This window comes from Lytechinus pictus, chromosome 17 (assembly GCF_037042905.1).
Source record: "Lytechinus pictus isolate F3 Inbred chromosome 17, Lp3.0, whole genome shotgun sequence".
Taxonomy (NCBI): domain Eukaryota; kingdom Metazoa; phylum Echinodermata; class Echinoidea; order Temnopleuroida; family Toxopneustidae; genus Lytechinus; species Lytechinus pictus.
The window spans coordinates 12381393-12515207 of NC_087261.1; the positions used below are offsets into that span (position 1 = coordinate 12381393).

General features: G+C 37.5%; 3 protein-coding genes and 1 long non-coding RNA gene across 6 annotated transcripts; 2 read left to right on the plus strand and 2 right to left on the minus strand.

The window, feature by feature from the left end:
* Positions 1-4083: 4083 nt before the first annotated feature.
* On the plus strand, positions 4084-29486 carry LOC135157245 (uncharacterized). The gene is made up of 7 exons (XM_064112215.1): positions 4084-4120; positions 8965-9066; positions 9275-9403; positions 9645-9746; positions 11273-11493; positions 14522-15016; positions 29220-29486. Exons 1-7 carry the CDS (start codon positions 4084-4086, stop codon positions 29484-29486), a joined length of 1353 nt encoding a protein of 450 aa, XP_063968285.1.
* Positions 29487-51589: 22103 nt separating this feature from the next.
* Positions 51590-57727, minus strand: LOC129269857 (uncharacterized). Its single transcript, XR_010296284.1, has 3 exons — positions 57504-57727; positions 52530-52632; positions 51590-51976 (listed from the first exon to the last, which is right to left on the minus strand). It is a non-coding gene; the product is annotated as an uncharacterized LOC129269857 (long non-coding RNA).
* Positions 57728-64618: 6891 nt separating this feature from the next.
* Positions 64619-77405, minus strand: LOC135157199 (uncharacterized). Of its 3 annotated transcripts, none has more exons than XM_064112099.1 (4): positions 77343-77405; positions 71168-71264; positions 68271-68347; positions 64619-65762 (listed from the first exon to the last, which is right to left on the minus strand). In XM_064112099.1, the coding sequence occupies exons 1-4, from the start codon at positions 77376-77378 to the stop codon at positions 65577-65579; spliced, it is 396 nt and encodes a 131-aa protein (XP_063968169.1). In that variant the 5' UTR covers positions 77379-77405; the 3' UTR covers positions 64619-65576. The 3 variants fall into 3 exon arrangements, with proteins under 3 accessions (XP_063968169.1, XP_063968170.1, XP_063968168.1); XM_064112100.1 differs by lacking the exon at positions 77343-77405 and adding an exon at positions 72600-73098 and having other exon boundaries at positions 68258-68347; XM_064112098.1 differs by lacking the exon at positions 77343-77405 and adding an exon at positions 72600-73096.
* Positions 77406-85227: 7822 nt separating this feature from the next.
* LOC135157247 (neurogenic locus notch homolog protein 1-like) lies at positions 85228-95077 on the plus strand. Its single transcript, XM_064112216.1, has 5 exons — positions 85228-85264; positions 91323-91424; positions 91637-91765; positions 92007-92108; positions 94836-95077. The coding sequence occupies exons 1-5, from the start codon at positions 85228-85230 to the stop codon at positions 95075-95077; spliced, it is 612 nt and encodes a 203-aa protein (XP_063968286.1).
* The last annotated feature ends 38738 nt before the right edge of the window (positions 95078-133815 follow it).

A 133815-nucleotide genomic window follows, 5' to 3' on the forward strand; every position in this document is an offset into this window, starting at 1 on the left:
GTACCTCTGTGATTGAATTCAATTTAGTTATAAAGTCAAATTATGATTGTGTATACCAAATTATTGACCATTATACATTACCTGAGAAAAAACAAATAAGAACATCAAAGTAAAAAAAGGGAGCGTATATAATTATGTTGATGGTGATGGTGGTATCCATGGTGATGATTATAGTGATGCTGGATGTGATGATGATAGTGATGCTGATGGTGATGATGATGAGGTAATTGAGATGATCTTGATGATGATTATCAAACTGAATGATGACATTTGACATGTTGGAGGTGGTCATACCGGCGGTCAGGCCCCACTTGGTCGTGAAAATGATATGATATAACCATTGATGGTGTTTGAAACGGGAGATTCCTACGTTGATATTGACTATAAGGCTGATGAGATTGGCACGTCACAATATTTTACTTTTACTCTCGTCGTTTTATATCGAATTTTAACAGATTATGTGTTCGCTATTCAAGTACGGACTCGCAGCATGTTTGTTACCAGGTAGGCTTTTCAAACATATTATTTCGATTCTTGCATGATCTTTATGAAGGAATCTAGTGAAAAAGAATTTTTCGTGAGCTAAGTATTAACACTTGAATTAATTTCATGACAAATAGGCCTGCTTCGTTTTATAAATATGCATTCTTAAAACAAGTCAGTCAAATCGACTAGACCAGTAGTCAGCTGGGTGCAACTGATATGTCTAGTCACACTTCTGAATAATACTCTAGTCAGAAATAACTATGTTCTAGTAAAATACGACTAGAAAATAGTCAAATATGACTAGAATAACAGTTGCACCCAGCTGACCCTATTAACTAGTCATTTTTGACTGATTTGTTTTTAGAGTGTGTGATGAAAATGCAAGACTGTGGAACATGAATAACTGGCTCGAAACCCAATGACGGAACTTTGGTATGAATGATGAATCCTCCCTTATAATAATTACACACGTTGTATTCGGGAAGACATATAGATAGATAGATTAATTGAAATGTCCGTTATGCATATATTGTGTGTCCCAGTTTGATTCCTCCCAAGTTTAAATCATCTAAGCATTAAACTTGTGATGGGGACTGTACTATGCACATTACATGGTTTGTTCGGCTAGGGTTCCATGACATTTACTCCGGCGACAATTAGTCCGCTTTAAATCCCAAACACTGATCGAATGACGAACTTAAAGGGATGGTCCGGGCTGAAAATATTTATATCTTAATACAGTCACTGAACAAAATGCCGAAAATTTCATCAAAATCGGATAACAAATAATAAAGTTATTGAAATTTAAAGTTTAGCAATATTTTGTGGAAACAGTCGTCATGAATATTCATTAGGTGGGCTGATGATGTCACATCTCCACTTTCCGTTTTCTTATGTTATTACATGAAATCATATTTTTTTTCATTATTTCATACTTGTGTGAATAATATGTCTCCCTTATAATGAAATAAGTTGCAGCAATAAATATATAATGCACTAAATCAGTTGTCAATCCAATTTTTCTAGTTCTTGGAGGAAAAAATTTGAATAAAACCTAATTTCATATAATAAAATACAAAAGAACAAGTGGGGATGTGACATCATCAGGCCACCTAATGAATATTCATGACGACTGTTTTCACAAAATATTGCTTAACTTTAAAATTCAATAACTTTGTTATTTGATATCCGATTTTGATAAAATTTTCGGCATTTTGCTCAGTGAATTCTACTCTATATATTAAGCTATAAATACTTTCAGCCCGGACCATCCCTTTAAACCCTGGGTTTAACATTATACCCTACCCTAAACCTAACCCTAACATATAACCATATTGCAACCCCAACCCGGATAAATTGTTGCAGGGGCAAATGTCGTGTCAACTTCATGCTAATCAATGTCACTTTTATCCTACCGTTTTGAGTAACTGGAATCGAATTGGCTCAATCATCAGCCCGAATGCAACATATTCTGAGTGACATGAATTAAGATTTCCAGGTACTTTACCTCGAATCAGAGTTAATCCCAGCTAAATAACGAAGTTTTAAAAAATGTAAAATTCAGTTTGAATACAATATACTAGTAGACATTACATTAGAATCCGACGGTATCGGCAATACTTTGAATTTATTTGCAACTAATTATTTCAGTTATACTTGGTTCATCGAATGGATCAACTGCGTGTCCAGATGGCTTAGGTCTGAATTACACCTTACCAATGTTTCTTGAATGCCGGAAGAAACTTCATCCCAATGGAAGTATGGTGCAGACTATTCCAAAGATCATTCGCGTTTCATCTACTGAGGACTCGTGTCCCACCAGGAATGATAACTCACAAACCTTTGGTCACCGAGTTTGTAGATTTCCAGGTAAGCTGGTCCCCTTTCGACCCCATGGCTCATATTCTGAGCTCAGGTTTAAGTTATACACTAGACCCCGTTGATCTGATCAGTCATATCTATGGAAAGCCGGCAACATCAACACCTATTGCATGTTTGCTCGAAATATTTGTCTAGATATGCTGTAAACTCATATACACTCATTGATTTCTTGAAAATTCAGTGCACGGTCTTCTATTTGTAATTTTTTACAAAGTACATTGTGCAAAGATCTTGTACAAACAATTATGACATCAATCAACAATTATTACCCTACAGTTCGGGTTAATCAGATCAATCGTAACTCTTTGTAAGACGTGCCCCTGGTCTATCAGTACAGCTTTAATCTATCAGCTCAATTGACACTCAAATAATTCAGAGCTATCTAGTAGTAGTAACCAAAATTGTTTCCTTCAGCAGTAACGTGAAACATATGAGCACAGCAAACATTTTAATTTTACAATAGCATTTTTTGCTTCCCATAAATTTAGCACATGGTTAGACCACAGTCCAAGTTTAACCAGATTTCAGTAAACGGGCTTATGATTTTAACGGAGCTGAGTCCACTGGGCAAGGAATTCGTTTAACTGCGCACCAAAATGTAACTCGAACTTTTTACTTAAGTCTAACCGAATTGCCTGAAATATGCCTTGCGATGGCTGGCGAAAGGCATTTTTTACAAAATCGTTTTCAATGGTATCTAATGGTAAATCATATTTACCCTTCATGTTTGGGTTCGTACATCTTCTGAACTAACAGCTGCGATTATTCAAATTCGCGCGGAAATTTTGAACATGTTTAAAATTTCCCGACGAATTGAAAAATCGTTGGTCATCTGTTTGAATTCGCATCTCTTATTTAGTCTGCGGTAATCGTTCGTTTATCGTTCGTGTGTTTTTGTCGCGCATAGTCCCTCTTCGCGCTTTTGCCAAAGTGGACCGATCTCGAAAGAACCCGTAACGAAGCAACACGATGACACAACGAACAAATTTGCCTGATCTATTCCCTCGTCTTCGTTTCTAATCGCACGCCATATCAAACCATTGGTGACTATTCCTTCGTCTTATTGGGATATATCAACACTTCGCTCGCCTTCGGAAGCAATTTTCTCAAAGAGGTGAACCGAAAAATCGATATCCTTTGAATGTCATATTTCTCCTTGGCTTACCGTTCGTTGATAAAATTTGTCAACAGTTACTGATCGCATGATCTGAAGGAAATTTTATTTGAATTTCGTTGAATTCGCGTGCATTTCGTTCATTTTACCATTCGTCACCCTTCGTCCGCCTACATTCGGTCAGGTGTGAGGGGGCTTTAAAGGACAGAGTGGTTTTTATTTGCATTAATTAGTTGTAAAATCGGTTTCTGAACCTCGGAAATTTGTCAAAAAAGCATTAATTTTGGAGGGTTTATTTCCAATAGGTCTAATGCCAATTGGTCTAATTACCAACTCGTCTACTATCATTTGGTCAATCATCAATTCGTCCACTATCCACATGGTCTAATTGCCATTTCGTCTGATAACCAGTTGGTCCAATAGCCATTTAGTCAGTAAATCATTTGGTCTAATTGGAAAAGTGTTAATTGGGCGAAAAGAATGAAAAGAAAATGGGTACTAGACCAACTGGTTATTAGACGAAATGGTCATAGGCGAACTGGTGATTAGAAGACGTGATGATTGGAGCAAACGGTTACTGGACTGAATGGTTGTTAGACGAAATGGCATTAGACTCAATGAAGGTTGATGAGCATAACGGTGAGTGGACGAGTTGGCAGTGGACGAATTGGCAATTTACTATTGGGAGGCTGGAACCTATATTTTTTAAGCACTACGTCTGAATAGAGACTAGTATCATCGTTTGATACCTCATCTTCACTGTTTATGTATCTTGCAAAATTATTGTAACAGCATTTATGTCATTCAATTTTCTGAGAACACGAAACAGACTTTGAGGCCCACGTATGTCCGTGGCCTTTACAGTGTATGACGCCATGTTCAGGTAGTAGGTACTATGTTGAACGGAATACAGCAGTGAAGACGAGGGTTCACAAAAAGCAGCAATATGCGTAAAAATACAATTCGAGATAACTTTGAAAAATTAAGAGGATAAATTGTCCTATAGTTTTATTTGTAGAGAAACCCCGAAGTGTTTAGAGAGGAAAATTACTTTGTTAAGCTACTTGGGAATATATCTATTGCGACATGAATGCATTGAGAAGTAAATCGGTGTGTTGTCGTTCAAGTAGGGCTATATTTTGAGACCACATTGCTCAGAATGATGGATTGTGGGTAATGAACCTTGCCAGATCGGAGTCATTGAGGAATTGAGGTGGGGCTATTAGGGCTGTTGGTTCGTGCGCCCTTTAAAACATGTCTTTGAGCTAGCTTTGGAAATATAAACCAGCCTCTAATTTTATTTGGATAGAGAAAGTAAAATATGTTAAGAGGGAAAGTTAATGTCTAATTATACTTGTTACAATAATCTTCGTAGTAGGAATCGTACTCAGAGTGTAACATGGAAATATCAGTCGTTTTTTTAACGTTAGGAGACTAGAAAGTGGATAAAGAAAGTCAAGTATTTGATATTAATAAGATACTTACATAGAAAATTTGTACTTAAAAAAAAAAATCCTGCAGCAGAGTCTCGAGAACACATGTAATCTTACATGTATATGTGTAAAATTACAGAAAACTGGCATTTGGTGTATGTTAATTAAAAAAATTATTGTATTAAAACTGTCCCCCCCCCTTTTTTTAAACAGACCTGTTTTGTAAAATTGTAGAAAAATTAAAAAAAGTCTTTCCTGTTATAAAGATTTACATAAAGATTTGGTTATTTTTTTTTGTAAAATCTGTTTTTTAATTTGTCTTTTGCTTTTCTAACAGTGTAAGATACATCATAATATTCGTTTATCCGAAGGATTGTTATACCGAAAATGAAATAATTTCAGACGTTCATTGAGGTGTAATTATTGCTCTCCCTCATCATGCTCATTGGATTTACACAGTATAAATGAAATCGTTTCCAAAGTGGAATATAAAGCAAATAACCGCATTCCTGCATTGGTTTCAGATAATATGTTAAACTACTATTTCTTCAGCGATGTGCATGCATCTGTCATCGATTTTCAGCTTCCCTTCGAAGAAATCCACATCCAATTTACCTCTGAATTGACTTTTTTTTTTTTGTAAATTATAAGACTTTATTTACATCTTCTTTCCTTGGTTATCGGCACTTACTTTTTAGAGGACTAGGTATGTGAAAGGGAGCACAATGATCTATGAAGATGTAATCATAATTTGTGTTTTTACAATTCATTTCCGGTGTATTTATTTCATGAGAATGACCAATTTTATGTAATGTGTGGAATGAAATTCACCAGTCACATTCATCGGAATATATTTCATTTTCCCCAACAGATCATTAAGGGTATTATGTCGCCTACAGTATAGGCCTTGTGATGTTTGCAGTGTTTAATTTCATTATACAGTATTGACTCCATTATCATTGTATACATACGTATCTGCGATGCGAATAGGCCTACATGTAATGAATGGACCTATCTGCCACAAAATGTCACGTATTTCGTATCAAATATGGATTCCGTTTACCAAAACCCCATTATGGAAAAAGGGTTAAAGTACTTTAGAATCAAATAATTATCGATTTGCCTAGTGGTCATGCACAAACAGTTATTTCATTTACATTAGTAGTTCAAACCAATGAAGCAGCACGATCAACGTCTTGAAAACAAAACCCTCAAAGCAAAAACTTTTGAAAATCGACAATCATAAGCCAAATCGGCAAACTCCCGTTCAGTGGCGTACCGTGGGTCACGGCATGGGGGGGGGGGGGGCACCTGCAACATTTTTTAGTCACTTAGTGAGCGCGCAAAGCGCTCTCAGTTGCCACAAAATGCCGCAAAATGTCACGTATTTCGTATCAAATATGGATTCCGTTTACCAAAACCCCATTATGGAAAAAGGGTTAAAGTACTTTAGAATCAAATAATTGAATGATTTGCCTAGTGGTCATGGTGATAAGCACAAACAGTTATTTCATTTACATTAGTAGTTCAAACCAATGAAGCAACACGATCAACGTCTTGAAAACAAAACCCTCAAAGCAAAAACTTTTGAAAATCGACAATCATAAGCCAAATCAGCAAACTCCCGTTCAGTGGCGTACCGTGGGTCACGGCATGGGGGGGGGGGGCACCTGCAAACATTTTGAGTCACTTAGTGAGCGCGCAAAGCGCTCTCAGTTGCCACAAAATGCCACAAAATGTCACGTATTTCGTATCAAATATGGATTCCGTTTATCAAAACCCCTTTATGGAAAAGGGGTTAAAGTACTTTAGAATCAAATAATTGATCGATTTGCCTAGTGGTCATGGTAATAAGCACAAACAGTTATTTCATTTACATTAGTAGTTCAAACCAATGAAGCAACACAATCAACGTCTTGAAAACAAAACCCTCAAAGCAAAAACTTTTGAAAATCGACAATCATAAGCAAAATCGGCAAACTTCCGTTCAGTGGCGTACCGTGGGTCACGGCATGGGGGGGGGGGGGGGGCACCTGCAAAAAATTTGAGTCACTTAGTGAGCACGCGAAGCGCGCTCAGGTGCCAGGAATGCACTAATAGAGACAGTCTAAGGACAGTGCCATTAAACGGATATGTATCTCACTGATCAAATAATGCAAGCGCGAAGCGCGAGATGAAAATTCTTGGTATTCAGACCTAAAAAGGGACATTATAACCATTTTGTTATATCATGATACGTGCATGTCTCATTAAACATTGCGAGCACGCAGCGCTAGCTAAAATTGTTGTATATATTGACCCAAAACGGAGATTTTAAGTACTATATTTTAGGAATCCATTAGCATTATACATATCTCACCAGTAATCTAATGCGAGTTCCAAGCGCTTGCTAAATTTGTTAGAATTACATCTAAACGCATGAAGCACTTGTAGTCATTGTAATTATGATTAACGTACGCATGTCACTAATGAAATATTGCGAGCGCGAGCTGAAAATCTATGAAATTCAGACATGAAGCACTTGTAGTCATTGTAATCATGATTAACATACGCATCTCACTAATCAAATATTGCGAGCGGGAAGCGCGAGCTGAAAATATAGGAAATTCAGACCTGTAGGGGCATTTTAAGGCTTGTTTGTAGGAATTCACTAAGATCATACGTATTTATCGTATACGTATCGGATTATCAAACTTGCAGAATAATAAGGCTTATTGTGTTTTCGAATCCTACGAATAAACGATTACTTCCTGTATTAAAACATTTGGACCACTAAACCTTCCAAATATGGAATATTTTACATCTAAGTATAGCTCTGTGCGTCATGTTGCAGTATTCATTGGTAGCAAACGACTGGCATGATGTGGGTGTCTCCACAAACAGGCCGAGAAATTCCTCTTTTGAAAGCGAAAAGGTACTCAACAAAGCGGGTGCCTTTGATTTCTATTCTTTTTTTCAAGCGGAGGTGGCATTGCCGAGTGGTCCAAGGTGCATGACTAGACACATGAGAGTCCGCGGTTCGATCCTCGGTTAGGGAAATAGTAAAGCTTGCAAAAAATTACCATGGAAGATATCCACGAAAGGTGTTCGCACACTAGGTGGTCGTCTGCGTCAGCCTAGCTTGACTAAGTGACCGTTGTGGACCGTATGTCTGTCGCAATATAGCCGTAGAATACCGTACTGCACCCGCTGCGGACTGTTTACATCAAACGATAGCCTCCACAGTATTCCTGTCCAGAACGGTCAAGATGGTCTGTTAACTGTCCTCGACATATTCTGAAATCTACTCTCATGTGGAAGTACATAACGTAATGGAGAGAGATGATAATTTTGTCCTGACTATCTGAATCGTTTGCATTGAAAACGAATATCAATCACTTCATTCTAATTTTGGTTTTGATTCAGATTGTGATGAAGATCTATGTGAAAACGGCTGGTGTTTGGAGACTATGAAAAGTTACAAATGCATCTGCTTTGCTGGATTTCAAAGACCCCTCTGCACTGGCGTACCTAGGATTTTTCACAGGGAGGGGGGAAGATTCGTCCGCCAAAAAAATTGACAAGGAAAAAAAAAAAGGTCTTCAACCACAAATAAAGAATTTCGTACCAGAAAAAAAATTGACAAGCTCCCCCCCCCCAAAAAAAGGTCTTCAAGACTCGTTAGGGGGCAAGGATATGTCCCTTGCATGGGTTGTGACTCGTCAGGGGGGGGGGGGGCAGTCTGCACCCTCTTCCCCCGTAGGTACGCTAGTGTCCCTCTGCAATGAAGACTAAGTGACCGTTGTGGACCGTATGTCTGTCGTAATATAGCCGTAGAATACCGTACTACACCCGCTGCGGACTGTTTACATCAAACGATAGCCTCCACAGTATTCCTGTCCAGAACGGTCAAGATGGTCTGTTAACTGTCCTCGACATATTCTAAAATCTACTCTCGTGTGGAAGTACATAACATAATGGAGAGAGATGATAATTTTGTCCTGACTATCTGAATCGTTTGCATTGAAAACGAATATCAATCACTTCATTCTAATTTTTGTTTTGATTCAGATTGTGATGAAGATCTCTGTGAAAACGGCTGGTGTTTGGAGACTATGAAAAGTTACAAATGCATCTGCTTTGCTGGATTTCAAGGACCCCTCTGCAATGAACGTGAGAAAATATAAAACTGATTCAACGAATTATGATATATTTCACATATTTTTTTTACATAAAGTGATGTTTAGCGTCATTGATTTAAAATCAATGATCACTAAAAAACTAACGTGCTTAGTCATATAATTTCGTTGTCAAAAAAAAAAAGTCATGTCAGGACAAATAATAATATATCGTGATTGTAATTTTTTGTTCATATTTCTAGCTGCAGAATCACTATTGACTGACGAAATGATGATGACAAAGACGGGAGAAACGAGCACAGCAGACCTGGTGACCACTGATACGCCCTCAAGGACAACACATCTAGCGGAATCCCTTGAAAGTCCATCCGGTGAGATGAAAACGTCATAGTTTTAGAAGATCGAGGCCTTCAAATGAGATCCGGTTCCCGTCATATAGAGTGTTGTGATAGATCAAACTTAAACTCCAACCGAGAAAGTGGGAAGTTCATATCAAGAATTATATTTTTTGTGTCATTCTAGGCCTAAATAAATTCTTTATGTAAATACTTATGTAAGGATAATATGTAGTCATTATTTTAACTTTCTTATGGCGTATATTTATTATCTTAGGTTGTATAGAATATTTATGTGAGAACGGCTGGTGTTTGGAGACTATGGAGAGCTACAAATGTTACTGTTTTGCTGGATTCCACGGGACCCATTGCAATGAACGTGAGGAAAAATTCTATTTCAATTCAATTAAACATTTATTTCTTCCGATTGACATTACGCAGGTTACATCCAATTTCATATTATGAAATAAATCAATACTACTGTATAGTAATATAACAATGTATGTAATTAAGTTTCTATGCACATGGAAGGAGGTGTAAAAAAACGCAGAAGGCAGCAGATGCTTGACTGTGCCGGGATAGGCCTACGCCTGTAAAAATATACAACTAAACAACAAATACAAAAAGAAAGGGCTAATACATAGAAGGTAAAGAAATAGAAGAGAGGGGAAGAAAAGAGCTATAGAAGCGAGCATGAAGTAGAAGAAGAAGAACGGGCATGAATTACTTCGCATGATACAAGATGAATATACATGAATAAAATAGTACAACAGGCATTTATGATACAAAGTAGCAACACGAAGATCGAGTAATCTACAAAGTACGAATCATGCCGCACCATAAATTAATGCTTGCCGTATTACTAGTATTACGTTGGCTCGCAAAACAATGACAAAAAAAAGCACGAAAACTTTACGGACATTTTTTTTGGGGGTATGAAACACCCTTGGTAGTAATTCCAAGTTGCATTGCTCATGACACCATTCAGGAAAATCAATTATCCGTACCCGTATTTGCACAGCTTTAAAACATTCAAGCTGACAATGTCAATATGCTCCATTCCCACAATCCCTCAAAATTTAGATAAGCAAAGAATCTCTTTACAATTGGTTGAACTTTTTAGTATTTTAGAGACATTTACGTTAATTGCAATTGAATGACCTATACCAAATTAATGCATTATTAGTTCAGTAATCGTTGAAAAAATCATTGTCTTCTAATTTTGCATGATTCCTGGGGTTCTCGTTTTGTAAAACGAATCGTCAAGACACACAAACATTCACATGAACGACCCACCAAACACGTATGCAAAAACACACACCCACACTCTCACCCTCACAGACAAACGCACTTACACATGCAGTACAAACATTATTTTTGCAATTTTAATTGTAAGTGAGCCAGTGGACGTGAGGTTGTGCTTGTGTGGGTGTGGCCAATATAAGAGTTCATGTAGGCCTATTACTGATCTATCAAGATGGCTGGTAACCATAACCTGGGGGGTGTTTCATAAAGCTGTTCGTAAGATACGAATGACTTTACGCACGACTGGTGATCCTTTCTTGTGCTATGTGATATCCCTATATGTAATTGAGCTATGACCTAAGAACATGTTCAAGTCGTGCGTAAAATCGTTCGTAACTTTACGAACGGCTTTATGAAACAGCCACCAGGGGCGGATCCAGGATTTTTCAAAGCATTTACCCGAAGAAAATTTGACAAGAAACAAAGAAAAAGGCAACACTTGTGTATGAAGGACATATTGCAATTAAAAATATATGCTGTGACTTTCAAGGGGGGGGGGGGCACGAGCCGGATGTGCCCCCCTCCCCCTGGATCCGTCAGTGACCGAAACATTTGATGACAGGAATTAATGTGGGGTTTCCTTCGATTTTTTTTCTCCAGGTACAGCAGATAATTCGAGCTGTCAAGATATTTTCGGATGGTATGAAGGCAATCTTTATTGTTACTTTGATGAGAGAGTCAACTTTTCTCGAGCACTGACGAACTGTCGGAACATCAACTGGAAAGATCAGGAAGACGATCATTCTCCTGGTTTTTCCGATCTAGTGTCCATTCACAGTGATGGGGAGACGAACATTATTTTGGACTTGTGCAAAGGAAAAGTAAGTACAATACGCCCCTAAAATAATTGCAAGGCTCATTTCAAGATAATTTGAATTGTGGGCGCGCCGTGTCGAGTGGTTCTGACTCTAGCCTTTCAAACAGAGGGTCGTGGGTTCGAATCCTAGCCATGGCGTGTTTTCCTTCAGCAAGACACTATGCTCCAATCGACCCTTGCGAGGTGAATGGGTCCCCGGCAGAATTAATTCATTGAATGCACGAGCACTGAAAGGCAGCTCGAACTAAATCCGGTGTAATAATAATAGTAACAATACTAACAGTAATAGTAAGAATAGATAGATAGATGGCGCTATACAAAATGCATATTATCATTATTATTATATTTGTATGTATTTCCTGTCTATCTCATGTGTATTCGGGAGTCGTAACGTTTAATCATATTGATAGAAAAATTTGAATTGAATTCATTAGATTTCCATTAGTATTTTCAAACAAAGTCAAAGTTTGTGGTGTGTATTGACCATCAACCAATCCCGTAGCACCCTCCGGAAGCAATTGCGTTTGACGCACCCCCACAGGGGCCGCGGAAGCGGGGGGCTGGGGGGGCTTCAGCCCCCCCCCCCCAACTTTTTTTTCCAAAACCGTGTACAAAAACGTAAAAATGACCATAGGATTGTGATTTTTTGCACGATCAGCCCCCCACTTTTGGCTCAGCCCCCCACTTTGAAAACCGTTCCGCGGCCCCTGCGGCCCAAACAACAACAAACAAACGCAAGTTACAAATGTGTATGGTCTGCATTGACCATCAACCAATCCCGTATGGCCCTTTGGAAGTAATTCCGTTTGACGCACCCCCAAAACAACAACAAACAAACGCAAGTTACAAATGCGTATGGTGTGCACTGACCATCAACCAATACTGTATGGCCCTTTGGAAGTAATTGCGTTTGACGCACTCCCAAAACAACAAACACTCGCCAGTTACAAATGCGCATAGTGTGCATTGACCATCAACCAATTCCGTAGCACCCTCCGGAAGCAATTGCGTTTGACGCACCCCCCACAGGGGCCGCGGAAGCGGGGGGGGGGGGGGGGCTGGGGGGCTTCAGCCCCCCCCCCCTCTCCCACTTTTTTTTCCAAAACCGTGTACAAAAAACGTAAAAATGACCATAGGATTGTGATTTTTTGCATGATCAGCCCCCCCCCACTTTGAAAACCGTTCCGCGGCCCCTGCCCCAAACAACAAACAAACAAACAAACGCAAGTTACAAATGCACATGGTGTGCATTGACCATCAACCAATCCCGTAAGCCCCTTTGGAAGTAATTCCGTTTGACGCACCCCCCCAAACAACAACAAACAAATGCAAGTTACAAATGCGTATGGTGTGCATTGACCATCAACCAATCCCATAGCACCCTTTGGACGCAAAATTTGCTTGAGGCACCCCCAACAACAACAAACAAACGCACGTTAAAAATGTGCCCGTCTGATTGGTTGATAATCCCGCTGCGATTCGTTTTAGGAGTTGTGTTAGATTGCAATTCTTCTGCAACGTGCCAATGGTGCGTGGGTGTTTCACAAAGCTAGGTTTAAGTTTCGAGTGACTTTAAGAATAGTACGGGTGATCCTTTCTTAAAGGACAAGTCCACCCCAACAAAAAGTTGATTTGAAAAAAAGGAGAAAAATCCAACAAGCAAAACACTGAAAACTTCATCAAAATTGGATGTAAAATAAGAAAGTTATGACATTTCAAAGTTTTGCTTAATTTCACAAAACAGTTACATGCACATCCTCGTCGGTATGCAAATTGGCAGACTGATGACGTCATCCACTCACTATTTCTTTTGTATTTTATTAAATGAAATATGAAATATTCTTATTTTCTCCTCCTTGTCAAGTGAAACAAAGTTTTATAATTTCTCCCTGAACATGTAGAATTACCATTATTTTAACAGTTTATGGTTAATAATTAAGTTGGTCCTTTCTTGTCAAATCTGTGTAAAAATTGAAATATTGTATAATTAAAAATAAAATAAAATAGTGAGTCATCGACTCTCTCATTTGCATATTGCTGAGTTGTGCATTTAACTGTTTTGTGAAATATAAGCAAAACTTAAAAATGTCATAACTTTCTTATTTTACATCCGATTTCGATGAAATTTGCAGCATATGTTTGTTTGATTTTTCTCTATCGACTCAAATCCACAATTTTTTGGGGTGGACTTGACATTTAAGAATATTTTGTGAACTTCATACTTATCCACGGTAGTGTTGATTATTTTAAAGTCAATATTTAATTTTGTATATAGTGTATATACATTTGTGTTACAGTGTTTATATCTTTATAAATTTATAGGATTTTGCTGATTATTTTACTCTACTTATATCATATTACCCTTGTATAAAATTTTGATAGGGGGTCTATATCTTACAAGCTTTGCTTTTCAGTAGGCCCCTCCACTTTTTTCATTTCATTGTAAAAATGATTTATTACGAAATGTACTTTGAGGATTTGTGGAATATGAATATATCAATTAAATATAACAAAATAAATAAAATAAAATAAATAGCAAATCAACTCCAAGGGAAATCTTGTGTTGTATCACTTACCACAAGAAAGGACCCCCAGTCGTCGTTAAGTCGCTAGTAACTTACGAACACCTTTATGAAACACACAACAGATGCCTAGGGTATACAGAGTATGCAAAATCGAAATGATATCACATTGCGTTTGTTCTAATGTAAAATCATGAATGTTCTGTTATGATGCATTTGTCATAGAGTGTGTAAATCAATATGCGTTTTCAATGCCTCGGCTCAGAAAAAGTGATCAGAAATTGAACAAGAAAAGCGCTGTGTTAATCCCCTTTTTTGTTGCTCATCTGAATTTGCTTGAAGAAAGGCTAGGTGTGATGGGAGTCCTGATCATTATTTCTTTCTTAAAAAGATAAACATTTTTATGCTTGAAGAGTAAATTGGTCAGTCTGTTGGCCGCCTTCCCTACGCAATCTCGAATCCGACATTTTGTAAGACTACGTCAATGCAATTTCTTCTGTATATATATAGGCTTGCCGAAATCAGAATCAATGGATAGGACTTTATCAACCAACCCCAGAAGGTGCCTTTGAATGGTCGGATGGAACGGAGGTGAACTACACTGCATGGTTTCCTTTGCAACCGGATAATAACATCCCTCATCTCCCAAATTCTTCAGAAGACTGTGCTTATATTTGGAAGAAGAAATATCTCACTTCTTCTAGTGAGCCCAAATCCTTGAACGACTCCGCTGTAAAATTCACGAAGCAATATATAGGACCAGGAAAGTGGAACGATAACGAATGTTCCGCTACTATGGCCTACGTTTGCAAGATAACCTTCCTATGTCCTAGGCCTTGGGTGTTTTTCCAGGGTAATTGTTATCGTTATTATCATGGGGAGCGCGTCAACTTTACTCAAGCCGTGACGAATTGCAGGAACACTGACAAGTCCAAAGGCCAACCTGATCTCGTATCTATCCACAGCGACGAGGAAATGAACTTCGTTGCCAGTCTCTGTACACAGGTAACTTTACATGATAGGGGGGCACTTCCATTGACGAGTGGATACCATGCGCGACCATGGGGTCTCGAAAAGCACCCTATATTAAACAAGTATTTTCCATATTCTGAAAATGCACCCCTTAACAAGTATTGGCGTATGAAACCCTACCCTTAATAAGTTTTGGAAGCAAAACGATACCCTTGGCAAGTATTCTCTGAATTGAACCCCTAAACAAGTCCCGGGGGGGGGGGGGGGCACTTACATTGACGAGTGGATACCATGCGCGACCAAAAAGACACGTAAAAATATGTCTTTTTCAAGATAGGGCACGTTACGTACGTAACGTAATAACGGTGTCAAAAACATTATAATGGAAAAAGGGTATCTATTTCGCCAGGAAAGCTACGTGTTTAGAATTTGCGAGGGTATAAAAATCAAGACTAAAATGTTTTATAAAGGATGTCATCAATACAATACTACGTGTTTAGAGTATATGATTTGCGCGAGTTGGGCTGTTCTAAACCCAATGATGTAGGTAAAGGTAAAACCGACGACCGACGTCCGTGACATACCGCTGTACTTGTTTATGGGTTCAAATCAGGGAATACTTCCCAATAGTATCGCATTGTTTCCAATACTTGTTAAGGGTAGGGTTTCACACGCCAATACTTGTTAAGGGTGCAATTTCAGAATATGGAAAATACGTGTTTAGGGTGCTTTTTGAGATCTCATGGTCGCGCATGGTATCCACTCGTGAATGGAAGTGCCCCCCCCCCCGGGAAACAAGTACAGCGATATTTTAATTGTTACATGTCACGGACTTCGGTCGTGGGTTTCACCTTTAGCTACATCATTGGGTTTAGTACGGCCCCACCTCCCATACCTCGTGCAAATCGGACTCTAAACACGTAGTATTGACTGTTGGGCAAAAGTACATCCTTTATTAAAGATTTTAGTCTTTTTTATACCCTCGCAAAATTTGACCATAAACACGTAGCTTTCCGAGCTAAATAGATACCCCTTTTCATTATTGTAGTGTTTTTGACACCACGTTACGTACGTAACGTGCCCTGTCTTGAAAAGGACATCCTTTTTACGTGTTTTTTTTTTGGTCACGCATGGTATCCACTCGTCAATGCAAGTGCCCCCGGAATATGATCCAATAACCTTTAAGTTTATGTCCACTTCTTAGAAGTACAATGACTTTGTCGTCGTGGTGACACAAGATATTTTGCCAAGTCGACTACTAGAAAGTTTCATAACTCGGGTGCAGATCAAGCATGGTCCATTAGGTGGAAGGATAATGAAACATTTCCTCAACACTTTCCACGATCGGCTGTTCGAAGAAGAGCTGTTAGCTTTATGTTTACAAAATTATGTATTTCATAAGGACTAAAAGATGGTACAAGCGCAAAGCGCTATTAGACCTGAAAAAAAAGGGAACATTCCTTTTTTTTTAATCATGAGCATGGTGCTTATCCATCAGCGTCAGCCGAAATTTTCTGTATAGTGACCTGAAAAATGTTGGTATCAATAACGCATAAAGCATTTTAACTTATTTGATGCAAGATAAAAGAGTGATTGGGAAGAAAATGCCTCGGTCAAGGGCCATACAGGGAATCGAACCCCGGACTTTCATGATGTAGTCAGGTGCCTTAGACATCTGCCACGGCACTTTGCCACCTCGTATTAAAGGGAATCGATTGATGCAAGCGCAAAAAGCAAGCTGAAATTATTTATACTGACCTGAAAAGGGGACAATTAACGGGATTAAGGACTGTTTGTAATCATAAACATGATTCATATCGTAGACAGCGGGGGTGGGAGTGCATCCCCAATTTTCTGAGAGGGGGATGCGGTGTGCAATCATCTCCCAGGTTTCAAGGTGGGGAAAACCCCCGATATTCTTTATATGATATGAAGTTATTATCAGTATCATAATCATTATAAATTTCATTGCTATTAGAACCACCATTAGTCCGGGAGCCAATTTTTATCTTCATATAGCAATAAAGTATGTATTCCCTTAGTAAGGAAACGCACGTCTGGCTGGTCGTTAGTGGTGGGTGTGGTCAGGAGGGCGTTGAAAAAGAAAAAGAAAAAAAATTAGGCTAGCCTAGCTGAAAAAGAAACATCATGAAATCGGTGGGACATTGTCTTGCTTATTATTAGGGTCATTGAAAAATAATGCCAGACATAACTGAAAAGTTTATCAATCTTAAGGGTTTGACCTTTATACTAGCGTAATGCAAAAGTCAAACAGCGATGTATTATCTACATGTGTTTAGTGTCACACTTCAGACCCGGCTTAATATTGTGTTCGTGTTGAGAACCCGATGCACCAAAACTTCTGCATGCAGATGCAGAAATGGGCTGCTGATTGGGTTTGGGTGAGAATGTTAGAGGGCAGGGGTTGAGGGGGAAGGGTCGGGGATGGAAGAACATAAGGGACATGGTATCATGTCCCTTATGTTCTTCCATCCCCGACCCGGTTCCATGACAATTGCTCCGCCGACATTTGCTCCGCCGACAATTGCTACGCAAAATACGACAACTGCTCCGCCGACAATTGCTCCGCCGACATTTGCTCCGCCGACAATTGCTACGCAAAATACGACAACTGCTCCGCCGACAATTGCTCCGCCGACATTTGCTCCGCCGACAATTGCTACGCAAAATACGACAACTGCTCCGCCGACAATTGCTCCGGACAGTTGCTCCGCCGACAGTTGCTCCGTCGACACTTGCTCCGCCGATATTTGCTCCGTCGACACTTGCTTCGCCGATATTTGCTCCGTCGACATCTGCTCCGCCGATAATTGCTCCGCCGACATCTGCTCCGATTATACGACAATTGCTCCGCCGTCATGTGCTCAGATAACAAAATTGCACGAACATCTTACAAATTGTTCTGTTCTTATTATTCGTTAATTTTTTATTTATTTATTTATTTCATTCTCCCCCCATCATCACAGCTTTCTGCTTAAAAAAAAACAAATTGTTCTCCCTGCCGCTGACACTTGACAAATTGTAACGCAGATTGTGAATCTGGATTTTTGTTCATATATTATTATCATTGGTTTCACTCCGGTCTTGAGCGGGGAGAGAATGTGGGGGGGGGGGGGTGCTGGACACACTATCTCTTCTGCTTTCCAGCAACTTATACACCATACATTCGCGCGGGCTCCCCTCTCCTCTCTCTCGTTTTGTTCTTTCACGCCATTTATTTTCATTATCAGCATTATAATTTTTATCAATATTTTTTATTACGTCTTGGGCCTTATCTACCCTTGCACCTTTTTTCTTTCAATTTGTTTCAATGATCATCACTGGCGTACAGATGGGGGAGGGGCGTTCTAGGGGTCACGGATCCCCCATTCTCCCTATCAATGGAAAAAACGAATAAAGGAAAGGAAAATAAATGTCATCCTTGTCTGGCCCCCTCCATTTTTTGTTGTTGGCTCATTACGCTACTGGTGAGTCACTATAAAATTATACTTCGGTTGTATTTTGTTCTATTCTGTGCAATAGCGACAATATAAATATATTTTGATAAATGAATATATGTATGAATCTCTCTCATAACATCTAAACAAATAAAGTTGTTTTTAAAAGACAATAATATATATACCAGTAATATATATTATTGTATTTTAAAAACAACATTATTTGTTTAGACGTTATGAGAGAGAGATACATACATATATTCATTTATTAAAATATATTCATATTGTCGCTATTGTCCCTTTTCTGGTAAATATATCCAAAATATTCAATCAGCGCATCATGCTCTCATTTCTTTTACGAGATATCTCCCCCCAGGTATGCTTCATGTTTACAATAAAAAAATGCGTAGAAATAGAAAGGGGAGATTTATACGCATTTTTTAAAATTGTAAACATGAAGCATACCTCGGGGGGGGGGGGATCTCGTAAAAGAAATGAGAGAGCGATGCGCTAATTGAATATTTTAATTATCCTTTTTCTATCAGTGATAGATCTGTGTATACGAGAAGATATGGAAACCAGAGTGGAGGGGTGAGTCGAGAAGGTGACACGACATGTAGCCTTTCACAAGTTGGTATTTTCGTGAATATTAATTTTTACTTACTGAATGTCTTGGTCATGTTTGTGAGGGACAAAATTTGCCGACAGTAAACATTTTGCATGACTACAGTACAGGTTTTCGACAAATAAGTTGGGGTACCGTTGAATTTCACCTGGAGCAAATATCTCCACTCCGGAGCATATTTAGCCAGAGCGATTTTGACGCTAAGAATGGGGTATATCTAAGTTTTTTTGTACTGTCATAATTATTACATGAGCACGCGTATTCTTTTTCATTTTAATCACCAGTCACGTAATAACACTTATATACACAAAATGCCACTCCCATGAATAAGAATATCTATCCCTCCTTTGTGCTTATCCCTCTTATTCTATTTCTTTCTATGTTATGTATCAGGGGCCGAAGCCCCCCACTTTTTTTTTCCAAAACCGTGTACAAAAACGTAAAAAAGATCATATGATTGTGATTTTTAGCATGGTCAGCCCCCCATTTTGAAAACCGTTCCGCGGCCCCTGTGTATGTCATGCAAGCATTGTTTAAATTTACTTTGCAATATATTATAATATACAAAAATGGAAATTGACGTCTTCAGCCTGTGCTACAATTGTTATGCGCATGAAAGTACGAATAAATAAATAAATAAATAGTCGTCGCATTATCGGAGCAATTTACGGCGGAGCCATTTTCGGCGGAGCAGATGTCGGTGGAGCAAATATTGACGGAGCAGATTTTGGCGGAGCAGATATCGGCGGTGGAGCAAATATCGGCGGAGCAATTGTCGTATAATCAGAGCAGATGTCGGCGGAGCAATTTTCGGCGGAGCAGATGTCGACGGAGCAAATATCGGCGGAGCAAGTGTCGACGGAGCAAATATCAGCGGAGCAAGTGTCGACGGAGCAACTGTCGGCGGAGCAACTGTCCGGAGCAATTGTCGGCGGAGCAGTTGTCGTATTTTGCGTAGCAATTGTCGGCGGAGCAGATGTCGGCGGAGCAATTGTCGGGTCACCCATGGTATATCTAGCTTGATGGAGGGAGGGGGTCCTTAAAAATGACAAAAGCAAAAAAAAAAACTAACACCATTAGGAAATTAACCCCCTACGTTGGTCATATAATTACAATGGAAAGGGCCTAATCTTTTTGTCAACAAGGGGGTACTACACTGATCATGCAGCTGGGATTTGGTATCTGTATTTTTCTCCCTTAACCCCCTGCTAAAACCTATTAGTTTTCGTTTCAATATCATGCGATTGATCATAGAGACCGCTATAGGACTCCGACATAGGTTGTCGGTCTTACGGCCAAGATGATGCTAACTTATAAGCCCTGCGCACACTGCGATTCGTTGCGATCGAACTTTCAAAGAAATTGCAATGACACTTGATATATATGAACATTTCAACCAATATAATTTTAGTAATCAGAATTCAGAATTGTGATGGGATTACTGAAATCGTAATTCAGTCAAGTTCGAGCCTCCCTGTAGGTATAAAATCAAAATCAATTCCAAATCGGAATGAAGTATCCATCGCATGCGACTTAAAGCCGAATTGGACTTAACTCCGAACACAGGGCTTACTGGAAAGCAAAATTATTATTTTTTTTTTATTCCTAACATTATGCCGAACTTCAAATAAAATAACTGTGCTCCTTGGAAATGTCTCCACATCTTTTCCAGACCTTCCATAAATTGACATGCCTCTGATAACTGTCCTCCTCATCGGGATACCACCCAGTCTTCCCTTTACCTCCTCCCTTTGATGTGGAGGAAGGTTCATATCTAGGTTTGAACAAGGGCTGAATGTAAGATGATTGTGGCTGGGTGGCTGAGTCAACATGGACAAGGAGATTATCATAACATAAAAAGGGGGAGGGTAAGAGACCCGCGGAAGCTAAATCAAGATGATCGGTATACAGTTCCTTGATAATGATAGATGTCTACACAGTACGCAACGATGACAACAGTAGAAAATTAGTAAAATCACTCTTAAAAGTACACCCACATCACCCCCACCACAACCATTCCCCCCTTTATCAATGCTTATGCGATCTGCAATCAGATCAAGGTTTCAGCACAAAATAGATATCTGCTGAAAAGGGTTTGAATTTAGACTTCACAAACGAAATGGTTCTGAAAAAAAAAAAATATTCCAAGTACTATTAATTTGCACATTTTTTTTCGCTCGGTCGCAACGATCACTCGCAAACAAAAAAACAAATAGGTTTTTTTTGCAGGGGACAGTGGAGACGGGATGATAAAATAGATCAGCTGCATGGTCGGTATAGTACCCTCCTGCTGCCCAAGATATAGGCCATTTCCATTGTATTGATATGACCAGTGTGTATTAACACTTATAGTAGGGGAGAGAGATAGGGTTCCCATGCACCCGAATGATATATTTTTTAAACCTACATTTTTGTAATCCGTAAGATGTGTAGTGAATGAATTTTGATGTTCCCAAAACGAAATATTGTCCCACGGGGTTCAAATTCAAGATGGCGTCCAAAATGGCCGCCATATTCATGGGATTTGGATTTTCGTACATAGATTCCGACACAAACATTCATTTGCCACAAAATTAGTGTCATATGAAAGATAAATAAATTTTCTACAAGCTGATACTTTTCAGGGGTGATGAAATGGTAATTCGGTTGAGATTTTAATAAGAAAAGTGCAATTTTGAGATTTTTTTCCCAAAAATTGAAAAATTGCGAAATACATGATTTACCATAAGTCTAAAGAAAATGAAGGAATCGCCTCGAAAATTTCTAGAAAACTTTCCTAATATACAATTAAGTGGACGAAATTCCAAATCAATGTCGTTTTTAGTCACAAACTTATTATGTCTCAAACTTGAAAATTCAATTTTCAGAAATTTAGCTTTTTTACTGCATATCGGAGACTTGGATATATTAATGTATATTGTCACATTTTCAACCCAGAAAATGGAAATAGGCCTTAATAAAATGCGAAATTATCTATTATTTTGTTGGTAGAATTTACTACAATCCCTTTATTCTTCGATTTCAAGTCGGTTGATATAGTTTTTAAAAGAATTAAGACTTTTGGCCAAAATTTGTATGTTTTTGGTAAAAAAAGATTGCACATGCACTGTTATTGATCAGATTTATTATGAATTTCAGTAATAAATGCACAATCTCAACATTCGATATGAAAGAGGATGTATCAACGAGAATATTTGCAGGCTTCATGCCACCATAAGTATCTTCATTTGCTTCAAATAGAAGGAAAATAGGCTGAATGTATTAAGCGATTTTGCGCTAAAGTGAGGCCAAAAAGCAACCTTAGTGTGGCAGTCACATCCATGAAAACGATTGCAAAGTGATGAACGGTATGTCATTCAAATAATACAATAGCTTGGATCAGCCTCTCGCATCGATTGTGTAGGTATGACTAACACACCGTAATGTCCAGTATGTAATGTGCATGGTAATAGAAATGTATCTGATTCAGAAGGATGCAAAGACAAAAAAATGTGTTTCTGTTACATTATAAAAAAAAAATTAAATATTGTCTCTTGGAAACAGTTATAAGATACACTAGCACTGCAGGTAATAGAGATGAAGTTCTTACACAATACACAGCTCAAAGGAATATGTCGAAGCTACCCCCACTTTATCTGTATTTTGAATCTATGGCCTGTATTCCTAAATCAGGTTTATCTTTGAACACAAAATTAGTGTCATATGAAATATGAATAAATTTTCTACAAGTTGGTATTATTCATAGGTGATGAAAAGGTAATTCGGCTGATCTTAATAAGAAAAGTGCATTTTTTAATTGTTTTCCCCAAAAATGAAAATTTGCAAAATACTTGATTTACCATATATCTAAGAAAAATAAAGGAATTGCCTTGAAACTTTCTAGAAAACTTTCCTAATATACAATTATTAAGAAATTGATTTTTTTACTGCATTTTACAGACTTAAATTACTATATTGTTATTATCTTTACCACCCCTTTTCACCACATTGATAAGTTTTTCTAACCTTCACCTTTTCAATCCTGGAGTCGTATACTGAATGAATTTATTTTTGATGTTCTGAAAACTTGAATATTGTCCCTTGGCCGCCACTTTGACGGCCATCTTGGATTCTGACAAAAGAACTCTTACAAATATTTTGAGGGTATTCTGAGTATGAGTAATTAATTTAGTGGGTTATCTTTATTCTTTACAATTTAAATCAAACAATTCTGATACATTAAAGTGCCAAAAATGACAAAAACCTCTTTCTGTTGACCAATGTAAAGAAGGAGAAGGCATTTTTGGAACATTGAGATGTGTATGGCTGTGTTATTAATCTATTTAATATTTTCAAAAGTAGAAAATGTGGTGACGAATCAGTACCACGGAAAAGGCCTCCTGTAAATTGCATTTTACAACTTCCAACAATTAACTTATATCATGTCAAAATGCAAGCTTTATGGTTCTTAGGGATGACTTTGACAAACAGGCAGTCAATCTTAGAAGTCATTGGCAGGCTCATGTGCTACATTTTGGGCGATCTTTTTGGGCTAAAACTTTGTGCCAATGTGATCTTGAAAGATATATTCCTGATCCAGAAGTTGTAAACTTTGGACTGGAAAAGCAATTTTGCTTGCTGCAAAATTCAAGAGAATTTTATTCTCTTTGAGAAAAAAAAAACATGGAATTTTCTTGGTTGCCATCCGGGCAACCATGATGGCAGTTTTGGTTGCCAACGTCACCCGGGCGACCGCTAATTTCGATTCCTGCTTTGGAGTGGGGATGGTGGATGGAATTTCCCTTACGTGTGATCCGTTCCTTCTCAAGATTCCTCCGTTTGGCTTTGATACTTCGTAAGACCTGGGTTCCTCACAGACTTTGGATGCTTTAGCTGGTATCCAAGTGTGTTATCTTGGATGTATAACTCTCACTGGCTGTCATACATGCAGAGGTGGTAGATCAGAACTTGCATGTCGATAATGCACTTCCTTCACCTTGCCTTGCCTATTCAAGAGAAAATCAGTGGCAGTAGAATCTCTCGAGAAATAGTGACTTGATAATGTGGTTCTGATGGGTCTACCAATTAACATTTCTGCTGGTGATCTAAAGTAACTTTCGACTGGTGTTGCTCTCAGGTTCATCATTGCTAGTTGACTGTCTTGGCCAGTCTGAGAACATTTTGTCAACAGATTCTTGACTGTACGAACCATCCTCTGAGCTAATCCGTTTGATCTTGGATAGTGTGGAGAAGAAGTAATGTGCTTGATATTCCACTTCTTTTTTTTCTGCTGCCTTGCTTGATGTTTCTGGCATGTTTCACACTGCTTTATCCACTGGTCGATGTCCTCGTTGATGTTTGACAAGAACTCTGTCTCACGAGCAAGTCAGCTGGTACTTTCGATTCCCATGTGTCCTAGGTGAAGCTGTCCAAGGATATCATTCCTCAGTGACTTCGGTACGATGACTTGACTTCCCGTGAAGAGTATCCCATGTGATAATCCGATGTTATCTCTATGCGACCAATACTGCATAAGGGATTTCAATAACTCTTGGATTGTTTCAGGCCAACTCTTAGTAACTATCTGCCATAATGATCTAGGTATTGGATCATTAGCTGTTTCTCTCTGAAGTTCTGTCCTCTTGTGTTTTCCGAAGAGTAATAAGTCGATCGCATATGCGAAGAGCAGATGGATTTAACTCTGACACCTAACGGTACATCGCATGCTTCCTTGGGATTACAAAGTCAACTCAATGAATCGGAAAGAATCATGTTGTTTCTAGGTCGGTAATTGACTTGAAACCTGTTTCCTTGGACTTTGATTATAAGCGATCGCTGTAGATGCGGCAGTGCATTTGTAAGAGTTTTTTCCATATAATTTCCAGTGGTCTGTGATTGATTATGACTGTGAATTCCTTCTCGAACTGATATTATAGAAGCGTTTGATACCAAACATTATGACTAAAATTTCCCTCTATGTTTGAGTAGTTGGACTGTGCAGTGGAAAGACTTTGGATGCAAACGCAGCAGGGTACCATCCTGAAGCAAGGCATGCTCCTAGATCTTTCATTGATGTATCCATATCGACAGGCCTCTCTCTCTGGGTCATAGAACTATAGGCATGCACCTGATGATATTGCACATTTCAGGCTGTTCAAGGAATGTTCATGATCATCGTCCCAGATGAACGGTACTTCCTTGTGGAGAAGTTATCGAAGTGGTGCTGACTTTTCCCACAAATTAGGAATATATGCTGCTAGGTATTTGAACAATATTAGGCATTTCTGAACATCATCCTCTTCGTCCTTGGGTAATAGTACTTGGGTAATGTGTTGGCTTCTACCTTGCTAGGATCTGAGTAGATATCTGATCTAGTGCACTTGGAGCCAAAGAAGTTGATAGCTTCTTTCTTGATTGTGCACTTGGAGCTGTTGAACACTGAGCCTTCTTGCTTTGCCGTCTCCATGAACAAGTACCGATTCTTACGGAAGCTTAAAAGTGCCACCGAGATGACGAGATAATTCCTCGTCTTCTCGACTTTTTGGGTCCGATAAAGCGAAAAGGCGTGATCCGGTATCTCGTCTTCTCAGCCTTTTTTGTCCAATAAGGCGAGACGGTGAAATTCCAAATCTCGTCTTCTCGACTTCTCGGATACGAGAAGGCGATAAAGCGAGATTCCAAACCTCGTCTTCCCGACTTCTCGGGTATGTGAAGATGAGAAGGCGAGATTCCAAATCTCGTCTTCTCGACTTCTCGGGTATGAGAAAATGAGAAAGCGAGATTCCAAATCTCGTCTTCTCGACTTCTCGGGTATGTGAAGGTGAGAAAGCGAAATTCTAAATCTCGTATTCTCGACTTCTCGGGTATGTGAAGATGAGAAAGCGAGATTCCAAATCTCGTCTTCTCGACTTCTCGGGTATGTGAAGATGAGAAGGCAAGATTCCAAATCTCGTCTTCTCCACTTCTCGGGTATGTGAAGATGAGAAAGCGAGATTCCAAATCTCGTCTTCCCGTCTTCTCGGGTATGTGAATGTGAGAAAGCGAGATTCCGAATCTCGTCTTCTCGACTTCTCGGGTATGTGAAGATGAGAAAGCGAGATTCCGAATCTCGTCTTCTCGACTTCTAGGGTATGAGAAGGTGAGAAAGCGAGATTCTAAATCTCGTCTTCTCGACTTCTCGGGTATGTGAAGATGAGAAAGCGAGATTCCAAACTTTGTCCTTCTCGACTCCTAGGGTATGAGAAGGTGAGAAAGCGAGATTCTAAATCTCGTATTCTCGACTTCTCGGGTATGAGAAGATGAGAAAGCGAGATTTCAAATCTCGTCTTCTCGACTTCTCGGGTATGAGAAGGTGAGAAGGCGAGATTCCAAATCTCGTCTTCTCGACTTTTTCGGTATTAAAAGGCGAAATGACAGGACAGCACGATCAACGAGGAGCCATTTTTACAGAGGCGAGAGGGCTCGTGTTCTGGGGACATCCCGATAGACCGCGGGTCCGATAGACCGCGGGTCCGTTAGACCGCGGGTCCGATAGACCGCGGGTCCTTTAGACCGCGGGTCCGATTGACCGCGGGTCCGATAGTCCGCAGTGTGTGTAAAATTATGATCAGATATATCAAATGTCATCGAGAGGTCCAAAGGTCAAATGATACGAGGCCATGGGGTTCTATCAGGTGCGGATCCATGGGGGGGGGGCGAGGGGGAACTGCCTCACCCCCCCCCACCCCGAGCTCAAAAAAAGAGGGAGGAAGAGGGGAAAAGAGAGATAATAAAAAAAAAAGGAAGATGGGAAAAGAAGAGAATAGATAAGAGAGTAAGAAGGAGAAAGTAAGAGAAGAAGAGAAGAAAAAGGGGAAAGGAAAGACAAAGAAAAAAAGGGAGAAGAAAAGGGGAAAGAAGAGGAAAAAAAGAGGAGGGAAAAAGAAGAGAAGAAAAGAAAGGAGAAAGGAAAAGGAGGAAAAAGAAGAAAAAAAGAGGAAGGAAGAGAAGAATATTTAAATAGAGAAAGATGGGAAGAAAGATAAGAAAAGAGAGAGAGAGGAAGAGGGGAAAAGAAGAGAAGAAAGAGGGAAGGGGAGGGAGAAAAAAAAATTAAAAGAGAAAAAAAGGGGAAAGGAAAGAAAAAGAAAGGGAAAAGTAAAGGGGGAAAGAGAAAAAAGTGGAAGAGGGAAAAGAAAGAAAAGAAAAGAATAACGATGAAACGCTCCCGAGGTCAACATCTCCCTCTTCCGTTTCCCATCTCCCTTTCTTTCTTTGTTCTTTCTCTTATCCTCATTCCCCTTCCTTCCTTTCTCTTTCTTTCTCTCTTTCTTTCCCCCTCTTCTTTTCCCCCTTTTCTTCTCTTTTCCCCCATCTTTTCTTTTCCCCTTTTCTTCTCTTTTTCTGTCTTTTCTTTCCCTCTTTTCCTCTCTCTTTTCTCGTTTTTCCTCTCTTCCCCCCTTACTCTCTCTTTATTTCTTCTCTTTTCCTCTCTTCCTCTCTCTCTTTTGTTATCTTTCTTCCCATCTTCCTCTCTCTTTAAATATTATTCTCTTCCTTCCTCTTTTTTTCTTCTTCTTTCCCCCCTTTTCGTTATTCTTTTCTTTTCTTTCTTTTCCCTCTTCCACTTTTTTCTCTTTCCCCCTTTACTTTTCCCTTTCTTTTTCTTTCCTTTCCCCTTTTTTCTCTTTTAATTTTTTTTTCTCCCTCCCCTTCCCTCTTTCTTCTCTTCTTTTCCCTTCTTCCTCTCTCTCTCTTTTCTTATCTTTCTTCCCATCTTTCTCTATTTAAATATTCTTCTCTTCCTTCCTCTTTTTTCTTCTTTTTCCTCCTTTTCCTTCCTCCTTTCTTTTCTTCTTTTCTTTTTCCCTCCTCTTTTTTTCCTCTTCTTTCCCCTTTTCTTCTCCCTTTTTTTCTTTGTCTTTCCTTTCCCCTTTTTCTTCTCTTCTTCTCTTACTTTCTCCTTCTTACTCTCTTTTCTATTCTCTTCTTTTCCCATCTTCCTCTCTCTTTTTTTATTCTCTATCTTTTCCCCTCTTCCCCCCTCTTTTTTTGAGCTGGGGGTGGGGGGGGGGGGTGAGGCAGTTTCCCCTCGGCCCCCCCCCATGGATCCGCACCTGATAGAACCCCATGGCCTCGTATCATTTGACCTTTGGACCTCTCGATGACATTTGATATATCTGATCATAATTTTACACACACTGCGGACTATCGGACCCGCGGTCTATCGGACCCGCGGTCTAACGGACCCGCGGTCTATCGGGATGTCCCCAGAACACGAGCCCTCTCGCCTCTGTAAAAATGGCTCCTCGTTGATCGCGCTGTCCTGTCATTTCGCCTTTTAATACCGAAAAAGTCGAGAAGACGAGATTTGGAATCTCGCCTTCTCACCTTCTCATACCCGAGAAGACGAGATTTGAAATCTCGCTTTCTCATCTTCTCATACCCGAGAAGTCGAGAATACGAGATTTAGAATCTCGCTTTCTCACCTTCTCATACCCGAGAAGTCGAGAAGACGAAGTTTGGAATCTCGCTTTCTCATCTTCACATACCCGAGAAGTCGAGAAGACGAGATTTGAAATCTCGCTTTCTCATCTTCTCATACCCGAGAAGTCGAGAATACGAGATTTAGAATCTCGCTTTCTCACCTTCTCATACCCGAGAAGTCGAGAAGACGAAGTTTGGAATCTCGCTTTCTCATCTTCACATACCCGAGAAGTCGAGAAGACGAGATTTAGAATCTCGCTTTCTCACCTTCTCATACCCTAGAAGTCGAGAAGACGAGATTCGGAATCTCGCTTTCTCATCTTCACATACCCGAGAAGTCGAGAAGACGAGATTCGGAATCTCGCTTTCTCACATTCACATACCCGAGAAGACGGGAAGACGAGATTTGGAATCTCGCTTTCTCATCTTCACATACCCGAGAAGTGGAGAAGACGAGATTTGGAATCTCGCCTTCTCATCTTCACATACCCGCGAAGTCGAGAAGACGAGATTTGGAATCTCGCTTTCTCATCTTCACATACCCGAGAAGTCGAGAAGACGAGATTTAGAATCTCGCTTTCTCACCTTCACATACCCGAGAAGTCGAGAAGACGAGATTTAGAATCTCGCTTTCTCACCTTCACATACCCGAGACGTCGAGAAGACGAGATTTGGAATCTCGCTTTCTCATCTTCTCATACCCGAGAAGTCGAGAAGACGAGATTTGGAATCTCGCCTTCTCATCTTCACATACCCGAGAAGTCGGGAAGACGATGTTTGGAATCTTGCTTTATCGCCTTCTCGTATCCGAGAAGTCGAGAAGACGAGATTTGGAATTTCACCGTCTCGCCTTATTGGACAAAAAAGGCTGAGAAGACGAGATACCGGATCACGCCTTCTCGCTTTATCGGACCCAAAAAGTCGAGAAGACGAGGAATTATCTCGTCATCTCGGTGGCACTTTTAAGCTTCCGTAGATTCTTGTCGTGTTCCTCCACGTTGATCTTGTCCTTCAATTAATGTGCTGCACTTGCGTGGTGCGGCTATGGTAGGTTTAGCGATGTCCTTGACATGAAGCATCGTTTTTTCCTTTGAAACTACCAATAGCATCGAACTGCTCTGGAAATGCTTGTTCGAGATCCTCATCACTTGTGATAAGTATTTGTTCAGGTTTAGGGTTTGGTGTTGGTGTGTCATAATTGTACATTGAGTAAATTGTGATAATTCCAAGGTCAGTGCAACCTAACAACCCAAGGATAGCTGAAACCTTGACATCTGGTGCATAGAATGTCTATGTTGACCATTTTTTACTGTAACATTTTATGTCAAATTAGTGTACCTTTACATTTCATTGGAATCTCACCATAAGCTTCAAGTTTTACTGGTGTTTGTTTCACTAATGATTCCCACTTTGAACTTTATATTTCCTTGGCGTACGGACTATGATAGGGTTAGTACTTGCACTTGAGTCAACTCTTAGGTAGAGCTTATGTTGACCGGCTCTGTGGGCATATGTAAATGTTAGCAAATGCTACTGTGCCTTCTGAATTTCCAACTGTGTGTGGTCCATTGGTATGTATTATGTCAAATTATGCAAAGTTGGATAGACTGCCTTTAGACTGATAATGATCAGGATCTGTGATAGTATCGTGTGCTGTGTCCATTTCGCTGATTGGTTAGTTCTTTCGACGTTTTGATTTTGATCGTGATTTCTTTTGTTTTGGTAAACGACCATCACATACCATGTCAGATCTTTGGTCATCTGAACTACGTTATGGTTTTCAACTATGATCACTTTTTGACTGACGACAGAATTACCCCCAATGATTTTTACTGTGGAGAGCAAATTCCATTAATATTGACCCCCAAATGGTTCATAGTTGTCTGAGAATGATAATTGAGGTTTTTTCCTTCATTATGAAAGCAAACAGAACAGAGTTGTAAACATAAGAGATATACAATAAACAGAATATTGGCTGTTCATAAATTTAGAAAAGAGTTAGAACGTGTTGGAAAATAAACCTGATTTTGGAATACAGGCCATAGATTCAAAATACAGATAAGGTGCATGGGGGTAGCTTTGACATGTTCCTTTCAGTTATGCATTGATATGTCAGAACTTCATCTCTATTACCTGCAGTGCTAGTGTATCTTATAAATGTTTCCAAAAGACTTCAATAAATACATTTCTTTATGATGTAACAGAAACACATTTTTTCCCTTTACATCCTTCTGAATCAGATACATTTCTATTACCATGCACATTCTATACTGTACATTACGATGTGTTAGTCATACCAACCCAATCGATGCGAAAGGCTGATCAGAGCTATTGTATTATTTGAATGGCATACCATTCATCACTTTGCAATCGTTTTCATAGGTGTGACTGCCACACCGAGGTTGCTTTTTGGCCTCACTTTAGCGCAAAATCGCTTAATACATTCAGCATATTTTCCTTCTATCTGAAGCAAATGAAGATACTCATGGTGGCATGAAGCCTGCCAATATTCTCGTTGATACATCATATTTCATATCGAATGTTGAGATTGTGCATTTATTACTGATATTTATAATAAATCTGATCAATAACAGTGCATGTGCAATTTTTTTTACCAAAAACATACAAATTTTGGCCAAAAGTCTTAATTCTTTTAAAAACTATATCAACCGACTTGAAATCGAAGAATAAAGGGATTGTAGTAAATTCTACCAACAAAATAATAGATAATTTCGCATTTTATGAAGGCCTTTTTCCATTTTCTGGGTTGAAAATGTGACAATATACATTAATATATCCAAGTCTCCGATATGCAGTAAAAAAAGCTAAATTTCTGAAAATTGAATTTTCAAGTTGGAGACATAATAAGTTTGTGACTAATAAGGATATCAATTTGGAATTTCGTCCACTTAATAATTGTATATTAGGAAAGTTTTCTAGAAATTGTCGAGGCGATTCTTTTATTTCCCTTCAGATCTATGTTAAATCATGTATTTCACAAATTTTCATTTTTTTGGAAAAAATTCTCAAAATTGTACTTTTCTCATTAAAATCTCAGCCGAATTACCATTTCATCACCCATGAATAGTATCAACTTGTAGAAAATTTATTTATCTTTTATATGACACTAATTTTGGGCAAATGAATGTTTGTGTCGGAATCTATGTACGAAAATCCAAATCCCATAAATATGGCGGCCATTTTGGACGCCATCTTGAATTAGAGCCCCATGGGACAATATTTCGTTTTTTGTAACATCAAAATTCATTCAGTAAACATCTTAAGGATTACAAAAATGTAGGTTAGAAAAATATAACATTCAGGTGCATGGGAACCCTACCTCCCTACCAGACTATTACCCCAATCCAAAATCTCAAGCCCCCGGCAGAAGCCCCCACCAAAAGTTCTATTCTAGAACCTCGCTTAGGGCTTTGCACAATTTCGGGGGTTTATTTCCTAAATGTGACGATCTTTCAGACTTTTCTCCCCCTTTTAGGGGGTAGGGCATTATATTGGTCATGTTTTAAGGAACCCCAACCTCCCTCAAGCTAGGTATACCATTTCCCCAGTGTGTTCTTCCTCCCCGACCCTTCCCCCTCCAACACCCCCACCCAACCACCAACCATTAGCCCATTTCTGCAACTGCATGCAGACGTCTGTGTGCATCAGGGTTTCGGCACAAACAAAATATTAAGGGTCTAAGTGTGACACTAAACACTTGGAGATCACGGGTCAGATGCATAGAAAGTAGAAATTGCTTTTGCTAAGCTCTTGCTTGGCTTTTGCTTGATTCTGTATGCATAAAAATGAGCGAGCAAATTATTTTGCTACATTAATCGCTGACTGACTGCTAGCAATTCCTGCCGTTAAGCTTTTGCTAAAGAGCGTATGCATACAGCCAGCATTTCGCTTGTGCGTTTAGGCACTCACTGGGGTTTTTTCAAGCTCTGTCGGAGCAGCTTGAGCGTTTGCTTGATCAGGGTATTCGCGTTTTTAAAAAAAATCATGTTTTTACACTTGAGAGAGAACCCGAAGGTGTACCGTAACGCACATGTCCTTGTTTTCTTCTTAATAAGTGCAAACCAAATGCCACATTTATAAATTTATCAAAAAGAAACGAGTTAGTTTGACACCACGTCTGAGGAAAAGATATTATAGGAAAGAAGCAGTAATTTGCACTGCCACACTCTTGTGTCCGAGTCCTGCCTTTTCTGTGAGTCGTGTTTGCACCAGCGTGACGTCTCTTTTGTTCAAACCGCAAGCAATTGCTTCCTGAAGGCAAGAAAAGGGTCCAAGCACTAGCAAGGGGTTATGCATATGAAATAAAGCAATTGCTGAAGCATGATATTTTGCTTGTACACATGTAAAAGTTAGGGTTAGGGTTATTGCTATTGCTTGTGCTTGAAGTAATTGCTGGCAAGCAATTGCTACTTTTTATGCATCTGACCCAATACATTGCTATTTGACTAATGCATTCCGCTAATTTTTTTGGTTGCGTGTGGCCGCTAATCCCCACCACCAAAATATCTAGCATCATATTTTTAATGACCCTGACAATAAGCAAGACAATATCGATATCCCAGCGAGTTCATGAGGTTTCTTTTTCAGCAAGGCCAGCCTAATTTTGGGGTCCTTTTCAACGCCCTCCTGACCACACCCACCACTAACGACCATCCAGACGCCCATTTCTTTACTACGGGGTATCCCTACTATATTGCAATGAAGATGAAAATTAATAACCTATTTAAAGCCCCCTCACACCTGACCGAATGTAGGCGGACGAAGGGTGACGAATGGGAAAAATGCACGAATTGTCAACGAATTCAAATAAAATTTCCGTCAAATCATGCGATCAGTAACTATTGTCAAATCTTATTAACGAACAGTAGGCGAAGGATAAATATGACATGCGAAAGATATCGATTTTTCGGTTCACCTCTTTGAGTAAATTGCAGCCGAAGGCGAGCGAAGGGTTAATATAACCCAATAAGACGAACGAACAGTGAGCAATGGTTTGATATGGCGTGCGATTAGAAACGAAGACGAGGGAATAGATTGGGTGTTTATGTACGTTTGTGTCATCGTGTTGCTTCGTTAAGGGTTCTTTCGAGATCGGTCCACTTTGGCAAAAGTGCGATGAGGGACTACGCGCGACAATAACACACGAACGATAAACGAATGATTAAATAAGAGATGCGAATTCAAATAGATGACCAACGATTTTTCAATTCGTCGGGAAATTTTTAACATGTTCAAAATTTCCGCGCGAATTTGAATAATCGCAGCTGTTAGTTCAGAAGGTGTACGAACCCAAACACGAAGGGTAAATATAATTTACTTTCAGTTACCATTGAAAACGATTTTTAAAAATATGCCTTTCGCCAGCCATCACAAGGCATATTTCAGGCGATTCGGTTAGGTGTGAGCATGGACCTACTAGTAATAGGTCCATGGTGTGAGGGAGTCTTTAGCTAGGCAAACACCGCTGGCTTCTCGGGGGAAGACTTATGGGCCGTTGCAAGAAACTTGCGGTCAATTGCAAGTCTATTTTCAGTCCCTAAATCATTCATATATCTTGCAATTGTAAATTTGTGATTGATTGCTGGTCTGCTTTTTGAACAAGGAGTTTAATCTGAATTGCTATGGTTAAAAGCGATCAATCAACTGTAAAATTGCAACAGAATATTTGCGATTGATTGCAAATATTTTCTTGCAACACCCCCTTAGAGTCGCACTCAAATGTCGACGCGTACACGATATGAAACGCGCAATCTTATTGAACGATACGCAGTAGTAGGCGTCCTCTTCGCATGATCTCACCAATACGGCCATGCATTTTGTAATACATGCAACTAGGCATTTAAGTGCGACTCTACGTCATGATTGAATCTTTGTGAAACACCCCCAGTACTATAAAGTATTATCCAATTCGTCTCCAGACCTGGAAAGTTCTATGACTATGTCGTCACCATGGTCACGGAGCACGGAGACATAAGGTATCTTGCGCGGCGACTCTCTAATGTTAAATCACACCAAGTCCGACAAATCGAAATGTCATGGTAAATCGACCTGGGAAAACAATTAATGTTGCCATGGTAACTAAACATTCCTTTAGAATCTGAATTGGGAAGGGTCCTTAAGTTACCATCATGCCATATGAATGTTTTTTTTACATGTCAACATGGCAACATGCGCCACCATATCTATTTACAGTTTTAACAAGTCTACAGCTGTTTAGACGACTAATGGTAAAACAAAATGCCTTGCCATCTCGTTAATCTTACGGCTATTTAAATTTTCACTTATCAGCCGATATTATTTCGTTTTATAAAAGGATTGGTGGGGCTGCAGGGCATGGATCGGTCTGTACAGACCCGATAAAGATGGACCATTTCTTTGGTCCGATGGGACGTCAGTCAACTTCACCGCATGGGCTGAAAACTACCCACATAAGTGGTATACTGAAGGCATTTCGTGTGTACTCCTGAGAATGACGACATCGAGGATTGACGTGAGTAGCTGGGAGGAGGACGTGAGTAACTGGGGGGACACGCAATGCGGTTTGCGATATACCCACATTTGCAAGATTCAATTAAAAATGTAAAACCTTCATGAATACCTGAAAAGGAAAGCTGCGTCCCATTCGTAAACGATACCACGTATGGGCATGTTTAAAGGCGACCACACACCTTACGACTGGTCGGCGACTCGATTTCAGAATAAAATGTAGTAGAATTTGATGCTAATATTGAGACTTGGAATATCTTACTGTGTAATGTTCTAAATCATCGTACGAATACCTATGTTCAAATCTGTGACTATGCTATCATCCTCCTTAGAATAAAAGCGAATTCAATATCTAGTCGTAATGACGTCATAGCAGTCGTACGATTGACTACGATTTGAAACCAATCTGGCCTTTACTCAAAAATAAAAGCTTGCAATCTTTCAAAATGGTTATATTAGTATTCTTTCAATTGATTTCAACCTCAAATAAAATGATATGTTCCATTCACATTTTCAGAAAATAAGCAAAATGCGATTCGTTCCAAAATCGGATCGCGAACAGTCGTAAGGTGTGCGGTGGCCTTAAGATGACGACGATAAAAAATAATTTTACAAATTCTTTCCTTTTCAACTCCAAATATTATACAAAAGCACTGATGCGGCTAATCACTTACCATGCTTATATTCATGTAAACAGTAAGATCAAGCATAGCACACTCGTTCGAGAATAAAATATTAATTTGATTAGGCTGTAAACGTGTATTATCAAACTTTGTATTTCATTCAGTAACATTTTCAATTAGTCTATTTATACATAAATACATAAGTTTGTAGTTTTAAGTTTGCTTTATATATATATATATATATATATATATATATGTGTGTGTGTGTGAGGGTGTGTATGTAAGTGTGTGTGGGGGTGTGTGTTGGGGCGGGGTGGGGTGGGAGAGGGAGGGGGAAGTTTGGTGTTTAAGCATTTTTATAATAGCTGATTTCATTGTTTTCTTTTAAGATATATATGATTTATGATTATATTAAGTTAGTGAAAAAAGTGAAAATATGAAATGTAAAGTATTATATGTGATTTGAAATGTAAAATTGAAATGTTATGTACCTATTTGTTCATGAAATCAGAATAAAAACAGTATAAAAAAAAGTGTGTGTGTGTGTGTATGTGGGTTCTTGAGGGTGTGTGTTTTAAGATATATATGATTCATGATTATATTAAGTTAGTGAAAAAAGTGAAAATATGAAATGTAAAGTATTATATGTGATTTGAAATGTTAAATTGAAATGTTATGTAACTATTTGTTCATGAAATCAGAATAAAAACAGTATTCAAAACAAAAAAAAGTGTGTGTGTGTGCATATACATAAATATATACACTGTAAAAATTAAGTGCTGATTTTCTAGTACTACTTTAAACTAGAAAATCAGCACTCGTAGTGCAATCACTAAACAAGCACTGTAAGTGCTAAATCAGCACTTCATTTATTACAGTGTATATATATATTTGTGTGTACATCTACTTTGTATTTAAAAGGGTCCCAACGAAAATCAGAGTTTGTGCTGATTGGGCCACCCTTAAAAAAGGAAATGAATAAATAAATAAATAAATAAAATAAATAAATAAATAAATAGGTTAGGTCTACTCAGGTTCGAGACCTTATAGCCCGGATGAACTCTGGTGTAAACTGTGGTCTACCATGTCTACACTCATGCATTAGATATGAATAGCTAATTTTGACGGGAGAAATTATTAATTTCTTTTCGCGCAAGTTTGGCACTCATTAGGATAGTGCACAGTAAATGGGGGAAAACGGTTATCGTAAAACATACCTTTTTGTAAAAAACGCCTCATTCATGCAGTACATGAATATTCATTAATAGCAAGAAGATTATACCTGTAGATGTGTTTTGGTAAATTTGAATGTGTGTGTGTTTAATATTGTTTTAGCTTAGGATGTTGTAAAATAGTTCATGTTTGACTTCTTTGTTGAAGCAAAAGAGCAACAATAAACAATTACTCAAGTGAAAATTCTGTGGTTTTTTTGCCTACGTTATTGCAAAACATTCGCGCTGTTTTATTTATTGGGAGGCACCGATCGAATCTATACATATAATTTATGCTAACTTGTAAATTGAACTGTATAAAAGATTAAACCAATCTGGTTTACTAAATGCTATACCAAATGATGCTTCTGGTTTTGATTATGCACTGCGCTTAAAATGTTCACATTTTATCATTTTAAAATGATTTTCCTTGAAATTAATCAATACTTTATGTTTATTATGTTTATTGATAGTTCGTTTACTGAATTTACTGTTTCATGGATTTAATTACTATATACTTATTGTAAGTAACTCGCATATTTTTCTAACATTCACAGAGCAACGTTGAATCATGTGTACATTTTATCCAGTTAAGTTTAATGCTGTTCATTTTCCTTTTTGCTTTTCAATATTCATATTCCTTGAATATCACTTTTCCTCACAATAGTCACAAATAATGTCTTGTTATAAAAGGCCTTGTATAGTTGCGCGTGAGTTTCGGGTAATTTTTATGGGCAGCCGTGAGGTCCAAAGTTAAACGACCAGGTTAGTGGTGCGTAAGCTAGCTAATAGCTTTAGCCGGTCAATTGTTTTCCTAGTCTTTCAAAAAACAAAGCTACCAAGAAATTATACAAGTGAATACCAAATATGCAATTTACCAAAATGTGCGGTAACATTACCGCGGATAAAGCATGTTAATCTCATCCCAACTTTTGCAAACCCGTTGCATTGCGCATGGCTTTAAGAAGACAGCGTTATAGGAAAGACACACATGTATACCAGGGCCCGTATTCTATAAACGAAATAAGCATGCTTAAGTAAAAAATCTAATCATTTTGTCTTATTTTCTGTCTAAGCCAAAATTCTTAGCCAAAACGCGTATTCCATAAAGAATTGGCTAATAATTTTGCGCGACCGAGACAGATATACTGATATAGGATGAATGGCTATAAGCAACTTTTCATAAAACTGCAGAGTCTGTATTCCATAAATACAACATGGCTAAGATTTTTGCCCTAACTTCAAGACAGTTTTCTTTATCCTGAAACGTGAATTAAGCGTGAGTCTCCTATTTCTGCTATTAGCGTAACTTTCTCTCCTTCTATGCCTTCAGTGAAATTTGCCTTAGCTTTTTTCTCAGCCTCCATCTTGATACGCGATTTTTGCTTTAACACATAAAACGCATAGACTTTTTTACCGCGGAGCAGCTGTTACGTTCGCGACAAAGTTGCGTGACGTTGCAATTTTCTCATGACGTCATATAATTTGAGACTCTGGCTTAGCCATATCGTCTCCCTTTGCTCGTTAAATTAATGAATTAAATAATAGAGGAGAACATGCTAAAAAATTAAAGAGGAAAAGAAAGAATAAAGACTAAGTACTATCAAGTAGTCAGACAAAGATCGTGTACTGTTACTTTGGATTACCCCTATTATTCAATTGAGACAAAATTGGTCGTCCCTCGCCCCCGACCAAGAAATCATGACGCCGCCTTTTGCATACTCACACACGTACAATTTGAAATTTCGCATGTAAAACTACTACCAACCATTTTGAAAGTTGTGAATTTCTTTGGGGAGAAATTTGAAACAAAGAATATTGTGCTGTCCTAAAAATTCCTACATTTTATTATAAAAAAAACCCTTTAACTCTGTAGTGAGTATCTGATCTTACTCTGATTCAAATAATCCTTTTCAATATTACAATTTCTTATCTTTTATGAAGTTCTATCACTTGTTAAGTTTCTTAGTGGCTTTGTACTTTGAAAGAAACTTAGGCTATGCACCTAATCATTTGTCATTCCAATATTTTTTGGGTCTTGTACGAAAAATTTGAATGAATATTCATAAAGACATGCCCAGAACGCTTTCACCGGAATAATGCATATCTTTAAAATGCCATAACTTTGTTATTCCTTGTCAGATTTGATCAAATTGTCAGTGTTTTGTTTGTCTGATTTTTCTTAATGTGTTCAAATAATACCAGAGGTTACCGGGTGGGCGTGTTTCATAAGCTGAGCGGCTTACGACTGGTGAACTATTTTTACGCGCAAAATAATCACCATTAAACATTTTTAATGGTGAATAACATTTACCTCAAGAAAGGATCACCTGTCATTCAACTGTTTTATGAAACGGCCACCAGGGGCCCGTTTCATAAAGGACTTGCAACTGTTGTAACTTTGCCATTATGGCAACTACCATGGTAACAGGGCTCAGCAGCCAATCAGAATCAAGGGTTCCATGGTAAATTGTCATAGCGGCAAAGTTACAACAGTTTCAAGTCCTTTATGAAACGGGGCCCTGATGTAGTCCCCATCTTTTTGCTCTATGCCCTCAAGGAAGTCCAAAAGGTATTTCTTTAAGACCAAGTCAAACGCATTCAGGTCAATAACTGGTTGTCCCGAATAAAAGAGAGAGAGAGAGAGATAAAAACAAACTTGCATAACCGTCAGTATCCATTAAAAAAATGGACGTAACCTCTCATGATATGTACATTTTCCAATAATATTTCATTAATGTTTAATGCACAATACAGACAGTAAGTGATTGAATAAGTAGTTTAAGATTTTATCATTGAAGTTCACTATCTATTGTTAATTTGATTATCTTTGTAAGTTCTAGCAAGTAAAATTGATGGAATAAATTGATGTATAATAAATTGAATCATTATCCATGGACGACTAATTGTGTACAAAGCTACTGTATCACTAAATATCCTGCCTGAGTTTCACGTCACATGATTAAGGTCAAAGGTCATTTAGGATCAACAAACTTTGGCCATGTTGTATGGGCGGCCATAAGGGCCAAAATTAACGTCATCTTAAACAAATAAAACACAGTAAAAACTTACAAAGGACATAAACAAACAAACAAAAACTTCGTATGGTGAAAGGTCTATGTCAAACAAACAAAGGACGATCACAAACGAACAAAGGACGATTACAAACGAACAAAGGACGATCACAAACGAACAAAGGACGATTACAAACGAACAAAGGACGATTACAAACGAACAAAGGACGATCACAGACAAACAAAGGACAATTAAAAACAAACAACCGATACTTGCAAACAAACAAAAAAATGATGATTAAAAACAAACAAAGGACGACCAAAAAGAAACGAGAAACAAGTTTGAAAAAAACGACGATTGGGCCGGGCAACAAAGAATATACCGATTCCAAATAAAGAAAGGATGTTTCGAAACATCGAATAAGGATGATGAGAAATGAACAAAGGACGTTGAGAAAAGGACAAAGGACGATCAGAAAAGAACTGGACATATTAGGACAGTAGAGGGTGTCCTACACGATAAGCGCTAGCTGCAGATATGAGCGCTGTATTCTGTTAAGTGTTTTCGATTGTTAATGCCAATGGAGGCCATCATCACAAGCAACATTATAGAAAACGTACTGCCAGACTTATTTCAGCTTTACAAGATGGCAGAGATATAGATGACAATATAAGTCCAAAGTCTTTTTTCCAGACCCGGATAATTAAAACTGGTAGAATAAATGTCTTTGTTGTTGTTTTAACTTATACGGTGCTTATTGTGAATATATGCGCTAAAAGTAAATTGAGAATCAAGCGTAGTCTTTTCTCCAGATCCAGTTACTTAAAACTAAAAACTAAAAACCCTATAGTAATGCGTTCATATGGCACAAAAGTTAAAAGTCTTTTTTCCAGACCCGGTTGTTCAAAAAATATAATACAAGTCCAAAGTCTTTTTTCCAGACCCGGTTAATTCAAAAATTATAATATAAGTCCAAAGTATATTTTTCCAGACCCTGTTAATTCCAAACTTATAATATAAGTCGACCCGTTTATTTCAAAAAATATAATACAAGTCCAAAGTTTTTTTTCGAGACCCGGTTGTTTAAAAAATTATAACAAAAGTGCAAAGTCGTTTTTCCAGACCCGGTTAAAAATTATAATATACGATCTTATTAATGTTGAACAAAATGTAAATATAGCATAAACTTTCCACCAGACCCAGTTTAAAAAAAATTCATTCAAAATCAAAACAACAACAACCAAGAACAGACACCGCAATCTTTTCAACATTGAATAGCATCGAAATATGGTGTAGTCTTTGTTTCAGCCCCGATATTTTAAAATAGAAAATCATAAAGAACAGTATTAACAAAGACCCAACAATCTCATTGATGTTGAATAACTTGAAAATATAGCGTAGTCTTTCTTCAAGACCCAGTTATTTAAAAACAACAAATCATGAAAAAGATATATATTAATAGTAAAACAAAGGCCCACAATCTTATTCATGTTGAATGACATGGAAATATGGTGTAATCTTTCCACCAGACCCAGTTATTTCAAAGAAGGAAATTATAGGAAACAAAAAGAACAAACAGACAATATTGATAAAGACCCAGATTATCCTTGATGTAGAATAACGATGTTGAATTATCTTGGGTTATAAAGCACGTTTCCTTCAAATATGAATAATTACGCCTATCATTATTTTTTCGCTTTTTGTGGTACACGTTATCACAGGGTTTTTGTAGTTTGGAAGATGCTGGGGTCCAAGTTTTAAGATTAATTGTTTCGCGTAATTTGTATTTTTAAGAGAACTGGGTGTGGGGTAAAGACAACACTCTAAACCCAACCATTTTAACTGGGTTTAATTTTAAAGATTGATCTTAGCTTTGATTTTTTTTCATTTTTTGTTTATCTTTTAAATAACCGGGTCTAGACAAAAGACTAACAATAATACTCATGTTATTCCACAGGAATAAGAATATGACAAATACTAATGTTTTTAAGATTGTTTAAATTATTTTTTAAATGACTGGGTCTCGATAAAGACAACGTTCTTAACATGTGCTTTTCTACATGGTCTTAATTTGGATGATTGTTGGTTCTAAAGGCGACCGCACACCTTACGACTGGTCTGCGACCCGATTTTGGAAAAAATCGCTTTTTGCTCATTTTCTGAAGATGTGAATGGAACATGTAATTTTATTTGAGGTTAAAATTAATTGAAATATTAATATTATAGCCATTTTGAAAGATTACAAGCCCTTGTTTTGGAGTAAAGTCCAAATTAGTTTCAAATCGTAGCCAATCGTACGACTGCTATGACGTCATTACGACTAGATATTAAATTCGCTTTTATTCTAAGAAGAATGATAATATAGTCACAAATTTGATCATAGGTATTCGTAAGATGATTTAGAACATTACAGAGTAAGATATTCCAAGTCTCAGTATTAGCATCAAATTCCACTACATTTTATTCTAAAATCGGGTCGCAGACCAGTCGTAAGGTGTGCGGTCGCCTTTAGATTCGTTGTTGGGGTTGGGTTTTATTGCTTTTTTATTCTTGAAATAACTGTGTCTGGAGGAAAGTCTACAGTCGATCTTCATGTTATTCCACGGTAATGAGATTATTGGGTATTCGTTTTAGAATATTTGTAAAAACTATTTTTTTTTTCAAATAATAACCGAGTCTGGAGAAAGGATGTTTGCTTTACCCATGCATTATTACAATGTTTTGAAGGGATCTCAGTATTATTTTAAAAAAAAAATGGGTGTGGGGTAAAAACATTTTTTTTTTACTGGGTGTTACTTTTGAAGATTGGTCTTAGATTTGAATTTTTTTAGATTCATTCTTTTAAATAACCGGGTCTAGAGGAAAGAGTACGTTTTAAAACCCGTGTTATTCCACAAGAAAAAGAATATGATAGGGTCTTACATTAGAAGTTTTTTTGTATTTTTTTTAATGATTAGGTCTGGAATAAAGACAACGCTCTACACCTCTTTTTAAAACAGGTTCTTAGGTTGAAGGATTGTTTGGTCTTAGATTTTGATTTTTTTTAATTAATACTATAAATGTGTTATTTTGAGAAAAAAAAATAATTGGCTGAAAGGCTACGCTATATGTCCATGTTATCCACCATTAATACGATTATGGGGTCTCTATACTGTTTTGTTGTTGTTGTATTGTTATTTATAATTTTTGAATAAAGGGTTTGGAGAAAAGACTAAGCTCGATTTTCATTTTTATTCCACTGGATTATCATTATGGTATCTTAGTTTGGACCTATAATTTTTTAATAACCGGGTCTGGAAAAAAAAAGACTTTGGAATTAAATTATAATTTTTGAAACAACCGGATCTGGAAAAAAAGACTTTGGACTTATATTATAACTTTTGAAACAACCGGGTCTGGAAAAATAACTTTGGACTTATATTATAATTTTTGAAACAACCGGGTCTGAAAAAAGACTTTGGACTTATATTATAATCTTTGAATTAACTGGGTCTGGAAAAAAGACTTTGCACTTTTGTGCTATATGAATAAGGTTTTAGTTTTTAGTTATAAGAAGCCGGGTCTGGAGAAAAGACTACCTTTGATTCTCAATTTACTCTTAGGGCATATATTCACAATAAGCACCGCATAAGTTAAAACAACAACAAAGACATATATTCCACCAGTTTTAATTAACTGGGTCTGGAGAAAAGACTAAGCTCGATTCTCATTTTTATTCCACTGGATTGGCTTCATTGGCATTAACAATCGAAAACACTTAACAGAAATACAGCGCTCATATCTGCAGCTAGCGCTATATAAGCTGTATGGTGTCGAGTAGGACACCCTCTACTGTCCTATTATGTCCAGTTCTTTTCTGATCGTCCTTCGTCCTTTTCTAAACGTCCTTTGTTCATTTCTCATCATCCTTATACGATTTTCGAAACATCCTTTCTTTATTTGGAATCAGTATTGATAAATTCTTTGTGATTGTGCTTTGATTGCCCGGCCCAATCGTCCTTTGTTTTAACTTGTTTCTCGTTTGTTTTTGGTCGTCCTTTGTTTGTTTTTAATCATCCTTTGTTTGTTTGTTTGTTTGTTTGCAAGTATCCTTTGTTTGTTTTTAATTGTCCTTTGTTTATCTGTGATCGTCCTTTGTTCGTTTGTAATCGTCCTTTATTCGTTTGTGATCGTCCTTTGTTCGTTTGTAATCGTCCTTTGTTCGTTTGTGATCGTCCTTTGTTTGTTTGACATAGACCTTTCACCGTACGAAGTTTTGTTTGTTTGTTTATGTCCTTTGTCTGTTTTTACTGTGTTTTGCTTGTTTAAGATGACGTTAATTTTGGCCCTTATGGCCGCCCATACCCACGGCCCACCACCGCATGCAAACTACAGCCACTGTTCAGTGGCTACGTATACCCTTCATCATGTTCATGTACAGAGCTAGCTAGAGAGCAGTCGTACAAATTATATATACGAACATGTTTTACAGTGGCGTCATACACAAGGAGGTGAAAAACCTAGAATTCGGGCAATAGCCAAAATTAATTTAGTTAGCGGTAATAATAATTATAAGACAAGAAAATAATACAAAACGAAGGAGAATCTACATCATCTAGAAGTCCAGTTGTTTCCACTCATAATTGTTTCAAAATGATTCTAAACGATGAATTAAAATATACTAGTTCTAGCTACTACTCCTACTACCACCGATACTACTACAACAACAACTACTACTACTACTACTACTACTACTACTACTACTACTACTATATACTACTCACTAATAATAATAATGTAATATTGATACTAGTGATGATGATAAGAAGAAGAAAAAGATGAAGAAGAAGACCGAATGAGAAGAACAAAAAATATAATACTTAAATGGTTAATAATACTATAACTACTACTACTACTACTACTACTACTACCACTACTACTACTACTGCTACTACTACTACTACTGTTCATAACAATGACGCTATCAATAATAATAATGATAATAATAGTAATAATAGTTACAATAATAATAGTAATGAAAATAATATTGATAACAAACTATGCAAATTATGATTAACAATCTTATAAAAGTTTCAAAATGATATGCTAATGATATAGTATACTACTACTACTACTAATCATCATGATAAAAATATGATAATAATAAAAATAGCAATAACAATAATAAATGTAAATATAACTACATTAACTACTACATGGCTATGACGACTACTACTACGACGACGACGGCGACCAACAACGGTGACGGAATGTCATCCTCTTCTTCCATGACATTCGTGTTGAACCTGTATAGTTTTTTGTTTTGAAACAATTTTTTTAATTTCAATATATTCATAATCAAACATATCATACATGTATTACAAAACATTACAAGACGAAATAAATATTGCAAATAATTATTGAAGGTAACATTATTTTGATCACACTTACTGAAAATTACATAACATAAGACTAATATGACAAAACATTGTTTAATACATGTACATACTTGGAAAAGAAAAAAAGTAATAATAAAAATGAAATATACGCATCCATTCGTTACTCTAAATCAACCTGTTCCCATTTCTGGAGATGAATTGCCAAGGTATTCCTCTCTTGTGCAATCCTATATTCCTCTACCTTATATTTTCTACAATGTTTTATTATGATTCCAACAGCTGGCAAAACAGCTTCCTGCCTTGCAGAATAAATATCTTTTTTTTAACTATTAAAATTACTGTATTTAAACATTTTATCCTATTTGAACTTGAGTCCCTAACAAAGTGTATTCCATGGAGAGATTCTCCAATTCTTTTAACCTTAATTTATGTCCAATATTTTTCCAAAGTGCTTGAACATTCGGGCAACTTTTAAATAAGTGATCAAGAGTTTCAACTTCTTGGTAACAAAACGAACATTTGTTAGATGAAATATAACCTATTGTATGAAGTTTATCATTTGTGTAAATAACCCCGTGCAGCTGTTTAAACTGAAATTTCCTAAATTTACAATGCACTGTAGAAAAACGCGGTCTCATGAAAATATGCCGAATTTGATTTACGTTTAAACTTGAAAAAATACGATTGATTTATGCATGTCATCCGTCTTTTTTAAACCGTTAATAATATATATATATATATTTGTTTTGAACTAATCTTGTCTAGAGATACATTTTTCCCAATAGTACTGTTGTAAAGAGATATGGTCGTCATGGGACTGATTACTTTGTAATGGATTAATCCTGAATGAACGTTACCATCCAATTGGCAGAGCATCATAATACCATGATATTTTTAAAATATCATTAGAGTCCAAACCGCGGTTTGAAAAGTAAGATACTGGCCTTAAGTGGCCGTTTCCATCAATCAAATAAATAAGTTTAAATATGTTATGAGTATAGAGTTTTATATCAAATACCATTTTGCTATCAATAAATACATGTTTGTTATTAAATTTTATAGTGTTTGAAACACAATCCTTCTCCTTTGTCCTACATTCTTCCATTCATTGCCAAACTCTTAACATTTCAAGATAGAATGTTGGTAACTTTGCTCTGATCTTGGCGGTATTATAATTACATTGAAAAATGATCACCACCAATTGATTTACATAAACTATTGAACAGCGTTTTCCATTTCATCTGATTGTTACAATATGTTAATCTTTTCATCCACATTACACGTTGTACTTAAATAAAAATTTGTTATTCGTAAACCTCCATTTTCATAGTTTTGATACATTGTGCTTCTTTTTTTATTTTATCTTGTCCATTCCAAATGAATTAGAATGTGATTCTTTCTATTTCCACATAAACCCACTTCGGGGCCACAATCAAAGATGAGACATAAATCAGTTTTGAAAGTGCATACGTTTTTAGAAGATGAATTTTCCCTAATATGGTCAAATCTCTTTGCTTCCACAAACTCAATAGCTATTTTATTTTGCTTAATATTTCTTTGTAGTTCATTTCTTCTTTGACCTTCACATCCATGGTAAAATATATTCCCAAAATCTTCACTTCTTTAACCATACTCCATCCTTTTGGGACAGAGTCCTGGTTTGTACTGGTTAATTCCTAATCTCATTACATTTCTTTTATCCTTGTTTAATATGAGACCACTTAATTTACCAAAAACATCAAAAAGTAATTCAAGTCTTTCTAAGGACCGTTCATCTCGTACAAAAATCGACACATCATCAGCATACAGCACTTGTTTAACTTCATTCTGAGCCAATAAAATACCCCTAACCCCTGTATAATTTGTTATAACATTTGCAAGTAATTCAATATATAAAATAAAAATGTAAGGCGAGATGGGATCTCCCTGTCTTACTTCCCTCTGTTTATCAAAATAACCAGTTGTGAAGCCACCATTCATAACACAACTACATGCTCCACTATACAAAGTTTTGATCCACTGTCTAAAAGATACACCAAATCCAAACATTTCTAATACATTTCGTATAAACTCATGCGATACAGAGTCAAATGCTTTTTCAAAATCCACCGCTAATAAAGATCTTTTTATATTGTTATTCAAAGCCTGAAACAAAATATCATCAATATAAAGACGAACTGCTTCGCCTATATTTCGATTATTAATGTATCCATAAACCTGGTCAACCTGTATAATTTCGGGGAGAATCTCTTTAATTCTTTTGGCAAGAACTATAGTTTTTTAATTACCTACTTTTTCAATTAGAGTGATTTCTCCATTTCTGTGATGCAGACAACTCACCTTTTTCAAAAGTTTCATTTAAACAATCAACCAATAGGTCATCAATTACACACCAAAACGTGGAGTAGAATTCTGTTTGGGGATTCATTAAGTTGCATGCTTTTCAAAGCCTCAAAACATTCACTTTTGCTTAATTTACCTTCACATCTATTTTTTATTGTCTTCTGATAATTAAGTAATACCTTGGATGAAAGGGATTTTTTCAGTAAATTTTCAACATCATTGCAAACTCTTACAAGAATATAAGGAACTGTAGAATAATTTGATGATTCTTAGAATTTCATCTTTGTCGCTATGTATCTGATTATCTTCACCTATTAATTTATGAATCTCAGATTTACGTTTGTTTGATAACACAAGTTGTTCAAAAATGCAAAATTCTTTCCCCCTTTTTCACTCCAGGCCCCGCGTGACCTTACTTTGAGACCATCAAGGCCAAAGTCAGATAACTTCTTAAGGAGTTCTCTTTTTTCCTCCAAATTCTTCCGCAAAACATCAGTTATTCACAGCAATTTGCTGTTCTAATGGGGTGTTGCAAGAAACTTGCGGTTGAACGCAAATCGAACGCAACTCCCAAAATTGAGCGTAAGTCCTCCGATTAAACGCAAATCTGCAATTGAACGCAAGTTACGTTCAATCCTGTTGCAAGAAGAAGTTGCGTTTGATCAATTAAACGTAGATCAAGCGCAAGCTTTGCAATTGATTGCAAATCGAACGTAACTTATGTAAGATTTTGGAGGATGCGCAAAATTTGCGTTCGATTTACGTTCAATTGATTGTCCATAGGCTTGTGTACTATTAAAAAATTCTGCAAAAATTTTTTTTTTTTGTATTTTGTTTTGAAAATTATGCCATTTTCAATTTTCCATGGGTTTTTTTTTCAAGAAAAACTTGAAATAATGTTATTTTCAATCTTTATAGGCCTCTTCAGCAATCATGCCATTATTTTCACACAATTTCAGTACATTCTCTCCTAATATCATTTTAAAGTGTGTCAATCACCAAAAATATTCTGCTCTTGTTATCAGAGGTCATGGAATATTCAAATTGTGATTTCTGAAATAATTTGTATGAAGAAATGTTGAAAAAATAATAACTCTCCATAGGCACAAAAGCCACTCTTTATTAAAACACTTCATGCACTGGCAAATGCTTATCAATATTTCTGAGCGTTTGCAGTAAATACAACTCAGAATATGTTTTGCAAGAGCACTAAATTGCTTAAATGCTTTCATTCATACATATCATAATGAATAACATGCCCAATTAAGTTATTTTAGTTTGATTTTCAAATAAAACATGCATTTCAGGAGATTGCTACACTTCAAAATCTGAAGCTCTCTTGTTTCTCTCTCTTTAATCATGAGATTGCATCGTAGATATATATCACACTTGCATACAGAGATGAGGTCGAGGCTGATTCTTCCGAGTCATGAGGCAGCTTGAGAGAACTTCCCATAGATTCTGTACAGTGACTCGGACCAAGGCCAGCAAAATGTTGCCTCGAGGTCAGCATTGACTACATCCCTGCTTGGACTTGAAAAGATCCATTGATCTGTGCACAAAAAAGAACACTGCTCAAGACATTCATTATTGATGGACCTTTTATTTTCATTTTTCAATGTTTCTTGCTCCCGAGGAATTACTTCTGAGATTCAGTTATATTCAGTTAAATTTCATATCATCTACATCAAGTGTTTCACCACAGAATGTCTTGTTTGAAATTGATGTGTATCATGCAGAAGACCACAGTTCTTAAGGTTGGCATGAAGAATCCATAGAAGTCCAGTCAAGAAAGCCACAAGCGTCTCTGCTTGAAGGAACAAATCTGGTTTCCAGAAGCAGTCTAATTTGAGATGAATTTGGAGAGCTCCATGGAGTGAAGTTTTTAAACAAGCAACGCCCTCATTCTGTAGTCCACTCTTATAATGATGTTACTACACAGGGGCCGCGGAACGGTTTTCAAAGTGGGGGGGCTGAGCCAAAAGTGGGGGGGGGGGGGGGCTGACCATGCTAAAAATCACAATCATATGGTCATTTTTATGTTTTTGTACACGGTTTTGGAAAAAAGTGGGGGGTGGGGGGGTTGAAGCCCCCCAGCCCCCCCCCCCCGGTTCCGCGGCCCCTGCTACAGACAGGAGCAGCTCTGAATTCAGTTCTGATAATCAACCTGTTCATAAAAAAATAATAATATGGGAAATAATGCAAGCCCATAACTATACATAGCTTGGGTTAGTTCAAATTTTGTCCTTTCAGTGCAAGAACGCCCTTAGCAAAACATTTGTGTGCACCCATCGGTGCAGAAATGCCCCTATGTCTGCTGGTAAGGGCGTTGTTTGCACCCAAATGATGATATGATAGAGGGATAGTGGCTTACTCCTGAGACCATAGTAATTGGCAATTTGCCATGAAGTAATCTAAAAAAGTGTGAACTGATTGTTTTTCCCCAAATAAAAGAATCATGGAAATTAAAATATGCAATAAATTAAATCAATGAAAGCAAAATACACACTTTCATACAGTACACCTTGGATGAGCACAACCACCCCCTCCCCTCCCCCCATCAATGGGATGTCTTCATTGCTGAGAAGTCCAGTCAAGATAAAGATTTGTGTTAGCCTTTTTCATTTTGCATTATCCTTGGGTCAATGTGTACAGATTTCACCCTCATCCCCATTACGATCATGGTGAATTATTAATAATAATACAGTTTACATGTAACCTACCATTCAAGAGTTGATAAAATGAATCAATCAGCTGGTTGCAAGAACACACATTGTAGCAGACACAGTTATGGTGGTTCTGAGGTTCCAGACTTCTTTGTCATAACTGTAGTAAGCAATTAAAAGCAAAAAGCAAAGAGATAAAACATATTCATGAAATTAATATACAAGTTAAGCTCAGTTGCCAGTGTGTTAATCATAATAGTAGTCCAATGGGGTGTTGCAAGAAACTTGCGATTGAACGCAAATCGAACGCAACTCCCAAAATTGAGCGTAAGTCCTCCGATTAAACGCAAATCTGCAATTGAACGCAAGTTACGTTCAATCCTGTTGCAAGAAGAAGTTGCGTTTGATCAATTGAACGTAGATCAAGCGCAAGCTTTGCAATTGATTGCAAATCGAACGTAACTTATGTAAGATTTTGGAGGATGCGCAAAATTTGCGTTCGATTTACGTTCAATTGATTGTCCATAGGCTTGTGTACTAAAAATTCTGCAAAATATTTTTTTTTTGTATTTTGTTTTGAAAACTTGTGTAAATTATGCCATTTTCAATTTTCCATGGGTTTTTTTCAAGAAAAACTTGAAATAATGTTATTTTCAATCTTTATAGGCCTCTTCAGCAATTATGCCATTATTTTCAAACAATTTCAGTACATTCTCTCCTAATATCATTTTAAAGTGTGTCAATAACCATAAATATTCTGCTCTTGTTATCAGAGGTCATGGAATATTCAAATTGTGATTTCTGAAATAATTTGTATGAAGAAATGTTGAAGAAATAATAACTCTCCATAGGCAGAAAAGCCACTCTTTATTAAAAACACTTCATGCACTGGCAAATGCTTATCAATATTTCTGAGCGTTTGCAGTAAATACAACTCAGAATATGTTTTGCAAGAGCACTAAATTGCTTAAATGCTTTCATTCATACATATCATAATGAATAACATGCCCAATTAAGTTATTTTAGTTTGATTTTCAAATAAAACATACATTTCAGGAGATTGCTACACTTCAAAATCTGAAGCTCTCTTGTTTCTCTCTCTTTAATCATGAGATTGCATCGTAGATATATATCACACTTGCATACAGGGATGAGGTCGAGGCTGATTCTTCCGAGTCATGAGGCAGCTTGAGAGAACTTCCCATAGATTCTGTACAGTGACTCGGACCAAGGCCAGCAAAATGTTGCCTCGAGGTCAGCATTGACTACATCCCTGCTTGGACTTGAAAAGATCCATTGATCTGTGCACAAAAAAGAACACTGCTCAAGACATTCATTATTGATGGACCTTTTATTTTCATTTTTCAATGTTTCTTGCTCCCGAGGAATTACTTCTGAGATTGTTATATGAAATAAAATTTCATATCATCTACGTCAAGTGTTTCACCACAGAATGTCTTGTTTGAAATTGATGTGTATCATGCAGAAGACCACAGTCCTTAAGGTTGGCATGAAGAATCCATAGAAGTCCAGTCAGGAAAGCCACAATCGTCTCTGCTTGAAGGAACAAATCTGGTTTCCAGAAGCAGTCTAATTTGAGATAAATTTGGAGAGCTCCATGGAGTGAAGTTTTTAAACAAGCAACGCCCTCATTCTGGAGTCCACTCTTATAATGATGTTACTACAGACAGGAGCAGCTCTGAATTCAGTTCTGATAATCAACCTGTTCATAAAAAAATAATAATATGGGAAATAATGCAAGCCCATAACTATACATAGCTTGGGTTAGTTCAAATTTTGTCCTTTCAGTGCAAGAACGCCCTTAGCAAAACATTTTTGTGCACCCATCGGTGCAGAAATGCCCCTATGTCTGCTGGTAAGGGCGTTGTTTGCACCCAAATGATGATATGATAGAGGGATAGTGGCTTACTCCTGAGACCATAGTAATTGGCAATTTGCCATGATGTAATCTAAAAAAGTGTGAACTGATTGTTTTTCCCCAAATAAAAGAATCATGGAAATTAAAATATGCAATAAATTAAATCAATGAAAGCAAAATACACACTTTCATACAGTACACCTTGGATGAGCACAACCACCCCCTCCCCTCCCCCCATCAATACGATGTCTTCATTGCTGAGAAGTCCAGTCAAGATAGAGATTTGTGTTAGTCTTTTTCATTTTGCATTATCCTTGGGTCAATGTGTACAGATTTCACCCCCATCCGCATTACGATCATGGTGAATTATTAATAATACAGTTTACATGTAACCTACCATTCAAGAGTTGATAAAATGAATCAATCAGCTGGTTGCAAGAACACACATTGTAGCAGACACAGTTATGGTGGTTCTGAGGTTCCAGACTTCTTTGTCATAACTGTAGTAAGCAATTAAAAGCAAAAAGCAAAGAGATAAAACATATTCATGAAATTAATATACAAGCTCAGTTGCCAGTGTGTTAATCATTATAGTAGTCCAAGGGTGTTTTGATTAAAGTCACTTCTGGCCTGGGGAGGGGCACTATGGTTCCTCAGCCATGGGCGGCGCAATTAAGAAAATTATGAAACCATACCTTTTGCTTTAATTTACTAAAAAAGCTCGTAATAGAATGCCAAACTTTGGTGTACATATTCCTTTCTAGAGCAATCCTAACAAATTTACTTTAAAAAATCTGGTATCAAAATCAATTCCTTTCAATTCATGTTTTTTTTTAAATATTTTTTATTAACTTCGTAATTTTTTTTTTAATTGTTATTTTCAAGACAAAGTTCATCAGTGACATTAAATTACTATTGTCAATAAAAAAAAATTACCCAGTTATGAATATTGACTTTTTACATGTAATCATGTTTTTGTCTGACATGTACTTAAACAAACATAATGTTGCAAAATTTCCTGACCCTGTACCTGGGAATGGCAAATTTAGTATCAAAAGTTGTGTGAAAGTAAAACGTCAGTCAGCGGTGCGGGAATAAAAATTTGAGTGGCAGATTTATTCTGAAAAATGTCAAGGGGGACCATATGCCATATGCCCCCCCCCCCCCGAGTATTGTGCTTGATGTAAAAGGATGTAAAAAAAAAATCATGATTATGCATTCAATATTAATAATGATGCACCATATGAGACACCCTTTTACTGAAAGCACCTGGAAAAGCATTGTAATCATTCATTTAACAATTTAAAGTGAAAAAAAAATATGTCATCTATATAGCACCTCATGTGCTTGCATAAAAATCAAGAGTCAGCTACATAGTAGCCCGGGGGGGGGGGGGTACTCACGAGATAAGGCATATGGGGATATGCCGCAGGAATGTGTCGCCTTTTTTGAAGAAATCCCTAAACATGGCGTATGGTTTTATGCTGGAAAATCCCTAAGCATGGCCCAATTTTTAGATAATGTCCTTAAATATGGGTCCATATTCTACTCCAATGTCTTAGGTGCAAATACAAAATGACCTTACATTTTTGGCGATAACCTTTTTTTTTTTTTTTTTGCTTGTCAAGTTTTTCCAGGCGAAAATGTGCCCCCCCCCCTTTTGGAAATCCTGGATCCGCCCCTGTAATGAATCCCTAATAATGGGTACCTTTTTAGCCAAAATGACCTGTAAATATGGGTACGGGTTTCGAACTTACAGCCGTACACCTTTGTCCAAACCAAATCTAAGTACCCCCCCCCCGGCATAGTAGATCTACATATTGAATCAAAAAAATAAATGTATTTACATGTATATCTTTTTATATTTATATGAGATGGATATTAAAAATGTGACTCATACGGCACATCATTACAAATCAACGACACAAATAGACTGTCCTTGCTAAGAACCTCTTGTGCAATCTGCCCGTAAGAATATTAAAAAAAGAGCCCTGGGCGGGCAACATCCTATTCAATGTTAAAACTTCCCCAAGAATGTGGCAGATGTGGCCAATAGATTCTGAAAAGTAGCCCAATACATGTAGACCCCCTATACCTTTGTTTTTTTTTCTTGTCTGGCGAGATATACGGAGTCTGGAGAACCCCCCCCCCCCCCCCCCCCAAATAGAAAAAAAAAATAAATATATTTTTTTTTATCCTCCAAAGACAAAAGTCGACACAGCAAAATTTTCACTTTATCCCAGGCCAGGCCAAGGAAAGTCATAAAAAGGGAGGTTAACGGTAGACTACCTCGAGCGAAGTTCGTGCAGGCTCCACTCCACTTCACTACCACTACCGCTACACTACGCTCCACCTACCCGAACTTCGAGACCGTGAACTCTATCTGATATTCCGAGTGACAAAGGTGGGATTTTATGGGGGGGGGGGAATATAAAATTCATGCAACATCACGATCTTTAAAAACAATTAAATTTAATATTCTTACTTTACACCAAGTTTCACTTCTTTTCCATGCTTCTATCAGTCTAAAAATGGGTGATTTAGAGCCAACATGAAGTTCCTCACACGTATAAATAATTTGCTGCCGATTTCAAAACATTGCATGCACGTGCGATAATACTAGCGAATTAGTTATTTGTGTGAGGAACTTCATGTTGGCTCTAAATCACTCATTTTTAGACTGATAGAAGCATGGAAAAGAAGTGAAACTTGGTGAAAAGTAAGAATATTAGTTTTAATTGTTTTTAAAGATAGTGATGTTGCATAAATTTTATATTTCCCCCCCCATTAAATCCCACCTTTGTCACTCGGAATATCAGATAGAGTTCAGTCTCGAAGTTCGGGTAGGTGGAGCGGCAGTTTATAATCACTCGCGTCGCGTTCTGGTTCGTAATCACTCGCGTTTTGAATTTTTGGCGATTTTTTTTTATTTCGGTGCGATTTTTTTTTAACGGTGTCTTCAATGGGACAGACATGCAGGGAAATTTGAGTTTCGTTTTAAGCCGGCAATTAAGTGCCTTAGAATAAAATGTACTCGACTACTGTTCTAAGTACCAAGAATAGAAAACAAGCTTGATCCGCCCCAGACAGCTGGCAGCAGTCTGTTTCGAGGAGTTCTTTTCAAACATTTTAATTTTTTTTTTCTCTGTATTTGATGATTGTACAACTCATCCCCCATCTGTATGCTTTGTACTGTTTCTAGTGGAAAGTCCCCCAAAGTACATGTATTTCATACCTTGAATTTAATGTAACTTGCCTGAATGCGATAAGCTTTGTTATTAACGTGTGTGCTCTCAGATTTTAACAAAAGTTATAAGATATAAAAAAAAAATGTTTTCAAGAAATCATTAAATTTCTCTAATGATGAATATCTAGTCTTGTTTATCCATTGCAATGTTCATATGTGTGATATGATAGGTGGTTTACTTTTGCCAGTAACTACTTGCAGTAGGCTGGATACATAAACATAAATAAAACATTGTGATCAACAACAAATGTACACTTGTAAATACATTACAATACAAATTACAATACAGTGTAGATTTCTTGTCCTTGATAACCCCCAAATTTTTTCATATTTTTCACCCTGCAACGTCCTGCAAGATTAATGAAAATCCATTTTACCATTTTTAAATTTTGTTCAGTGCACCATCATTATATATAAAAAAAAAAAAACTAATTTTGTTGGTCCCTCGGACTTCTTTATAACCAGAGTGCACTTTACTCCCCCTCCTACTTCTCTTTCTTCTCAGTCTTCTTTTTATTCCCATTATTATGTCATCTTATTCTTCTCCCTGTTCTTCTACTTCTCAATTTCTTCCCTTTCTCCTTATTGTTCATCTCCCTTCTCACTTCTTCCTTCTCTCTTCTCAGTCTTCCCCTTATTTTATCTTCTCTTTCTCTTCTTCTACATCCTCCCCTCAATTTTCTCTTTTTAGTTTCATTTTTACCCCCTTATGTCCTCCATCTTCTTTTTTCTTCTTCTACTTCTCCTCCTCCTTCCTTCTTGCTTTTCTTCTTCAGCACTTTTTTTCCTCCCTGATTTTTACGTTAGTGTAGAATAATTCACAAAGAAAGGGAGAAGCAAATAAATAGTGATATTATGAAATTGTAGCACCTCACTATGCTTTATAAAGAATACCACAGACTTCAGGAAAATCCTCCAAAGGCAAAGCTAAATCGAGAGTAGCCTTTCCTCCTTTTTCTTCTTTATTCCTTTTCTCCTTTCTTTCTCCTTTTTTCCTTGCTTCTTTCTTTCTGTCTGTCTTTTTTTTTCTTTCTCTTTTCTCCCTCTTTCCCTTCCTTTCTCCCCCCTCTCTCTTTTTTTAGGGGGAGCCCCCCCCCCGCTTCCGCCGCCTATGGCTCTAAGATTTAAGATGTGGAATGTGATTATGTTAAAACAGTAGTCAAAATTTGCTTGTTATCTTAAAACAGTGGTCGAGAACGTTTTATTTAAGGCACTTACCAGCTTAAAATAAAACGAAACTCGAATTTCAATTTCATTTTATTTTTCCAGTACGTTTGTCCCATTGAAGACACCGTTAGAAAAAAAATCGCACCGAAAAAAAAAAAATCGCCAAAAATCAAAAACGCGTGTGATTACCAACCCGACGCGAGTGATTACGAACGCGAGTGAATATAATAAGCCGGTGGAGCGTAGTGTAGCAGTAGTGAAGTGGAGTAGGGCCTGCACGAACTTCGCTCGAGGTAACGTTAGACAGACTCTTAAAAAAAGAGAGTCAAATGGAGAGGAATTTTTTTTGGGGAAATGTCTAGAGTGTAATGGAAGTCTTTAATTTATATTTACTGGATGGCTATTCGCCGTTGAAACCGATATATAACTTTAAAAATCATTTCAAATAGGAACAAAAATAATCTTTAAAGGTCATTTTCGATGTTTCATACATAATTAGAGCCTACACATTTACTTGCTTCTGGGTGATTTTTAACAGCACTGCACCGGCAATGACAATGACAATGACAATGACAATGATTTTATTTCTTTGACGGCCCCTCCTGGGGGCATAGAAGAAATATAACAACTTACAACAATGGCAATAATAGGCATAAGAAAAAAATACCAAGGTAACAAGAATCAAACATGATGATAATAAACATATGTACAATACAAGACCTGCCGTGTTGTTGATACAACCGTGCATTACCGACACAAAAAGTCAAGTGTGGGACTGGGATTGAAATTGTACGGTAGAAAATTTGTTGAAGGTGAAATTTCGACCGGCGATAAAGATACATTTTCACTTTTTTCAGAATAATTTTTTTCCCTGGCATAGGTCTAAAATATATAAATTCTCTAAAAACATACATAATGGAGAAAGAATTGTCTGAAAAATGAATATTTTCTACTTACTCTCTTCCGCAAACAGGATTGTTGCAAGCCATTATTTTGCTTTTTCGGCTAGTCTTGTGCTGCAGACCCTGTTTACAGCTGCAAATCGTCTGCAGGTCAGCTGCAACTTGCGTTCAATCGCAAGCCTTTTTCTTGCAACGCAAATTGGCGATTGATTGCTAGTTGCAGTCGATCGGAATCGGCTGCAAAGTTGCAGTCGATTTGCAATCAATTGCAACATAACTTTCTTGCAACGCCCCTTAAGTCTTTCACTTTGGACTCTAAAATCAGCTTATTTCTTTCTCGTGCCTTTTCTTTAGAATATTTTCGAGTACACTCTCTAATCTTTAATCTAATAAAGCCCCAAAGCAATGAGTAATTAGAAAAGACATTTCTGTGTTGCTTTTTCCACTGAACTAAGAATCTCATTTTTCATAGCAGAACATATATTCTTTATCATAATAATTGAATTTCCAATATGAAGGACCTCGCTTCACTTCTTTTTTTCCACTACTACAGGTAAGCAAGATTCCAGAATGGTCTGGAGTTACGGTAAAATGTCATATTCCAGCACCAATGTTTCAACTTCTTTTGATATTATCCAATAATCTAGCCTACTTTGAATAGGTAGTGTCTTCTGTCTTAAAGTAAACTGTTGTTTTCCTGAATATATTTTCCTCCAAATATCTATTAATTGAAATTTGTCCATGAACTCCAAAAATTCTGTATTAAATCTAGATTTCACCTGTATGGTTGACCCCTTATCATCTAATTTATCATCTAATATCATATTAAAATCACCACCTAATATAATAACATGACTGAGAGAATTTTTATTTATAATGATATTGATCTTTTGCAGGACTCTTCTATTTGCTCATTTGCCTTGTTCCTAGTTGGAAATAAACATTTCCTAATATCATTCTAACTCCATCTAATTCACAGTCGAATGTAAGGTATCTACCATCGTTATCCCTTTCCATCTTTACAATAGTAATAAGCTTAGCTGCATTTGCACATGTTCTGCAGATATCTTCGATGCGGACTTTTGCATCGCGCGCCCAGCTGATAATGTAAACAAACTTTAGACTCTTCACTAGTCGCTTTGTAGCTATTTTTGCGGAGATTGCCTTCGCCAGGGTGTAAAACGGAAACGCGCCGCCGGTGTAGCGGCGGATTTGGTTCCACCGGCGGATACCGTATCCGCCGGCAGATATGGTTCTAAATGGCCGATATCGTTTTTAATCGGAACCATATCTGCCGGGTTTGACGCGGCTTGATGTTTGCAGATTTGGTTCCTCGGCGGATTTGGTTCTATTGACTATACGTTTAATGTTAATTTGGACAGACAACCTTGGCAGCGCGCGCATGCGCGGCTCTGCAGCTCGATCGCGATGGGGGGGGGGGGGGTGTTACACCCACAAATGTAATAATCGCCCACAAATGTAATAACGCCCACAAATGTAATAACACTTTACCCACAAATGTAATAACGCCCACAAATGTAATAACACTTTACCCACAAATGTAATAATTTCACCCACAAATGTAATAATGCACTTTACCCACAAATGTAATAATTTTTGATCGCCCACAAATGTAATAATGACTTTACCCACAAATGTAATAAATTTGAAGGGATTTTTGGCGAATCTGTTCTAAACTAAAATCCTATAGTAATGCGTTCATATAGCACAAAAGTGCAAAGTCTTTTTTCCAGACCCGGTTAATAAAACATTATAGTACAATTCCAAAGTCTTTTTCCAGACCCGGTTGTTTCAAAATTATAATATACGTCCAAAGTCTTTTTTCCAGACCCGGCTAATTCAAAAATTATAATGCAAGTCCAAAGTCTTTTTTCCAGACCCGGTTGTTTCAAAAATTATAATATATGTCCAAAGTCTTTTTTTTCAGACCCGGTCGTTTCAAACATTATAATAGAAGTCCAAAGTCTTTATTCCAGACCCGGTTGTTTCAAAAATTATAATATACGTCCAAAGTCTTTTTTCCAGACCCGGTTAATTAAAAAAATTATAATATACGTCCAAAGTCTTTTTTCCAGACCCGGTTAATTAAAAAATTATAATATACGTCTAAAGTCTTTTTTCCAGACCCGGTTGTTTCAAATATTATAATGCGAGTCCAAAGTCTTTTTTTTCAGACCCGGTCGTTTCAAACAATAAAATATAAGTCCAAAGTCTTTTTTCCAGACCCGGTTGTTTCAAAAATTATAATATACGTCCAAAGTCTTTTTTCCAGACCCGGTTGTTTCAAAAATTATAATATACGTCCAAAGTCTTTTTTCAGACCCGGTTGTTTAAAAAATTATAATGCAAGTCCAAAGTCTTTTTTCCAGACCTGGTTGTTTCAAAAATTATAATATACGTCCAAAGTCTTTTTTTCAGACCGGGTTAATTAAAAAATTATAATGCAAGTCCAAAGTCTTTTTTCCAGACCCGGTTGTTAAAAAAGTTATAATATACGTCCAAAGTCTTTTTTCCAGACCCGGTTGTTTCAAAAATTATAAAATACGTCCAAAGTCTTTTTTCCAGACCTGGTAGTTTCATAATTATTATAAGTCCAAACTAAGATACGATAATGATATTCTAGTGGAATAAAATGAGAATCGAGCTTAGTCTTTTCTCCATACCCAGTTAATTAAAACTGGTAGATAAGTAACGAAGTCCCCAACTCTCTTGTAAATATTAAATAACATGGAAATATAGCATAGTCTTTTCTCCAGACCAGTTAATTAGAACTGGTGGAAAAGTAACAAAGACCCCAACTCTCTTGTGAATATTAAATAACATGGAAATATAGCGTAGTCTTTCATCCAGACCCAAATCTTTCAAATAACAAATGAATAATAATAATAATAAATTAGTAATAATAAAAAAAGCAAACAAGGACCCACGATCCTATTTATGTTGAAATAAAATGGAAATATGATGTAGTCTTTCCTCCAGACCCAATTATTTCAAAATAACCAAAATCATTAAAAAAGAATAACAGAATCTAAGGCCCAACTATCCTTCAAACTAAGAACCTTCAATAGATAAAAGTTTAGAGAGTTTTCTTTATTCCAGACCTTGTCATTTTAAAAATAAGATAAATGAAATCCTCATAACTAAGACTCAATCATATTCTTGTGCCTGTTCAACATGAATAAGATGATTGGGGGAGTATTTCATCAACATTTATGTCCGACAAGTTGTCAGATCTGACAACTGTTCTTGATGTTGATTGGCTAAGAAGCAGTGCTACCAGTGTCGGATAAAACGTCAGACAACTCCTTTCATGAAATGCTCCCCGGGCTCTAAGTTTTGATGTTGTTTTTTTATATTAAATTTCTTTGCCTGAAAGACAAAATGAATGTTTAATTACATCATTTATTACAGGATGTTAGGCTGGAAGAGGGTTAATTTTTTTTGTTCTGTTTTTTTTTAATAAACTGGTCTGGTCAAATTAAGTATGCGTTATCACAAGGGTTTTATAGTTTGGAAGATGCAGGGGTCTAAGTTTTAAGATTAATGTTTCGCTTAATTTGTATTTTAAAGAGAACTGGGTGAGGGGTAAAGACAACACTCTAAGCCCAAGCATTTTAAGTGGGTTTAATTTTGAAGATTGGTCTTAGCTGTGATTTTTTTTCAATATTTGTTTATCTTTTAAATAACTGGGTCTAGACGAAAGACTAAGCATAATACTCGTGTTATTCCACAAGAATGAGAATATGACAAAGTCTTTTGTTTTTAAGATTGTTTAAATCATTTTTAAACTACTGGGTCTGGAATAAAGACAACGCTCTAAACATGTGCTTTTCTACATGCATGGTCTTAATTTGGAGGATTGTTGGTTCTAAGATTCGTTTTGGGGGTTGGGTTTTATTGATTTTTTATTCTTGAAATAATTGCGTCTGGAGGAAAGTCGATCTTCGACAATTGGTCTTCATGTAATTCCACAGTAATTAGATTATTGGGTATTCGTTTTAGAATATTTGTAAAAACTATTTTGTTTTTTCAAATAATAACCAAGTCTGGAGAAAGGATGTTTGCTTTACCCATGCATTATTACAATGTTTTGTAGGGGTCGTAGTATTATTAAAAAAACTGGGTGTGGGGTAAAGACATACTTCTTTACTGGGTGAAACTTTGGAAAATTGGTCTTAGATTTGAAGTTTTTTAAATTCATTTTTTAATACCCGGGTCTGGAAAAAAGACTTTGCACTTTTGTGCTATATGAACGCATTTCTATAGGGTTTAGTTTTTAGTTTTAAGTAACCGGGTCTGGAGAAAAGACTACGCTTGATTCTCTTAGCGCATATATTCAAAATATACGCCGTATAAGTTGAAAAAACAACAAAGACATTAATTCCACTAGTTTTAATCAACTGGGTCTGGAGAAAAGACTAAGCTCGATTCTCATTTTTATTCCACTGGAATATCATTATTGTATCTTAGTATGGACTTATATTATAATTTTTTAAATAAACGGGTCTGAAAAAAAGACTTTGGACTTGCAGTATAATTTTTGAATTAACCGGGTCTGAAAAAAGACTTTGGACTTATATTATAATTTTTGAAAAAACTGGGTCTGGAAAAAAGACTTTGGAAGTATATTATAGTTTTTGAAACAACCGGGTCTGGAAAAAAGACTTTGGACTTATATTATAATTTTTGAAACAACCGGGTCTGGAAAAAAGACTTTGGATTTATATTACAATTTTTGAAAGAACCTGGTTTGGAAATAAGACTTTGGACGTATATTATAATTTTTGAAACAACCGGGTCTGGAAAAAAGACTTTGGACTTATATTCTAATTTTTAAAACAACCGGGTCTGAAAAAAAGACTTTGGACTTGCATTATAATTTTTGAATTAACCGGGTCTGAAAAAAGACTTTGGACCTATATTATAATTTTGAAACAACCGGGTCTGGAAAAAGACTTTGGACTTGTACTATAATGTTTAATTAACCGGGTTTGGAAAAAAAGACTTTGCACTTTTGTGCTATATGAACGCATTACTATAGGATTTTAGTTTATAACGGACTCGCCAAAAATCCCTTCAAATTTATTACATTTGTGGGTAAAGTCATTATTACATTTGTGGGCGATCAAAAATTATTACATTTGTGGGTAAAGTGCATTATTACATTTGTGGGTGAAATTATTACATTTGTGGGTAAAGTGTTATTACATTTGTGGGCGTTATTACATTTGTGGGTAAAGTGTTATTACATTTGTGGGCGTTATTACATTTGTGGGCGTTATTACATTTGTGGGTGCAACAGGGGGGGGTAGTGGGATTACTCCCAAACAGCGTAAGACATTAAGAAATGTTGAAATGAATTTCTTTCGGTTTAAAGACCCTCACTTGTTCATTTGGTACGAGTATAAACTGATGTTAGAACAGACATACAAATCGGTACCATTCCTGTCTTCTAATGATAAATACTCATTCAAAAGGAACAATGAAACAAAGCAAAATACTTAAAATCATGAACATGATACACATGAACTATACAATTTATTGCGATTCCGCGATCCTCGATGATCATTTGCATGCAAAGGAGCGTAGCTTTTTTATAAGTATGCTTTAGATGGAAAATTAGTAGTTATATCTATAACATCATGAACATGGTATACAATCATGTATACAATTTTATTGAGCATATTGAATGACTTTGAATAACTTTGCTGCTGAAAATACCTTCCTATTTACGAGAAAGCATGGCGATGGAGAATAAATTGCATTTTTAAGTATTGAAATCTGTCGTTACTGCGCAATTAGTATTCAATAACATAACAAACTAAATTTATTATATTCGCGTATTTTTTTTTTTTTTTTTTTTTGGGGGGGGCAATTCGAAAAAAAATTAATACGCGGAAGTAAATTCTGTGTTTATTGATACAAAGTTGTAACCGTTTTTTTTTTAAAGAAAATTGTTAAATTATGATTTTATGCTGGTGATGTGCAGGCCAATATGCCATTCAATCATGTAGTTTGCCTAGTTTGAGCAATTTCAAATTTCAATCAAAATGTGACTTGTATCTTCGGAATGAAGACACTGTAAAAAGGATCACTTTCATTTTTTTATTTTTCATGGTCTTGATGAAGATAAAAAAAATTGCCAGATGAACTACTAAACCGTCATCAAGGATATTGTTTTTCGTCTTCCACGTGGCATAGGTGACGCCAAACAAGGATACTTATTACATGTATATTACATGTATAAAGATACAAACACTATTGTTTTCTTTTAACTTCCTTTATATTTTCATTTTCTCGTATTTTCTCTTTGATATTTCATTCAACTGTTAATTTTCTTTACTTTCACTTTATTTCCATGGCGCTATTTTGCTTAAATGTACTTTTCGCGGTGCTATTCTTGTTTTTTTTCTTTTTATTGAAATATGTAAAGTATAATTAACATTGAATAAAAAGTACTGAAAAAAGCTTCACCAATTTGAACTATTTTGAATTGTTTTTTTGGTTATATATATATATATATTGTGAAAGAAATGGATGAAGTGAACAATGGTTGGCGTTGCTTATATCAAGGTTCCCCAAAGCTATCTGCCTTTTGGAAAAATTGGTAATGCCGAAAAAATGTCTCTGCCGGGAATCGAACCCGGGCCCCCAGCTTTGAACGCCGCGGCTAGACGGGTTAGTGGCTAGGCCGACCCCGATCCGATTGACCGTCAGATAGACAGATTTTCGACACTATACCAATTATAATTTTCTTTCACAATATTTAAAATAAAAAAAGAGTTGCCAAAGCTGTTGTACCATGATGTATAACTTCACACATTTGTATACTTTCTCCCATACGTGTACTGTATCAAAGGAATAGCTTTGATCCAGCTGAGGCATGGCGGCTTGTCATTGTTCAAAACCCACCTACTCCCGACAAAGAAAATTATAATTGGTATAGTGTCGAAAATCTGTCTATCTGCCGGTCAATCGGATCGGGGTCGCCTAGCCATTAACCCGTCTCTGTGGTCTAGTGGTTAAGGCACCGGCGTTCAAAGCTGGGGACCCGGGTTCGATTCCCGGCAGAGACATTTTTTCGGCATTACCAATTTTCCAAAGGGCAGATAGCTCTGGGGATCCTTGATTTAAGCTACGCCTACCATTTTTCTCTTCGTCCATTTCTTTCACAATATATATATATATATATAATATATACTGAATTTCATTGACATATGATCCCGGCATTATAATTCAAACAGCTAATCTATATACAGGTCATGTGAGTGGGATAAGCCTACTTGTAAATTTAAAAAGTAAACTTGAGTATGAATACGAACACTAATTATGAATGAATTGCTATAGATTGCTTTATAAACATCTGAACACATTTATCACCATTATTTATTATCAGCATCTGTACGGTACTAAATCAACTTGTTTAGCACACTTGATAAACCCAAAAAAAATCTTACACAAAAAACGTTAAAAAATATTCCGAAGAATTATCGTATATTGTAGGCTAATTGGAAAGTCCTCAATTGACGTAGGTATACAGTCAGATAAAAGAAAATACATTTTTAAAGAAAAAAATCGGGATCGGGGACCCCGATGATATGATATACGCCATCATGGATTAGCAATGAGAAAACGGATGACGTCATCTCCCATGAGTCCCTTGAAAATAAGTACTATAATTATTCCAATACCACCATTCCTCGTAAATATTCATCCAGTTTTGTTGAAAATTTACATGAACCTAATTTGATTGATTTGAACTCTTATCAATTGACAAGTGCAAATGAAACTTAGATGTAAGGCATTTCTTTTAACAGATTAAAATGATGTCATCTTGCCAGCATATTTCTGAAACCACCAGTAAGACCAAGAGAAGATCTGTCAATAAATGTTTATCAGTTTATTGTCCTCCTTATTTTACAAATCTGCCTTGTCATGGCCGTAATCATGGTGGTAGTTAGTATAACAGCATATGGCAGGTATATTAAATGGTGGTAATTCGAAACAAACAAAAAGGAATTTTCCTTTTCAAAATGAAAACTAAGAAGCAAGTTTGAAAAAAAAAAACCTGAAAGAAGTGCACCTAAATGTGATAACGTAACATCTTTTATCGATCTAACCTCGCATTTGGAAAGACTTCCTTTATTTTGACGAGCTCGTCCTCGTTGTCGAACGTCATGAGTCGGACATCGTTCTCCTTGGCGAACATGAGGTGTGATTTGGCTTTGCATGGGTGTGCATATATGATCCTATTAGGCTGAACGCCTAGATCAAGCACCTGCTGTAACTCCGCCTGGAAGGGGGGGGGTGAAAAATGAAGGTAACATTTTAGAAAGAAAGAAAGAAAGAAAGAGAGAGAGAGAGAGAAGGAGAGTGAAAAGTCAGTAATTGTAGGACTTGTATTGTCCGTCACTGACACTCCAAGAGGCCTCAAAATCAATTATTTGATGATCATAATAATGATCATAACAATAATAATTACAATAATACTTAATAATAATACCTATACTACAAGCAAATAGATGTATGATCTTCATGAAAAATGATAAGTACCCGCATGGTGATAAACAGTAAAACCATGGACCTACACAGCCCATACGATTATAGAGATCATTTTCAACAATATGCATGTATAGTAATGTTCCTATTCCACAGGGGCCGTGGAACCTGGTTGAAAGTGCTTTAACCCTAATTATCCCTCCTTTCACATGGCAATGGTGTCCAAAAACGTAAAAATTGCCATCAAAATGTGATTTCATGCATGTTGAGCCTCCTCCTGTTTTCAAATTCTGTATTTAAACGAACATCAAACTGGTATAAAGGGAAAGACAGTCTGACGAAAAGTTTATTAAAAAATAGCAGAAAATATAATGAACAACATTGGTGAACGTTCGAGGAAAAATCCATTAAAGATTGAGAAAGCTACTTGATTTTTAAGATTTGATTTGTGACGTCATATACGAGCAGCTGCCCTATTATGTTGTGTAACATAAAATGAATAAATTATTTTTTTAATGGCTCGTGATGACTTTTTTCAGGAGCGGATTTGAATGAATTTGTCTGTTGGTATACTAAAGATACAATAAAACCAATTTAATTTACGATACATGGGAGGTTGCTCGCATATGACGTCACAAATAAAAAATATAAATTGAATAACTAAAAAAAAAAATCTTTGATAGAATTTCCTCAAACCTTTACCAGTATTTTTTGTTATTTTTTCTGCTATTTTTACAATAATCTCTTTTTTTGTCAGGGTGCATTTACACTTTAATGTCATCACATTAATTTCTATCCGTTTTAATGTCATTAGATTTTATATGTCTGTCTGTATTACATACAAATTATTCATCGGACCCTTAGTTATAGAAGCTTGCTTTTATGTAGGTCCCATCATATTTCTTTGACTTACACGTAAATCAATAACTGATTAATCATGTTGCTTATATATTTTCCAATTGTCTATAATTTTATAGTTTGTATTATCGTTGTTGCTTTCTTTTAACGTGAAACAAAATGTCAAACGAGAAACATAAAAATAAATAAAATGAAATGAAAAGAAATAATAGTCGTTCCATGGGATTTGTTCAGTACGAGAGAATGGAAATAGCATTTGAATAGGGAAAAACTTTTAACAACATTTTCTAGTCTCAAAGAAAATAAATTAATTTTCTGAGAGAACTACTAAACTATATTGCATGTAACTAATATTCTACACAGTAAAAACGTTGTATAAAAATTATGCAATTCTGTTCACTATATGAATCTCACAGTAATTCTTAAACAGTTCAAACAAGTGTTTAAATTCTTGAACAACAAAGTTTGATTCTAAGTATTGAACTCTCAATAATTCAAGCAACTACTGTAAGATTCATATAGTAAACATGGTAAATAGCGTTGTATGAAATTTCATACAGTATTTTACTGTGTAAATAGAAGGTTAAAATCAATAATATTCAATAGATCGTGTTTGCTTAATTAACAGAGCAGTGGCAACAAAATTACAAGTTTTCTTATATTACTGAGACCGGAGACAACCAATAATCAACCAGTTATCATCCAGATTTATGGGCGTGGGATGACGCATATTTTCAGGTTTATTGCGAAAATCATAAATCGTAATGAGGCCAAGTGTTCGTTTTAGATCGGGGTAAGTATCGGTTAACGCTTTGATTGTTTAATCGTGGTATTAGTGACATTATTTCCCGCTTACAAGTAAATAATTATTTTTTAGTAATTGTCCTATATCATAGCAAACATCAGTTGTCATAGAGGAAAGAATTATATTAACATATTAAAAAAAAGAAATAGAAAGGAAAATTAAACGAAGAATACGTCAATTTCAAATGTTGAAACATTTCCATGAAATGAAATATTAGCATGACAAGGATGCACAGATCATAAGAAGAGAAATGAAATATATACCAAGATTATGAATATTCGAGCTATTTGACAACTGCTTCAGAAGAATAAGTATTAAAAGTGAATGACCCACCGAATGATATATACATGTACACTGTAGCTGAAATATTCACGATGATAGCACACACAAACACACGCACACATATTTATTTATTTATTTATTCATGTTTTCTTTATAAAAACAGGGTAGTCCCATTCAAGCCAGATGCCTGCTTTACATATATATATAATGTTGGCTGGGCTGGGGCTTCGATCCCTGAAATTGAAAGATGTGATGAAGAAATGGAATACCAACACAACCCAGTGTTTTCTCGTAGCAACACAACAATCCCAAATGAATAGAGAATGAACACACATATTTATTACCGTTCATGCCTACCTTGCTCGCACAATCAAAACCAGCTCCAAGTATAGCTAACATTTCTAGTACTCTTCTGTTGGAGTTGCATTTAACAGCTGAAAGAAACGTTTTAACGTACACAATAAGTTATAGAGTATAGAAGTGATGACATCACAATGTTTTTTTTTTGCATTTGAGCATTTTTGATAACATATTTCGAAAGATCATGATGAAATACCTCCACAAGGAGGAGGCGCGATAGCTCAGTCGGTAGAGCGGGGGACTCGTATTCCGGTGACCCGGGTTCGATTCCCACTTGGTGCGCTAGTGCCCTTTGGTAAGGCATTAATCCTCAGTACCAGGTCCTTCGGAGGGGACCTTAAGCCGTCGGTCCTCTGGTTGCTTGCTTACAAGCATTCATGCTTTCTTAGCAATCAGGTAAAAAAATCACCACCACCACCACCACAAATCAAATTTGTTGGGAATCGGTCCATGGGAGCCTTAGATATTTATTTATTTTATTTATTACGTCTTATTTTACCAGGGTGACTTTGTCAGTGGTTCAAACACTGAATACAAAAACTGGAATACAATAACAAAAAATACATTAGAAAACAATTACAGAACATGCACATAAAACTTATTGTCATCTACATATAGTTCAGTGGAGTGGAATCAGCAACCACATGGTGTCAGGCACGTGAAATTGTTTATTGGTATACTAAAATTGGTTAGAAATGTAGATATGTAAGATAATTATATCTTACTGCATTAGGTGAGTTAGTCATTTACTAAAGGAATTTCATGAGGGGCGTTACCTAGTTTTGGGTCACTTTCCAGAATCTTTCAGTAAATGTGTGTTTAGAGGGTGCCTGCCTTACATCATGCGGTAAACGATTCCAGTCCACTGCACCAACATGGGAAAAAGCTTGTTTGCCAGAATTTTTCCTTGCTTTTGGTATCAAAAGTCCATCAGTTATTGCAGCTCTGGTTCTGTAACCATGAATAGAATTCGCTTTGTCAAATAAATTGGTCAGGTATTTTGGTGCCTGTCCATTTATAGCTTTGTATACCAGCTTACATCTTTGCATTTTCCACCGATTTTCAATTGATGTCCAGTTCAACTGACTCAAAACATAATCTGTGGAAGTACGTGTACCAACTCCAAAGACAATTCGTGGCATTCTTTTATGTTGTTTCACAAGCGACTCTTTGGTCGCAATTGCACAATTTGACCAAGCAGTGCTGGAGCAGTCGAACAATGGCAATACCAGAGCATTTGCTAGCATCTTGATACTATCTAGTGGTAAAAATTGTTTTAATCTTCTCAATAGAGCTAATCTAGGTCCAATTTTTTTACTAACATGTTATAAGTGATCCTTCCAATTTAGGGCAGGATCTAAGATTACACCTAAGTATTTGTAGCTGTCTACTTGCAGTACTACATGATTGTCCAAATGTAATGAAAGGGGCCTGTTCGTACTTGCTAATTTCTGGGGTGTTCCAAAAATCATAAATTGTGTCTTAGTGGGGTTTAACCTTAGTCCATTATTATTAACCCAGTTACTGATGTGTTTCAAATATTCATTAAGTACAGTTTCGAGATCTTCAATTTTCTTTGCACTGTAAAAGATAATAGTATCGTCAGCGTACATCATCACACTACTTTTTGAGGTAACTTTAGGAAGGTCGTTCACCATAATCGAGAATAGGAGGGGTCCGAGTATTGATCCCTGCGGTACCCCAGTTACTATAGTACCCCATGTGGACTCGGCATCCCTTACAATTGTTCTCTGTTTGCGATTGGCAAGGTAGTTAGTAAACCAGGTAAGCTCATTGCCTCGTATTCCCTATTTAGATAATTTTTGCATCAGAAGTTCATGGTCTACGGAATCGAAGGCCTTGCGAAAGTCTTAAAAAACCATGACCTCATGAATACATAATTAGCCCCATTGAAATCAATGTATCATTGGCCTGGTTCTAACATTTGTAAGGAAACAGGCCAATAATACATGTAAATTGACTTTTATTGGGCTGAGTATGTATTCATGAGATCATATCTTGGGGTCACAGGGACCGATTCTAACAAAATTTTAGTTGTAGAGGTATTTCATCACGATCTTTCGAAATATGTTATCAAACATGCTAAAATGCAAAAAAAAAAAAAAAAAGAAAATTGATGACGTCACACTTCGGTACTCTACATAGCTTGCCCTGACTTTTTTCTCACTATAAACACCGAGACATTTTCACTACGGTACCGCACATGCATCGGAGTGCTGATAGCAAAGACTGTGAGGGGGGGGGGGCTCTAAAATAAAAAATTGGTTATCACTATCCCCGGGAGAAGTGAGGGTGGAAAGAGCAAATTTTGTCATTTTTGTTACACCATGGTTACAGGGTCAGAGATGGTATATGTTTAAAAACATCCCTCACGATTTTTCCCCGGTAAATTTTCATTATACATCTTTTGGTGATTGATGCCTCAGTCATACTTGCCGTGGCCGCCGTGGATTCTAGAATATCTACATCGATTACAGGGTCGCCGCAGAGATTCAAAAAGTGACTGTTGCTGTATACTTTATTTAATAAGATGTAATTATTTCCAAGTTATGCTAGAGCCATACCCACGAATCCGATCCAAACCGACCTATGATTATGTCACTGAAAATTAGGTGTCGAGGCCGAGTGGTCTAAGGCGCCTGGCTATACATGGAAAGTCCGGGGTTCGATCCCCGGCCGCGGCACCTATATGCCCGTGAGCAAAGGCATTTAATCTACAATGCTCTTTTATCGCTTTCAAATAAATGGAAATGCTATTTGCATTATAGGTAACTAGGTGTGCTAAAAAAAAAAAAAAAAAACTTAATAATAATAACGTAATAACTTTGGTCGGACTGGAGGCAGTAATTTTCGTTGGTGTGGCTCAGACTTACCATAGAATGGTTGCACATTTGGAAACTCCTGCTTCCATAGTTGGTGCTTCTTCTCCACATCCTTCAGATCTAACACAAAGTAAGGGTCTTCGTCATCCTGAAATCAAACAGAAAGATCATTTATGGAACATTGCAGATGTCTAGAAAGAGGAATTGAGAGAGAGAGTGAGAGAGAGAGAGAGAGAGGGAGAGGGGGGGGGGTGGGGGGAAGAGGGGAGTGGGGGAAGCTAAAATCTTAGAGATTTGAGGGGGGTGTCAATGAATGCGTGGTCTTTGTTCACATCATTCAGGGCCTATCAAGTGGTAAGTACTAATTGGAAAAGTGGGGTGGGGGGGGGGTAGAAAGAGTCATGCAAGGAGGGCAGATTTAGCCCCGCTCCGACCAAAAGCGCGAAAGTATGATGTCAAAAATCAGCAAGAAACAAAAGACATTCCATTTTATTCCCGAATGTATATTTTGGTAAGAAGACTATTATTATTTTAGAAGGAGAACCGGGGCAGGGAAAGGACGCTAGGCCAATAGGAAAGACATTACTATTATCATTATTATCATTATTTCCTGCGTGAAGCGCAAGAAAAAGAAAAGGCGCCCCGCTTTGGTCTTTATTCCTTTATTATAGAGAAGATGGAGAAAATGCCTTCCCTATTCCACACTGATTTTCTTTTCCAATCGCTTTTCCTCATGTTTGTTCTTTTATTTGGGGGAAGTGAAATGTTCGCATGGCAACGCAGATGAAAATAGTCTAGTGCTAAACGATAATAAAATCGAATTGATGAGACAGATGCTCAGCTAAGGTTCGACATCCAAAATAGCATTAAATTGTACATTGGTTGGAGGTTCTTCATGAGCAATTGAAGAACCTGAAATGAGAGAGCATGCAATGAATAACCACGATCAATCGTTTGTTTTTAAGTCAGCTTAATGCTATATAACCTTCAACTTCAACATAATTATTCTGATACATCTATATTAAAAAGTCCGAATATACTGCCTGGGATCCCGGATCGGGTTCAAATCACTTTTGTCACGGGACTTGACCATGGAGGATCAGTATGTTGTTACTGTGTGTGCACAGGATTGTCAGTGGTCATCAGTCTCCTCATTTGCATACCGATCAGGATGTGCATAAACTGTTTTGTGAAATTAAGCAAAACTTTAAAATGTCTTTCTTATTTTACATCCGATTTTGATGAAATTGTTAGTGTTATGCTTGTTGGATTTTTCTTATTTTTATTCAAATCAATTTTTTTTTATTGGGATATGGACTTGTCCTTTAAACAATGCACTATCCGAACGAAGGGAACAAGAACAATCATTATGAGAGGCTTGCTTGGTGTCGAAAATGACGTCAGTGGTATATTAAAGAAAGCCTATTTATTATTGTAAAATCATTACCAAAAAAAAACACGCACATAAAAAAAATGGGCTTACCTCTCTGGATACATGAACATTGTCCCCATTTATCACATCCTTCATGTATTTAACAATCTTATCATCATTTCTGGCATCCAGTGATCCTTCCTCTTGCAATGTCCGCCCAGCCGAGATGTTTAATCCCATAACTGAAGATTATTTAACGAAATAATCAACCCCGAAAGTGTCACCGAGGGCACGCCCCTGCTTGTAACTTCTCCTACCATTCCCGGAAAAGTTTGAGTGGTGTCGAAATAGAGTTTTGTCGTTTTCTTCTCCAAACAATCCTCGCGCACGGTTGAAGAGGTTATTCCAAAGTCACAGTGCTGTGCTCCAGAATAAACTATATAGGCGTGTTTTGTATGGCCTGCCGACTGACTGAATCACTCGAGTTGAACTCGCTGTGGCATGCAAATTTATTTTTTAGAGGAGGCATTCGCAATTCGTGTTGCCGGCGTTTCCACTCTTGTTTGAAAAAAATCTAAATCTTGCGAAAATATGACACTCTTACGGCCGCGCAGTCTGTTCTTATGTAAACTGGCCAGGCTCGAATCCCCGATGACATAAAAACAGAGGATATACCAGCGGAAAGATAAAAAACAGATCGTAAATTTGAATTGACATAAATGAGGACGAGGCGAGGGTAAGGTATCCATGTCGCAATTAACCCTGTTAATTGATTAAACATTGACATGCCCATTAATCCTTCATGTCTAGTAGACAGTTGGACATACCGTCACCTATTTCCGTCAAATTATTATGGGTAGATGATGTCTACTGAGATGATTACAGGAAACGAACAAATCATACAATTTGTATAAGTTGTAAAATTACCTTGCAATAGTTCTTACCAACGGTGCAGTGAGGTACAAAAATTAGGGGGCAGAAAAGGGCGTAATTTGTTCTTAACAGTGGCAGTTTAGAGATTAGGAAGGCCCAGAAAACTCCGTATCGGCCGGTGGCGGATCCAGTGGGGGGAGGGGTGCACATCCGGAACGTGCTCCCCCTCCCCTTGAGAGCAGAAACCCTGGATCCGTCACACCGAAACAATAATATATGTTAGGTTTTGTAGATGAGCGCGTGGAACCTAAATGGGAAAATAGTCATTAGATATGATTTTGATATACGTAAATCACTATAGCTGTCCTGAAGTTTACGAAAAACATCAACTTTATACCACTGCCCACGACCAGCAAATTTCATAAACATAATGAATTAAATTTTATTCGGGCATAAATTTTTGTAGAAGAAGAGGGCTGTCTGTATAGTTAGTGTAAAATTGAAATATTCCATTGATAAAAGCATGGAGCTACTACAGAAAAGGAAGCACTCTCATATACTCTTACAACATATTTTCTCATGAGCAATTTTGTTTAGTTTGATAAAAACAGTTATATGCAAAATAAAGGCGATAATGTAAATGGGTCAATCACACACTATTATACAATAAATGTTTTTTTTATATATGATGTAGGAAATATTCAAATGTTTTTCTCAATGTGTTTGAAGAACATATGTCATTATCATTGTTGTAACCTATAATCGCGATCAAATTGCCTGTTTTACGTTCAGCCGTTTGTTCAAATGATCTTGTTAATGTTGATGTGACCTTCGAAAATACAAACCTTCCAACTGCTGATTATAAACAAATCCCCATTCAAAGGCATATTCATCGAGAGTTGGTGTTTGCGAATTTTTACCCTATTCTCAGAATACATGTGTCTCCATTTGTATCTTGATTAAATCATTTGATATACTTACTGAACATTTAAAAACTTCGTGGATCGTGTACCATGAACGTAAATTAAATCAAATTTAAGTAAAGTAAAGGAATATAAAGTAAAGTATAACGTGAGATAAGGATGAAGACAAGTGGGTATTTTCTCAAATGGCATGGACAGTGCGACATGGAAGTATAGCAACGTAATTTTTTTTTTTGCAGGAGTTTCTGCATTTTATTCATAAATCAATAACAAATTAAAAAAAATGATAAAATGACAATGACATAAATTAGTACATATTTGCATGACAATCTAAAAGATAAATAATGTATAAGACTGAAAACTACATAAATGAAGCATGTAAAATAGTACGGTGGGTGAAAATGCAGGGCCAGCTATAAGCAGGTAATTGCTTGAAACAATAGCAGCCATGAGGGAGGGCAACATGGGAACCGTAATAGGTTATAAATATAATTCGATAAAATGATGTCACGAAATAGAAAGTATGAAAGTTTAGATATTTAGTGGGGAGAGTAAAGTAAATAAAATTAAAAATAGTGTATTAAAGTAAAGTGACTCAGAGTAAAGAGTAAAATGAGAAGAAGTGAAGTGATTTGAAAAGGGAATTCAGACAGGTGGTATTTTTTTTGTTGAATAATAATCATGGATTGTTAATCACCGACATGACTGAAGTAAAGCAAAGCCAAGTAAAATTATGTAAAGTTAAGTAAATCAGAGTAAAGTTGAGTGAAGCTGTGAAGTGAAGTTATGTGAAGCTAGATGAAGTGAAATGAAGTAAAGTAAAGTAAAGTGAATCTAACTGAAGCGAAGTGAAGAAAGTAAAGTGAAGTAAGATAAAGCGACGTAAAATAAAACTGAAGTAAAGCCAAGTGAGGTGACGTGAAGTAAGGTTGAGGTAAGTGAAGTTAAGTAAAAGTCCAGTAAAAGTAAAAATGAGTGAAGCATAGTGAAGTGAACTGAGCATGGCGAATTGAAGTTAGTGATTTGAAGTAACATACTTTAATATTAATCAAAATGAAGTGTGTATAAAGAAGTGTAAAGGAAAGTACAAGGTATTATGAAATGCGGTTAATTGGAGTGAACTAAAGTGTAGTGAAGCGAATTGCAGTGAACTTAAAGGAGAATGAAACCCTTGGAGCAAGTTAGCTTTTGTGAAAGCAGAAAAATCAAAGAATAAGATCAACAAAAGTTTGAGTAAAATAGGACAAGCAATAGAAGAGTTATGAGCATTTGAATGTCGAGATCACTAATGCTATGGAGATCCTCCCGTTGGCAATGCGACCAAGATCTATGATGTCACAGATGAACAACTCTCCCCTTTTGGACACTGAAAATATACCCCAAAACATCTCTTTTTGCTCATTCTAATCATATGAAAAACGATTCATCAATGATATAATGTTGTGAAACCTCTGTACTTGTCCTCTCATAAAGAGAACACCTCACCTTGTGATAGACTCTATAAAAGTGAGAATATAAGGGAAATAAGTACTAAAGTAATGAGGGAGTTGTACGTGTGTGACATCACAGATCTTGGTCGCATTGCCAATAGGGCCGTCTGCACCATCCCGAAGTTTCAAATTAGCGCGCTATTTCTGATCCGGCAAATTATCCCGATCTGAAAAATCTCGAGATAGTTGGCGGTGCAGACGCAATTATCGCGCTAGTTCGTAGGATTAATCTCGAGATTGCAATCCCAAGTCAACTCGGGTTTATTTGCAAAATAGCGCGCTATTTTACGAATTATCCCGCTAATTCGTCGGTGCAGACGCACTCGAGATTGGACTCGGGGTAATTTATTCATGACGTCAGTCCATAATGCAATTCGCGTTCCACTTCCGCCTTGGTCAAAACATAAACACGTGCGAAAGTCAACTTTATACATGCGAATAGCGTTCATAAGCAACGATGGTGTCCCCACCAGTGAATGGATTTTGGGAGAGACCCCGGGAGAGACCAGACCGAAGGGGGAGGCGCTCATCGCATCGACGATGGTCATATTCAATAACAACACTGACAGCAGTGTTGTCTTATTCCTTCGCAAAATGTGAGCAAATAGCATTTCTTTCCTCCTTCTCCCCCTCTCTCTCTCTCTCTGTCGTTGCCTCCTACTCCGCCATCATATTTCACGAAGAATACATCACTTCTTCACTCGCTGAGCTGAAAGGATTGTTGCATAACACCGGTTGAATTCGGCGAAAGTACTAATGAAAGGAGTTCATTGCTTGCATATCGCGGGAAGTTATTCAAAAGCGCGGGCCGTTGAAACTCCAAGATCCGAAAGTGCGCATGCCCGGAATATCGGGCTTGTTGCCTCGCTCGAGCAGATATAGCTCCTCGTGGGATGGTGCAGACGGGGTTTCATGAATCTCGAGATTAATCGCGAAGAGGGCTGATCGGGCTAAAATCTCGAGATTGAGCAAACTCGGGATGGTGCAGCACCGCCTAATGGGAGGAACTACATGGCATTAGTGATCTCAATATTAAAATGCTCATAACTTTCTTATTATTCATTCAATCTTCCTCAAACTTTCAACAATATGTTTCTTTGATTTTTCTCTTTGATATGGCCTCAGTTGGTTTCAAGGGTTTCATTCTCCTTTAAATGAGAGTGAAGTAGTCTGCAAGAACAGACTCATATATGACACTTTAACCAATAACCGGTCTAGAGTAAAGACTAGAACCCGAAGACTCTGTATGTGTATAGAGTACATAGTTAATCTAGAACACAGTTAATCTAGTCTCCCTACTTCAGACTCTGCACTGTGCGTATTGTGAAAGACAAGGGTCTGTGCCTGCAGATTAGAAGTGATGAGGAGTAAAGTTAGGAGTAAAGAAAGTGACACAAAGTCAGTAAACATGGTAAATTAAATCAATCTAATGTGAAGAAAAGTAAAATGGAGTGAAATGACGAGAAGGAAGGTGCAATAAAGCAAGTAACATCAAAATGTAAAGTAAATTAAGATAAATAAAAGTGCAGTTTGAATAATCAGAAATGAAGAAAATTTCTAATACAAACCACTGTTATCAAGTTGCTTATCAATGTCGACGTCATCGAAGGAAAACAACGGTATGTAAAAAAAAAAAAAGAGAGGGCAAATAAATTCCAGCCTCTTCTCCAAAGCATGCCTTGTAAATGATTTCATGTGGTGTTCATGGTGTTAGATACATTTCGTGACCCATGCAGAGGAGACAAAGCATTGGAGGGGCACAGCATTGTTCACAAATAGTGCCCCTCCAATGCTTTGTCTCCTCCGGGTCAGGGTCCGCCACTCCCTCCTTTCATGCCTTTTTTTACCTGCATTATCCTTAGTTATTGAGATTTAAACCATTCTGGATGTCTGCCGGTATATGTACCCGGATCTATCACAAGTATCTCAACTTTGCCATCTTTTGTTTTTCATAGTATACATTGCAATATCAACGTTGATACCCAGATGGACTGACACATTTGATGGAAAGCCTTTAAGTCATTTCCCCAGACTTTTTGTAACTTTCTGTTCAGATCCCTGATTTTTTTTTTACATTTTGTTAACGCAAGTCAACTAAGTTTTTCCTTTTCTGCTTTATATGTTTACACGTGCATCTCTATAAGGGACCCTTTGTAAAACAGCGTTGGTATGTTATCATTGCTGAGTAGGGCAATCCCTCCGTCTTTTTACTGATCATCTTTGTTATGGTCAATATATATATTTATCATTGTTATCATTTTGATTGATGGAAAATAAAAACAATACATTACCATGTCAGGAAGTGGAGTGGAATAGAAGCAGGCCAATTATTAATGTCAGGATTTGGATAAAGCATGCTAAAACAATCCTGTATTGATGACTTGGCTAAAGATATGCAGTTATCATTATTGTACTCTGAAATTATATTTCAACAAGAAAAAGAGGGTATTGAAATGCTGAAAATTGCAATTTCTGAGAAATCAAGGCATTTTACTCCTGGATAGAATGGCACTTTGACACCCATCCAAACTTTCTTATTCTTTCTTTTCTTGTGCGCCTCGCAGGGGCGGAAATCTCTCCCAAAAGGTAGGGGGGGACAAGGGGCTGGAAAAATTTGACAAGGAAAAAAAAAAAAAAAAAGGGTTATCATCCCAAAAGTAAGGTCATCTCGTCCTAAAATACATGTTTTATTTCGTTTTTCAATGATGTATTTCTTACCATCATAAAAGACCACAAATAGTAGATGACCTCACCCGTCTGCCAAGTTCATCCCACAGATGCTCAATGGGATTGAGGTCAGGAGAGCATGCACACCATGGGATGACGTCAATGTCCTGCTCCTGAAGGAAGTTGGTGATGAACCGTGCTGTGTGGGGGCTTGCATTGTCCTGTTGAAACACGTCCCCCCTGGGATTTCCGCCCATGGCGTGTGTGTGTGTGTGTGTATTTGAGTTTTGTCAGACGTGTATCAATCAGATATGATTATTTACGTCTGGGACCGACCTTTAACGTCACCATCCGAAAGACGTGACCAGGGCTCGAACCTCTGCATCAATTTGTAACTTCCCCGCATAGCTTGGATTACAGGCGCACGCCACAACGCTTCGGAATAGAATGTTTCTAGATAGATGGCGCTATATAAATGCCTATTATTATTATTATCATTATTATTCTGTGAAACTAGAAAGTAGAAAAAATACGTCCAAATTCGACTTCAAATTGTAAATTTTTGAAAGAGATGAGCAGCAAGAATGAGCTTTCCTCTTTTCAGAGCATTAATTAAAATGATATTCAGAAAATAACCTTATACCTTACATTTTCCCAGTCCCTTTATCTTCTTTTTGGTTCTTGGTCGTAGAACTTTTGGGGGCCAGGGCCCAAAACCATTCCATTTGTACGCCAGTGCCACGTATGTGGAGTCCGGGGCGGAGCCTCTCTCATTACCTCTCGAGATTCATTCAGCCATTATCAAAACTTGCCGTTATTTTCAATGAAATCGCGGGTATATAATTACAAAACATATTACTTCAGAGAGGGCACAACATGGGAAATGAGGGGGGGGGGGGAAGCGGCACGAGCGAGCGAAGCGAACGAGAAAATCGTTGTTGTGAATTTTAAAAATATAATTACAGGGCATGTGTAGCCTTGCGCAATTCTTGGGCGGTAGGTCAGGAACCTCTCAAAGTTTGATAATTTCCTGATTGGGAATGTTATTGCTTGAAATTTAGTAAGCTTTTTTGGGCTTTATACGCCATCCTATTCTTTCTTCCCCTTCTTTATTTTCAAACCTCGGCAGCCCGAGTGTGTACCTAAATTCTTGTCTTTTTCATTTTCTTTTTTCTTCATAATTCAACTTTTCCCCTTTAGCTTTTTAGCCAGTTTCATTCTACCTCATTTTCCAATTCTTTTTGCCTTTTTCTATTTCCCGCCATAAAATCGAGTTCCAATTTGCCATCTCTTAATCTATGTCATCTATCTCACTCATTTATTAGTATTTCGGAACAATAATCTTTATCACCTGTTCTTTTCTTCATTTTCGTCCCCTTTCCTTCCGCTTTCCCCTTCTTTTTTTTGTTATGTCCTTCCTTTCCTCCCTTTTCCGACTTTACTCCTATTCTACCAGTCATGTGTCTGCCTTTTCTTTACTTTTCCTTTCCCTCTTCACACAAGATTGTCAACGAAGAATGAAAGCATTAATCATTTCGACAGTGTGTACAAATCATACACGCGCACGTGCCCTCCCACCCTCGCAAACACACATTATGATATTTAAAAAAAAAGACAATAAAAACATTGATTAGAATGATTCTGTCAGAATGATTCCATGTATGAAAATGTAAACTCATAAATCATTATTTTCTCCACCACACTTATGGAGGATATGTACTGGGTTAATGGGATATGCTTTCGCTTCTCGACATCCAAGACACCGGAGCCATAACTTCCACCATTTTCATTGGTTGTGTCGATACCGCCTTGGTGTTCGCCAGCCAATCAGCAGAGATCAAAGAAAGGAGACCTCCACCTTTATGTAGCCATTTCGATCCCATATTTCTCACAATCACGCATACAGCTAGGCGCCACATGCCAGAAGTTTGTCAAAAGACAAAAAGGCCAATCAGAATCCGTCGTCGAAAAACGTTGCATTTTTTTTCACTCTGCATGCTCTATAACTACATCAGCGAGCGGGCTTGGTAACTTCTGTGCAGAACGTTATTACAAAATACCTCCCCTTAAATCATCAGAAAGTTTTGCTCACGCGATGAACCTTTAGTCCTACTTTAGCAAAATATTGCCAATCTCACATATTTGTCTCAACATTCGGTTGCCGCTAGATCTACAAAAATGGCAAGTATACTCTAAGACCTACTCGGAGAATGTAGACATAATGCCTTCGTATGCCTTTCATACGAATTGATAAAGAGCGAAATGATATTCCTTTGATTTACAATGCTATGTATGTTTAAATTGTCACTTCCCACTCTATATTTTGGTGTTAATTGTTTCTGATGTTAGATATTTTGTATTTTGTATTTTTGATGTTGTTTGTTGTTGTTGTTCATAGTTATCTTGACATGTATTTTAAACTGCAGGGCGCCTTTGTAAAGCAGTTTTAAGAACTGAACAGGCCTACCCTGCAGTATAAAATAAATAAAACAAAATAAATAAATAAATAATAAATAAATAATGCCAGTTGATAATTATGGTTAAGATTCTCATACCCAAGCATGACTTTTTGATCATGTAGCGTCACCCATTTTTGCATAAAGCTTTTATGTCACAATCGTACATTTAATCTATTTCTGCAAGAATTATTACCCTTCTAAGATCAAATGACTATGATAATTGGACTTAACGATCTATATTGAATTTTGATGGTAACTTTGAAAGACGTTTCAAATTCAAGCGTTTACTTTTCATGTGTAAAAAGGACAGTTAAACGTTGTCTGTAACCATACAAAATATATATAAAAATTACACAAGGATCGAGTTATATTGGCAATAAAACTTTGATGCATAATTTTACAAAATCTATAGCGTGTTTACACATGATGTAGACAACATCAAAATTAGGCTCTGGAAAGAAACAGAGCTTGAAATAATAAGTACCTCTGTGATTGAATTCAATTTAGTTATAAAGTCAAATTATGATTGTGTATACCAAATTATTGACCATTATACACTGCCTGAGAAAAAACAAATAAGAACATCAAAGTAAAAAAAAAGGAGCGTATATAATTATGTTGATGGTGATGGTGGTATCCATGGTGATGATGATAGTGATGCTGATGGTGATGATGATGAGGTAATTGAGATGATCTTCATGATGATTATCAAACTGAATGATGACATTTGACATGTTGGAGGTGGTCATACCGGCGGTCAGGCCCCACTTGGTCGTGAAAATGATATGATATAACCATTGATGGTGTATGAAACGGGAGATTCCTACGTTGATATTGACTATAAGGCTGATGAGATTGGCACGTCACAATATTTTACTTTTACTCTCGTCGTTTTATATCGAATTTTAACAGATTATGTGCTCGCTATTTAAGTACGGACTCGCAGCATGTTTGTTACCAGGTAGGCTTTTCAAACATATTATGTCGATTCTTGTATGATCTTTATGAAGGAATCTAGTGAAAAAGAATTTTTCTTGAGCTAAGTATTAACACTTGAATTAATTTCATGACAAATAGGCCTGCTTCGTTTTATAAATATGTGATGAAAATGCAAGACTGTGGAACATGAATAACTGGCTCGAAACCCAATGACGGAACTTTGGTATGAATGATGAATCCTCCCTTATAATATTACACACGTTGTATTCGGGAAGACATGTAGATAGATAGATTAATTGAAATGTCCGTTATGCATATATTGTGTGTCCCAGTTTGATTCCTCCCAAGTTAAAATCATCTAAGCATTGAACTCGTGACGGGGACTGTACTATGCACATTACATGGTTTGTTCGGCTAGGGTTCCATGACATTTACTCCGGCGACAATTAGTCCGCTTTAAATCCCAAACACTGATCGAATGACGAACTTAAAGGGATGGTCCGGGCTGAATAAAAATTTATATCTTAATACAGTCACTGAACAAAATGCCGAAAATTTCATCAAAATCGGATAACAAATAATAAAGTTATTGAAGTTTAAAGTTTAGCAATATTTTGTGGAAACAGTCGTCATGAATATTCATTAGGTGGGCTGATGATGTCACATCTCCACTTTCCGTTTTCTTATGTTATTACATGAAATCATAATTTTTTTCATTATTTCATACTTGTGTAAATAATATGTCTCCCTTATAATGAAATAAGTTGCAGCAATAAATATATAATGCACTAAATCAGTTGTCAATCCAATTTTTCTAATTCTTGGAGGAAAAAATTTGAATAAACCTCATTTCATATAATAAAATACAAAAGAACAAGTGGGGATGTGACATCATCAGCCCACCTAATGAATATTCATGACGACTGTTTTCACAAAATATTGCTTAACTTTAAAATTCAATAACTTTGTTATTTGTTATCCGATTTTGATAAAATTTTCGGCATTTTGCTTAGTGAATTCTACTCTATTTATTAAGCTATACATACTTTCAGCCCGGACCATCCCTTTAAACCCTGGGTTTAACATTATACCCTACCCTAAACCTAACCCCAACATATAACCATATTGCAACCCCAACCCGGATAAATTGTCGCAGGAGCAAATGTCGTGTCAACTTCATGCTAATCAATGTCACTTTTATCCTACCGTTTTGAGTAACTGGAATCGAATTGGCTCAATCATCAGCCCGAATGCAACATATTCTGAGTGACATGAATTAAGATTTCCAGGTACTTTATCTCGAATCAGAGTTAATCCCAGCTAAATAACGAAGTTTTAAAAAATGTAAAATTCAGGTTGAATACAATATACTAGTAGACATTACATTAAAATCCGACGGTATCGGCAATACGTTGAATTTATTTTCAACTAATTATTTCAGTTATACTTGGTTCATCGAATGGATCAACTGCGTGTCCAGATGGCTTAGGTCTGAATTACACCTTACCAATGTTTCTTGAATGCCGGAAGAAACTTCATCCCAATGGAAGTATGGTGCAGACTATTCCAAAGATCATTCGCGTTTCATCTACTGAGGACTCGTGTCCCACCAGGAATGATAACTCACAAACCTTTGGTCACCGAGTTTGTAGATTTCCAGGTAAGCTGGTCCCCTTTCGACCCCATGGCTCATATTCTGAGCTCAGGTTTAAGTTATACACTAGACCCCGTTGATCTGATCAGTCATATCTATGGAAAACCGGCAACATCAACACCTATTGCATGTTTGCTCGAAATATTTGTCTAGATATGCTGTAAACTCATATACACTCATTGATTTCTTGAAAATTCAGTGCACGGTCTTCTATTTGTAATTTTTTACAAAGTACATTGTGCAAAGATCTTGTACAAACAATTATGACATCAATCAACAATTATTACCCTACAGTTCGGGTTAATCAGATCAATCGTAACTCTTTGTAAGACGTGCCCCTGGTCTATCAGTACAGCTTTAATCTATCAGCTCAATTGACACTCAAATAATTCAGAGCTATCAAGTAGTAGTAACCAAAATTGTTTCCTTCAGCAGTAACGTGAAACATATGAGCACAGCAAACATTTTAATTTTACAATAGCATTTTTTGCTTCCCATAAATTTAGCACATGGTTAGACCACAGTCCAAGTTTAACCAGATTTCAGTAAACGGGCTTATGATTTTAACGGAGCTGAGTCCACTGGGCAAGGAATTCGTTTAACTGCGCACCAAAATGTAACTCGAACTTTTTACTTAAGTCTAACCGAATTGCCTGAAATATGCCTTGCGATGGCTGGCGAAAGGCATTTTTTACAAAATCGTTTTCAATGGTATCTAATGGTAAATCATATTTACCCTTCATGTTTGGGTTCGTACATCTTCTGAACTAACAGCTGCGATTATTCAAATTCGCGCGGAAATTTTGAACATGTTTAAAATTTCCCGACGAATTGAAAAATCGTTGGTCATCTGTTTGAATTCGCATCTCTTATTTAGTCTGCGGTAATCGTTCGTTTATCGTTCGTGTGTTTTTGTCGCGCATAGTCCCTCTTCGCGCTTTTGCCAAAGTGGACCGATCTCGAAAGAACCCGTAACGAAGCAACACGATGACACAACGAACAAATTTGCCTGATCTATTCCCTCGTCTTCGTTTCTAATCGCACGCCATATCAAACCATTGGTGACTATTCCTTCGTCTTATTGGGATATATCAACACTTCGCTCGCCTTCGGAAGCAATTTTCTCAAAGAGGTGAACCGAAAAATCGATATCCTTTGAATGTCATATTTCTCCTTGGCTTACCGTTCGTTGATAAAATTTGTCAACAGTTACTGATCGCATGATCTGAAGGAAATTTTATTTGAATTTCGTTGAATTCGCGTGCATTTCGTTCATTTTACCATTCGTCACCCTTCGTCCGCCTACATTCGGTCAGGTGTGAGGGGGCTTTAAAGGACAGAGTGGTTTTTATTTGCATTAATTAGTTGTAAAATCGGTTTCTGAACCTCGGAAATTTGTCAAAAAAGCATTAATTTTGGAGGGTTTATTTCCAATAGGTCTAATGCCAATTGGTCTAATTACCAACTCGTCTACTAACATTTGGTCAATCATCAATTCGTCCACTATCCACATGGTCTAATTGCCATTTCGTCTGATAACCAGTTGGTCCAATAGCCATTTAGTCAGTAAATCATTTGGTCTAATTGGAAAAGTGTTAATTGGGCGAAAAGAATGAAAAGAAAATGGGTACTAGACCAACTGGTTATTAGACGAAATGGTCATAGGCGAACTGGTGATTAGATGACGTGATGATTGGAGCAAACGGTTACTGGACTGAATGGTTGTTAGACGAAATGGCATTAGACTCAATGAAGGTTGATGAGCATAACGGTGAGTGGACGAGTTGGCAGTGGACGAATTGGCAATTTACTATTGGGAGGCTGGAACCTATATTTTTTAAGCACTACGTCTGAATAGAGACTAGTATCATCGTTTGATACCTCATCTTCACTGTTTATGTATCTTGCAAAATTATTGTAACAGCATTTATGTCATTCAATTTTCTGAGAACACGAAACAGACTTTGAGGCCCACGTATGTCCGTGGCCTTTACAGTGTATGACGCCATGTTCAGGTAGTAGGTACTATGTTGAACGGAATACAGCAGTGAAGACGAGGGTTCACAAAAAGCAGCAATATGCGTAAAAATACAATTCGAGATAACTTTGAAAAATTAAGAGGATAAATTGTCCTATAGTTTTATTTGTAGAGAAACCCCGAAGTGTTTAGAGAGGAAAATTACTTTGTTAAGCTACTTGGGAACATATCTATTGCGACATGAATGCATTGAGAAGTAAATCGGTGTGTTGTCGTTCAAGTAGGGCTATATTTTGAGACCACATTGCTCAGAATGATGGATTGTGGGTAATGAACCTTGCCAGATCGGAGTCATTGAGGAATTGAGGTGGGGCTATTAGGGCTGTTGGTTCGTGCGCCCTTTAAAACATGTCTTTGAGCTAGCTTTGGAAATATAAACCAGCCTCTAATTTTATTTGGATAGAGAAAGTAAAATATGTTAAGAGGGAAAGTTAATGTCTAATTATACTTGTTACAATAATCTTCGTAGTAGGAATCGTACTCAGAGTGTAACATGGAAATATCAGTCGTTTTTTTAACGTTAGGAGACTAGAAAGTGGATAAAGAAAGTCAAGTATTTGATATTAATAAGATACTTACATAGAAAATTTGTACTTAAAAAAAAAAATCCTGCAGCAGAGTCTCGAGAACACATGTAATCTTACATGTATATGTGTAAAATTACAGAAAACTGGCATTTGGTGTATGTTAATTAAAAAAAATATTGTATTAAAACTGTTCCCCCCCCCTTTTTTTTTAAACAGACCTGTTTTGTAAAATTGTAGAAAAATTAAAAAAAAGTCTTTCCTGTTATAAAGATTTACATAAAGATTTTGTTATTTTTTTTTGTAAAATCTGTTTTTTAATTTGTCTTTTGCTTTTCTAACAGTGTAAGATACATCATAATGTTCGTTTATCCGAAGGATTGTTATACCGAAAATGAAATAATTTCAGACGTTCATTGAGGTGTAATTATTGCTCTCCCTCATCATGCTCATTGGATTTACACAGTATAAATGAAATCGTTTCCAAAGTGGAATATAAAGCAAATAACCGCATTCCTGCATTGATTTCAGATAATATGTTAAACTACTATTTCTTCAGCGATGTGCATGCATCTGTCATCGATTTTCAGCTTCCCTTCGAAGAAATCCACATCCAATTTACCTCTGAATTGACTTTTTTTTTGTTGTAAATTATAAGACTTTATTTACATCTTCTTTCCTTGGTTATCGGCACTTACTTCTTAGAGGACTAGGTATGTGAAAGGGAGCACAATGATCTAGGAAGATGTAATCATAATTTGTGTTTTTACAATTCATTTCCGGTGTATTTATTTCATGAGAATGACCAATTTTATGTAATGTGTGGAATGAAATTCACCAGTCACATTCATCGGAATATATTTCATTTTCCCCAACAGATCATTAAGGGTATTATGTCGCGTACAGTATAGGCCTTGTGATGTTTGCAGTGTTTAATTTCATTATACAGTATTGACTCCATTATCATTGTATACATACGTATCTGCGATGCGAATAGGCCTACATGTAATGAATGGACCTATCTGCCACAAAATGTCACGTATTTTGTATCAAATATGGATTCCGTTTACCAAAACCCCATTATGGAAAAAGGGTTAAAGTACTTTAGAATCAAATAATTATCGATTTGCCTAGTGGTCATGCACAAACAGTTATTTCATTTACATTAGTAGTTCAAACCAATGAAGCAGCACGATCAACGTCTTGAAAACAAAACCCTCAAAGCAAAAACTTTTGAAAATCGACAATCATAAGCCAAATCGGCAAACTCCCGTTCAGTGGCGTACCGTGGGTCACGGCATGGGGGGGGGGGCACCTGCAACATTTTTTAGTCACTTAGTGAGCGCGCAAAGCGCTCTCAGTTGCCACAAAATGCCGCAAAATGTCACGTATTTCGTATCAAATATGGATTCCGTTTACCAAAACCCCATTATGGAAAAAGGGTTAAAGTACTTTAGAATCAAATAATTGAATGATTTGCCTAGTGGTCATGGTGATAAGCACAAACAGTTATTTCATTTACATTAGTAGTTCAAACCAATGAAGCAACACGATCAACGTCTTGAAAACAAAACCCTCAAAGCAAAAACTTTTGAAAATCGACAATCATAAGCCAAATCGGCAAACTCCCGTTCAGTGGCGTACCGTGGGTCACGGCATGGGGGGGGGGGGGCACCTGCAAACATTTTGAGTCACTTAGTGAGCGCGCAAAGCGCTCTCAGTTGCCACAAAATGCCACAAAATGTCACGTATTTCGTATCAAATATGGATTCCGTTTATCAAAACCCCTTTATGGAAAAGGGGTTAAAGTACTTTAGAATCAAATAATTGATCGATTTGCCTAGTGGTCATGGTAATAAGCACAAACAGTTATTTCATTTACATTAGTAGTTCAAACCAATGAAGCAACACAATCAACGTCTTGAAAACAAAACCCTCAAAGCAAAAACTTTTGAAAATCGACAATCATAAGCAAAATCGGCAAACTTCCGTTCAGTGGCGTACCGTGGGTCACGGCATGGGGGGGGGGGGCACCTGCAAAAAATTTGAGTCACTTAGTGAGCACGCGAAGCGCGCTCAGGTGCCAGGAATGCACTAATAGAGACAGTCTAAGGACAGTGCCATTAAACGGATATGTATCTCACTGATCAAATAATGCAAGCGCGAAGCGCGAGATGAAAATTCTTGGTATTCAGACCTAAAAAGGGACATTATAACCATTTTGTTATATCATGATACGTGCATGTCTCATTAAACATTGCGAGCACGCAGCGCTAGCTAAAATTGTTGTATATATTGACCCAAAACGGAGATTTTAAGTACTATATTTTAGGAATCCATTAGCATTATACATATCTCACCAGTAATCTAATGCGAGTGCCAAGCGCTTGCTAAATTTGTTAGAATTACATCTAAACGCATGAAGCACTTGTAGTCATTGTAATTATGATTAACGTACGCATGTCACTAATGAAATATTGCGAGCGCGAGCTGAAAATCTATGAAATTCAGACATGAAGAGGGGCATTTTAAGGCTTATTTGTAGAATTCACTAAGACCATACGTATTTCACTAACCAAATGATGCGAGCGCGAAGCACTAGCTGACATTTTTGTTTATGTTGACCCCTAAACAGGGAGATTTTAAGGACTCTATTTTAGGAATCCATTAAGAGAATACATATCTCACCATAGTCATCTAATGCGAGTGCCAAGCGCTTGCTAAATTTGTTAGACTTACACATGAAGCACTTGTAGTCATTGTAATCATGATTAACATACGCATCTCACTAATCAAATATTGCGAGCGGGAAGCGCGAGCTGAAAATTTAGGAAATTCAGACCTGAAGAGGGGCATTTTAAGGCTTGTTTGTAGGAATTCACTAAGATCATACGTATTTATCGTATACGTATCGGATTATCAAACTTGCAGAATAATAAGGCTTATTGTGTTTTCGAATCCTACGAATAAACGATTACTTCCTGTATTAAAACATTTGGACCACTAAACCTTCCAAATATGGAATATTTTACATCTAAGTATAGCTCTGTGCGTCATGTTGCAGTATTAGGGAGCTTTCTATCGCCAGACCGAACGTCAAGCTACTACGAGTGACGTCATATTTTGCCACTGCGCATGCCCGAAAGCTTGCTCTCACGTCGTCCCCCGATTCTGACAACGGGAGTTGGGGGAAATTTCCCTGATTCCACGTTGCGGTGAAAACGACAACGTGAGTCCAATTTCTTCGATCTTTACTTGTCCAAACAATCGGATTAGGTTGGTTTATTTTGTTTTTTTCTACTTTTTGCATCATAAAATATTTTGTTGGGAGGGCTCTAGATATGAATCAATCACCATGCGATCATATTTCTCATGAAATCGTTTCTTAGATCATGTAAATTGAAGTGAAAGTTTTCATTTCCATGATAGCGTAAGTCACGTTTCCCTGCGGAAATCGACGAGGCTGGCCGCCGTGGCTGCCGGGCAGCACGTCGGCTGAGTAGCCTATAGCCAATATACTTTTAGCTATCGGTGCAACGCAGGTATTTCGTTTATGAACACTGTTAAGATTGAATTATGTGTTTATGGGTATTTTAAAGAAAATACTTGGCACTGTAGGCTTAGTATTTTCTTAGCCTGCAGCAATTATATCCCGATTGAGGAGTTTGCCTTGCCTGCAGTAACAGGAAGAAGAAGAAGAACTACTTGAACTTACTTAGGCCTAACAAAAGTTAGTATTTTTAAGAAATATATCTAGCTGTGTGTCAGTTTAGCCTGCGCCGGCGCCTAATGTTCGCCATTTCGGATGGATTCAGCGTATACGATGTAAATTTGGTCACCTGATCTGAACACTTAGTCACGTGATATCGCCGAGGGCCCCGCACTGAACTAGAAATACGTATTTCTAGTTCAGTGGGGCCCCGTAGTGAAAATCGAAAGCGCTTCTGCGAGAGAACGAATGAGGTCTGCACAACCTCGATACGCACCAGTTAACTCGTAGTAGCTAATGTTCGGTGTGCGGGTAGAAAGCTCCGTATTCATTGGTGGCAAACGACTGGCATGATGTGGGTGTCTCCACAAACAGGCCGAGAAATTCCTCTTTTGAAAGCGAAAAGGTACTCAACAAAGCGGGTGCCTTTGATTTCTATTCTTTTTTTCAAGCGGAGGTGGCATTGCCGAGTGGTCCAAGGTGCATGACTAGACACATGAGAGTCCGCGGTTCGATCCTCGGTTAGGGAAATAGTAAAGCTTGCAAAAAATTATTATGGAAGATATCCACGAAAGGTGTTCGCACACTAGGTGGTCGCCTGCGTCAGCCTAGCTTGACTAAGTGACCGTTGTGGACCGTATGTCTGTCGCAATATAGCCGTAGAATACCGTACTGCACCCGCTGCGGACTGTTTACATCAAACGATAGCCTCCACAGTATTCCTGTCCAGAACGGTCAAGATGGTCTGTTAACTGTCCTCGACATATTCTGAAATCTACTCTCATGTGAAAGTACATAACATAATGGAGAGAGATGATAATTTTGTCCTGACTATCTGAATCGTTTGCATTGAAAACGAATATCAATCACTTCATTCTAATTTTGGTTTTGATTCAGATTGTGATGAAGATCTCTGTGAAAACGGCTGGTGTTTGGAGACTATGAAAAGTTACAAATGCATCTGCTTTGCTGGATTTCAAAGACCCCTCTGCAGTGGCGTACCTAGGATTTTTCACAGGGTGGGGGGGGGGGGGCAAATTCGTCCGCCAAAAAAATTGACAAGCATAAAAAAAAAAGGTCTTCAACCACAAATAAAGAATTTCGTACCAGAAAAAAAATTGACAAGCCAAAAAAAAAAAAGGTCTTCAAGACTCGTTAGGGGGCAAGGATATGTCCCTTGCATGGGTTGTGACTCGTCAGGGGGGGGGGCAGTCTGCACCCTCTGCCCCCCCCCCCCCGTAGGTACGCTAGTGCCCCTCTGCAATTGCAATGAAGACTAAGTGACCGTTGTGGACCGTATGTCTGTCGCAATATAGCCGTAGAATACCGTACTACACCCGCTGCGGACTGTTTACATCAAACGATAGCCTCCACAGTATTCCTGTCCAGAACGGTGATCAAGATGGTCTGTTAACTGTCCTCGACATATTCTAAAATCTACTCTCGTGTGGAAGTACATAACATAATGGAGAGAGATGATAATTTTGTCATGACTATCTGAATCGTTTGCATTGAAAACGAATATCAATCACTTCGGCTAATTTTGGTTTTGATTCAGATTGTGATGAAGATCTCTGTGAAAACGGCTGGTGTTTGGAGACTATGAAAAGTTACAAATGCATCTGCTTTGCTGGATTTCAAGGACCCCTCTGCAATGAACGTGAGAAAATATAAAACTGATTCAACGAATTCTAATATATTTCACATATTTTTTTTTACATAAAGTGATGTTTAGCGTAATTGATTTAAAATCAATGATCACTGAAAAACTAACGTGCTTAGTCATATAATTTCGTTGTCAAAATAAAAAAAAAGTCATGTCAGGACAAATAATAATATATCGTGATTGTAATTTTTTGTTCATATTTCTAGCTGCAGAATCACTATTGACTGACGAAATGATGATGACAAAGACGGGAGAAACGAGCACAGCAGACCTGGTGACCACTGATACGCCCTCAAGGACAACACATCTAGCGGAATCCCTTGAAAGTCCATCCGGTGAGATGAAAACGTCATAGTTTTAGAAGATCGAGGCCTTCAAATGAGATCCGGTTCCCGTCATATAGAGTGTTGTGATAGATCAAACTTAAACTCCAACCGAGAAAGTGGGAAGTTCATATCAAGAATTATATTTTTTGTGTCATTCTAGGCCTAAATAAATTCTTTATGTAAATACTTATGTAAGGATAATATGTAGTCATTATTTTAACTTTCTTATGGCGTATATTTATTATCTTAGGTTGTATAGAATATTTATGTGAGAACGGCTGGTGTTTGGAGACTATGGAGAGCTACAAATGTTACTGTTTTGCTGGATTCCACGGGACCCATTGCAATGAACGTGAGGAAAAATTCTATTTCAATTCAATTAAACATTTATTTCTTCCGATTGACATTACGCAGGTTACATCCAATTTCATATTATGAAATAAATCAATACTACTGTATAGTAATATAACAATGTATGTAATTAAGTTTCTATGTACATGGAAGGAGGTGTAAAAAAACGCAGAAGGCAGCAGGTGCTTGACTGTGCCGGGATAGGCCTACGCCTGTAAAAATATACAACTAAACAACAAATACAAAAAGAAAGGGCTAATACATAGAAGGTAAAGAAATAGAAGAGAGGGGAAGAAAAGAGCTATAGAAGCGAGCATGAAGTAGAAGAAGAAGAACGGGCATGAATTACTTCGCATGATACAAGATGAATATACATGAATAAAATAGTACAACAGGCATTTATGATACAAAGTAGCAACACGAAGATCGAGTAATCTACAAAGTACGAATCATGCCGCACCATAAATTAATGCTTGCCGTATTACTAGTATTACGTTGGCTCGCAAAACAATGACAAAAAAAAGCACGAAAACTTTACGGACATTTTTTTTGGGGTATGAAACACCCTTGGTAGTAATTCCAAGTTGCATTGCTAATCATAACACCATTCAGGAAAATCAATTATCCGTACCCGTATTTGCACAGCTTTAAAACATTCAAGCTAACAATGTCAATATGCTCCATTCCCACAATCCCTCAAAATTTAGATAAGCAAAGAATCTCTTTACAATTGGTTGAACTTTTTAGTATTTTAGAGACATTTACGTTAATTGCAATTGAATGACCTATGCCAAATTAATCCATTATTAGTTCAGTATTTGTTGAAAAAAATCATTGTCTTCTAATTGTGCATGATCCCTGGGGTTCTCGTTTTATAAAACGAATCGTCAAGACACACAAACATTCACATGAACGACCCAACAAACACGTATGCAAAAACACACACCCATACTCTCACCTTCACAGACAAACGCACTTGCACATGCAGTACAAACATTATTTTAGCCATTTTAATTGTAAGTGAGCCAGTGGACGTGAGGTTGTGCTTGTGTGGGTGTGGCAAATATAAGAGTTTATGTAGGCCTATTACTGATCTATCAAGAGACAAGATGGCTGGTAACCATAACCTGGGGGGGGGGGTGTTCAATAAAGCTGTTCGTAAAGCCCCTTTCACAATTGACGTACGACCATTTGCGACCTTTTGGTCGTGCGACAGGCTGCAACAGGCATCAATCGCTAGTCATCTCATAAGATCGCACAGAGGCTTTCACAGTTGCAACAGCTGTCGTACAACAAAAACAACCAGTGAACCCCGTTGCACGAGAAAGTCGCATATGCTCTTATTGTGCTCGTGCGATCACATGCGAGTGTTGCACGAGGGATTGCGAGTGGAACGGTCGCATACATGCGAATGAAACGGTAGTGCAATGTTGTAAGCCGTTGCGATCGGTCTTGCAACAGTCTTATGGCCCATATTATTATCGCAACCAGTCGCAAGACAGGTCTCTGTACATGTAGGTCGCTTGCACATGTGCAAGTGTTGCACGACCTCCAGTCAAGTAAATGCGACTACTTAGTTGTGCCACCTCTCGCACCAAGTCGTACAACGTTGAACAACACTTGCACGATGATCGCCCGACCGATGGTACGACCCCAGGTACGGCCTGATGCGAGTGAATCGATCGTATTTGATCGCGTTCGGATTTTGAACATGTTCAAAGTTCAGATGTGACCAGTCACGACCACCTCGAGTTCGTGCGACCGTCTACAACGACTGCGAGTGCTCGCAAGACACCAAGAGATCGATCGTGCAACAACAAGAAAAAACTGTTGCAGGCGGTCGTAAACTGGTCGGACGTCAATTGTGAAAGGGGCTGAACGGTCGCATACATGCGAATGCAACGGTAGTGGAATGTAGTAAGCCGTAATTTCGATCGGTCTGGCAACAGTCTCATATTATCGCACCCAGTCGCAAGACTGGTCTCTGTAGGTCTCCAGCACATGTGCAAGTGTTGTACGACCTCCAGGCGACTAAATGCGACTATACTTAGTTGTGCCACCTCTCGCACCAAGTCGTACAACGTTGAACAACACTCACACGATGATCGCCCGACCGATGGTACGACCTGTTGCGAGTGAATCAATCGTATTTGATCGCGTTTGGATTTTGAACATGTTCAAAGTTCAGATGCGACCAGTCACGATCACCTCCGACCACCTCGAGTTTGTGCGATCGTCTATAACGACTGCGAGTGCTCGCAAGACACCAAGGGATCGATCGTGCAACAACAAGAAAAAACTGTTGCAGGTGGTCGTAATCAGGTCGTACGTCAATTGTGAAAGGGGCTTAAGATACGAATGACTTTACGCACGACTGGTGATCCTTTCTTGTGCTATGTGATATCCCTATATGTAATTGAGCTATGACCTAAGAACATGTTCAAGTCGTGCGTAAAATCGTTCGTAACTTTACGAACGGCTTTATGAAACAGCCACCAGGGGCGGATCCAGGATTTTTCAAAGCATTTACCCGAAGAAAATTTGACAAGAAACAAAGAAAAAGGCAACACTTGTGTATGAAGGACATATTGCAATTAAAAATATATGCTGTGACTTTCAAGGGGGGGGGGCACGAGCCGGATGTGCCCCCTCCCCCCTGGATCCGTCAGTGACCGAAACATTTGATGACAGGAATTAATGTGGGGTTTCCTTCGATTTTTTTTTCCAGGTACAGCAGATAATTCGAGCTGTCAAGATATTTTCGGATGGTATGAAGGCAATCTTTATTGTTACTTTGATGAGAGAGTCAACTTTTCTCGAGCACTGACGAACTGTCGGAACATCAACTGGAAAGATCAGGAAGACGATCATTCTCCTGGTTTTTCCGATCTAGTGTCCATTCACAGTGATGGGGAGACGAACATTATTTTGGACTTGTGCAAAGGAAAAGTAAGTACAATACGCCCCTGAAATAATTGTTAGGCTCATTTCAAGATAATTTGAATTGTGGGCGCGCCGTGGTCGAGTGGTTCTGACTCTAGCCTTTCAAACAGAGGGTCGTGGGTTCGAATCCTAGCCATGGCGTGTTTTCCTTCAGCAAGACACTATGCTCCAATCGACCCTTGCGAGGTGAATGGGTCCCCGGCAGGATTAATTCATTGAATGCACGAGCACTGAAAGGCAGCTCGAACTAAATCCGGTGTAATAATAATAGTAACAATACTAACAGTAATAGTAAGAATAGATAGATAGATGGCGCTATACAAAATGCATATTATCATTATTATTATATTTGTATGTATTTCCTGTCTATCTCATGTGTATTCGGGGGTCGTAACGTTTAATCATATTGATAGAAAAATTTGAATTGAATTCATTAGATTTCCATTCGTATTTTTAAACAAAGTCTAAGTTTGTGGTGTGTATTGACCATCAACCAATCCCGTAGCACCCTCCGGAAGCAATTGCGTTTGACGCACCCCCACAGGGGCCGCGGAAGCGGGGGGCTGGGGGGGCTTCAGCCCCCCCAACTTTTTTTTCCAAAACCGTGTACAAAAACGTAAAAATGACCATAGGATTGTGATTTTTTGCATGATCAGCCCCCCACTTTTGGCTCAGCCCCCCACTTTGAAAACCGTTCCGCGGCCCCTGCGGCCCAAACAACAACAAACAAACGCAAGTTACAAATGTGTATGGTCTGCATTGACCATCAACCAATCCCGTATGGCCCTTTGGAAGTAATTCCGTTTGACGCACCCCCAAAACAACAACAAACAAACGCAAGTTACAAATGCGTATGGTGTGCACTGACCATCAACCAATACTGTATGGCCCTTTGGAAGTAATTGCGTTTGACGCACTCCCAAAACAACAAACACTCGCCAGTTACAAATGCGCATAGTGTGCATTGACCATCAACCAATTCCGTAGCACCCTCCTGAAGCAATGGCGTTTGACACACCCCCAAAACAACAACATACAAACGCAAATGACAAATGCGTATGGTGTGCATTGACCATCAACCAATCCTGTATGGCCCTTTGGAAGTAATTGCGTTTGACGCACTCCCAAAACAACAAACGATCGCCAGTTACAAATGCGCATAGTGTGCATTGACCATCAACCAATGGCGTAGCACCCTCCGGAAGCAATTGCGTTTGACGCACCCCCAAAACAACAACAAACAAACGCAAGTTACAAATGCGTATGGTGTGCACTTACCATCAACCAATCCCGTATGGCCCTTTGGAAGTAATTCCGTTTGACGCACCCCCAAAACAACAACAAAAAACGCAAGTTACAAATGCGCATAGTGTGCATTGACCATCAACCAATTCCGTAGCACCCTCCTGAAGCAATGGCGTTTGACACACACCCAAAACAACAACATACAAACGCAAGTGACAAATGCGTATGGTGTGCATTGACCATCAACCAATCCTGTATGGCCCTTTGGAAGTAATTGCGTTTGAAAGCACTCCCAAAACAACAACAAACAATCGCCAGTTACAAATGCGCATAGTGTGCATTGACCATCAACCAATTCCGTAGCACCCTCCTGAAGCAATTACGTTTGCCACACCCCCAAAACAACAACAAACAAACGCAAGTTACAAATGCGTATCATGGTGTGCATTGACCATCAACCAATTCCATAGCACCCTCCTGAAGCAATTGCGTTTGACGCACTCCCAAAATAACAAACAAACGCCAGTTACAAATGCGCATAGTGTGCATTGACCATCAACCAATTCCGTAGCACCCTCCGGAAGCAATTGCGTTTGACGCACCCCCAAAACAACGACAAACAAACGCAAGTTACAAAAGCGCATAGTGTGCATTGTCCATCAACCAATTCCGTCGCACCCTCCGGAAGATATTGCGTTTGACGCGGACGCGGAAGCGGGGGGGGGGGGGGGGGGGCTTCAGCCCCCCCTCTCCCACTTTTTTCCAAAACCGTGTACAAAAACGTAAAAATGACCATAGGATTGTGATTTTTTGCATGATCAGCTCCCCCCCCCCACTTTTGGCTCAGCCCCCCCCCCACTTTGAAAACCGTTCCGCGGCCCCTGCCCCAAACAACAACAAACAAATGCAAGTTAAAAATGCGTATGGTGTGCATTGACCATCAACCAGTCCCATAGCACCCTTCGGACGCAAAATTTGCGCTTGAGGCACCCCCAACAACAACAAACAAACGCACGTTAAAAATGTGCCCGTCTGATTGGTTGATAATCCCGCTGCGATTCGTTTTAGGAGTTGTGTTAGATTGCAATTCTTCTGCAACGTGCCAATGGTGCGTGGGTGTTTCACAAAGCTAGGTTTAAGTTTCGAGTGACTTTAAGAACTACGGGTGATCCTTTCTTAAAGGACAAGTCCACCCCAACAAAAAGTTGATTTGAAAAAAAGGAGAAAAATCCAATAAGCAAAACACTGAAAACTTCATCAAAATTGGATGTAAAATAAGAAAGTTATGACATTTCAAAGTTTCGCTTAATTTCACAAAACAGTTATATGCACATCCTCGTAGGTATGCAAATTGGCAGACTGATGACGTCATCCACTCACTATTTCTTTTGTATTTTATTAAATGAAATATGAAATATTCTTATTTTCTCCTCCTTGTCAAGTGAAACAAAGTTTTATTTCTCCCTGAACATGTAGAATTACCATTATTTTAACAGTTTATGGTTAAGTTAAGTTGGTCCTTTCTTGTCAAATCTGTGTAAAAATTGAAATATTGTATAATTCAAAAAAAAAAATAGTGAGTGATGGACATCATCGACTCTCTCATTTGCATATTGCTGAGTTGTGCATTTAACTGTTTTGTGAAATATAAGCAAAACTTAAAAATGTCATAACTTTCTTATTTTACATCCGATTTCGATGAAATTTGCAGCATATGTTTGTTTGATTTTTCTCTATCGACTCAAATCAACAATTTTTTTGGGGTGGACTTGACCTTTAAGAATATTTTGTGAACTTCATACTTATCCACGGTAGTGTTGATTATTTAAAAGTCAATATTTAATTTTGTATATAGTGTATATACATTTGTGTTACAGTGTTTATATCTTTATAAATTTATAGGATTTTGCTGATTATTTTACTCTACTTATATCATATTACCCGTGTATAAGATTTTGATAGGGGGTCTACATCTTACAAGCTTTGCTTTTCAGTAGGCCCCTCCACTTTTTTCATTTCATTGTAAAAATGATTTATTACGAAATGTACTTTGAGGATTTGTGGAATATGAATATATCAATTAAATATAACAAAATAAATAAAATAAAATAAGTAGCAAATCAACTCCAAGGGAAATCTTGTGTTGTATCACGTACCACAAGAAAGGACCCCCAGTCGTCGTTAAGTCGCTAGTAACCTACGAACAACTTTATGAAACACACAACAGATGCCTAGGGTATACAGAGTATGCAAAATCGAAATGATATCACATTGCGTTTTTTCTAATGTAAAATTATGAATGTTCTGTTATGATGCATTTGTCATAGAGTGTGTAAATCAATATGCGTTTTCAATGCCTCGGCTCAGAAAAAGTGATCAGAAATTGAACAAGAAAAGCGTTGTGTTAATCCCCTTTTTTGTTGCTCATCTGAATTTGCTTGAAGAAAGGCTAGGTGTGATGGGAGTCCTGATCATTATTTCTTTCTTAAAAAGATAAAAAAATTTATGCTTGAAGAGTAAATTGGTGAGTCTGTTGGCCGCCTTCCCTACGCAATCTCGAATCCGACATTTTGTAGGCCTACGTCAATGCAAATTTCTTCTATATATAGGCTTGCCAAAATCAGAATCAATGGATAGGACTTTATCAACCAACCCCAGAAGGTGCCTTTGAATGGTCGGATGGAACGGAGGTGAACTACACTGCATGGTTTCCTTTGCAACCGGATAATAACATCCCTCATCTCCCAAATTCTTCAGAAGACTGTGCTTATATTTGGAAGAAGAAATATCTCACTTCTTCTAGTGAGCCCAAATCCTTGAACGACTCCGCTGTAAAATTCACGAAGCAATATATAGGACCAGGAAAGTGGAACGATAACGAATGTTCCGCTACTATGGCCTACGTTTGCAAGATAACCTTCCTATGTCCTAGGCCTTGGGTGTTTTTCCAGGGTAATTGTTATCGTTATTATCATGGGGAGCGCGTCAGCTTTACTCAAGCCGTGACGAATTGCAGGAACACTGACAAGTCCAAAGGCCAACCTGATCTCGTATCTATCCACAGCGACGAGGAAATGAACTTCGTTGCCAGTCTCTGTACAGAGGTAACTTTACATGATAGGGGGGCACTTCCATTGACGAGTGGATACCATGCGCGACCATGGGGTCTCGAAAAGCACCCTAGATTAAACAAGTATTTTCCATGAAAATGCACCCCTTAACAAGTATTGGCGTATGAAACCCTACCCTTAATAAGTTTTGGAAGCAAAACGATACCCTTGGCAAGTATTCTCTGAATTGAACCCCTAAACAAGTCCCGGGGGGGGGGGGCACTTACATTGACGAGTGGATACCATGCGCGACCAAAAAGACACGTAAAAATATGTCTTTTTCAAGATAATAACGGTGTCAAAAACATTATAATGGAAAAAGGGTATCTATTTCGCCAGGAAAGCTACGTGTTTAGAATTTGCGAGGGTATAAAAATCAAGACTAAAATGTTTTATAAAGGATGTACTCTTTGCTGCAGGAGTCAATACTACGTGTTTAGAGTATATGATTTGCGCGAGTTGGGCTGTTCTAAACCCAATGATGTAGGTAAAGGTAAAACCGACGACCGACGTCCGTGACATACCGCTGTACTTGTTTATGGGTTCAAATCAGGGAATACTTCCCAATAGTATCGCATTGTTTCCAATACTTGTTAAGGGTAGGGTTTCGCACGCCAATACTTGTTAAAGGACAAGTCCACCCCAACAAAAACTTGATTTGAATAAAAAGAGAAAAATTCAACAAGCATAACACTGAAAATTTCATCAAAATCGGATGTAAAATAAGAAAGTTATGACATTTTAAATTTTCGCTTCATTTCACAAAACAGTTATATGCACATCTCAGTCGGTATGCAAATGAGGGAACTGATGACATCACTCACTCACTATTTCTTTTGTATTTTATTATATGAAATATGAAATATTTTGATTTTCTCGTCATTGTCATGTGAAATGAAGTTTCATTCCTCCCTGAACACGTGGAATTCCATTATTTTAACATATTGTGCTTCAGGCAAGGAGGTCCTAATCGTCAAATTCGTAAAAATTGAAATATTGTATAATTCAAACAATAAAAAACAAAAGAAATAGTGAGTGAGTGACATCATTGACTCTCTCATTTTGATGTAACTGGCTCGTTCATATAACTATTTTGTTAAAAATAAGCGAAACTTTGAAATGTCATAACTTTCTTATTTTACATCCAATTTTGATAAAATTTTCAGCATTGTGCTTGTCTGATTTTTCTCTATTGATTCAAATCAACATTTTTCTGAGGTGGACTTGACCTTTAAAGGTAAATTGTGTCATTGGTTTATTTCAAAACTTTCTTTTAAATTTCACTCTTTGCTTTCCACGATATTCATAAACAAGTTCTGAGTCCATACAATGTATTGCATTGGCCAGAAAGAACTGTTTTTATTCTTAAGAAAATATATAAAGATGAGAAGATTTGCCGAGTGAGCTTTTTTTGATTTATTTTTAAAACTAACATAAAAAATGAAGAGCGCCACCTTGAGACCAAATGACATCAATACCTGCTCATGAATATTCATATCTCTAGCTCTCGCCTCTGCGCGAGTCTCAATCAAGTGCCGATGCACGGTCCGGACGCATGGGCGCGGGTACGGAGTCTGTACACCGTGAATGCACGGGTTTCTTTCCCGGTTTCTATTGCATTTCGTAGAAAGCGTGTACATTGAAAACAAAGTCTGACGGCTTTTTCCTTGCTTTCATCTTTGCTTCGTTGATCTGTATTGTTTCTCTATTTCTCCAGGGTATGGAGGGAGGGAGGGAGGGAGGGAGAAAGGTGCTTGTGAAAGGGAGAGAAAGGGCTATATTCTTATTTATTATATTTTTTCTAGTTCTTTATATGTATTTTTGTTTTGTTTCCGATTCACTGAATTGTTATCATTTTCTTCAGGTTCTGTATTTTGATGTGTTCATTATTATCACGTGTAGTAATATACGTTGTAATTTCTTAATTGTTTAAATAATAGGCCTATGCTACATTTTTTTAAAGGAAAAATTAGAAATCATTTTGTATTGAACTAGCTTGGCCGCCAATTTCGTTATTGGCTTTGTGTGTCCTATAGCTCTCCACCACTGAATTCGTCAATATACTGCCTCAACGTATTTATCAATTAAATTGGACAAATACCGCGTGGCCTAGTGTTTTTTTTTTACAATATCCAGGGGCGGATCCAGCTTTCACTAATAAAAAGGGAGGGGGGTTGAAAAATATTTTCCCCGATCGATCCGCAGCTCAAAGCTATTTTTTTTGGTATCTATATAGTCGTAACAGTTACTCATAAGCCCTATAAAAAATGCGAGCGCGAGGTAAAATTTTCGGAAATCGTGTATTGTGTCCTGAAAATTGACGGATCCATGCAGCACGGGCCGGCTGTGCCCCCCCCCCCCTTCAGAGGCACAATCAATATTTCTTATGTAAAAATCTATCGATATAATCATTTTTTTTTTGCTTGTCAAATTTTCCTCGGGAAAATGTCCCCCCACCCCCTTTGAAAAATCCTAGATCTGCCTCTGAAGATTAATCATAATAAAACAAAATAATCATAACGGTACGTAGGGCCTATGGTGCACCGGGTAGCGACTTCAGTTCCGTAAACTGTTCTCCCAGCGGGCCATGCTAATACCCCGGCTTTAGCTGGGCTAACTACGCTCAAGCATTTGAATTAGTAAATGGTAGTTCCCTTGTTTGTTTTACTAAGGCCTGTTTTTGTTTATATCGATTAGCTGATATTTCTTTAATTTGATATGAATAATACCTTTTTATTGTAATCGCTATTTTACTATGTTTTATTATACAAGGACCAAGATGAAAAAAACAGTAATTACAACTCTGATCTTGTGAACCTTTTTAAATATGACTGAATGAATAAATAAATTAATTGGTATTGATAAATAGATATTCCATCGAACCTGAGGCAATGCGAACACGAAGCGCGGGCTAAATTGTTTTATGCAGTGACATGGTCCCCCCCCCCCCAAGTCTGAATTACCCTCACCTTATTTTATTCATTCTTCCTCCTTATATTTTTTCTTCTCCCCCCACCCTCTGCTTTCCATTCTATTACTTGTTTCCCTTTCTTTCCCCCTATTATGCACCGCCAATAGGGTGGGGGCGCCCCGTTGGCCTCCTGGATCCGCCTATGATACCGGTACGTCAGGCCTGTATATTATAAGCAATTGATGTTTATGTAACATCGATTAACCCCCCCCCCCGAAAGTTTCTCTTTGTATTTTTCTTTTCAACTTGTTATGGTAGTATATACTAAACAAGTATCACGTTTGACTTTGTCCAACTTTGTGACCAAAACTTTAGTACGGTTTTCTCAGTGAAATTGATGATGACGTCTCCTGTGTGCCTCCCCCTTGACCCCACTCCTCCTTGGTCCTCTGGGCTTGGCGAATAAAATTGCGTACGTATCATGGAGAGATATATCGAGGACATACAGCTAGGCGGAATTATTTGGGGAAGGGGTCTTCCATTTCTTTGTTATTCCGAAGTTCCGATGATGGTTCAGCGAATGTGCTCTATGCAAAATCACGTTTTGGCACGACTTCTAAGCGCTGGGCATGTCAACGGACAATAACAAAATAAATGCATAACATGTCATGGATCGAAATGGTAAAAAATATATATTTTAAAGGTGCAGTCAAACCAACATGTTTTGTTAATACCAGTTACAACTTACATTAAAGATTATAACCCGAGGCCATATTAGCACCGGGGGGGGGGGGAGGGGGGGGGGGGCAGAGAGCACTTGCACCCCCCAAAAAAAAATCTCAGTAGGAAAAAAATCTTTTTTTTCAAAATGGAAAGTGCCCTTCTTTCAAAATGATGTGTGCCCCTTTTCATAATAAAATACCTTTTCTTGAAGTCAAACAATACATTTTAGGTTAGAAAATCACAAAAATTTTTGGTTCGTGCTTCGCACTCACATCATTTTGAAAGAAGGGCACTTTCCATTTTTTCCCTACTGGGATTTTTTTTGGGAGAGGGGTGCAAGTGTTTTGGTTACAACTTCTGCTTACAATGTTCAATTTTCAAGTTTGAATATCACAAATTTTCAGCTCGCGCTTTCCGCTTGCATCAATTATTGTTTATTCTTGGTTTCAAAACTTAGAATGTCCATCAGGTTGAAATATTACAAATTTTCGGCTCGTGCTCGCATCAATTATTATTTATTGGTTTCAAAAAGTGCTTAGATTGTCCAGTTTTCAGGTTGGAATATCGCACTCGCGTCCATTATTCAGTTAGATACACATCTTTTTCATGACAACAAAAACAATAGCTCGGAATGCTTGATTTTCAGGTCTTATTAGTACATGCAATGTCCAAAATTTTGAGCCCGCGATTTGCGCTCACAGCATCTCGCAAGGATGCTCTTTTAACAATAATTTGCGCGGTAATAATTGACAAAAAAGCGAGTTTCACAACTTCAGATTTAAAAATGTTTCCAAACCGCTTGCTTGTTACGCTCGCTCCCGGAAAAATAAAGCCTGATTACATATTTAATCAATCAGAAAAGACTTCAAAAAGGCTTTGCTCAACTTAATTAGTATAAAACGCACAACTACTTATCGCAGATGATAATCTCATGGTGAAAATTTCAATTGCATAAAAATGACATATTAATGCCCTCTTTTGCCCCCCAAATGAAAATACGTTCCGCCGCCCCTGATTATCACCCATCGCACTTGCTGGTATTTTTATTTATCGTCATTCCCCCCTCTCAAAGAAAAAACTTATACTTTTGCCCTTTATTTAGCCTGCAATGGAACTTGCAGGAAATTTTATTTAAACGCGAGCATATCAAACAGGATGCAAATGGAGGTCTATTCAGCCGGGCATTATTTATACGCTTTGGATTCTTGTTTGCCTAGAAAATGTAAATATTTCAAGAGTTCTTATATTTTCATTACATCTTTGTCCTTATTTCTCTATATCCGTAGCTCCACCATGCGCGTATTCGAGGGCCCTCGGGGCACGCCCCCCCCCCCCCGGGTAGGCGAAAAAGGGGCGCCAAAAATAGGGAGAAAAGGGGAGAAAAAATGAGGGAAAGAACAATAGAAAGAGAAAAGGGGGAAAGAAAGAGAGGAGGAAAACAAAAGAGGGAAAGGGGAGCGCCGAATTGATGTTCGCCCTAGGGAGGGGGGCGCCCAATTGATAATCGACCTATAGGGGCGCCGAATTTAAGTCCAACATAGATAGGGGAGCCGAATTGATGTTTGACATTGGGGGCATCGACTTGATGTCCGAATTAGGGAGGCGCCGAATTGATGTTCGACCTAGGGGGTGCCAATTGATGTTCAGCCTAGGTGGGGGGGGGGGGCGAATTAATGTTTTACCTCGGGGCGCCGTATAGATGTTCCACATAGGAGGGGCTGCATTGAAGTTCGGCATAGGGGCACCGAGGGGGCGCCGAATTGATGTTCAAACTAGGGGCTGGGGCGCCGAATCGATATTTTCCATAGTGTTGCCGAATTGATGGTTGACATAGGGGGGCGCCGAATTGATGTTCAACATAGGGGGTGGCAAATTGATGTTCAACCTAGGTGGAGGGGGGGGGGGGCGAATTAATGTTTTACCTCAGGGCGCCGTATAGATGTTCGACATAAGAGGGGGCCGCATTGAAGTTCGACATAGGGGCACCGAGGGGGCGCCGAATTGATGTTCAACCTAGTGGCTGGGGCGCCGAATTGATATTTTTCATAGGGTTGCCGAATCGATGTTTGACATAGGGGGGTGCCGAATTGATGTTCAACCTAGGGAGTGCCTAATGGATGTTCACCACACGAGGGCGCCTATTTTATGTTTGTCCCGGTGCGCCAAATTCAGGTTCAATTAACCAAGGGAAGGGGGTGGGCGCCAAATTCATGTTTGCTCGCATCAAATATTCATCCTGTTCATGATTATCAAAAGTGCCTATAATTTTAGATCAGAATAAAAAAAAAAAATCATCCTACTCTACGTTCTCGCATTAATTGTTTAGTAAGGTGACGATCCTGTTCATGGTTAGATAAGTGCTTAGAATGTCCGACTTTGGATCGAAATATAAAAAAAAAATCAGCTCGCGCTTCACGCTCGCATAAACTGTTTTGTTAGTGCTCATCTTGTTCATGATAATCGAAAATGCTTACTCGAATGTCCAAATATTAGTTAAGAATATGAAAAATTTTCATCTCGCTCTTTGCGCTCGCATCAATATTGTTTATTTAGATGACAACCCTGTTCACGATTACCGAAAGTGCTTAGTCGATGTCAAAATTTAAGGCCAGAATATCAATAACTTTTTAAGCTCGCGCTCCGCGCTCGCACAATTGTTTAAATAGATACCCATCCTTTCCATGGCTATAAAATATGCTTAGAATTTCCAGTTTTGGGTCGGAATACCAAAAATTTTACCCTCGCGCCTCTCGCTCGCATTAAATGATTTGTTAGATACCCATCCTTTTCATGATTACCCAATAATGCTTAGAATGTCCAAATTTTAGGTCAGAATATCAAAAAAAATTTAACGCACACTTCGCGCTCGCATTAATTATTTAGCTAGATACCTATCCTGTTCATGGTTATAAAAAGTGCTTATCATGTCCAGTGTTGGGTTGGAAATTCAAAAATTGTCAGCTCGCACTTCGCGATCGCATAAAATGTTGACAGATACCCACCCTGTTCTTGATTACCAAAAGTGCTCATAGATTTTTCAAAATTTTAGGTAAGAATATGAAAAATTTTCATCTCGCTCTTTGCGCTCGCATCAATATTGTTTAGTTAGATGACAATCCTGTTCATGATTACCAAAAGTGCTTAGTCAATGTCAAAATTTTAGTTCAGAATATCAATCACTTTTAAGCTCGCGCTCGCACAAACAATTGTTTAAATAGATACCCATCCTTTCCATGATTACAAATTAGAATGTCCAGTTTTGTGTTGGAATATCAAAAAAATTAAGCTCGCGCCTCGCGCTCGTATTAGATGATTTGTTAGATACCCATCCTGTTCATGATTACCCAATAGTGCTTAGAATGTCCAAATTTTATGTCAGAAAATCAAAAATTTTCAACTCGCGCTTCGCGCTCGCATTAATTATTTAGTTAGATACCCATCCTGTTCATGATTATAAAACAAATGTGAAAAGTGCTTATAATGTCCAGTGTTGGGTTGGAAATTCAAAAATTGTCAGCTTCCACTTCGCGATCGCATAAAATGTTGATAGATACCCACCCTGTTCTTGATTACCAAAAGTGCTCATAGATTTTTCCAAATTCTAGGTAAGAATATGAACAATTTTCATATCGCTCTTTTCGCTCGCATCAATATTGTTTAGATAATACATATATACCCATCATGTTCACGGTTGCAATAAAACTCAGAATGTTTGATCGGAAAAGAGATGAAAATATCCCCTCCCCTATTGGCGAAAGCTGGATCCGCCCCCGGTTAAGAAATTACAGCTCCCGCACATAATTTTAGTATGGTCTACCACTCTGATGAGAAGTTGAACTAAATTGAAACCCAAAAATGCTTAAAATTCTGTGCTTTCTGGTCGCATTTATTTTTTTCAAAAGGTGGTTAAAACATATTCATGGATGTTTTTTTTCATGAACACATTAAAAAGTGGTCTTCGATGCCTTTTTCACGTGATTATGAAATACGATAATTCAAACTGCATTTAAGGCACCTATGATTGCCGTGCTGGGCGGGTCGGGGTGCCATTTTCCGAAAAGTTCACAGGGGCGCCAAAATAGTCGGGCTCAATCATGGATCCTGGATACGCGCATGTCCGTTGGGCATCGTTTCCAACATTGTACCTCCTTATCTATACCGGCTGGGGATGCGGCATGTATTATTTTCCATGGGCAGCACCCCCTGGAATTCTGATAGGTGTCAAATTTGAGAAATGTATGGAATGACCAACGATGTTTTTCTTTTGCTTTGTCAAATTTTTTTCTGCAGGTAACCCCACCAAAAAAAAAATCGTGACAGTGTGAACTGAGCACATTTTTTTTCAATCATCAAAAATGATTATTATATTATTTTCCCCATGAGTTGTGAAATTTTGACACGCCGGGATCTCCTTGGTCCCAATCTCAATATGAAGAATACATTTCCTCGGCTATAAAACAACACTTATCATTCATTTTTCCTATATTTATAGCAGGAAAATGGGAGTCCCAATTCCCGGTTCCACTTTCATTGCTAAATAAGTCTACGTTATGCCAATCAAGATGTGAGTGATGTCTTTGTCCTGCTCCCGTCGCCACGCACCATTCACATTTTTTCAACAGTTGAACTGCTCGTGCACACACTGTATGCGTGTATCCCGGAGGCCTATCTTCCTCTCATTTGTTGCAATGAAAGTTCATCTTTCCATCTATTTTTAATTGTTTATTGTTTATTTAATAAGGGGTAGCCCATTCAAAAACAGCTCCCATGGGGCGCCCCTATCTATTATTCGTCATTGGTATCCATTTGTCTTTGTCCATCCATTCTTGGGGTTAGGCCTATACATTAATCGGATGATCCATTCATATATATGCCTATTCATCCATCTATTCATTATTTCAGTCATCCATCCATCCATCCACTGATGGATTGATTAGGCCTATAGGCTACCCCCACCCTCCCCATACTGGAGAAATACTCTGCGACCCATTCTCTGGAAATCCTTATTGATACACGTTTCAAAGCAGACGTAAATTACTATCCCCTCGGACGTTGCTTCTCCAAGTTTGCTTAGTCTTCTTTCACGTACTTCGTTGCCCTGTTTCAAACGGCATGACTTGTAAAGTTCTGTTGTAAAACATGCCGGTCGGCCCCCGGGGTCGGCTCCGAAATTCACCCCTCTGCATACCTAGAGCGCAACGGTTCTACCATAGACCATAGCGCCGCGCAATATTGAATATACTCAACTTCTCATTACTCCACATCTAGCTACAAGCTTTCTTGTGTGGCTGCAAGAATATGAGTTTTCTGAGAAATCTTGCCCCTTACGTCTACCCCCCCAAATTTTTTTTGCTTTCGCTCATGACGCCTCTGCTCTGCTTGTAAAGATTGACCAAATAACACTATTCTATAATTTGCAATTTGATGCATTATGGTCGCATACACACACTGTCACGGTCTACACGATGTAGACTACGCTACATACTTCGCATCAACAGGTTTCTCAGCTCACCTTTTGACCTCGCAAGTTCAGTCTAAACAACGAAGAATAATCCTACTTTCATGTCAATACTGTGTGTCCTCCATGGTCCCATAAACTTTTATCTTCCTTTTATGTTTTAGTATTTTGTATCCCGCCCTGAAAATTATCGTGTTTCTCTTCGCCCTTCCCTTTCTTCATACTCGGCCCTAGACAGAATGGGGATGGCCGTCTATATATATATATACATATGAAAATTTTTCATCTCGCTCTTTGCGCTCGCTTCAATATTGTTTAGTTAAGATTAGATGACAATCCTGTTCATGATTACCACATGTGCTTAGAATGTCAAAATTTTAGGTCAGAATATCAATCACTTGGGCTTAAAAAGTGATTGATATTCTGAACTAAAATTCTGACATTCTAAGCACTTTTGGTAATCATGAACAGTATTGTCATCATACTCATAGATATCTCTGATTGTCATCTACCTAACAATATTGATGCGAGCGCAAAGAGCGAGGTGGCCGTCAAATCAAACTCGGCCCTTGCCCTTCTTTGGGATTCTCGTATCTCTTTTAGTCTTGGAGTACTTTCAGATTCATGACATTAGATTCCGAAAGTAAGCCGTATTGGGCAATCCTTTGCTTCGTCATTCACGTTCGATAATCCAAGTGTCTGAATCCTTATTCACGTACGATACAATCATGGAGCTATAGCTCCATATAATGTGCTTGTCCAGTGTGTGCTATCGCTAATAGTGGATTATGTCTAAAGTGAACGTGTATGCAGAGCGCAAGCATATCGCTAGCTAGTCCACCGCCTGGACTGTTGGTATTTTGTACGATACGACTACCAAACACAACACACTACATCCCCATAACACGCATACACACACCCCCTGAATAGTCACACGAAACAACATTTTTTTTCGGGGAAAGTGAATCAGTGGGTTAGGTGAATCACTGGGGGTAAGTGAATCAGTGGAGGGCGTGTGTGTGTTGGTTGTGTGCATGTGCGCGTGGGGGTACCGGTACGGTAGTATGGTTTGCCCCTGGTTTGCCCAATCAATAAAAATCGTCCAGGACGTGGACTAATCGCTAGCCGGCTAGCATCGGCTCATTGAGCTTGCACGCAACGTTCGGTGTTTGCTTCTACTCAGCTACTTCTGCACACAGCGCTGCACTTTGTTGATACGGGGATTTCTTGATACAGCGCATGCGCCATGACGTATTTCATCAATATGCATGAGGTTGTAATGAATATGCATGATTCGAACGATGTTCTAATATCAATTTATTTGTTAACTCGAGAGGGCGGAAACAAAATATATCGGTTAAACGATATATTATAATATATATTTCACCCCTCAATATCATGAAAACAGAAGAGTTATACCAATTTCTTTTGAGTGATAAAGTAGAGCATTGATATAGATATTTAATGAAAATAATATCTTTACAATTGATTCACTGACCTTGTCTGAGATCAACCAATCATACACTATACCTTTAAGGGTGCAATTTCAGAATATGGAAAATACGTGTTTAGGGTGCTTTTTTAGATCTCATGGTCGCGCATGGTATCCACTCGTGAATGGAAGTGCCCCCCCCCCCCGGGAAACAAGTACAGCGATATTTTAATTGTTACATGTCACGGACTTCGGTCGTGGGTTTCACCTTTAGCTACATCATTGGGTTTAGTACGGCCCCACCTCCCATACCTCGTGCAAATCGGACTCTAAACACGTAGTATTGACTGTTGGGCAAAAGTACATCCTTTATTAAAGATTTTAGTCTTTTTTATACCCTCGAAAAATTTGACCATAAACACGTAGCTTTCCGAGCTAAATAGATACCCCTTTTCATTATTGTAGTGTTTTTGACACCACGTTACGTACGTAACGTGCCCTGTCTTGAAAAGGACATCCTTTTTACGTGTTTTTTTTTGGGTCACGCATGGTATCCACTCGTCAATACAAGTGCCCCCGGAATATGATCCAATAACCTTTAAGTTTATGTCCACTTCTTAGAAGTACAATGACTTTGTCGTCATGGTGACATAAGATAGTTTGCCAAGTCGACTACTAGAAAGTTTCATAACTCGGATGCAGATCAAGCATGGTCCATTAGGTGGAAGGATAGTGAAACATTTCCTCAACACTTTCCGCGATCGGCTGTTCGAAGAAGAGCTGTTAGCTTTATGTTTACAAAATTATGTATTTCATAAGGACTAAAAGATGGTACAAGCGCAAAGCGCTATTAGACCTGAAAAAAGGGAACATTCCTTTTTTTTAATCATGAGCATGGTGCTTATCCATCAGCGTCAGCCGAAATTTTCTGTATAGTGACCTGAAAAATGTTGGTATCAATAACGCATAAAACATTTTAACTTATTTGATGCAAGATAAAAGAGTGATTGGGAAGAAAATGCCTCGGTCAAGGGCCATACAGGGAATCGAACCCCGGACTTTCATGATGTAGTCAGGTGCCTTAGACATCTGCCACGGCACTTTGCCACCTCGTATTAAAGGGAATCGATTGATGCAAGCGCAAAAAGCAAGCTGAAATTATTTATACTGACCTGAAAAGGGGACAATTAACGGGATTAAGGACTGTTTGTAATCATAAACATGATTCATATCGTAGACAGCGGGGGTGGGAGTGCATCCCCAATTTTCTGAGAGGGGGATGCGGTGTGCAATCATCTCCCAGGTTTCAAGGTGGGGAAAACCCCCGATATTCTTTATATCATATGAAGTTATTATCAGTATCATAATCATTATAAATTTCATTGCTATTAGAACCACCATTAGTCCGGGAGCCAATTTTTATCTTCATATAGCAATAAAGTATGTATTCCCTTAGTAAGGAAACGCACGTCTGGCTGGTCGTTAGTGGTGGGTGTGGTCAGGAGGGCGTTGAAAAAGAAAAAGAAAAAAAAATAGGCTAGCCTAGCTGAAAAAGAAACATCATGAAATCGGTGGGACATTGTCTTGCTTATTATTAGGGTCATTGAAAAATAATGCCAGACATAACTGAAAAGTTTATCAATCTTAAGGGACCTTTATACTAGCGTAATGCAAAAGTCAAACAGCGATGTATTATCTACATGTGTTTAGTGTCACACTTCAGACCCGGCTTAATATTGTGTTTGTGTTGAGAACCCGATGCACCAAAACTTCTGCATGCAGATGCAGAAATGGGCTGCTGATTGGGTTTGGGTGAGAATGTTAGAGGGCAGGGGTTGAGGGGGAAGGGTCGGGGATGGAAGAACATAAGGGACATGGTATGGTTCCATGACAATTGCTCCGCCGACATTTGCTCCGCCGACAATTGCTACGCAAAATACGACAACTGCTCCGCCGACAATTGCTCCGGACAGTTGCTCCGCCGACAATTGCTACGCAAAATACGACAACTGCTCCGCCGACAATTGCTCCGGACAGTTGCTCCGCCGACAGTTGCTCCGTCGACACTTGCTCCGCCGATATTTGCTCCGTCGACACTTGCTCCGCCGATATTTGCTCCGTCGACATCTGCTCCGCCGATAATTGCTCCGCCGACATCTGCTCCGATTATACGACAATTGCTCCGCCGTCATGTGCTCAGATAACAAAATTGCACGAACATCTTACAAATTGTTCTGTTCTTATTATTCGTTAATTTTTTATTTATTTATTTATTTCATTCTCCCCCCATCATCACAGCTTTCTGCTTAAAAAAAAACAAATTGTTCTCCCTGCCTTGACACTTGACAAATTGTAACGCAGATTGTGAATCTGGATTTTTGTTCATATATTATTATCATTGGTTTCACTCCGGTCTTGAGCGGGGAGAGAATGTGGGGGGGGGGGGGGTGCTGGACACAATATCTCTTCTGCTTTCCAGCAACTTATACACCATACATTCGTGCGGGCTCCCCTCTCCTCTCTCTCGTTTTGTTCTTTCACGCCATTTATTTTCATTATCAGCATTATAATTTTTATCAATATTTTTATTACGTCTTGGGCCTTATCTACCCTTGCACCTTTTTTCTTTCAATTCGTTTCAATGATCATCACTGGCGTACAGATGGGGGAGGGGCGTTCTAGGGGTCACGGATCCCCCATTCTCCCTATCAATGGAAAAAACGAATAAAGGAAAGGAAAATAAATGTCATCCTTGTCTGGCCACCTCCATTTTTTGTTGTTGGCTCATTACGCTACTGGTGAGTCACTATAAAATTAGACTTCGGTTGTATTTTGTTCTATTCTGTGCAATAGCGACAATATAAATATATTTTGATAAATGAATATATGTATGTATCTCTCTCATAACGTCTAAACAAATAAAGTTGTTTTTAAAAGACAATAATATATATACCAGTAATATATATTATTGTATTTTAAAAACAACATTATTTGTTTAGACGTTATGAGAGAGATACATACATATATCCATTTATTAAAATATATTCATATTGTCGCTATTGTCCCTTTTCTGGTAAATATATCCAAAGTATTCAATTAGCGCATCATGCTCTCATTTCTTTTACGAGATATCTCCCCCCAGGTATGCTTCATGTTTACAATAAAAAAATGCGTAGAAATAGAAAGGGGAGATTTATACGCATTTTTTAAAATTGTAAACATGAAGCATACCTCGGGGGGGGGGATCTCGTAAAAGAAATGAGAGTGCGATGCGCTAATTGAATATTTTAATTATCCTTTTTCTATCAGTGAAGAATACAATCATGATCAACATAAAACACAAAATCAACTCACTATTATATATATTATCATATTTATCTAAAAAACTACGGTGTATATGACATGATGTGGATGTGGAGACCAGAGCACTGTGTATACGAGAAGATATGGAAACCAGAGTGGAGGGGTGAGTCGAGAAGGTGACACGACATGTAGCCTTTCACAAGTTGGTATTTTCGTGAATATTAATTTTTACTTACTGAATGTCTTGGTCATGTTTGTGAGGGACAAAATTTGCCGACAGTAAACATTTTGCATGACTACAGTACAGGTTTTCGACAAATAAGTTGGGGTACCGTTGAATTTCACCTGGAGCAAATATCTCCACTCCGGAGCATATTTAGCCAGAGCGATTTTGACGCTAAGAATGGGGTATATCTAAGTTTTGTTGTACTGTCATAATTATTACATGAGCACGCGTATTTTTTTTCATTTTAATCACCAGTCACGTAATAACACTTATATACACAAAATGCCACTCCCATGAATAAGAATATCTATCCCTCCTTTGTGCTTATCCCTCTTATTCTATTTCTTTCTATGTTATGTATCAGAGGCCGAAGCCCCCCATTTTTTTTTTCCAAAACCGTGTACAAAAACGTAAAAAAGATCATATGATTGTGATTTTTAGCATGGTCAGCCCCCCATTTTGAAAACCGTTCCGCGGCCCCTGTGTATGTCATGCAAGCATTGTTTAAATTTACTTTGCAATATATTATAATATACAAAAATGGAAATTGACGTCTTCAGCCTGTGCTACAATTGTTATGCGCATGAAAGTACGAATAAATAAATAAATAAATAGTCGTCGCATTATCGGAGCAATTTACGGCGGAGCCATTTTCGGCGGAGCAGATGTCGGTGGAGCAAATATTGACGGAGCAGATTTTGGCGGAGCAGATATCGGCGGTGGAGCAAATATCGGCGGAGCAATTGTCGTATAATCAGAGCAGATGTCGGCGGAGCAATTTTCGGCGGAGCAGATGTCGACGGAGCAAATATCGGCGGAGCAAGTGTCGACGGAGCAAATATCAGCGGAGCAAGTGTCGACGGAGCAACTGTCGGCGGAGCAACTGTCCGGAGCAATTGTCGGCGGAGCAGTTGTCGTATTTTGCGTAGCAATTGTTGGCGGAGCAGATGTCGGCGGAGCAATTGTCGGGTCACCCATGGTATATCTAGCTTGATGGAGGGAGGGGGTCCTTAAAAATGACAAAAGCCAAAAAAAAAACTAACACCATTAGGAAATTAACCCCCTACGTTGGTCATATACAATGGAAAGGGCCTAATCTTTTTGTCAACAAGGGGGTACTACACTGATCATGCAGCTGGGATTTGGTATCTGTATTTTTCTCCCTTGACCCCCTGCTAAAACCTATTTGTTTTCGTTTCAATATTATGCGATTGATCATAGAGACCGCTATAGGACTCTGACATAGGCTGTCGGTCTTACGGCCAAGATGATGCTAACTTATAGCCCTGCGCACACTGCGATTCGTTGCGATCGAACTTTCAAAGAAATTGCAATGACACTTGATATATATGAACATTTCAACCAATATAATTTTAGTAATCAGAATTCATAATTGTGATGGGATTACTGAAATCATAATTCAGTCAAGTTCGAGCCTCCCTGTAGGTATAAAATCAAAATCAATTCCAAATCGGAATGAAGTCTCTATCGCATGCGACTTAAAGCCGAATTGGACTTAACTCCGAACACAGGGCTTACCGGAAAGCAAAATTATTATTTTTTTTTATTCCTAACATTATGCCGAACTTCAAATAAAATAACTGTGCTCCTTGGAAATGTCTCCACATCTTTTCCAGACCTTCCATAAATTGACATGCCTCTGATAACTGTCCTCCTCATCGGGATACCACCCAGGAAGGTTCATATCTAGGTTTGAACAAGGGCTGAATGTAAGATCATTGTGGCCGGGTGGCTGAGTCAACATGGACAAGGAGATTATCATAACATAAAAAGGGGGAGGGTAAGAGACCCGCGGAAGCTAAATCAAGATGATCGGTATACAGTTCCTTGATAATGATAGATGTCTACACAGTACGCAACGATGACAACAGTAGAAAATTAGTAAAATCACTCTTAAAAGTACACCCACATCACCCCCACCACAACCATTCCCCCCTTTATCAATGCTTATGCGATCTGCAATCAGATCAAGGTTTCAGCACAAAATAGATATCTGCTGAAAAGGGTTTGAATTAAGACTTCACAAACGAAATGGTTCTGAAAAAAAAAAAATTCCAAGTACCATTAATTTGCACATTTTTTTTCGCTCGGTCGCAACGATCACTCGCAAACAAAAAAACAAATAGGTTTTTTTGCAGGGGACAGTGGAGACGGGATGATAAAATAGATCAGCTGCATGGTCGGTATAGTACCCTCCTGCTGCCCAAGATATAGGCCATTTCCATTGTATTGATATGACCAGTGTGTATTAATTACCCCAATCCAAAATCTCAAGCCCCCGGCAGAAGCCCCCACCAAAAGTTCTATTCTAGAACCTCGCTTAGGGCTTTGCACAATTTCGGGGGTTTGTTTCCTAAATGTGACGATCTTTCAGACTTTTCTCCCCTTTTTAGGGGGTAGGGCATTATATTGGTCATTTTTTAAGGAACCCCAACCTCCCCCAAGCTAGATATACCATTTCCCCAATGTGTTCTTCCTCCCCGACCCTTCCCCCTCCAACACCCCCACCCAACCACCAACCATTAGCCCATTTCTGCAACTGCATGCAGACGTCTGTGTGCATCAGGGTTTCGGCACAAACAAAATATTAAGGGTCTAAGTGTGACACTAAACACTTGGAGATCACGGGTCAGATGCATAGAAAGTAGAAATTGCTTTTGCTAAGCTCTTGCTTGGCTTTTGCTTGATTCTGTATGCATAAAAATGAGCGAGCAAATTATTTTGCTACATTAATCGCTGACTGACTGCTAGCAATTCCTGCTAAAGAGCGTATGCATACAGCCAGCATTTCGCTTGTGCGTTTAGGCACTCACTGGGGTTTTTTCAAGCTCTGTCGGAGCAGCTTGAGCGTTTGCTTGATCAGGGTATTCGCGTTTTAAAAAAAAATCATGTTTTTACACTTGAGAGAGAACCCGAAGGTGTACCGTAACGCACATGTCCTTGTTTTCTTCTTAATAAGTGCAAACCAAATGCCACATTTATAAATTTATCAAAAAGAAACGAGTTAGTTTGACACCACGTCTGAGGAAAAGATATTATAGGAAAGAAGCAGTAATTTGCACTGCCACACTCTTGTGTCCGAGTCCTGCCTTTTCTGTTAGTCGTGTTTGCACCAGCGTGACGTCTCTTTTGTTCAAACCGCAAGCAATTGCTTCCTGAAGGCAAGAAAAGGGTCCAAGCACCAGCAAGGGGTTATGCATATGAAATAAAGCAATTGCTGAAGCATGATATTTTGCTTGTACACATGTAAAAGTTAGGGTTAGGGTTATTGCTATTGCTTGTGCTTGAAGTAATTGCTGGCAAGCAATTGCTACTTTTTATGCATCTGACCCAATACATTGCTATTTGACTAATGCATTCCGCTATTTTTTTTGGTTGCGTGTGGCCGCTAATCCCCACCACCAAAATATCTAGCATCATATTTTTAATGACCCTGACAATAAGCAAGACAATATCGATATCCCAGCGAGTTCATGAGGTTTTTTTTTCAGCAAGGCCAGCCTAATTTTGGGGTCCTTTTCAACGCCCTCCTGATCACACCCACCACTAACGACCAGCCAGACGCCCATTTCTTTACTACGGGGTATCCCTACTATATTGCAATGAAGATGAAAATTAATAACCTATTTAAAGCCCCCTCACACCTGACCGAATGTAGGCGGACGAAGGGTGACGAATGGGAAAAATGCACGAATTGTCAACGAATTCAAATAAAATTTCCGTCAAATCATGCGATCAGTAACTATTGTCAAATCTTATCAACGAACAGTAGGCGAAGGATAAATATGACATGCGAAAGATATCGATTTTTCGGTTCACCTCTTTGAGTAAATTGCAGCCGAAGGCGAGCGAAGGGTTAATATAAACCAATAAGACGAACGAACAGTGAGCAATGGTTTGATATGGCGTGCGATTAGAAACGAAGACGAGGGAATAGATTGGGTGTTTATGTACGTTTGTGTCATCGTGTTGCTTCGTTAAGACATCGGTCCACTTTGGCAAAAGTGCGATGAGGGACTACGCGCGACAATAACACACGAACGATAAACGAATGATTAAATAAGAGATGCGAATTCAAATAGATGACCAACGATTTTTCAATTCGTCGGGAAATTTTTAACATGTTCAAAATTTCCGCGCGAATTTGAATAATCGCAGCTGTTAGTTCAGAAGGTGTACGAACCCAAACACGAAGGGTAAATATAATTTACTTTCAGTTACCATTGAAAACGATTTTAAAAATATGCCTTTCGCCAGCCATCACAAGGCATATTTCAGGCAATTCGGTTAGGTGTGAGGGAGCCTTTAGCTAGGCAAACACCGCTGGCTTCTGGGGGGAAGACTTATGGGCCGTTGCAAGAAACTTGCGGTCAATTGCAAGTCTATTTTCAGTCCCTAAATCATTCATATATCTTGCAATTGTAAATTTGTGATTGATTGCTGGTCTGCTTTTTGAACAAGGAGTTTAATCTGAATTGCTATGGTTAAAAGTGATCAATCAACTGTAAAATTGCAACAGAATATTTGCGATTGATTGCAAATATTTTCTTGCAACACCCCCTTAGAGTCGCACTTAAATGTCGACGCGTACACGATATGAAACGCGCAATCTTATTGAACGATACGCAGTAGTATGCGTCCTCTTTGCATGATCTCACCAATACGGCCATGCATTTTGTAATACATGCAACTAGGCATTTAAGTGCGACTCTACGTCATGATTGAATCTTTGTGAAACACCCCCAGTACTATAAAGTATTATCCAATTCGTCTCCAGACCTGGAAAGTTCTATGACTATGTCGTCACCATGGTCACGGAGCACGGAGACATAAGGTATCTTGCGCGGCGACTCTCTAATGTTAAATCACACCAAGTCCGACAAATCGAAATGTCATGGTAAATCGACCTGGGAAAATAATTAATGTTGCCATGGTAACTAAACATTCCTTTAGAATCTGAATTGGGAAGGGTCCTTAAGTTACCATCATGCCATATGAATGTTTTTTTTAAAGTCAACATGGCAACATGCGCCACCATATCTATTTACAGTTTTAATAAGTCTACAGCTGTTTAGACGACTAATGGTAAAACAAAATGCCTTGCCATCTCGTTAATCTTACGGCTATTTAAATTTTCACTTATCAGCCGATATTATTTCGTTTTATAAAAGGATTCGTGGATCTGCAAGGCATGGATCGGTCTGTACAGACCCGATAAAGATGGACCATTTTTTTGGTCCGATGGGACGTCAGTCAATTTCACCGCATGGGCTGAAAACTACCCAGATAAGTGGTATATTGAGGGTATTTCGTGTGTACACATGCGTATCTTACCGAGTCTGACGACATGGAGGATGGACACGCAATGCGGTTGGCGATATACCCACATTTGCAAGATTCAATTAAAAATGTAAAACCTTCATGAATACCTGAAAAGGAAAGCTGCGTCCCATTCGTAAACGATACCACGTATGGACATGTTTAAAGGCGACCGCACACCTTACGACTGGTCGGCGACTCGATTTCAGAATAAAATGTAGTAGAATTTGATGCTAATATTGAGACTTGGAATATCTTACTGTGTAATGTTCTAAATCATCGTACGAATACCTATGTTCAAATCTGTGACTATGCCATCATCCTCCTTAGAATAAAAGCGAATTCAATATCTAGTCGTAATGACGTCATAGCAGTCGTACGATTGACTACGATTTGAAACTAATCTGGCCTTTACTAAAAAATAAAAGCTTGCAATCTTTCAAAATGGTTATATTAGTATTCTTTCAATTGATTTCAACCTCAAATAAAATGATATGTTCCATTCACATTTTCAGAAAATAAGCAAAATGCGATTCGTTCCAAAATTGGATCGCGAACAGTCGTAAGGTGTGCGGTGGCCTTAAGATGACGACGATAAAAAATAATTTTACAAATTCTTTCCTTTTCAACTCCAAATCTTATACAAAAGCACTGATGCGGCTAATCACTTACCATGCTTATATTCATGTAAACAGTAAGATCAAGCATAGCACACTCGTTAGAGAATAAAATATTAATTTGATTAGGCTGTAAACGTGTATTATCAAACTTTGTATTTTATTCAGTAACATTTTCAATTAGTCTATGTATACATAAATACATAAGTTTGTAGTTTTAAGTTTGCTTTATATATATATATATATATATATATATATATATATATGTGTGTGTGTGAGGGTGTGTATGTAAGTGTGTGTGGGGGTGTGTGTTGGGGCGGGGTGGGGTGGGGGAGGGAGGGGGAAGTTTGGTGTTTAAGCATTTTTATAATAGCTGATTTCTTTTAAGATATATGATTTATGATTATATTAAGTTAGTGAAAAAAGTGAAAATATGAAATGTAAAGTATTATATGTGATTTGAAATGTTAAATTGAAATGTTATGTAACTATTTGTTCATGAAATCAGAATAAAAACAGTATTCAAAACAAAAAAAAGTGTGTGTGTGTGCATATGCATAAATATATACACTGTAAAAATGAAGTGCTGATTTTCTAGTACTACTTTAAACTAGAAAATCAGCACTCGTAGTGCAATCACTAAACAAGCACTGTAAGTGCTAAGTCAGCACTTCATTTATTACAGTGTATATATATATTTGTGTGTACATCTACTTTGTATTTAAAAGGGTCCCAACGAAAATCAGAGTTTGTGCTGATTGGGCCACCCTTAAAAAAGGAAATGAATAAATAAATAAATAAATAAAATAAATAAATAAATAAATAGGTTAGGTCTACTCAGGTTCGAGACCTTATAGCCCGGATGAACTCTGGTGTAAAATGTGGTCTACCATGTCTACATTCATGCATTAGATATGAATAGCTAATTTTGACGGGAGAAATTATTAATTTCTTTTCGCGCAAGTTTGGCACTCATTAGGATAGTGCACAGTAAATGGGGGAAAACGGTTATCGTAAAACATACCTTTTTGTAAACGCCTCATTCATGCAGTACATGAATATTCATTAATAGCAAGAAGATTATACATGTAGATGTGTTTTGGTAAATTTGAATGTGTGTGTGTTTAATATTGTTTTAGCTTAGGATGTTGTAAAATAGTTCATGTTTGACTTCTTTGTTGAAGCAAAAGAGCAACAATAAACAGTTACTCAAGTGAAAATTCTGTGTTTTTTTTGTCTACGTTATTGCAAAATATTCGCGCTGTTTTATTTATTGGGAGGCACCGATCGAATCTATACATATAATTTATGCTAACTTGTAAATTGAACTGTATAAAAGATTAAAACAATCTGGTTTACTAAATGCTATACCAAATGATGCTTCTGGTTTTGATTATGCACTGCGCTTAAAATGTTCACATTTTATCATTTTAAAATGATTTTCCTTGAAATTAATCAATACTTTATGTTTATTATGTTTATTGATAGTTCGTTTACTGAATTTACTGTTTCATGGATTTAATTACTATATACTTATTGTAAGTAACTCGCATATTTTTCTAACATTCACAGAGCAACGTTGAGTCATGTGTACATTTTATCCAGTTAAGTTTAATGCTGTTCATTTTCCTTTTTGCTTTTCAATATTCATATTCCTTGAATATCACTTTTCCTCACAATAGTCACAAATAATGTCTTGTTATAAAAGGCCTTGTATAGTTGCGCGTGAGTTTCGGGTAATTTTTATGGGCAGCCGTGAGGTCCAAAGTTAAACGACCAGGTTAGTGGTGCGTAAGCTAGCTAATAGCTTTAGCCGGTCAATTGTTTTCCTAGTCTTTCAAAAAACAAAGCTACCAAGAAATTATACAAGTGATTACCAAATATGCAATTTACCAAAATGTGCGGTAACATGACCGCGGATAAAGCATGTTAATCTCATCCCAACTTTTGCAAGCCCGTTGCATTGCGCATGGCTTTAAGAAGACAGCGTTAGGAAACACACACATGTATACCAGGGCCCGTATTCTATAAACGAAATAAGCATGCTTAAGTAAAAAAATCTAATCATTTTGTCTTATTTTCTGTCTAAGCCAAAATTCTTAGCCAAAACGCGTATTCCATAAAGAATTGGCTAATAATTAATTTTTGCGCGACCGAGACTGATATAGGATGAATCGAATGGCTAAGCAACTTTTCATAAAACTGCAGAGTCTGTATTCCATAAATACAACATGGCTAAGATTTTTGCCCTAACTTCAAGACAGTTTTCTTTATCCTGAAACGTGATACGTGAATTAAGCGTGAGTCTCCTATTTCTGCTATTAGCGTAACTTTCTCTCCTTCTATGCCTTCAGTGAAATTTGCCTTAGCTTTTTTCTCAGCCTCCATCTTGATACACGATGTTTGCTTTAACACATAAAACGCGTAGACTTTTTTACCGCGGAGCAGCTGTTACGTTCGCGACAAAGTTGCGTGACGTTGCAATTTTCTCATGACGTCATAGAATTTGAGACTCTGGCTTAGCCATATCGTCTCCCTTTGCTCGTTAAATTAATGAATTAAATAATAGAGGAGAACATGCTAAGAAATTAAAGAGGAAAAGAAAGAATAAAGACTAAGTACTATCAAGTAGTCAGACAAAGATCGTGTACTGTTACTTTGTATTACCCCTATTATTCAATTGAGACAAAATTGGTCGTCCCTCGCCCCCGACCAAGAAATCATGACGCCGCCTTTTGCATACTCACACACGTACAATTTGAAATTTCGCATGTAAAACTACTACCAACCATTTTGAAAGTTGTGAATTTCTTTGGGGAGAAATTTGAAACAAAGAATATTGTGCTGTCCTAAAAATTCCTACATTTTATTATAAAAAAACCCTTTAACTCTGTAGTGAGTATCTGATCTTACTCTGATTCAAATAATCCTTTTCAATATTACAATTTCTTATCTTTTATGAAGTTCTATCACTTGTTAAGTTTCTTAGTGGCTTTGTACTTTGAAAGAAACTTAGGCTATGCACCTAATCATTTGTCATTCCAATATTTTTTGGGTCTTGTACGAAAAATTTGAATGAATATTCATAAAGACATGCCCAGAACGCTTTCACCGGAATAATGCATATCTTTAAAATGCCATAACTTTGTTATTCCTTGTCAGATTTGATCAAATTGTCAGTGTTTTGTTTGTCTGATTTTTCTTAATGTGTTCAAATAATACCAGAGGTTACCGGGTGGGCGTGTTTCATAAGCTGAGCGGCTTACGACTGGTGAACTATTTTTACGCGCAAAATAATCACAATTAAACATTTTTAATGGTGAATATCATTTACCTCAAGAAAGGATCACCTGTCATTCAACTGTTTTATGAAACGGCCACCAGGGGCCCGTTTCATAAAGGACTTGCAACTGTTGTAACTTTGCCATTATGGCAACTACCATGGTAACAGGGCTCAGCAGCCAATCAGAATCAAGGGTTCCATGGTAAATTGTCATAGCGGCAAAGTTACAACAGTTGCAAGTCCTTTATGAAACGGGGCCCTGATGTAGTCCCCATCTTTTTGCTCTATGCCCTCAAGGAAGTCCAAAAGGTATTTCTTTAAGACCAAGTCAAACGCATTCAGGTCAATAACTGGTTGTCCCGAATAAAAGAGAGAGAGAGAGAGATAAAAACAAACTTGCATAACCGTCAGTATCCATAAAAAAAATGGACGTAACCTCTCATGATATGTACATTTTCCAATAATATTTCATTGATGTTTAATGCACAATACAGACAGTAAGTGATTGAATAAGTAGTTTAAGATTTTATCATTGAAGTTCACTATCTATTGTTAATTTGATTATCTTTGTAAGTTCTAGCAAGTAAAATTGATGGAATAAATTGATGTATAATAAATTGAATCATTATCCATGGACGACTAATTGTGTACAAAGCTACTGTATCACTAAATATCCTGCCTGAGTTTCACGTCACATGATTAAGGTCAAAGGTCATTTAGGATCAACAAACTTTGGCCATGTTGTATGGGCGGCCATAAGGGCCAAAATTAACCTCATCTTAAACAAACAAAACACAGTAAAAACTTACAAAGGACATAAACAAACAAACAAAAACTTCGTATGGTGAAAGGTCTATGTCAAACAAACAAAGGACGATCACAAACGAACAAAGGACGATTACAAACGAACAAAGGACGATCACAAACGAACAAAGGACGATTACAAACGAACAAAGGACGATTACAAACGAACAAAGGACGATCACAGACAAACAAAGGACAATTAAAAACAAACAACCGATACTTGCAAACAAACAAACAAATGATGATTAAAAACAAACAAAGGACGACCAAAAAGAAACGAGAAACAAGTTTGAAAAAAACGACGATTGGGCCGGGCAACAAAGAATATACCGATTCCAAATAAAGAAAGGATGTTTCGAAACATCGAATAAGGATGATGAGAAATGAACAAAGGACGTTGAGAAAAGGACAAAGGACGATCAGAAAAGAACTGGACATATTAGGACAGTAGAGGGTGTCCTACACGATAAGCGCTAGCTGCAGATATGAGCGCTGTATTCTGTTAAGTGTTTTCGATTGTTAATGCCAATGGAGGCCATCATCACAAGCAACATTATAGAAAACGTACTGCCAGACTTATTTCAGCTTTACAAGATGGCAGAGATATAGATGACAATATAAGTCCAAAGTCTTTTTTCCAGACCCGGATAATTAAAACTGGTAGAATAAATGTCTTTGTTGTTGTTTTAACTTATACGGTGCTTATTGTGAATATATGCGCTAAAAGTAAATTGAGAATCAAGCGTAGTCTTTTCTCCAGATCCAGTTACTTAAAACTAAAAACTAAAAACCCTATAGTAATGCGTTCATATGGCACAAAAGTTAAAAGTCTTTTTTCCAGACCCGGTTGTTCAAAAAATATAATACAAGTCCAAAGTCTTTTTTCCAGACCCGGTTAATTCAAAAATTATAATATAAGTCCAAAGTATATTTTTCCAGACCCTGTTAATTCCAAACTTATAATATAAGTCGACCCGTTTATTTCAAAAATTATAATATAAGTCCAAAGTTTTTTTTCGAGACCCGGTTGTTAAAAAAATTATAACAAAAGTGCAAAGTCGTTTTTCCAGACCCGGTTAAAAATTACAATATACGATCTTATTAATGTTGAACAAAATGTAAATATAGCATAAACTTTCCACCAGACCCAGTTTAAAAAAAAATCATTCAAAATCAAAACAACAACAACCAAGAACAGACACCGCAATCTTTTCAACATGGAATAGCATCGAAATATGGTGTAGTCTTTGTTCCAGCCCCGATATTTTAAAATAGAAAATCATAAAGAACAGTATTAACAAAGACCCAACAATCTCATTGATGTTGAATAACTTGAAAACATAGCGTAGTCTTTCTTCAAGACCCAGTTATTTAAAAAAAAACAAATCATGAAAAAGATATATATTAATAGTAAAACAAAGGCCCACAATCTTATTCATGTTGAATGACATGGAAATATGGTGTAATCTTTCCACCAGACCCAGTTATTTCAAAGAAGGAAATTATAGGAAACAAAAAGAACAAACAGACAATATTGACAAAGACCCAGATTATCCTTGATGTAGAATAACGATGTTGAATTATCTTGGGTTATAAAGCACGTTTCCTTCAAATATGAATAATTACGCCTATCATTATTTTTTCGCTTCTTGTGGTACACGTTATCACAGGGTTTTTGTAGTTTGGAAGATGCTGGGGTCCAAGTTTTAAGATTAATTGTTTCGCGTAATTTGTATTTTTAAGAGAACTGGGTGTGGGGTAAAGACAACACTCTAAACCCAACCATTTTAACTGGGTTTAATTTTAAAGATTGATCTTAGCTTTGATTTTTTTTCATTTTTTGTTTATCTTTTAAATAACCGGGTCTAGACAAAAGACTAACAATAATACTCATGTTATTCCACAGGAATAAGAATATGACAAAGACTAATGTTTTTAAGATTGTTTAAATCATTTTTTAAATGACTGGGTCTCGATAAAGACAACGTTCTTAACATGTGCTTTTCTACATGGTCTTAATTTGGATGATTGTTGGTTCTAAAGGCGACCGCACACCTTACGACTGGTCTGCGACCCGATTTTGGAAAAAATCGCTTTTTGCTCATTTTCTGAAGATGTGAATGGAACATATAATTTTATTTGAGGTTAAAATTAATTGAAATATTAATATTATAGCCATTTTGAAAGATTACAAGCCCTTGTTTTGGAGTAAAGTCCAAATTAGTTTCAAATCGTAGCCAATCGTACGACTGCTATGACGTCATTACGACTAGATATTAAATTCGCTTTTATTCTAAGAAGAATGATAATATAGTCACAAATTTGATCATAGGTATTCGTAAGATGATTTAGAAAATTACAGAGTAAGATATTCCAAGTCTCAGTATTAGCATCAAATTCCACTACATTTTATTCTAAAATCGGGTCGCAGACCAGTCGTAAGGTGTGCGGTCGCCTTTAGATTCGTTGTTGGGGTTGGGTTTTATTGCTTTTTTATTCTTGAAATAACTGTGTCTGGAGGAAAGTCTACAGTCGATCTTCATGTTATTCCACGGTAATGAGATTATTGGGTATTCGTTTTAGAATATTTGTAAAAACTATTTTTTTTTTCAAATAATAACCGAGTCTGGAGAAAGGATGTTTGCTTTACCCATGCATTATTACAATGTTTTGAAGGGATCTCAGTATTATTTTTAAAAAAAAATGGGTGTGGGGTAAAAACATTTTTTTTTTACTGGGTGTTACTTTTGAAGATTGGTCTTAGATTTGAATTTTTTTAGATTCATTCTTTTAAATAACCGGGTCTAGAGGAAAGAGTACGTTTTAAAACCCGTGTTATTCCACAAGAAAAAGAATATGATAGGGTCTTACATTAGAAGTTTTTTTGTATTTTTTTTAATGATTAGGTCTGGAATAAAGACAACGCTCTACACCTCTTTTTAAAACAGGTTCTTAGGTTGAAGGATTGTTTGGTCTTAGATTTTGATTTTTTTTAATTAATACTATAAATGTGTTATTTTGAGAAAAAAAAATAATTGGCTGAAAGGCTACGCTATATGTCCATGTTATCCACCATTAATACGATTATGGGGTCTCTATACTGTTTTGTTGTTGTTGTATTGTTATTTATAATTTTTGAATAAAGGGTTTGGAGAAAAGACTAAGCTCGATTTTCATTTTTATTCCACTGGATTATCATTATGGTATCTTAGTTTGGACCTATAATTTTTTAATAACCGGGTCTGGAAAAAAAAAGACTTTGGAATTAAATTATAATTTTTGAAACAACCGGATCTGGAAAAAAAGACTTTGGACTTATATTATAACTTTTGAAACAACCGGGTCTGGAAAAATAACTTTGGACTTATATTATAATTTTTGAAACAACCGGGTCTGAAAAAAGACTTTGGACTTATATTATAATCTTTGAATTAACTGGGTCTGGAAAAAAGACTTTGCACTTTTGTGCTATATGAATAAGGTTTTAGTTTTTAGTTATAAGAAGCCGGGTCTGGAGAAAAGACTACCTTTGATTCTCAATTTACTCTTAGGGCATATATTCACAATAAGCACCGCATAAGTTAAAACAACAACAAAGACATATATTCCACCAGTTTTAATTAACTGGGTCTGGAGAAAAGACTAAGCTCGATTCTCATTTTTATTCCACTGGATTGGCTTCATTGGCATTAACAATCGAAAACACTTAACAGAAATACAGCGCTCATATCTGCAGCTAGCGCTATATAAGCTGTATGGTGTCGAGTAGGACACCCTCTACTGTCCTATTATGTCCAGTTCTTTTCTGATCGTCCTTCGTCCTTTTCTAAACGTCCTTTGTTCATTTCTCATCATCCTTATACGATTTTCGAAACATCCTTTCTTTATTTGGAATCAGTATTGATAAATTCTTTGTGATTGTGCTTTGATTGCCCGGCCCAATCGTCCTTTGTTTTAACTTGTTTCTCGTTTGTTTTTGGTCGTCCTTTGTTTGTTTTTAATCATCCTTTGTTTGTTTGTTTGCAAGTATCCTTTGTTTGTTTTTAATTGTCCTTTGTTTATCTGTGATCGTCCTTTGTTCGTTTGTAATCATCCTGTGTTCGTTTGTAATCGTCCTTTATTCGTTTGTGATCGTCCTTTGTTCGTTTGTAATCGTCCTTTGTTCGTTTGTGATCGTCCTTTGTTTGTTTGACATAGACCTTTCACCGTACGAAGTTTTGTTTGTTTGTTTATGTCCTTTGTCTGTTTTTACTGTGTTTTGTTTGTTTAAGATGACGTTAATTTTGGCCCTTATGGCCGCCCATACCCACGGCCCACCACCGCATGCAAACTACAGCCACTGTTCAGTGGCTACGTATACCCTTCATCATGTTCATGTACAGAGCTAGCTAGAGAGCAGTCGTACAAATTATATATACGAACATGTTTTACAGTGGCGTCATACACAAGGAGGTGAAAAACCTAGAATTCGGGCAATAGCCAAAATTAATTTAGTTAGCGGTAATAATAATTATAAGACAAGAAAATAATACAAAACGAAGGAGAATCTACATCATCTAGAAGTCCAGTTGTTTCCACTCATAATTGTTTCAAAATGATTCTAAACGATGAATTAAAATATACTAGTTCTAGCTACTACTCCTACTACCACCGATACTACTACAACAACAACTACTACTACTACTACTACTACTACTACTACTACTACTACTACTATATACTACTCACTAATAATAATAATGTAATATTGATACTAGTGATGATGATAAGAAGAAGAAAAAGATGAAGAAGAAGACCGAATGAGAAGAACAAAAAATATAATACTTAAATGATTAATAATACTATAACTACTACTACTACTACTACTACTACTACCACTACTACTACTACTGCTACTACTACTACTACTGTTCATAACAATGACGCTATCAATAATAATAATGATAATAATAGTAATAATAGTTACAATAATAATAGTAATGAAAATAATATTGATAACAAACTATGCAAATTATGATTAACAATCTTATAAAAGTTTCAAAATGATATGCTAATGATATAGTATACTACTACTACTACTAATCATCATGATAAAAATATGATAATAATAAAAATAGCAATAACAATAATAAATGTATATATAACTACATTAACTACTACATGGCTATGACGACTACTACTACGACGACGACGGCGACCAACAACGGTGACGGAATGTCATCCTCTTCTTCCATGACATTCGTGTTGAACCTGTATAGTTTTTTGTTTTGAAACAATTTTTTTAATTTCAATATATTCATAATCAAACATATCATACATGTATTACAAAACATTACAAGACGAAATAAATATTGCAAATAATTATTGAAGGTAACATTATTTTGATCACACTTACTGAAAATTACATAACATAAGACTAATATGACAAAACATTGTTTAATACATGTACATACTTGGAAAAGAAAAAAAGTAATAATAAAAATGAAATATACGCATCCATTCGTTACTCTAAATCAACCTGTTCCCATTTCTGGAGATGAATTGCCAAGGTATTCCTCTCTTGTGCAATCCTATATTCCTCTACCTTATATTTTCTACAATGTTTTATTATGATTCCAACAGCTGGCAAAACAGCTTCCTGCCTTGCAGAATAAATATCTTTTTTTTAACTATTAAAATTACTGTATTTAAACATTTTATCCTATTTGAACTTGAGTCCCTAACAAAGTGTATTCCATGGAGAGATTCTCCAATTCTTTTAACCTTAATTTATGTCCAATATTTTTCCAAAGTGCTTGAACATTCGGGCAACTTTTAAATAAGTGATCAAGAGTTTCAACTTCTTGGTAACAAAACGAACATTTGTTAGATGAAATATAACCTATTGTATGAAGTTTATCATTTGTGTAAATAACCCCGTGCAGCTGTTTAAACTGAAATTTCCTAAATTTACAATGCACTGTAGAAAAACGCGGTCTCATGAAAATATGCCGAATTTGATTTACGTTTAAACTTGAAAAAATACGATTGATTTATGCATGTCATCCGTCTTTTTTAAACCGTTAATAATATATATATATATATTTGTTTTGAACTAATCTTGTCTAGAGATACATTTTTCCCAATAGTACTGTTGTAAAGAGATATGGTCGTCATGGGACTGATTACTTTGTAATGGATTAATCCTGAATGAACGTTACCATCCAATTGGCAGAGCATCATAATACCATGATATTTTTAAAATATCATTAGAGTCCAAACCGCGGTTTGAAAAGTAAGATACTGGCCTTAAGTGGCCGTTTCCATCAATCAAATAAATAAGTTTAAATATGTTATGAGTATAGAGTTTTATATCAAATACCATTTTGCTATCAATAAATACATGTTTGTTATTAAATTTTATAGTGTTTGAAACACAATCCTTCTCCTTTGTCCTACATTCTTCCATTCATTGCCAAACTCTTAACATTTCAACATAGAATGTTGGTAACTTTGCTCTGATCTTGGCGGTATTATAATTACATTGAAAAATGATCACCACCAATTGATTTACATAAACTATTGAACAGCGTTTTCCATTTCATCTGATTGTTACAATATGTTAATCTTTTCATCCACATTACACGTTGTACTTAAATAAAAACTTCAAAATTTGTTACTCGTAAACCTCCATTTTCATAGTTTTGATACATTGTGCTTCTTTTTTATTTTATCTTGTCCATTCCAAATGAATTAGAATGTGATTCTTTCTATTTCCACATAAACCCACTTCGGGGCCACAATCAAAGATGAGACATAAATCAGTTTTGAAAGTGCATACGTTTTTAGAAGATGAATTTTCCCTAATATGGTCAAATCTCTTTGCTTCCACAAACTCAATAGCTATTTTATTTTGCTTAATATTTCTTTGTAGTTCATTTCTTCTTTGAACTTCACATCCATGGTAAAATATATTCCCAAAATCTTCACTTCTTTAACCATACTCCATCCTTTTGGGACAGAGTCCTGGTTTGTACTGGTTAATTCCTAATCTCATTACATTTCTTTTATCCTTGTTTAATATGAGACCACTTAATTTACCAAAAACATCAAAAAGTAATTCAAGTCTTTCTAAGGACCGTTCATCTCGTACAAAAATCGACACATCATCAGCATACAGCACTTGTTTAACTTCATTCTGAGCCAATAAAATACCCCTAACCCCTGTATAATTTGTTATAACATTTGCAAGTAATTCAATAGATAAAATAAAAATGTAAGGCGAGAGGGGATCTCCCTGTCTTACTTCCCTCTGTATATCAAAATAACCAGTTGTGAAGCCACCATTCATAACACAACTACATGCTCCACTATACAAAGTTTTGATCCACTGTCTAAAAGATACACCAAATCCAAACATTTCTAATACATTTCGTATAAACTCATGCGATACAGAGTCAAATGCTTTTTCAAAATCCACCGCTAATAAAGAGCTTTTTATATTGTTATTCAAAGCCTGAAACAAAATATCATCAATATAAAGACGAACTGCTTCGCCTATATTTCGATTATTAATGTATCCATAAACCTGGTCAACCTGTATAATTTCGGGGAGAATCTCTTTAATTCTTTTGGCAAGAACTATAGTTTTTTAATTACCTACTTTTTCAATTAGAGTGATTTCTCCATTTCTGTGATGCAGACAACTCACCTTTTTCAAAAGTTTCATTTAAACAATCAACCAATAGGTCATCAATTACACACCAAAACGTGGAGTAGAATTCTGTTTGGGGATTCATTAAGTTGCATGCTTTTCAAAGCCTCAAAACATTCACTTTTGCTTAATTTACCTTCACATCTATTTTTTATTGTCTTCTGATAATTAAGTAATACCTTGGATGAAAGGGATTTTTTCAGTAAATTTTCAACATCATTGCAAACTCTTACAAGAATATAAGGAACTGTAGAATAATTTGATGATTCTTAGAATTTCATCTTTGTCGCTATGTATCTGATTATCTTCACCTATTAATTTATGAATCTCAGATTTACGTTTGTTTGATAACACAAGTTGTTCAAAAATGCAAAATTCTTTCCCCCTTTTTCACTCCAGGCCCCGCGTGACCTTACTTTGAGACCATCAAGGCCAAAGTCAGATAACTTCTTAAGGAGTTCTCTTTTTTCCTCCAAATTCTTCCGCAAAACATCAGTTATTCACAGCAATTTGCTGTTCTAATGGGGTGTTGCAAGAAACTTGCGATTGAACGCAAATCGAACGCAACTCCCAAAATTGAGCGTAAGTCCTCCGATTAAACGCAAATCTGCAATTGAACGCAAGTTACGTTCAATCCTGTTGCAAGAAGAAGTTGCGTTTGATCAATTAAACGTAGATCAAGCGCAAGCTTTGCAATTGACTGCAAATCGAACGTAACTTATGTAAGATTTTGGAGGATGCGCAAAATTTGCGTTCGATTTACGTTCAATTGATTGTCCATAGGCTTGTGTACTAAAAATTCTGCAAATTTTTTTTTTTGTATTTTGTTTTGAAAACTTGTGTAAATTATGCCATTTTCAATTTTCCATGGGTTTTTTTTCAAGAAAAACTTGAAATAATGTTATTTTCAATCTGTATAGGCCTCTTCAGCAATCATGCCATTATTTTCACACAATTTCAGTACATTCTCTCCTAATATCATTTTAAAGTGTGTCAATCACCAAAAATATTCTGCTCTTGTTATCAGAGGTCATGGAATATTCAAATTGTGATTTCTGAAATAATTTGTATGAAGAAATGTTGAAAAAATAATAACTCTCCATAGGCACAAAAGCCACTCTTTATTAAAACACTTCATGCACTGGCAAATGCTTATCAATATTTCTGAGCGTTTGCAGTAAATACAACTCAGAATATGTTTTGCAAGAGCACTAAATTGCTTAAATGCTTTCATTCATACATATCATAATGAATAACATGCCCAATTAAGTTATTTTAGTTTGATTTTCAAATAAAACATGCATTTCAGGAGATTGCTACACTTCAAAATCTGAAGCTCTCTTGTTTCTCTCTCTTTAATCATGAGATTGCATCGTAGATATATATCACACTTGCATACAGGGATGAGGTCGAGGCTGATTCTTCCGAGTCATGAGGCAGCTTGAGAGAACTTCCCATAGATTCTGTACAGTGACTCGGACCAAGGCCAGCAAAATATTGCCTCGAGGTCAGCATTGACTACATCCCTGCTTGGACTTGAAAAGATCCATTGATCTGTGCACAAAAAAGAACACTGCTCAAGACATTCATTATTGATGGACCTTTTATTTTCATGTTTCAATGTTTCTTGCTCCCGAGGAATTACTTCTGAGATTCAGTTATATTCAGTTAAATTTCATATCATCTACATCAAGTGTTTCACCACAGAATGTCTTGTTTGAAATTGATGTGTATCATGCAGAAGACCACAGTTCTTAAGGTTGGCATGAAGAATCCATAGAAGTCCAGTCAGGAAAGCCACAAGCGTCTCTGCTTGAAGGAACAAATCTGGTTTCCAGAAGCAGTCTAATTTGAGATGAATTTGGAGAGCTCCATGGAGTGAAGTTTTTAAACAAGCAACGCCCTCATTCTGTAGTCCACTCTTATAATGATGTTACTACACAGGGGCCGCGGAACGGTTTTCAAAGTGGGGGGGCTGAGCCAAAAGTGGGGGGGGGGGCTGACCATGCTAAAAATCACAATCATATGGTCATTTTTATGTTTTTGTACACGGTTTTGGAAAAAAGTGGGGGGGGGGGGCTGAAGCCCCCCAGCCCCCCCCCCCCGGTTCCGCGGCCCCTGCTACAGACAGGAGCAGCTCTGAATTCAGTTCTGATAATCAACCTGTTCATAAAAAAATAATAATATGGGAAATAATGCAAGCCCATAACTATACATAGCTTGGGTTAGTTCAAATTTTGTCCTTTCAGTGCATGAACGCCCTTAGCAAAACATTTGTGTGCACCCATCGGTGCAGAAATGCCCCTATGTCTGCTGGTAAGGGCGTTGTTTGCACCCAAATGATGATATGATAGAGGGATAGTGGCTTACTCCTGAGATCATAGTAATTGGCAATTTGCCATAATCTAAAAAAGTGTGAACTGATTGTTTTTCCCCAAATAAAAGAATCATGGAAATTAAAATATGCAATAAATTAAATCAATGAAAGCAAAATACACACTTTCATACAGTACACCTTGGATGAGCACAACCACCCCCTCCCCTCCCCCCATCAATGGGATGTCTTCATTGCTGAGAAGTCCAGTCAAGATAGAAATTTGTGTTAGCCTTTTTTCATTTT

Coding starts and splice junctions, on each gene's coding strand:
- LOC135157245 (XM_064112215.1), top strand. CDS start 4,084: ATGGCATTAGACTCAATGAAGGTTGATGAGCATAACG. Junction 9,404..9,644: donor ATCCCTTGAAAGTCCATCCG/GTGAGATGAAAA, acceptor TTATTATCTTAG/GTTGTATAGAATATTTATGT. Junction 9,747..11,272: donor CGGGACCCATTGCAATGAAC/GTGAGGAAAAAT, acceptor TTTTTTCTCCAG/GTACAGCAGATAATTCGAGC.
- LOC135157199 (XM_064112098.1), bottom strand. CDS start 72,728: ATGGGATTAAACATCTCGGCTGGGCGGACATTGCAAGAGGAAGGATCA. Junction 68,348..71,167: donor AAATGTGCAACCATTCTATG/GTAAGTCTGAGC, acceptor CGTTTCTTTCAG/CTGTTAAATGCAACTCCAAC. Junction 65,763..68,270: donor GTTTTGATTGTGCGAGCAAG/GTAGGCATGAAC, acceptor CCCCCCTTCCAG/GCGGAGTTACAGCAGGTGCT.
- LOC135157247 (XM_064112216.1), top strand. CDS start 85,228: ATGGCATTAGACTCAATGAAGGTTGATGAGCATAACG. Junction 91,425..91,636: donor AGGACCCCTCTGCAATGAAC/GTGAGAAAATAT, acceptor TCATATTTCTAG/CTGCAGAATCACTATTGACT. Junction 91,766..92,006: donor ATCCCTTGAAAGTCCATCCG/GTGAGATGAAAA, acceptor TTATTATCTTAG/GTTGTATAGAATATTTATGT.